The 144,179-nt window shown below is 42.9% G+C and overlaps 3 protein-coding genes and 1 long non-coding RNA gene across 55 annotated transcripts; 2 read left to right on the top strand and 2 right to left on the bottom strand.

The window, feature by feature from the left end:
- The first annotated feature begins 8,149 nt into the window (after positions 1–8,149).
- LOC309343499 lies at positions 8,150–23,676 on the top strand. Its single transcript, XR_014157315.1, has 3 exons — positions 8,150–8,269; positions 11,713–11,831; positions 23,608–23,676. It is a non-coding gene; the product is annotated as an uncharacterized lncRNA (long non-coding RNA).
- IGFN1 (immunoglobulin like and fibronectin type III domain containing 1) lies at positions 12,529–61,052 on the bottom strand. 50 transcript variants are annotated; one of them, XM_081864851.1, is made up of 29 exons: positions 60,714–61,052; positions 44,695–44,764; positions 43,710–43,832; positions 42,953–43,092; positions 41,840–41,939; positions 40,715–40,762; positions 40,526–40,571; positions 39,458–39,635; positions 38,753–38,869; positions 36,702–36,873; positions 34,493–34,765; positions 33,174–33,704; positions 31,992–33,122; positions 31,536–31,919; positions 31,242–31,283; positions 29,610–31,151; positions 29,006–29,130; positions 28,434–28,575; positions 26,990–27,286; positions 25,187–25,486; positions 24,806–24,979; positions 23,627–23,755; positions 22,493–22,795; positions 21,066–21,154; positions 19,847–20,042; positions 18,455–18,754; positions 17,344–17,670; positions 15,097–16,220; positions 12,529–14,835 (listed from the first exon to the last, which is right to left on the bottom strand). In XM_081864851.1, exons 2-28 carry the CDS (start codon positions 44,711–44,713, stop codon positions 16,207–16,209), a joined length of 7,242 nt encoding a protein of 2,413 aa, XP_081720977.1. In that variant the 5' UTR covers positions 44,714–44,764; positions 60,714–61,052; the 3' UTR covers positions 12,529–14,835; positions 15,097–16,206. The 50 variants fall into 50 exon arrangements, with proteins under 50 accessions (XP_081720977.1, XP_081720980.1, XP_081720982.1 ...); XM_081864854.1 differs by lacking the exon at positions 31,242–31,283 and having other exon boundaries at positions 29,610–31,043; positions 31,122–31,151; positions 31,476–31,919; XM_081864856.1 differs by having other exon boundaries at positions 29,610–30,413; positions 30,717–30,758; positions 30,918–31,919; positions 60,714–61,051.
- A 6,233-nt stretch (positions 61,053–67,285) lies between these two features.
- Positions 67,286–80,073, bottom strand: LOC309344244 (uncharacterized protein; the record flags this gene model as incomplete). Its single annotated transcript, XM_081866492.1, has 7 exons — positions 67,286–67,680; positions 68,350–68,434; positions 69,378–69,539; positions 71,682–71,741; positions 74,235–74,352; positions 79,124–79,169; positions 80,064–80,073. 7 exons carry the CDS (start codon positions 80,071–80,073, stop codon positions 67,424–67,426), a joined length of 738 nt encoding a protein of 245 aa, XP_081722618.1. The 3' UTR covers positions 67,286–67,423.
- A 20,144-nt stretch (positions 80,074–100,217) lies between these two features.
- On the top strand, positions 100,218–110,465 carry TMEM9 (transmembrane protein 9). 3 transcript variants are annotated; one of them, XM_081865038.1, is made up of 7 exons: positions 100,463–100,575; positions 101,559–101,712; positions 103,935–104,037; positions 104,948–105,039; positions 106,125–106,233; positions 107,229–107,360; positions 108,082–110,465. In XM_081865038.1, the coding sequence occupies exons 3-7, from the start codon at positions 103,972–103,974 to the stop codon at positions 108,229–108,231; spliced, it is 549 nt and encodes a 182-aa protein (XP_081721164.1). In that variant the 5' UTR covers positions 100,463–100,575; positions 101,559–101,712; positions 103,935–103,971; the 3' UTR covers positions 108,232–110,465. The 3 variants fall into 3 exon arrangements, with proteins under 3 accessions (XP_081721163.1, XP_081721164.1, XP_081721165.1); XM_081865039.1 differs by having other exon boundaries at positions 100,506–100,579; XM_081865037.1 differs by lacking the exon at positions 101,559–101,712 and having other exon boundaries at positions 100,218–100,575.
- Positions 110,466–144,179: the final 33,714 nt, after the last annotated feature.

The following is a 144,179-nucleotide window of genomic DNA, read 5'->3' on the forward strand; positions in this document are numbered from 1 at the left end:
GATGTTTATGCTATGTTCCTTAATGCGTGAATTTGGCAACTTTGGAGAACTGCAGTACAAAATTTAGAGAAGTGTTTGCCTATTGTGACTTTAACAACAAACTATGGTGTAGGTGTTCAATAAATAAGCAATCTTTCATTAGTCAATCTAGTCTTACTATTTTACATTCTATGGGTCTGTTCTGGATCTAAACTCAGCCCTGGTTGTAAAATGAGCATGTATCTTTCCCCCCTAATATCATTCCTGTTACCTTCTTTTCTAAATGCAAACATAAGCTTTGTGAGTGCCAGATCTACCCAGCTTTACTTTTGTGCTTATCCAGGTTATCTTGTTATTTGGACCTCTCAATAGTGTTTTTTTTTTTTTTTAAAAAAAAACTATTATTATTATTTATTGTAAGCTGCCCGGAGAACTTTCTGTAAAAGGGTGGCATACAAATGAAGAAAATAAATAAACTTTAGAAACCCAGGAAACCAAGTGGCTATTCAGATGCACCCACAAAACATGAAATAAACACACATTATTCCTACCAACCAAATAATAAATTGGAGATTGTGGCCAGAATACTGAAATTGTACCCTATAAGAAGGCAAAACACCAAAGTTAATTATTATTATGCACTGCTATTGTCTAGTTAAGATGCAAGGAAGGTTTGCAAAAGGGGTGGTGTAACTTCAACTCTCAATGAAATAAAGGGAGAGCCCCATACAACCTCTCCTCTCCTCATCCTTTCCCATCCTGCCCCCCAGAGCAGCAACAAAGGAGAGTCCAATTAACTTTGTGGCCGAACTGACCATGATGCTATCCCTAGAAGTATAAAAGTTCCAGCTAGCAAACACACCATGGTTGGACTGTTGGATTAGGACCTGGGAGACCAGAGTTTGAATCCCTGCTCAGTCCATTAAGGTCACTTTGGGCAACTCACTGTATCTCAGCTTTACCTTGATCACACAGTTGATGTGGTGATAAAATGGGAAGGGGTCATGTACCCCACCTTGAGCTCCTTGGAGAAAAGGAGGGATATAAATGTGATATATAAAATAAAAACCTTAGGTGGGAACTACAGTAATGCAAAGGGCACTTTGACACCCCAAAGGAGCAATCTGAACAGTTTTCCAGGGATCAACTGTTCAAACAAAGTGCAGTCAGAACTGCCTTTTGGAAACATCAGTTTTTCCAGGAACACTGCCTAGCTCTGCCTGTTTGTCTAGCAAAAGGCTGCTAGTCCCTGGGCTGGGCTGCCTGGCATATCAAATTTCTGTCTAGGGAGGGCTGGACCTTGTGGCTGCAGGTATTTATTGCTGCCCTCCTCTACCTTGTGCCTGGGATCTGGTGAAATGGGGGGCACCATGATCTAAGGCATATCTCAATGTGTAGGCAGGGTGGATTTCATTAGCTTCCTTCACCAACTATCACCATGTATTAACTATGCCACCTGTGCATGGCTAATACAGTGGTACCTCAGGTTATGAACTTAATTCATTCTGGAGGTCCGTTCTTAACCTGAAACCATTCTTAACCTGAGGCACGCTTTCGGTAATGGGGCCTCCCACTGCCGCTGCGCTGCCAGCGCACAATATCCATTCTCGTTTTTTTAAAAAAAATAATCTTTATTACTTTTCAAACTTACTGCAGACAAGAAAAAAGAACAAAAGAAACAACAATACAATAAACAATACAAAACACAACCTTAACATTAAATTAAACAAAACAAAACAACAACAATTTAAAAACATATAGCATACCATTTCATTAGTCTATCTTTCATTCCCTTATTTCATCAACTTCCTCTCACCTCCCTTTTTGTATTCCACTTCTGTTACTTGTTTCAGCAAATCCTTTCCATCTTTCTCTATTTTTATCATTATGAATGTCTTAACATATTTTTAACCTTATTTTCCATTAATACTAAAGTACTTATTTATACTTAACTCCTTATAGCATATCTGCTAAAGCCATAAAGTTTCATTCCAACAATTTTCAAACACTCATTAATTTTACAATATTTCTATGTACAAACTTTAAACTTTCCCAATCTTCTACCACCATCTCTTCTCCCTGGTCTCGGATTCTGCCAATCATTTCCGTCCATTCCATATAGTTCATCAACCTGGAGATCTTCTGTCCGAGGCTCTTAAATCTTTTCCAAGTCCCTTCTGCAATTCTTCTTCATATTCTTTGATGCTGAAAATGCTGAAGAGCAAGTCTCGGGGAGGCCCCAACCCAGCCATGCCTCCATTCCCTCTCGACAGGCCAGCCAACCCTCCACAGCTAGAACCAAGGTCCATACAATATCTCAAATCATGTTTCAAGACTCCTCCAGATCCAAAGACCCTCACAACTCCAATCACCTCCTGACCCATGTTCAGAACCCAAAGGTCAATAAATCCCTGCATGAAAGAGTCTATCCAACCTTCCTTCTCCAGTCCAGGCAGGGCTCCAATCTTCGAATTCTTTTTTTAAAAAAAATATATTTTATTTGGGTTTTAAACATAAATGCAAAAATAAAAACAGCATAACATATATCATAACATCTTTTCTTGACATCTATGGACTCCCTCACGCCTCCCGCTCTCATTTGCATCATTTTCAATTCTTGCCAGCAATTTATCATCTTGTTTACACTCTTGTGTCAAATTCATTTAAATATAATCTATAAATTCTCCGATAGGTTTATAATTTTTCCTCAAATTTACTTATCATCTTAATTCCTTCTATTTTAGTGGTGCACAATTATTTATGATCTAGCATCCTTTCTTAACATTCAACCAAATTACAGTATTTTTTAAAATAAATCTTGAATTTCTTCCAATCTTCTTCGACCCTCTCCTCTCCCAGGTCTCGGATTCTGCCAGTCATCTCAGCTAGTTCCATATAGTCCATCAGTTGCATCTGCCACTCTTCCAGTGTGGGTAGTTCTTGGGTTTTCCAATTCTTAGCGATGAGTATCCTTGCTGCCGTTGTTGCATACATAAAAAATGTTCTGTCCTTCTTTAACACCTTCTGGCCGACAATGCCCAGAAGGAAGGCCTCTGGTTTCTTGGTAAAGGTATACTTAAATACCTTTTTCAGCTCATTATATATCATTTCCCAGAAGGCCTTCACCTTAGGGCAGGTCCACCAGAGGTGAAAGAATGTTCCTTCATTTTCTTTACATTTCCAACATTTATTATCAGACAAATGGTATATCTTGGCAAGTTTAACTGGGGTCATGTACCATCTATATATCATCTTCATTACATTTTCCTTCAAAGCATTACATGCAGTGAAGTTCAGCCCAGTGGTCCACAACCTTTCCCAGTCCTCAAACATAATATTATACCCAATGTCCTGTGCCCACCTTATCATAGCTGATTTAACCATTTCATCTTGTGTATTCCATTTTAACAGCAAGTTATACATTCTTGAAAGTACCTTAGTTTTTGGTTCCAACAATTCTGTTTCCAGTTTCGATTTCTCCACCTGAAACCCTAGCTTTTTGTCATTTTTAAAGACTTCTTTAATCTGAGCATAATGTAACCAGTCTCGCACTTTGTCCTTCATTTTACCAATCTTCGAATTCTGACTTTTTCTATATTCATTCATAAGAGGCCTCCACTTACAGTCCTCAATTTGCCTCTGGAAGGCTGGGGCTTCCGCTTGTATTACTTTAGGTTCAACAACCACAACTTTCTCCTTCTTCTCCCCAGTTTGTCCTGTCAAAGTAGTTTCCTGTATCAGATCCTGAACAATTTCTGTATTGATGGTCACTTTTTGTCCCAAATTTATCACTTTTTGTTCCAAGTTCTCAAGTTTGGAATTCATAACATCCGTCTTTTTGTGAAGCTGTTCCAGCGAATAGCTTATCTTACATAAAACAGTCACTAAAGCTCCTTCTGTCAACATTCTTAAAGTCCAAGGTCAATCTCTGATTCTCACAGCTCTTATCTTGCAGCTGGAAAAAACCCAGCTCCACTCTTGTAACAGTTTCAAATTTCCATTCTCATCCTGGGGCAAAGTTTGTAACCTGAGGTACTACTTCCGGGTTAGTGGAGTAACCTGAGGTACCACAGTATAGTGTATATACAAGGAAAGGGATCTTATGAGCCATGTTGGTTAGTTCAAGTGTGCAGCAAAAAAAACAAAAAACCAGCTTCCATATTAAGGGATCATTAGGACAGGAATTGAAAACAAAATTGCCACCATCGTAGTGGTGTTATACAAATCTATGGTGTGGCTACAGTTGGAATATTGTGTGAATTTCCAGTTTCTACACTTCAAAAACAACTTTGTAGAGATGGAAAAGGTTCAGAATAGGGAAACAAAAATGATCATGGGGCTGGAGCAACTCCCCTATGAGAAAAGGTTTATTTGGGGTTTCTAAAAAGGTGATTAAGGGAGCAGGACATAGCAGAGGTGATTAAGATTATTCACAGTATTGAGAAAGTGGATAGAGAGACATTTTTCTCTCCCCCCCCACCTTACATAATATTAGGAGCCAGCCAGTGATGCTGAATGTTGGACAATCAGGGACAAAAAAGGGTACTTCTTTACATAGTATGTAGTTGAACCATTGAATTTTCTTCTGCAAGATGTAGTGATGGCCACCAACTTGGAGTGCTTTAAAAGTGGATTTGATCCATTCCTGGAGAATAAGGTGACAATAACAACTAACCACTAACCATTAGGGCTGTGTTCTCTAATTATTATCAGAAGTAGAATTCCTCTGAATACAAGTTGCTGGAGACACAAGGCAGGAGAGTGCTCCTGTGTTCCTATCCTGCTTGGGGCTTCCCATAGGCCTCTGGTTGACCACGGTGAGAACAGGATGCTGGACTAGATGAGCCACTGGTCTGACCCAGCAAAACTCTTCTTATGTTCTTATGTTCTTCAGCTCCAGCAATCTTAGTATATTCTCACTCTGATCCATTCCCTATTTATTTTATCCAGGCTAATCCATGAATGTCCAAGTCTTGTGTGTGGTCCGCCTGCTGCAGCCTGTGGAGCACATCACTGATCAGCCTTTGTTTTTGTTTTTCTTAGACCATTAACAGAAACTTTAAAAGCCATTTCAACTAGGACTTGCTTTCTGCCAACCAAAACAACATTGCAAAGTACATAAGAACCAAAAAAAAAAAAAAAAAAGTCCACTGTTTTTATTGCTAGCGTGCCCTGCCTCTCTGAGAAGAAACTGGCTCACTTCTTTCCATCCTAAGAACATGCATCCCTTTGTCATTCAAGCCCCTCCTTGAAAAGATTATAAACCACACCACAGTGTCATTCACTGTTCAGTTTATGTAGTCATGCACTTGTATATGCTTATGTATACTACTACTACTACTACTACTACTAATAATAATAATAATAATAAATATTGTTTATATGCCTCCCATCTGGCTGGGTTGCCCCAGCTACGCTGGGCAGCTTTCATGCACCTCAGAGTGCTTCACCAGGATCACTTCCATAACCTTTCTGGCTTCAGTGCATTATACATGGTAAGATTCCCCCATCCCCTTGCATAAAACATGCCCCAAATTATATAGCCCCAATCCTTAATCATCTTCATTCTTCCCATTGTCAGCCAGCATTTAAAGTGTCTTGAAAGATAAACAAGTATTTGTAAAGCTCTTTGTTTTTGCTCCACATCTGTCACAGCACGTTTTGCCCTCAAGGTGTCCATTCAGCACAAACATTTAGCACATGATGGAAATTGTAACTTCCTTTCTAATTATGGATCAGTAAGGGATAGAATGCACAAGAACTGAGTTTCCATGGCACTAGCAGCTTCAGCAAGTGTCTAAGGCTTAGATCAGGCTTCCTCAACCTCAGCCCTCCAGATGTTTTTGGCCTACAACTCCCATGATCCCAACTAGCAGGGCCAGTGGTCGGGGATGATGGGAATTGTAGTCTCAAAACATCTGGAGGGCCGAGGTTGAGGAAGCCTGGCTTAGATATTCTAAGCATCACGAGTCCAAGGAGTGGTTAACACCTCACTAAATGAGTGAGTTATGCCCATCACCTTGAAATAGGCAGTGGTACAAGCCCTCCCTGGACTCAAAGGTTTTAGAAAACTATCATCCAATTTCTATAAATCTCATCATGCATAATGTGATTGAGAGGGTGGTGGCCATGCTGCTGCAGGTGCATCCAGCCCCATTCCAGTTTGGTTTCTGGCTAGTTTTGGGCACTGAAACAGCTTTGGTCACCCTGACCAATAACCTTTATCAGGAGGGAGACAGGGGTAATGCAGCTCAGCTGGTTCTTCTTAATCTCTTAGTGGCTTTCACAATTGGCCACAGAATCCTGGGGTTATGAGCTGGAGGCACTGTATTGCAAGGTAGCACTTGCAAACTGCTCTTCAGTCCGATGACTTTTTGAGCTACGAGGTCCCTTAGGAGTCTATTCTGTCCATGCTATCCAACATCTATATGAAACTGTTGGGGGCTGTAATTTGAGGACATGGAGCATAATGTCATTACTATGCTGATGACAAACAGCTCTATCTCTCCATTGCATCTGAATGAGGGAATGCTATGAATGTGTTGGACCAGTGCCTGGAAGCAGTGATGGTGGCCAATAAATTTAAACTGAATCCTCATAAAAAGAAGGTGCTATGGGTGGCCAGTTCTCAGACAATCTTCTCTGGGAGGGGTTCCACTATCCCTGAATGAAAAGGTTGACATCTGGGAGTACTCCTAGATTCGAGTCAGAAATTACACTCAGAAATGGCCTCTGTGGCTTATGTTCAGCTTAGACTGCTTCACCAGCTACTACCATTCCTGGGTCAGTATTGCCTGGCTTCAGTAGTCTAGTGACCTCCCAGTGTGCTGCAGTGTGCTCTGTGTGAGGCTTCTCTTGAAAATGGTCCAGAAACTGCAGCTAGGGCAGAATGTGGTTGCCAGTTTGGTGAATGGGGTAGCCCAAAGTCCCTAAGCAAGAGATGGTGGGCATATGGTACTGTTATGTAGGGAGAGAATGTCCATTTAAGGAAGGCACATTAGAAGACAATAATTTTGACCTAAAGGACCAATTTGCAGGAAATATCTCCTATGCATGCCCCCTATTGCAGTTAATGGGATTTTGCACAAGTTTCAGTTCATTTTGATGAAATTTTGAATTCTCTGGAGAATTTATCCTGTGGATGATCCATCAGGTTCTTTCTGAGGAACAGAGGGAACTACACAGAATTACTTTTTCAGCTACCCAGATATGCTGAATCTGGGAATAATCTGGGAGGAAATGGATGAATAGATGAACAGACCGATAGATCTGCTATACAGAATAAAGGTAATGTAACATGAACAGAAAAGAAATAACAATAATCTATATTCACTTAATACAATTAATACTTAAAATATAAATGAGTAAAGGCACAACAACAACAACACAACAACAGCAACACAGAAAACAACATGGTTCATAGTATCAGGATATTATTCCAGAAGTTGATCAACAAAAAACATTTCCCTGTAAACTTACCTGAGACTTTCAATAACTCCTTGTATAATATTGTCAGTAAGCTATCACCCTTATTTTTAAAGTAATTAGAAATCTGAGTGATTTGTGAATTTTTCCAGTGATATAATAGATATTTATTTGACAAACAAATGTTTAAATCTCACTCTGTAGCAGGCCAAACAATACCTTACCAATATATTCTTGTTCTTCTTCTAGTGTTTGGTCAGCTTTATGCCAATCATAAAGAAAAGCCAATTTCACTAGTACATGATAATACCAGGTGATGTTTGGGAACTCAAAACCCTCCTCTTAAATGTTTATAATAAAATATTCTAGCTGAGAGGCTTATTTAACTAATGACATTCATAATAATCTATTGTCATTGATTCTGAAAGTGTTTGATCCACATCTAGGGGTGCCTGAAAGTTATAGTATTGACATTCTAAAGCCACATTTCCCCCTTGATAATAGCTAAGAACTGCAATATTATGAATTGTATTGAGCTAAGCTTTATTCAGAGGAGACCCATTGAAATGAATGGACCTAAGTTAATCATTTCAATGTGTCTACTCTAAGTAAAAGTTAGTAGACTACAACCCTATGTTACTGTTTTCTCGTTTGGTTATAACCCAGTTTCTCTGCTTGCTGCGAAGCAAGTACCTGCATGTCTGCTTGTGCCTTGCATAATCTTGCAACAATGTGAGAGGCAGTCCTTGCCATGAAAGATACCCTGCGCTGGAATTCTTGCAGTGAGACTACTTGATACATTCCCCAGGGAATCTAAGGCCTTGCTCAGTCACTTCCTTTATTCCACTGGAACCAAGGCGTTCAGGTCTGTTATTTGATTGTTTTATGTTACATTTATGGGGAATCTCCTCACTTCCTTGCCCACAGCATTCTGTTCTCAAATTAAAGGCAGCTTGTCCTCTGCTCGCTGCAATTGAGCAATACAGTCCTCCTGGGAAATCTCTGTGGCTTTCAGGTATTATTAGACAAGTCATGTGAAATCAGCTCCTCGGGAATTGCCACATCTGCGCTGGCATGTTATATTCTGCCCCGTCCATGTTCTGAGATCAGCTGCCTGTAAATTAGGCGTTGCTAATGGCTTTGTTCTCTTTGCCGTGCAGGCAGTCAATGACAGCGAAAGCCACTCAATGCCACACTAACCAACACGAGAGGAAAACTTTCGTCAGACTTAGGAGTGGCTGTGACATCCACCCAATTTGTCATGAGCTTGGTAGGAGCAGAGAGAGCAAGGAAATAGGATTTTGGTAGAAGGCCAATATGGGCCCCATCTGCAACCATACATTTAAAGCAGTATCACACCACTTTCAGTCTATAGTTTGTGAAGGGTACTAAGAGTTGTTAGGAGACCCCTATCCCCCTCACAGAGCTTCAGTTGTCAGAGTGGTTAACAACCAATCCCTCTTCCCAGGGAACTCTGAGAATTGTGGCTCTGTAAGGGGAATAGGAGGCTTCCTAACAACTCTCAACCCCATTAGTAAACTATGGTTTCCAGGATTTGTTTGGTGAAAATTATGGCTATTTAAAGTGGTATGATACTGCTTTAAATGCACAGTCTGGATGAGGCCATGCTGCTTTGGTTCAAGTTGGTTCCACACCAGCTCACACTTTTGTGGCACGCTGACTTCATACCACTGTGCAAGACAGATGATACCTTGGAGCTGACAACATTTGGGCCCTATCTTTATTGTCCAAAACATGCACAACTTTGAGGACTCAGTTGTAGGATGTATTTAATTCCTAAAAAATCTGTAAATTCAAAAATGTATACCCCTTTCTCCTAGCTTGTGGAAGACAACAAACCAATATTAATTATTACGCAGAGCAATATCAGTGTTCTGGTGGTTGTGATGGTTGTTTACATGACCTAGCCAAGTAGGGGACAGCACAATCATTTTGCCTAAATTGCATTACGCAATGCTTATTCCAAACTGGAACTGTGAAATGACTTGCAGTTGGGCAAGTTAGGCTCCCCCCCCCCAAATGTGTCATTTTAAAGTAGGAAACCAAGAGCCACACATATGGGGCTAAAGAAAGGACTAGGAGCTGGACTGGCTTTTGCTCTTGATTTAGGTAGCAATCCTTGTACTGACAATTACTGTTACTGACAGTGATGTTTCTTTTTAAGCTGGTGCTGCAAGATATTACACCATGTCTGGAATGTATCACCTTATTTGCAATTCAGAACCCTTTCTCAGGAACTAATGACCAATAGCACCAAGAGAAGAATGACTTTGGGGGAGCTTTGAGACAACCTGCGATTAAGCACGGCACACATTTCTCTATAACAAGGCCTAAGTCAAAGCCAGAGGTTTGGAAGAGTGTTTTCTGATGTCAGCAAATATTTTAAGCAGATGCCAGGAAGACATTTTACCAGCCTAGGCTCCTTGGTTTAGAGCAGCATCTGCAAATGTTCCCAGTAGGAAGCAACAAAACGAGGCAACTCCCATTGCAGCAAGGAATGCATGAGATGCCCCACCCCATGCTTTTATATAATCACCACTCGTATCTTGCAGGAAGACTATCAGACTTTAACATTATGCTAACTTGATAATATATCACACCATATATTGTTATGGCATATAATATCACTGAGTGTTGAAAATATTTGAACGATAAACAATCAGGCAGGGTGGACCCTTCATGTATAGCTTTGGTCCTTAGTATTCTAAAGCAGCATCTTGAGTCTCACATTGGTGGAAACAGGGGAGCTGGGTCCTCCAATCAGGCATGGCCACCTGGGGCTGGGCACACTTCTAGAGGAAGAGTTTTGACCCCAGCCCCATGGCAGGTCAGTACGTGAGCAGAAGGCTACCGGCTCCTTTCAACAATCCAAGAAGTTGTAAGCAAAAGGTCAGAACTGGGAGAGGTTTCCACCAATGTGAGACTCAAGATGCTGCTTGATAGATAGAAGGGAGATAGAAGGGAGAGTGTTCTGTCTGGGAGCATGAAGAATATTTGAATGTGGCAGGTAGGAAATGGAGAAGTTACATAGTATTTATTTTATTTTATTTTTTGAAGATTATGAAGAAGAAGGTGCCTTATTCCCTGGCTTTCCTCCACACTAGTCTCCCAAGTCAAGGTAGTGACAGGCTGAAAGGTGTGGGGAGGGGCAGAGAAACAAGGCTGGGTTTGCAATAATGAGAGCCAACGCCCAGCTTCTGAGCTGGAATGTTGGCATGAGTGCCAAGAGCAATATTTTCCCCTCTCCCATAGGAATAACATATTGGTCTCGCTTTCGGGATGTGCTCCTTTTCAAAAGGAACTGGGGAAATTCCCAGAATGTGTTCCTCTGCTTTCTGTATCTAGCCTCAGAGACCCAACCGTTTAGGGTGGAAGCTGAGCGCGAGAATTGTTCCGAGAACTGCTGCAACGATTGTTTTCCTCTCCGCCCAAACCAAAGTGTTTGTAGGGAAGAGTTCTGCTGCTTCTCTCCTTGTGGCTGGCTTCTTCTTGCCTGGCTGAGCATGTCCTGATTCAGGGTGAAACAGAACTCACGTGGCTGCCTTGTGACACAACCTCTTGCCGATTTTATAGGATTGGCATTAGAACTTTAACTAGCTGTTTGCAAAGTGCTTGGGAATGGCCAGATGAAAAGGCAGTGTTCTGTATCCATCAAGCAGAGCGTTTTGGCTGATGAGATCAAAGATGGGAAGGAAAGTGGTGTCAGAAGGGAGTTGCTCCTGAAGCAAGCTTTTGTCTTGAAGTGTTGCATGGATGGAAGAAACTAGAGGACTCATAGATGCATCTTGGGTGGAGAATTAATTAGGAAGAATGAGGAAATTAAGCAGTCCAAGGTGGCTGTGCTGGATAACCAGCTAGCAACTGCCTAGTTCTATCTCTAGATTTCTTGAAAATCCTCTCTTTTCTCAAATAAAAGCACTAACCCCAAGTCCAGCCTTTCACAACCTGGTGCCTTTTAGGTGTTTTGTACTATGGTTCCCACCCACATGGGGCAGCATGGCTTATGGTCAAGGGTGTTGGGTGTTGTAGTAGTCCACGCCATCTGGAGGGCACCAGGTTGGGGATAACTGCTGTAGTCCAAACACTGGGTTTAGCACATCTTTTCCTCGTGGTCCTCACTTGCCCGTCAACATCACAGAGATGAGAAATTAGTGCACTGGTTTCATGTTATACAAACGAGAGAGTAAAAATAGAACAGAAAGCAAGCTGACTGCATGACTTGCTTGCGGGAGTTCTAGTAGTATATCCTGAATTAAGACTTTTGGAAAGATTAACTTGAATATGCAGGCAACCCCAGACCAGAGCAGCTACTTCCTTTCATGGCTTTTAAGAAGCTGAAATGGTCATATGGTTGTGTGGAGGCTCTCCAGTATGAAGGGAAATGACCTGACATAGATCTGGAGCAGGTATGTTCTCTCTTTAAACCATAACTTTACAGATTTGCAAATGGGAATATTAAGATCATTTACTGACAATTTTGTACAACATAGCAAATGTTACATTTGATCCAGCTTATATAGACTGAAGCGGGTGTAAAGGACCATTTTGCATATTCCATGGTGGCAAACCTGTCTTTGCCTCCTAAAGGCTCAATTATTGGGAATCTGTGGTGAAACCCAACTGCATGCATAAGGGGGAATGCATAAAATACATGCATTTCTTAGTCAGGGTTCCTACTTCACTCCAGCAAGGCTATTTTTGCAAGACTATTTGCCTTTCTAACTAAATGTTAAAAGTTGCAGTTTAATTGGCTGGATATATTCAGTGTATTTTGCAAATTGAGCCTATGCAGTCAGAAGTAAGCACCACTGAGTTTAACGGAGCTTACTCTCTCGGGAAATTTTGCACAGGGTTATAGTTTTACTGACCCTTTTAAATTGGGTATTATGCTATATACTCCCCCTCCACTCTCTGTGTGGAATCCACAAAGGTGTCTGTATTTTGGACTCCTTTTTTGGCTATGGGAGCAGCTCCTGCACTTTAGAATTTACCACTACTGCACTGGCCAGTTTGGGTGAGTGATAAAAAGGGAGCTTTTCCCTTCCTCCTTGAAAGATGAGAAGGACCAAGTTCTGTCAGAGCAGGGTAAGTAATAAGCACAAACACATTTGGTTGATTTTTATTGCTGTGGCTCATTGCTGGTCAAGTTAAAATGGGTAAATTGTCATTTAATTAAATGAATTGACATGCAAACAACAGGCAACAAGTTAGCCAGTGTATAATCAATGGCTAAGGCATTTAAATTTTTCATCTCTGAGAAAGACAGTAGTCCTAGTACATAGCCTTCACACTTTTAGCAAAAAAATGACTGCTCCCTGTGGAACTGTGTGGATACTGCTGCCAGCAATGTGACCAATTTGCACGTACTTCTGCTACACCAAACCCACAGAGACAGACATGATATAATGCAAATTTGCTTGTTAAGGGGTATTAATTCCTGATAGCATGCTTACCAATACTATCACAACAAAAAGAACACCTGCAGCTTTTCCAGAAGCGTAATTGTGGTATTTTTATTAAACAAAATGGGTGGAAATGACTTCTACACGTGTGTGCCTGTGTTATGTTGCAGAAACACTAAACATGAAAAACCACAGGCTGTAATGTAGTAGATGTGCAGATGTAGCCTGAGTTCATCCCTTCCTGTTTTTGCTAACACCCGCACCAGTGTCCTTGCATTTTTGTCATTCACATCCACTGGTTAATAATTTAAAGACAAGAAAGCCTCCACGAGAAAAGACATTTGCTTATGATCTGAACCATATACTTTTTCTTCCCCACACCAAGTTTATTGAAGTCAGTTTCACACCAAGTTTATTGAAGTCAGTTTTGACATTCCATGTTGATTCCAGTCTTACAAAAACTTTATTATGACCATCTAATGTTGGTTACAGTGCACATCTGTTTTTTGTTTTTTTTAAATAATTGGTGCCTTAGCTGAAGTTTTTCATCTGTTTATGCATCCAGGAACAAGCTTTCCCTTCCCACTTAAAAAAAAAAAAAAAAAAACCTGAACAGGAGAAGCAAACCACTGTCATACCTTACTCATTTTTTCAGTGAGAGAAAACAACTAACATCAGAAACGCCAGTTTCTGGCTGCTGCATGTAGCCAGTATTACTGCACTGAATGAGTCCCCCTAGTGGGGAAATTTGGATTCTTTTCCTTCCTGGTTACATCTCTGCTAGGGATGCCGAAGGTTGGATGTTTTAACTTTTCAGATACATGACTGCCTTTTGGTCAGTTTGAATTTACTGCATGTATTTTGCATACTTTTGTTGTACTGATGTGACACCTTGAGACCCTTGGAATCAAAATAATAACACAGCCTGGGTTACGTTTTGAAGCAGGAAGATTTATAATCAGTCCTACCTTTTCTAAAAACACTTGGGAGTCTGCATGTTTTAGTTCTGTTAGTGAAACTGAAGTGCTCAGATACAACAACGATGAGCTGATAAACTAATGTACTAATACCCTGAATGGGCATAATGGGCAGAGAAGCAGCACTGAGACACTCAGGCTTTGTGCAATACCATATTGACCCACCTATGGTCCACACTGCTCCCCCCCCCAAAAAAAAAACCCTGGCTTGTATGAAATATGTGTGCAGCCTATATTTGCGTCAATGTGGTAACTATTATTCAAGAAGGACCATAGCTTAGTGGTTTATAGGGTCCCAAGTTCACTCCTTGAGATCTCCAGTTAAAGGGGTTTAGGTAGTTGTGTTGGGAAAGATCCCTCCCTCCATGAGGGCTGCTGCCAATCCAAGTACTCAGTACAGGGCTAGAAAAGATTATCCAGCAGTTTGATTCAGCTTCAAAGGTTTCTGACGATGCTGGTCGTTTATTTAGGTCGTGTTTATTCAGGTTCAGTATTAAGTTTTCACTTGCCTTTGGCCCATAAAGTGCAGTTCCTTGGTAGGGAAAATGCTGAAACAAATGAAAACCTTGCACACAGACTCTTGCACACAAGATGGCAATGGTCTAAGGCCACAATAGCCCCCCTGCCTTCTCCCTGCCCCCACCCAGGCGATCCAATATTATCACTTAGCAATACAATTACCATTAAGGATCCAGTGTGATACCTGTGTATATTCATCACCTCATATCTGCTTTTCGAACATCAATCATTCAGTGTGCTTTCACTAGACTTTGATGGATTCTGACATCTCATAGAAAATCCACTAAAAGAATGGAAATTCTGTCTTGGAGACTGGTAGAAATTCAGCAACAGATATGTCCTTGGTTAATTCTGAGTGCAGACAAAGATTTGGATATTATTCCCTAGAGATGTCTTGTGACATGTCAGTTAAATCTCTCACTACAATATTTTTGCTAAAGAGTCCATCTGCTGCTGAACTTGCATTTGACTTATATTTGCATTTGACATTTTCTGGACTTTCCTTATATTGCCTTACTTGTTTGGAGGTTCTAGCAGGGGAGCGCAGCTATCGTATACCCTTGACCGAAGAACGGTACACTCCTTCTATCTGGGATGGTCGTCCTCTTCCACCGAGCGCGCAGCTTCGGAAGGGACGCACATGGAGCGGTGAGGGAGGAAGGGGACACCCGCCTAGCCAGCCAGATCAGCCGAATCAACCCTGGCGATCAATGGGGTGACAGATGTCACAGCCAGATCGCCCTCACATCCTCCTTATATTGCCTTACTATTGCCTTACTAAACATCTTTTGCTGTTCTTGATTAGGAAACTGTTAACTGAATACTTTTTTAAAAATAATAATAGCAAGCTATTTTTCATAGCGTAAGTGAAAAACACAGAGGGCAGATATCTTTGGCAGAGGGCCTCATTTCATTGAGACATTTTGAAAAGTATGAGGCTGAAACTCAGGGTTGAGCAAACACAAAAGTATAGTCTTGCTTTGATTCTTGTTGATGAGGCAATTGCTGTAGGCCCAGGAAAAAAACTTATCTTAAAACAAACTTTTCTGTTTCAAGGTTAAACTAATCTTGTTCAAGCATCCATCTTCAATCCTTTGAATACTGAATAGGTGGCATTGTCACATTTCAATTCTCTGTTAAGTTTTCTAAAATTAGAGTTGGTTAAAACCCAAATGATGCTTGAAATTAGTAAGGCATCTCATACATAAAATTTGGTGTTCTTGACAGAAGGATCCCAACTAGTTATAAACTCTTCTACTCCCAATACATTCATAAAGCTCATGTTCTAATACAGCCACTGTGGGCATAGCCAAGCTAATTGAAATTCATTTGCCATGGAGCTGGTTCCAAGTATTTTCTCTCACAATATCTTTATCCTACAAATAAACCATCTCAGCTACAGCCCAGTGGATATGAATATAAAATCTATTATTATTTCAGGACTATCTTTCCTTGTCATGACTTTCAGAGGAGTAGCCATGTTAGCCAGATGTAGCAGAAACAAAACAGGAAGTCCTGTGGTACCTTAAAGACCAATAAATTCATTGTGAAGATGATGACTGTGGTGGCTCACAACAACTTTACTTCCATTAAAGTTATCATATTTCCATTTACTTCCATTAAAGTCTCAGATAAGTATACTGGGATTCTGCTCTTTGAAGGACCATTGAACAGAATTGCATACATGTTTTCAAAGGGCTTTCCTGTTATGAAAACTGTAAGGAAAAGAACAATTGCTGATTTGACCTCACTTGCCTCACCAGATAGAATCTTCAGGCTGCTTAACAGAACAGTAAATACGTATTTTTCAGTAACGGTGTCTGTCTTACAGGAAAACGTTGTCACGCCACAGACTGTGCAAAGCTGGTTCCATGCAGGCCATTCTAAAAAGCAGGTTCTTCCACAGGAAAAAAGAGGAGAGAGAAAGAGACATATCACTTGACATTTCTAGATTTTATATGATTAAAAGTGGAAAGTACACAGAAAAGAATTGCATAGATTAGTTAAAGTCCACTGATTTATTTATTTTTTAAATAGTATGTAGCCTATAAATTGCCTTAACATAAGACATGTACACTGATCATCCTAGGAATTAGGACACATACACAAGCAAATATGTTTGGTATGTATGGGGTTGGGGAGGGGCACAAGTATACGAAGACTATTCCATGCATTATTGACTTGCAGGTGCAGGATTTTTTTCTTGTATTTTGCAGCTGTAAGCAACCAAAAGAAGAGCCTGCATTATTGGGGGAAGTCAAAAGGAACTATGAAGGCACAGAATGAAAAAAGAAAACACTGCATTGATTCCAATGAAGTCACTTCCCTTTCCTGAATGCAACCTCACCTTAAATGCATTGGAGAGTTGGGGTAGCCCCTGAGCAGATTTAGGGGGTAATGGGGGCATATGGGGGAGGAGAGGGAAGGGAAGTGCTGTTGCCTAGGTAGAAGTTGTTCTGCTCGCACAATGGCTTCATTGGAATGGTGCCCATTGTGACCTTCATGTCTTGGTTTGAAAAATATTCCAATTTCCTACTTATGTTCTCGTCTCAGCTGTCATCCACTCCCCATCTTCTGCTATTATTGGGTGAAATTTAATTTCTGCAGGACTGTGGCACAATTCTCAGAAAGACTCATGATGAGGGAAGGTCACAGGCTCTCATCAAAGGACCTTTTGTCTCATGGGAAGTTTCACTGTGAGGCAATCAACCAAGCAGAGACAGAACAGCAATTGAACAAAACTAATTGCTGAAGCTGGATAGTTTCCTGTTGTTGGGTCAGGATTTGCCAGGGTGCTTTTAAACACCCTGTCCACACCTTAAAAAGTATTGCCACCATAGAATTAATAGCTGAAATCAGGGAAGGGCTCTAGTTTGGACCAATAATATACAGTACCAATATATAGGGTGGCAAAATGCCCTAAGGCCAGACATTAAATGCTTATTTGCTTCATGGAGGTATACCGAGTGACTGGGATATGGGCTAACCATGCCACACCCCACCCACTCTTTAGTCTTTACCTTTTATGGTGACTTCAGCTTTGCTGACTGCTTGGCCTAGTTCATTGATGGCCACCACCTTGTACTGGCCTCCATCTGATGCTGTGACTCCTAGGATCACAAGAGAGCAGACCCCAAAGTCATTTTTGCTGAAGAAGGTAGGATCCTGAGAGATATTCTTGCCATCTTTATACCACATTACTTGAGGGACTGGATATCCAGTCACAGCACAACTCATGTGACAGTCAAATCCTAGAGTTACCACATGAGGTTTCAATGGGACAAGGAATCTTGGAGGCTGACTTTGGTTGATCCCCTTGTATTTTGGGCTTCTGACTGCAAATTTACCTGTAAGATGCACAAAATATTGAGTTAAGGGAATGACTATCACACAGTAAACTTAACATTCATGTCTCATATGCAGTATTGGCTAAAAACGGTGAGGATGCAGTAGCTTCTTTGGCTAAGTTCTGAGGTTCTACCAATAAAAAGTCAACAAGTTTGTTGACACTTTCTGCATGGTATGAAGAACACAATGACCAGAAACTCTCCCAAATGACCTCAGACACATGGAGATGCCATTATTTGACCATGCCTACAGTTCAGGTCTGCACCTTTCCATTTAGCTTTAGTGTATACTGAGATAGGTCATTGTCCATCTAGTTCCATATTGTCTCCATTGCCATGCAGTAGCTCTCTAGGGCAGGAATAGCCAACTTGGTGCCCTCCAGTTATTGTGGTCTACAACTGCCATTATTCCTGGTCAGTGGACATGCTGGATGGGGTTGATGGGACTGAGAGTCTGAAACATCTGGAGTGAAAAATGCTGGCTAATGGGTTCTAGAGTTTCAGGCAAGAGTCTTTACCAGCCCTAATATGTCAGAGATTGAAGCTGAGAGCTTCTGCCTTCAAAGCAGGGCTTTTTTTTTTATCAGGAACTCACTCGAACCAATTTCTGGCACCTCTCAGGTGAGTGCCATTGCCATTATAAGAGAACAAGGTGAGTTCTGGCACCTCTTTTTCTAGAAAAAGCTTCAAATGCTTCAAAGCATCATTTTATTTATTTATATGATACAGTGAATACACAGAGAGTGAACCAACAATTTCTGGTTTACTTTCAAAGCCTGTTTACCCTTTTCCCTGTGAATGATCCAGGGTTGCACTGTTTCAGAGGGCTCGCTGATTCCCATGCAATTCTTTGCCTGAACTCTGAAGTAGTATTCCCGGCCTGGGACAAAATTTGAGACAGTGCACTTGTTGGTGTAAATCAGGTCAGACACCAGTTGCCAAGATCCTTTGTAGGAGTCACGTCTCATGACCATATAATTCAGGGTGCCCTCTCTCTTCTCTGTTGGTGAGGGCTCCCAAATCAGAGTCACCGTGTCAGGGACCTTCTCAATTAGCTGTATAGGACCAGGAGATTCTGGGACATCTGCAAAGTGAAAATAAATAAAATCAGAAGGCAGAGCCAGAATTTTAAGATGGTGCGGTATAATAAGGTACAAGAGTATTGAAAAGAGGAAATCATGCCCATAGAACTTAGTCACTCATGCTGATGGCTGTCCCTGATACAGTTAAGTGAAGAAAAATGTGTATTGTGAACCTCATTTGATATCTGCTGCAATTATACTGCTGAAATGGATAAAGTGGACTGAGGTGGGTAACCAAGAACTCGTTTTTGTATTGATGGACTGTAAAGTCCATTCAGTTCTGGTGCTCAAAACAAATTCCCGAGCTTAAAATTCTTTCCTTGAAGTATTGCATGTCCTTTACACCAGGCTCTAGTTTGGATTCTAGTAAAAAAAAAAAACAACAACTAAAGGAAATTCCGCAAGCCTGAAGTCTGTCCAAATCTATCCTAGTTTTTTCCAGGCCAGTTTGCCTATGTAGTCCAGCTGACAAACTACGGTACCTTCAGATGACCTAAACTATTGGCTACAACCAGCTACTGCCATCTTTTTGCTGCTGCTGCTGTTGTTGTTGATAGTTAATGGTCAGCTTTGTTAAAAGTGAGGCATATAATTACCTCAAGGTTTTCACAATACTATTGTTAGTCTTAATATGCTGCCCGCCCTGAGCTGCAGAGGTAAGGAGGGCTCAGCATTTCATTTAAAAGGAATAAAAGCCAGGCAACACTAGCTTGGAGCTTGCTTGTGGAAGGAAGCCAGCTTTCACCCTCTTTGTCTCCCAGACAGAAATGCCCGTTGACAGTTGGTACAGCCATTTTTGTAAACTGTAAATGGAGGGGCTGACAGACTGTGATGCTTGCAGCTGGTGTCTTATTCCATTGCTGACAGTTGCCTGTAAAGGACTCCTATGACATGTGATCCATGGTCCTTTTTTGGCATTGCTAAATATGCTGACTTGTGACCTTTTAATGCCCCCATGGGCTGTACCTCCCCTCATGGACAATAGACACCTGTCTAGCTGAAGGATTATAGAGAGTATGGTATTGATACAATTTTCCAAAAAGGGGAATTCGAATGCAGATTGCGCAGTTGGAAATGCCTTGCATGGCCTTTACCTAGAACTTGGACTAGGAAGCTGAAAGTCTCTTTATTTCCACGCTCAGTTTGGAGGGTGATGCTATAATGGCCACTGTCAGAAAAGTCAGCTCCTGGGATGATGAGTTGGCTCAGGCCTTCTCTAGTAGCTATTGTGGCTTTTGCGGGCAGAGTAAGACCATCCTTTAGCCAAACCACTTCAAGAGGTGGGGAAGCCTGGTGAACAGAAAAGAGATAGTAAAACTTTTGTAACTGGGCTGTGGTAGAATTCAGTTTTTGCAAATTCTGGTATAAACTATCCAGACACAAACCTCCTGGACTAATGTGCAGGTCAGAACATAGTTATTTTTCAGATTTTGTGCTAAACTGAATTTTGCAATGCACTTTTTGGCTCAAAAATGTATCAAAATCCATTTGAAATAGATATTTTGAAATAAAATACATCTAGAAATGTGCATTGTGTGAGAAAATGCATTCAAATATACAGATTTAAATATGTATTTAAGATGTGAATTTTCATGTCGATTAAAAAAAACAAATCAATGGGAGAATGGGAGGAAACAGATTTATGAACAAACACATGCAAACATGACATAGATGAGAAACAGCCTGAGCCATTATCCCTATTTTTCAGCTTCTGTTTTGACTTGAAATGTTCATTTTGGGCTTCTCAGAAGTACGTAAAGGGAAGAAGTGCTGGGGGGGGGGGAATGAAAGGTGCCGGAACTGCGCTCCAGCTGAAAAAAGTAAAAGCACCGAGTAACAAAATACTGTATACATGGGACAGCGATGGACAACTTCTGTATTTCCAGAGACTACTTTATCTGCCATACCAAGGGCTGCACAAACTCATCATTTCATAATGAAGCTACTGTCCATCCAGTAGTAAGAATCTCAAAGCAGTGGACAACACATAGACATAGAATATATTATACAGTGTTATATTACATATTTCTGGCACACAAAATAAAAAAGAAAGATGCAATAAACTGTATCTCTTGTTTCTTACAACTTGAATACTACCCCCCCTTGAATGAATGTGTAAGCTATATATTTATGAAAAGATGACTGTCAAGTCACACACACACACACACACACACACACACACACACACACACACTGGTCCATGTTTGTTTAGCAAAATCTAGAATGCATCTTGTGCTCTTAGGTTTTTGACAAAAAAAAGGTCATGGGAATGGATTTTGTGAATGCTGCACTTCTCAGAAAGGCTATACTTACTTCAAAGGGAATGCGCACACGAATGGCATCCCCTGCTTTTACAATCATGAAGCTTTTGGTGGTGTCCTTTACCAAGAGTTTGGGAGGAACTAAAATGGGGAAAAAATACGTAAGTTAAAGACTTCACCTTGGATTATGCAATATGTTTGGCACTTTGCAAAAATATTGAATGCCTAGTAACACCATCCACTGCAAGTACTTTCGAGAAGCCCTACTCGACATGAGAATTTTGTTTCTATGACAGCAGGATCAGCTTCTACAAGTGATTTAACAACTGATTCTTGAGTTACTTTAAAGGTATGATTTATTGTGGAAGAACTGCAACTTAATAGATGGCACTTTTGCGCCTGCCAAATATTGGAGGGTTGTGTCTTTTCGCCACAATTTGATTCAGCCACCTGCAATGGACTCCTTAGGCATGAAGCTTGATCCAAGCTTTCTCGGGTAGTCTCCTTCAGTTTCTCTTTTCATGAAATGCAGGAAGAGCTGCAGTTCAGGAGCAGAGCTTCTGCTTTGCATACAGAAGGTCCCAGGTTCAGTCCCCAGCACCTCCAGATAGCGATGGGAGAGAAACCCATCCAAAACTGCCAATCAGTGGAGACAAAACTGAGCTAGATAGATCCATGGTCTGAGACAGTATAAAGTAGCTTCCTATGTCCCTATGAACTGTCACTCCCCAGTCCTCACCACACCAGGTTGGATGCAATAACATCTTTTGGTGCTCAGCTTTCTTTTTTCCTTTGGGCTTCATGTTCATTCTGATAATCTCAGCAGTTCCTCAGCATGTCTCCACCCCTATTAGAGCTTTTGGTTTCTGTTTATAGTACAGTGGTACCTCGGTTTTTGAACATAATCCATTCCGGAAGACCATTCGACTTCCAAAACGTTTGAAAACTGAAGCATGCATTTCTGGAAGCATTTCCGTCTGGAAAACTCAATACGGAAGCCGTGTGGCACGTTTGGCTTCCGATGATGGTTCAAAAACCAAAGCAGTTACTTCTGGGTTTTTGGCATTCAAAAGCCGAAATGTTCGACTTCTGAGACATTCGAAAACCGAGGTACCACTGTATACCCTCTCAAGTTGCTGCTAGGGTCATTTCCTCAAATTCACACCCCCTGAGAGATTACAAACACAAGACAACCAGCAATCACAATAGTGAATAGCACAATTCAATTATGTTTTTCTCTCCCCTCACCCTTTCATTTTTGTTTGTTTCTGAAATCCATTCATCGTCTTTTATTGCTTCCCTGGCCATCCCTCTAGCATTTCACCATGCAGCTCTTCCTCGATCTGCCATCTATTCCCTATGGTTCATTCTCCACTGCTTTTCCCTGTTCCTAGTCTTCTACTTCTTGGGGAAGTCCTACAGATTTTAGTCTCTGTTTACCATCAATTACCAAAGCGAAAGCTGGACATTATGACTCACCTGTGGGAGGTACAGCTTGGACACAAGTGTCCAGTTCGACGGGCTCGCCAAAACCACCATCATTGACTGCTCTCACTCGTAGGAAGTACATCTCCCTGGCTTTTAGCCCTCTAACTGTGTATGTAGTCATTGGGATTGGGAGGGAATTACACTGGGTCCACTTCAGAGTGTCAGTGTGCCGCATCTCTATAATGTAGCCTTTGGCATGACTTTCTTCCTCTGCTTCTGGCTTCGTCCATGACAAAGAGATGCTGCAGTAGTCAGTACTGATCACTTTAAGATCTCTCACTGCACCTGGTGGTTCTGGAAAGGGGAGGATAGACTGGCATTTCAAAATTCCAATCAGTTTATTTTGTCCTTGTTGTTCAATTCTGCCTCCCTTGGTTTATCTTTGCTCCCTTACTTTTTGTAATGTGTTAGTGCAGAAGCATAATGTCATGACAAACCCCAGCCCTCTTTCTGGTAACTCTGGCAATCATTCCCTACCCTGTACCCAGTTCACTGGAAATTCTATATCATGCATTCTGTAACAGACAGTAGAATTTGTGTATCAAATATATATTTATATACCGGCATCAAGAGTGGCTTGTTCTCCCTGCAGCGGTACTGCTGCTTATCTTGAGAGTACAGAGAATGGGCAGGGTGGTGGCAAAATTGGGGCAGGGGCACCAGCAGAAATGCTAGGTCTTGGCTGCATTGTTGCTAACCTGGCCCCATCATAGGGAGCAACAGTGACATCACTGCCAGGCAACTACCTCACCCTGCTGGCCATGTCTGATTGGAACCCATACAGTTTTTATAACAATTAGAAATGTCATTATTTGGCCTGCTGTGTCCACTCTCCATGCATTTACTCATGGCCATTTCCTAGCGATTGTGGAGCTAGTGATTACTGCTGTCATTTGGGCTTTTCTCAAGCAAAGGGGCACATTTTCCATTACCGAGAGGGGTAACTGAGTACCGCTGCCTGAAACCCATATCCCAATTTAAATGTGAATGATGGCACTCGGCAAACAATTTGTTGAGTGGATGAACACATTGAAACATTTTGTGCAACTCCTCTCTCTCTCTCCCCACCTTCCCCACCTCTGGTTTTCCTGTGGCATACCCAGTAGGATAGACTGAATCACTTACTCATGGGATCCCGAGCAAAAGCAGCTTCCGACGGCGCACTAACGTCACCCGCCCCTGCAGCATTAATGGCAGCCACACGGAATTCATACAGCAGACCCTCCTTCAGGTCAGTCACTGTGTACTTCCTGTCTGCGGAATTTAATAACATAATGAGAAATAATTATCCTGCTTAGAAAGAGACTTCTGTTTAAAGGGCTGTCTGCTCTAAGTCCCACTTAAGATAAAGAAGAGAGGTCATAGAATTGGAAGGAACTATGAGGGTCATCTAGTCCAACCGCCTAGGATGCAGGGATCTTTTCCCCTATGTGGGGCTCGAACCCACAATCCTGAAATAAAGTCGCATTATGTACTGACTGAGCTGTCCTGCACTTAGGAGACAATGAAGCTGCCAACAACAGTCATCTGTGGGGTGTTTTTTTAACTGTGTGTTGAGAGGGTGGGATTGTTTCTATTTGTTACTGTGGTGTGCATTCTTGTGTTTTTATATTGCAAACTGCCCTATGATCCTTGGATGGAGACATAGAAATTAAAAATAATAATAATGATCCCAAATCCATTCAGGAAATCATATAGTGAGCATGGTGATGCCACAATATGGAGTCAGTCAACCTTGGCTTTGTGTTTGCATTACTGAGAGCAAGGATAATAAAGAGACCTTAACCTACAGTACATTCTTCTAACTAATTTACCTAATTATTTCCCCTACTATAGAAAAAGAAAATAGGTACAGAGATTGATGAGAACATTTGTGGTTAAGTTCAGAAGGGAATTCTAATCAACAAAACTATCCGGTGAGCAAGGTTACTTAATTTAGTAACGTATTTTAGGCAGGAGGTTAAAAGCCTTCACAAGGCAATGAACAAAACATTTAAAATGCAAAACAGTTCATAAAATTAGAATAAAACCAAGCAGCTATTTGAGACACCATAAATTGTCAGCAGAAAAGGGCTTATTATAACCCTGCAAATATATTTTAAAATAGTTTCTACAGCATCATCCTAAAAGCATGAAGACCAGTGCCTTATTTTCCATAACACATATACTCATTTTTTCTTATCCATCGCTTTTATAAGTCGCCATTATGCTTTACCAGACCTAAATTGGCAACCTAAGAATACATCTCAGTGTTCCAGTTCCTATTGTAATGCCCTTTAGCGACTTTGCTCTATGACTGCTTACCTGTAATTGGCACATCAGTGACAGGTGTCCAGCTGTTGCTGCCCTTCTTGCACTTCTCAACGCTGTAGCCCAAGATGCGGGAGTTGCCGGTCTTATGTGGTGCGGCCCATGAGAGTGTGACGGCACCCTTGCTGGTACTGACAATTTTGGGAGGAGCAGGAGGACCAGGAAATGCTGGGGGGACATGCAGTTGCTCATTATTTAAACATTTATACTGCCTGTTAAGACAAGAATAATTTCTAACCATAATTTCTAATTCAGCTAACAAGTACCACTAGCAGATGTCCATGCAATTTAGTTACACATCATTGGGGATCTGATGGGATGTTGAATGTTGGCATGGCAAGCTGACAAACAAACATGCAGAAGGGTCCCTGTTACCTTTGGTAGCAGCCATCACTTCATCAGACTCCAGTGCCTCACTGGTACCTTCGGCATTCACTGCTCTCACTTTGAAGTAATAACTTTTGTCATGTTCCACTTTGTTGGTGGTGAAGACAGTGCTGCTTCCATCGGTCTTCCCCAAGGTCACCCAGGTCTTTCTGCCAACCTGCTGCCTCTCGATAATATAATTCTGGATTGGTTTGCCACCATCATCTTTGGGGGGCTTCCACTGGATAGTTATACTATTTGTGGAGCAGTCCACAACTTCGATGGGTCCCATTGGTGGTTGAGGCTTATCTGCATGGAGGAGCAAAACAGAGCTTATGGGAAAAGGTATTTTGTGTCTGCTTGGTATTGGGATGGTTGCCATATCTTTTGAGTGAAGTGGACAAGATCAATGCAAGGATTCGCGTATTGTGGATAGAAGTTTAAGGTTGGAGACAGATGGAATATCAAAAGAGAGCTCACAATGACTTCTAGTTCTCGTGATGGCTATATCTTACTTCTGGGATGATAGGTAGCATGCCTCTGAATACCAGTTCCTGGGGAACAAAAGTAGGTAAGATCCTCCCTCTATTGTGTGGGCAGGTAGTCCCTCCCCTACATGGCCTTCTCCTTGGCAACGCTTCCCCCAGGCGGGATTGGACAACTGATTGAGGTAGGTGGAGACCTCCAGGTATCCCACCTGGGGGAAGGTGAAGCCAAGCCTGTGTTGATGGAGCCGTTCAAGATGCAGGGGCTGCGTGCGTCCATGCAAAGGTCGCCCCCCCTTTTATGTGGGGAGCGGTCATTGCCCTCATGTCCTGCTTGTGAGCTTCCCAGAGGTACCTGACGCTAGTTGGCCACTGTGGGAAGTGGGATAACAAATCTGATCCAGCAAGGCTCTTCTTATGCAGTGCTGGAAAAATGATCTGTCAGGACTTTTTCTTATACTATTTATCAGTAGCATACTAATGTTAATATATCGTTCTTGTCCCTGTCCACACACTACTGCTGCTACTGCTTCTGGTTTCACATGGGAAATGGAGTGCTCTGCAGCCAAGGTACTTGAATGGGAGGATGCTGGGCTGCTTCCATCTCAACGATCCTGCAGTAGGCACTGTGATTTCCAATAGGAGGAGGCAGCAGTAATGATCAAGCAAGAGAGCAAGCAGGGAGGGGCAAAAATGTTTTATTTTCTGATATGCTAGAGACAGGCATTATTATCAAAAAGCACTTTCTGTGCTATGAACAACCTCTCTCTCTCTGTGTGTGTGTCTTCAACCTTAATCAGAATTGGTGCATGTTCTGCGCTGCAACTACCTGCTTATAGACACAATGTAATAATAAATAGGGATGCGAGTGGCGCTGTGGTCTAAACCACAGAGCCTAGGGCTTGCCGATCAGAAGGTCAGCGGTTCGAATCCCCGCAACAGGGTGAGCTCCTGTTGCTCGGTTCCTGCTCCTGCCAACCTAGCAGTTTGAAAGCACGTCAAAGTGCAAGTAAATAAATAGGTACCACTCCGGTGGGAAGGTAAACAGTGTTTCCGTGCGCTGCTCTGGTTCGCCAGAAGCGGCTTAGTCATGCTGGCCACATGACCCAGAAGCTGTACACCGGCTACCTCAGCCAATAAAGCAAGATGAGCGCAGCAACCCCAGAGTCGTCTGCGACTGGACCTAACGGTCAGGGGTCCCTTTACCCTTACCAATAAATATGCTCTCTATGCTTCAGCTTCCAAATGTGTGACACCACATGCAGGCCTTAAAGGCCCCCATAAAGTTGTCTTATGCCTTATCGCTAACGTACTTGGGGTCTCCTACCTATAACTACCAGCTTGAGAGTAGCTTCAGTGCTTCCACTCTCATTCTTCAGTTTCACTTTATAATCACCACAGTCCTTCCGATTAGCACTGGATATGGAGAGCCGGGTGAAGTTGTCTGAATAGTCAGTGCTGATCCTGGCATCATCCAGAAGTTCCCCTTCATCCTTTAGCCAAGTTGATCTGACTGGCTTCCGGCCTTCAAATGGGATCTTCACTATCGCATTCTTTCCTGCCTTTACTACTATAGGTTCCTTCTTCAGTTTTTCCAGAAGAGCAGAGTCAACATTTGGAGGGTCTGCACATAGAAATAAGAGGAACATGAATTAGCCCCAATATATGCATGCTCTGTGCTTATTATTCTTTTAAATAACCCACGAGCCCACAGGAAATAGTGACGCCTAATATTTTGCCAATGAAGAAGAAGAAGAGTTTGGATTTGATATCCAGCTTTATCACTACCCAAAGGAGTCTCAAAGCGGCTAACAATCTCCTTTTCCCTTCCTCCCCCACAACAAACACTCTGTGAGGTGAGTGGGGCTGAGAGACTTCAGAGAAGTGTGACTAGCCCAAGGTCACCCAGCAGCTGCATGTAGAGGAGCGGGTACGCGAACCCGGTTCACCAGATTACAAGTCTACCACTCTTAACCACTACCTCAGAATTCACAGAATTCTTACTCTTTCAAAGTGCACCTCACTGAAAACTTACTGACAACAAAAGCCATTTGTCACAAATCCAAGTATTTGATGTTGTTTTACTGCTGATAGTGTGCTTAGTACAAGTGATGCTGTCTTCACACAGAGGGCATACAAACAAACTGTAATAGATCCCAGGGATGGGGAACAGGGTCAGAAGCTAAGTGACAGGTAGCAGGAAGCACTGCAACTGTAATGTAGGGAGTAAAGAAACAGGAATAGCAAGCAATGAGCCTAGTCTGATTATTTTTTTTAAGTGTTAAAAATGTGAATTCTCAGAAGGTATCTAAGTGAGTCAAGATTACAGAGTTGCTGCAAGCGCTGTACAACATTGTGGAAGAAGGTACAGAGGTCAAAGAGGGAAAGAGAAATAAAAAAGGAAGGGAAAGTAAACATTTGGACAGCAGGTGGCATGGGAAGAGGTGGCATAGAAATGATGGAAAAGTCATGGGAGAAAAAGGGCAAGAACTAGAAGTGATAGAGAGCCACTGTAGGGAAGTAAGGAGGAAGGGTAATTCGCAATCAAAGCAACTGGGGAGGATTAGATTAGCAGAGCCATTCTGAAATGACCAAGGTTCTCTCTCTCTGCTTTTGAGACAACGAGATCTGGTCTATGTGGATTGTTAATTCAGTGACTTCATCATGCTTTCCAGCACTATGTGTCCCACAAAATCATATAATACTAAGAGCATAATTCAACCAGTAGCAATTTTAGCACCATTTTCTCTACTAGGCTGGACTAGACTTGCCTTCAACAAAAATAGATGCCTCTGTTCGGACTCCTCCAGCTTCGAATTTGTATTTTCCAGCATGGCTATCTTGTACTTCATCTATTAATAGTTTGTGGACTGGGCCCTCCTTCTCAATTGAGACTCCATCCTGGCCTGTTATCTTGCGGGGAGGTAGACAGAAGGTAAAGAAATATTCTCTCTCAGAAATTACATGGAACATTACAGCAAACAGGTAGAGAGAGTCATAAAGTCAGCTATTTTCTCTAAACTGGTTTTAGACACGTCCCATCTTTGGTTGATAACAAGAGACAAAGTTAAGCATTGTGTTCCTCCTGCTTGTTGTCTACATTATGGAAGCTTTATTTCAAGATAAAAAATTAAAGTGAAAAAGATGAGTATAAGACTAAAAAGACATTCTTGAGAAGTTACAGATAGGTAGCCGTGTTGATCTGCCGTAGTCAAAACAAAAGAAAAGAAAAAAATTCCTTCCAGTAGCACCTTAAAGATCAACTAAGTTAGTTCTAGGTATGAGCTTTCGTGTGCATGCACACTTCTTCAGATACACTTCTTGAGAAGTGCTTTCAAGTTACCTTGAACCCATCTTTAAACCAAGTTCCCTCAAGCTGGTCATTGTTGAGGCTGCAAGTTAACACAGCTGGTTTTCCTTTTGGTGCATGGAGGTCAAATAAACCTTGGTTGAAACGGGGATGTGATTCTGTGCAAACAAAAGAGATAGAAGGGACTATTTTTAGAAAACATCTTTAAAAACATGAGAGATGTTATAAACACAAATAAATGAAACAGGGACACAATAAATTACAGTAAGCCCACAACTTACATGAAGGTTCGGAAAAAACATGTAAAACCAGGAATTCTCAGATGACCCTCCACTCACTCTCAGACCACCTTTGCTTGCTTTCTGTGCCCTATCTCATTATCTGGTTCTCTGACTCCAACTCTCTAAAGACACTCGAACACTCTCCCAGGGTGAGTACAAAGGCTGATGGGATTGCCAACTGTTGTTTCCTGCTCTCCTGCTTTTTTCTGACATATTTTAAAAAGCGTATTTGAATTTTCCCCACATTTTCCCAATTTACATATATATTTTTGATCACCTGCATAAGGTTGTGGTCATGTAAAAAAAAGAAGTGAGCATAAGTTGTGGGCTTACTGTGTGCATAAATATATAAATACCTCTCGCATCCTCTTCAAGAAGACTTCCTCCTCTCCCTTTCCTGTCCCTGGTTCTTGAAATATCAGATGAAGTAAGTTGACTGGCATCTAAGTCAGACAGCTGTCTTCGTCTGTCACCAGCATGGGTTCCAGCGTCAGAAAGGCCAGAAGACTGTCCATAGCCTAGGAACTCTTCACCAGGAATGCCTGACATGTTCTCATACAGTGATCCATCAACACCTCTAACTCCGGGACCAACACCAAATCCACCTAGCCTACCATCCCTACCATCCAACCATCCTTCACCACTAAGAACACCAGCACCAGTTCCACTAACCCTGCCATCCTTACCTATCCCTCCTTCACCATAACCCTCACCTGATACACCATACTTGGTGCCAGCTCCTCCAGTTCGATCCATCATGCCACCCATGCCTCCTAATCCAGTGCCAGCACCACCAGCCTCAGTTCCATGTAAAGTACCTGCCTGACCATAAAGGTCACCAGTGCTCCCTACACCTCTTAACCCAACACCACCAACCCCAGGAAGCACACCATCCTTACCATGATGACCTCCACCTCTTATACCTTCTGCACCAGAAAAACCAGTACTGTCAAGCAGACTGTCTGTGCCACCAGCACCACCAAGTCCACCAATGCCTGGTCTACTTGGCATTCCATCCTTACCATAGAGCCCACCAATGCCACCAGCAACACCAGGTCCGCCAGCACCAGCTCCACCTAACATACCATCCTTGCCATAAAGTCCACCTACTCCACCAGCACCACCTACTCCACCAGCACCACCAAGTCCGCCAGCACCAGCTGCACCTAGCATCCCATCCTTGCCATAAAGTCCCCCTACTCCACCAGCACCACCTACTCCACCAGCACCGCCAGGTCCACCAGCACCAGCTGCACCTAGCATCCCATCCTTGCCATAAAGTCCCCCTACTCCACCAGCACCACCTACTCCACCAGCACCGCCAGGTCCACCAGCACCAGCTCCAGCTAACATACCATCCTTACCATAAAGTCCACCTACTCCCCCAGCACTGCCAGCTCCACCAGCACCAGCTCCACCTAGCATCCCATCCTTGCCGTGGAGTCCACCTACTCCACCAGCACCACCAGCTCCACCTAACATACCATCCTGACCATAAAGTCCACCTACTCCCACAGCACCGCCAGTTCCCCCAGCACCAGCTCCACCTAGCATCCCATCCTTGCCATAGAGTCCACCTGTTCCACCAGCACCGCCAGCTCCACCAGCACCACCTCCGCCAGCACCAGTTCCAGCTAACATACCATCCTTACCATAAAGTCCACCTACTCCACCAGCACCACCAGGTCCACCAGCACCAGCTCCACCTAAAACACCATCCTTACCATAAAGTGCACCTACTCCACCAGTACCACCAGGTCCACCAGCACCAGCACCAGCACCAGCACCAGCTCCATCTAACACACCATCCTGACCATAAAGTCCCCCTACTCCCCCAGCACTGCCAGTTCCCCCAGCACCAGCTCCACCTAGCATCCCATCCTTGCCATAGAGTCCACCTGCTCCACCAGCACCGCCAGCTCCACCAGCACCGCCAGCTCCACCAGCACCAGTTCCAGCTAACATACCATCCTTGCCATAAAGTCCACCTACTCCACCAGCACCACCAGGTCCACCAGCACCAGCTCCACCTAAAACACCATCCTTACCATAAAGTCCACCTACTCCACCAGTACCACCAGGTCCACCAGCACCAGCTCCACCTAACACACCATCCTTGCCATAAAGTCCCCCTACTCCACCAGCACCACCAGGTCTGCCAATACCAACTCCACCTAGCATCCCATCCTTGCCATAAAGTCCTCCTACTCCACCAGCACTACCTACTCCACGAGCACCACCTGCTCCGCCAGCACCTCCAGGTCCGCCAGCACCAGCTCCACCTAGCATTCCATCCTTCCCATAAAGTCCCCCTACTCCACCAGCACCACCAGGTCCGCCAGCACCAGCTCCAGCTAGCATTCCATCCTTCCCATAAAGTCCCCCTACTCCACCAGCACCACCAGGTCCGCCAGCACCAGCTCCACCTAGCATTCCATCCTTCCCATAAAGTCCCCCTACTCCACAAGCACCACCAGGTCCACCAGCACCAGCACCAGCTAACATACCATCCTTGCCATAAAGTCCACCTACTCCACCAGCACCACCAGGTCCACCAGCACCAGCACCAGCTAACATACCATCCTTGCCATAAAGTCCACCAACTCCACCAGCACCACCAGGTCCACCAGCACCAGCTAACATACCATCCTTGCCATAAAGTCCACCTACTCCACCAGCACCACCAGGTCCACCAGCACCAGCACCAGCTAACATACCATCCATGCCATAAAGTCCACCTACTCCACCAGCACCACCAGGTCCACCAGCACCAGCACCAGCTAACATACCATCCTTGCCATAAAGTCCACCTACTCCACCAGCACCACCAGGTCCACCAGCACCAGCACCAGCTAACATACCATCCTTGCCATAAAGTCCACCTACTCCACCAGCACCACCAGGTCCACCTACTCCACCAACACCACCAGGTCCGCCAGCTCCAGCTCCACCTAGCATCCCATCCTTGCCGTAGAGTCCACCTACTCCACCAGCACCACCAAGTTGACTAGCGCCAATTGGCAGACCGTCTTTGCCACAAAGTCCACCTATTCCACCAGCACCATCAAGTCCACCAGCTCCACCTAGAAAACCATCTTTGCCATAAAGTCCACCCACTCCACCAGCACCCTCAATGCCAGCTCCACCTAACATACCATCCTTACCATAAATTCCCCCTACTCCACCAGCACCACCAGGTCCACCAGCACCAGCTCCACCTAACATACCATCTTTACCATAAAGTCCACCTACTCCACCAGCACTGCCAGGTCCACCAGCACCACCTAACATACCATCCTGGCCATAAAGTCCCCCTACTCCACCAGGACCACCAGCTCCACCAGCCTCAGCTCCACCTAGCATCCCATGCTTGCCATGAAGTCCACCAGTACCACCAGGTCCGCCAATACCAGCTCCACCTAGCATCCCATCCTTGCCATAAAGTCCCCCTACTCCACCAGTACCACCTACTCCACCAGCACCACCAGCTCCACCAGCACCAGCACCTCCTAACATACCATCCTTACCATAAAGTCCACCTACACCAGCACCACCAGCTCCCCCATCTCCAGCTCCACCTAGCATCCCATCCTTGCCATAGAGTCCACCTACTCCACCACCACCACCTGCTCCACCTAGCATCCCATCCTTGTCGTAGAGTCCACCTGCTCCACCAGCTCCACCAGCTCCACCTAAGATACCATCCTTCCCATAAAATCCACCTATTCCCCCAGCACCACCAGCTCCCCCAGCACCAGCTCCACCTAGCATCCCATCCTTACCGTAGAGTCCACCTACTCCACCAGCACCAGCTCCCCCTAGCATCCCATCCTTGCCATAAAGTCCCCCTACCCCACCAGCACCACCAGCTCCACCAAGCATGCTATCCTTCCCATAAGGATATCCTTCCCCACCAGCACTGCCCAGTCCACCAGCTCCACCTAGCATCCCATCCTTGCCGTAGAGTCCACCTACTCCACCAGCACCACCAAACCCACCTCCTTGCCCACCTGCTCCATTAAGTGTGGAACCACCTGCACCTCCAGATCCAGTTCCTGTGCCACCTAACATAGCATCTTTACCATGCAGTGAACCCATGCCACCCAAACCACCCATTCCTCCACTAACACCATTTCCAGTATGTCCCATATGTTCACTACTACCACCAGGAAATCCAGAGAACTCATGCCCTTCTCCCATGTCTGTCCCCACCCCAGAAAACTGTCCCATCTTCCCATCTCTGTTGGCTCCTCCTCTTCCCAAAAACCCATCTTTTCCTAAGGAACCATAAGATTCTCCTTCGCCAGCTTGGCCATTCTTATACTGGCCATCCTGCTCATCACAGCCTTGTCCTTGACGAAGTTTCTTTGCGCGGTCTTCATCTAGCTGTTTCTTCCGCCATCCAGTTATATCATCACTATCTCCTTCAGTCTGTTTTCTCTTTCCTTTAGCTGCATTGTAAACATATTGCTAGTCAGCTTAAACTAGTTCATAGCCATGTACAAGAAATAAATGGGAAAACAAGGGGGAAACTAATGTAGTACAAAATAATTCTGTTTTAATCAGAACCACATTAAGGAAATAGATGTAATGCCACCCATGGTGTGTGTGGCATTTTATTCTACATCATGATCAATATTATACATGAATTTTGTGTCAGTTTGTTTTAAGTGAAGAAAATCGCCTCTTATTTCCAAATAATTATGGGCATTAACAAAAACAACCAAAATGGCATTATAGGCCACAAATCAAAGTCATGCCCACTAGATTGACTCATATCTTTAACAATGGTATGGACAAGTGAATAAAGGTTAGGGACTATCAATGAATATTGGCTATGGCAACTAAAATGGGTCCTTTATATCACTTTCTGCTAGTGTTGGAGACAGTGTGCTGGTATAGATGAACTGTTGGCGTTTTTACAATTTAACAAAGTTTTCTACAGAACTCCTTTCCTTTAAAACAATGACATTTCTTATACATGTTAAACATGCTAGACAGGAAAGCATAAGCACAATTAAAGGATTGCTATTTAAAGTTACTGGTGTAAGAAATAATGACAATAGGCCATAAGGTTTCTTCCAATATCTATCCCATTTAGATCAGCCTGCACTCCATAGTTGGGCGCTTAACAATCAGTCCTTGGATGTAGAACCCTGAAGTGCTGCTGTGAGGGAATGGGGTACCCCACTTCACAATAGATTATAGTGTGAGAAATAAAGATTAGATCACCACTCACATTCAACCTCAAGCCAGGCACTTGAAGAGCGGTCTCCAATATCAATGGTGTAAGTCCCCTTGTCAGAGGCCTGGGTGTTTTTGATGATTAGGCGATGAGTGAGGCCATCTTCCGAGACCGAAATTTCATACTTGTCATTGGACTCTAGAATACGGTCTCTGTGCAGCCACGTAGCGTTGGAGCAGGGTTCGTAGAGAGTGCACTGAAAGACAGCATTTCCTTGCTCGTGGCATCTCACCTCACCAAGAGGATAGCGAAAACTTACTGGGATGGCTGCAATACCAAATTGATGTTAAACAGACATGCAACAGATTCTGACCGCAGGGCAGCTTTGGAAGAGCAGTGAGATGGATGGAACGTGGGGAAACCCAGTTCCATTCAGCAGCGAGTGAGGGCTTAGTATCTGCCTTCCAAAATTACCCAAACAAATGCTAAAACCTGAACAGAACTTCCAGCCCAGATTTGGCAACAAAGCACCCTGATAGCCTGATATGGACTGCATGTGAAAACCTCCAAGAAATTTATCTACTCTTATTTATGCAGCAATTTTTAACCCTCAGAGTTTACATTAAAGCTTGTGAGATGCTCTAATGGCAGCTGGGGCTCCATATCTAGACTGTAGCTAGGTGCTATCATGTTTTTGTTTTTTGGTAAAATGAGGTCATAAAACCTCATGTTTGGTAAAATATGCACAATTATGCAATTAGAAACCAACCCCTTCTGGCTTCTAATCAAGTTCTCAGCCGACACAGCATCTTTCTATTAATGCTGAGCTCAGTCACAAAAGTGACAGCTGCTTCACATCTTATGAGACATTTGATCCAACATGGGTATAAATCCCTGGCGTGTGTGTTTATGTACAATGTGCATCAAAAAGACACAACTGATACACGAGGTTACAGTTATAGCCTTAAAAAGAATAACACGTAAAGAAGCCCTGAGGCCTTAGTTTGAACATTTGTTTTCATTGTTAATTTTTGTTGTTAATTTTTGACACTAGTCAGGTGGCAATCCTATGCATCCTTCCACCCTGAGGGTGAACACAGGACTTGCTTCTGAGAGACCATGCATAGGGTTGAGCTGTAACTTTGAGATTTAATTACAGCTGAGACTAGGGGTGTGCAAGAATCCCCCCGGTAGTTATTTCGCTTTTGTTATTAAACCTTCACTCATATAGTGATTCATTAATTGATAATCACATTCATTTTCATTATTATTTAATTCATTGTCATTATTCTCATTTGTTCTTGGTTTCCCCCTGCCTTCTATGGGACATCCAGTGGCACTTCTTCTCCTTGTTACTCTGTGTTTTCCAGTTGGTATGAAAATATCAAGCATTTCATTCCCTTTCTAAGGAATCAGACCTTAGAATCAGACCTGCTAAATTTCAGACAGATAGGAAAAAGGGCCCCTGTTTCATGCTCAGTCTATGTATCAACTAATCTCTCTCTGTCAAACTACAATGGTACCTTGGTTCTTGAACTTAATCCATTCTGGGAGTCCGTTCAACTCACAAAACTGTTTGAAAACTAAGGCACGGCTTCCAATTGCCTGCAGGAGCTTCTTGCACTTAATCGGAAGCCACATCAGACATTCAGCTTCTGAAAAACATTTGCAAACCAGAACACTTACTTCTGGGTTTGCGGTGTTTGGGAGCTGATTGGTTCGACAACTAAGCCATTCAGGAACCAAGGTACCACTGTACAAATCATTAACTCATCTACACTCTTGCTTCTCCCATGCCCGGAAAGCATGGGTCTGGGTGGTTTTCTGCTTCTCCTGCACTTTCTAAGCATGGGTGTGAGCGGTTTTGCCCTTGTCCATTCTTTAGCGATAAATCGGAGAAACCATGATTGGCATTTGCTCCAATTTAGCAGTAAAGACATTGTGTTTTTCCAGGGGAAAGCAAGTCTGGATGAGCCCTTTGGAAATGTGGAAGTTAGGAAAACTACCGCAGGTCAACCAATAATCTTCATCTGAGCTATACCTGCTGTTAGTAGGAGATGAATGGTTCCAAACAAGTCATAAATGAGCAATGAACGAATATATGACATTTGGAATTCATCTAGAACTCTGGCATTTGTTTCTTCACTAGTAATATCAAATGAAATGAGTGGCCCCCATTCATTTCATTTTTTCCCATAGGTTATGAAACAAATGCACACCCCCTCTAGGTTCTCTGCACAACCCCATGGTCATGAAGCCTTACATTCCGCTTCCAGCTCAGTTGAGAAAACATCTACATCTTCTACTTTGATCTGGTACACGCCAGCATCTTCTGGCTGCAGATCGTTGATGATAAAATTGTACTTTTTGCCAACCTGTCGCAGGCAGTGCTTTGTGTTTTCACTGTCAAATCCAAAATTGATCATCTGGCCATCCTGAAGGGAGGAAGGAAAGAGAATAAATTCACAGGAAGGTCAGAATCATCTTGCAAACAATATAAACCAAAGTCCAAGCAAAATGATCCTTGTAAATTTCCATTTGCAACAAATTGACAGGTGACAAAGATTTGAAGCCACTATAATTGGGAATCATTGGTGGCCCCGCCAAAAAAACAAGCTAACCAGAGATTTAAAATGAACACGGATATGTAAATATTCGTAAATATTGAGTTTTGAGAATTTGGGCTGTCAGCATCAGGAATAGGTATTCATAAGAACATAAGAAGAGCCTGTTGGATCAGGCCCATGGCCCATCTAGTGCAGCATCTTGTCCTCAAAGTGGCCAACCAGTTGCCTGTATGAAAGCAGCAAGCAGGACGCACCCAAGCACTGTTAGTTTCTGTTTTGCCACTGAGCAGCTGCTTGGAGTCACAGGACTCTGTTTACATTCCAGAGACCTTCCAGTCTCACGGGAAACGAGATGGGATGTGACGTTAGTGGTTTCCTGTTTCCTTTGTTCCTTTGTTCCTTTGTTCCCTTGTTCCTTTGTCCAGTTGCTCTCTGCTTCCATAGAGAGAGGATGTCTTTTCTGTCTGCATAGCTTAGAAATAAACTCTTTATAATGTAGCCCAAACCTCTCGTCTCTTTCCTGTGCTGGAAACTCTGCTGAAGAATGTGCCTTGGAGCCTCATCAAAGGCTCAGGTCATTAAACACGTCGGGAGGTGATTCCGAAGACTCAGGGGAAGAAAATGAGCTTTATCAGCTTTGCTGAGTGGAGATCCCAACAAGCACAACAGCACTTTCTTCTGCTGTTTCCAGCAACTGCTATTATTGCCTCTGACCATGGAGGCAGAGCAAACCCATTGATAGATCCTCCATAAATTTATCTAATCCTCTTCTCTTTTTTTGTTAAATCGTTTTTATTAATTTTCCAATAAAAAACATCCAATTAACATATCAAGTAATAATCCAATAAAAATATAAAAACTAAAATAAAAAAGACCAAATTATCATCCAAATTATAATTATTACTTTTTCAGGGCTTCCCATAGTCTGGACCTTGAAGCGTATCTCCAATTCTCAATCCTGCCTCTCCTCGTTGTTTCCATATTTTCCACACCTCAATTTTAATGCTATAATAAGCAGGACCCACCCAAGCACAACAGCACTTTCTTCTGCTGTTTCCAGCAACTGCTATTATTGCCTCTGACCATGGTGGTAGAGCAAACGCATTGATAGATCCTCCATCAATTTATCTAATCCTCTTTTAAAACCACCCTAGTTGGGGGCCGTCACCACCTCCTGTGGGTGAGAGTCTCATTGTTTAACTATTTGTACCCCATCCTTCTAACTGGGTTGCCCCAGCCACTCTGGGTGGCTATGTGCTACATGAAAAAGTACTCTCTTTTATCTGTCCTAAATCTTCCAACATTCAAGTTCACTGGATGTCCAATGAGGACTTTTTGTTATCCAGTTTCAACATGCCATGCGTAACTTCTGTCTTGTCACCTCTTACCTTTGCTCTAAACTAAAAGGCCCAAACTCTACCTCTCACCATGGGAGAGTTGTTCCATCTGCTGTTCCTTTTGACTGCCCCTTTCTGAACCTTTTCCAACTCTACAGTATCCTTTTGGAAGATTATTGTGTCATTCTTACGCCTCCTAAAGAGGAAGATGTAGATGCCATGCTTTCACTTTAACACATTCCCTTCTGAAATTTGTTTATACTGTAGGACTATATATATACTGTATAGTATACCATGGAGTCAAGCAGTGCTGCTATACATTTCTTGGTTTCTCTCCGAGCTACTTAGCTCCAGTTCAGCCCAGATGTCTGATATGGTACAACTCTGTGACTTGACTTAACCTTCCTTACCTTGTATAGGTAAATTCTACTTTCCGGATTTTTCAGTTCCATCTCTAGGTCAAATGAAGCATTTCCTTGCACCTCATTGACTCTGACATGCCTCAGGTTTCTGAGGTTGAGTAGATACTGTAAAGAGCAAAGGGGAGATGAAAGCACAGGGATATAATAAGGGATTTCAAGGACTATTAACACTGCTTAAATGGGGTACCGCCTGTTCTGAGGACAACCAAGTCAATTATCTCAACAGCAGCAAGTAAGATTACCGTTTCAATGCTTTTTAGATAAATCTGGGTGCTCTCCTTTCTAAGGAGAATGTGCTGTGGAAAACAAGCCCAAGCCTTGTGGCAAGTTCACTATAATATTCAGAGCCTTGGCAATAAAGTTTTATATTTCATCTGTGACTGGGTTATTTAATCCATATGGGACCTTCAGAAAAACTTACTCAATTCTGAATTTGTGACACAGATAACATCATAATTCAGCGGTAAAGCATCTACTTTGCAGGCAGAATTTCCCAACAACAGTCCTCAGGCATTTCTAGATAGGACTGTGAGAGATCCCTGCCTTCAATCTGCTGGCAGCCAGTGTAGAAAATACTGAGCCTGGTGAACCAATGGCCTGACTCAGTATAAGACAGTTTCTTCTTCTTTCTATGAAATGCAACAAGATGAGGATTTGCCTCCCTAGATTCTGGTGTTAAAGAGATAGCCTTACCTGTGCCTGCTTGTCCTCTCTCTCCTTCTTCATCTCCTGAAGCTTCCTCAGCATCCCACGGAAGTCAACAATGCCATACTTCAGGCAGATCCTTTCATAATCTTTCTTATCTGCATTCAGCAATAACTGCCAGATCTGTTCCATATCAATTTCCTTCTTTGGAGCACTTGAAGGTGTTCTGAGAGAGTTAAGTACCAGGAAGAGAAACCCTGATTATATGTGAATAGCAGGAGACATTTTCTCAATATGTATATGTGGTGGGGTGTTTTTTGGGGTGGGGGGTTGCTTTTTATTCCAAACCCTCTTCAGAATCTGAGGTAAATCAACTAGGAACATACTAGTAGGACTCCATTTGTTTTCTTTGGAACATATTACCTGGGGAGATGTTGGGTCTCCCACCATTTGGAATCATGAAACAGTAATTTATCAAGAAGATGTTTTAAACCTATCTGTACACACAGTATTTATTATTCACTTATTACATTTATAGTTCCCTTTTCTTCCATGGAGGTCACCGTGGTAGACACAGTTTACCCCTTTTATCCTCACACAACCCTGTGAGGTAGTTTAAGATGAGAGACTGCCACTGGCCCAAGGTCACCCCATGAACTCCATGGCTGAGTGGAGATTCAAACTCTGGCCTCCTAGGTCCTAGTCCAGCACACTAACCAATGCACCGCACTGGCTCTCCTCCTAATATTTACAATCTTAAACAAATGGTAAAACCAGAATACCACATTGATGTCCCACCCTCCCACCCCCAAATTTACTTAAGCAAAAAGGTTATAACTTCAGGAGAAAGAGATACAAAAAAACTGCAAAGCAAGACCCAATTGTATAAGGAATCATAAACTACTGACATCTATTGGGGACTGATCCCTATTACTGTCAGAAGCAAGATATCTGCTTATTATATACTGATGTTCATGAACATTTTCTGGAGAATATCTGTTTATATACTGCCCTCTGCAAGTGGGACTTGGGACTGTCAGCCATATCATATTTTTTAGAAGACAGGGACCCCCTTCCCCCTACTTTATAAAACAACCTGTTCTTGGAAACACTCACCGTTTCTTTAATGTTTTTCTGAAGTCCTGCAGCTCCTTCTTCAGGTCTGTAAGATTTTTTAAAGAAGAATTGGCATGCAGTGAAAATGGAGCTTCCTTAACCCAGAGCTTAATAAGAGCGTTGATGTGGTCGATGTATTATCAAGTGGCAAAGTCTTGGCTTGGGAGCCTCCAGACCGATGCAGCTTACCTGTCTGTGGTGCAGAAGAAGTCTGCTTCGCTTTCTTCTTGAAGCCGACTGATCAGTTACGGCAAGAGAAGAAAGGTGAGGAGGGAGAGAAATCAAGAAGGAAGGAGAATTCCTTAATTAGCCATGTAGTTGCAGGAATGCCTCCTCTAAGCATTGACAGTTGTTACAATTTAGATGTTAAGCACACTCAAGCCTCACAGAATTCTTAGGGCTTAAGTGTACAGTTCATACTTATACTGACTTCAGTGACACAAGCATGGTTCTCTTTGTATTTGTCGAACTGGGAAATGCATCATCTATGTTTCTCATTTAAATATTCTATTAAAACATGACATTCAAATGCCTAATGGCAATTACAGTAATAGAGAAAGCCCTTTGTTGGCCTGTAGATTTTAATGGGTATCTTTTATGAATAAGAATACCTATAGTTGCATTATACATATCATACTGGATATTTTTTTTCTTTCTGAATGGCAGCAGTTCTCCAGGGTCTCAGGTCACTCACATCATTTGCTTCCTGATCCTTTAAACTAGAGATGCCAGAGGCTGAACTGGGAAACTTCTCCATGCAAAGTTATGTGCTCTACCACTAAGTTATTGTCCCTCCCATACTTATTATTTGCATTAATAACGCCATCCTATGCATACCACTGAGCCTAGGGCTTGCCGATCAGAAGGTCAGCAGTTCGAATCCCTGTGACGGGGTGAGCTCCTGTTGCTTGGTCCCTGCTCCTTCATCCTAGCAGTCTGAAAGTATGTCAAGTGCAAGTAGATAAGTAGGTACCTCTCCGGTGGGAAGGTAAATGGTGTTTCCGTGTGCTGCTCTGGTTTGCCAGAAGCGGCTTAGTCATGCTGGCCACATGACCCGGAAGCTGTACGCCAGCTCCCTCGGCCAGTAAAGTGAGATGAGTGCCACAACCCCAGAGTCGTCTCCGACTGGACCTAATGGTTAGGGGTCCCTTTCCCTTTTTATGCATACATACTCAGAAGTAAGTCTCATTGTACTCAGCGGTGCTTTCACCCCTGGTAAGCATGTTTAGGATTGCAACTTAAGTAATAGTTGGTCCTCAGTGCCAAAGCAGTATTGTTTAGGCTGACAGCAACATGCTACCTTGACTAACCTACCCTGTATGATCTTGAGACCAGCAGTGCAGGCGGCTTCCCCATACTCATTCACAGCGGTGCAACGGTACAAGTCAGCATCATCCGCAGTGATTTTGTTTACCTTTAAAGAGAAAAGAGAAATGGAAATCAGTGCAGAAAATTGATTATTGTTGTATTCGCTCAGGTCCTGCTTGCCGGTTTCCCACAGGTGTCTGGTTGGCCACTATGAGAACAGGATGCTGGATGAGGTGGGCTATTGGTCTGATCCAGCAGGCTCTTCTTCTTCTTCTAAGATGCTCCATTTTTTAGGGAGAAGATTCACCAGTCCTTGACATTTTACTGCATTAAAGATTAAACAGTACATTCACAGGAAGCTGTGTATATACCATACATTAAAGCACACAACTCGCCCCCCCCTCAAAGCATCCTGGGAACTTCAGTTTACCCATCGCAGAGCTAAAATTCCCAGCATGCTTAACAAACTGCAGTTCCCAGAATTCTTTGAGGGAAGCACATTTAGATCATAGAATCATAGAGTTGGAATGGGGCCAAAGGGTCATCTAGTCCAACCCCCTGCAATGCAGGAATCTCAACTAAAGCATCCATGAGAGATGGCCATCCAACCTCTGCTTAAAAACCTCCAAAGAAGGAGAGCCCACCACCTCTCATGGGAGTCCATTCCACTGTCAAGCAGCTCTTACTGTCAGAAAGTTCTTCCTGATATTTCTTGCAACTCGAAGCCATTGGTTTGAGTCCTACCCTCCAGAACAGGAGAAAACAAGCTTGCTCCCTCTTTCATGTGACAGCCCTTGAGTTATTTGAAGACGGCTATCATATCTCCTCTCAGTCTCCTCTTATCCAGCCTAAACCATACCCAACTTCCTCAGCTGTTCCTCATAAGGCTTGGTTTCCAGACTCTTGTGGTTCTTGGTCGCCCTTCTCTGCACACGTTCCAGCTTGTCAACATCCTTCTTAAATTGTGGTGCCCAGAATTGGACACAGTATTCCAGGTGAGGTCTCACCAAGGCAGAATAGAGTGGGACTATTACTTCCCTTGACCTGAACACTATACTTCTGTTGATGCAGCCTAAATGTATAGTGTGTACATAGCCATAGATAGCAGTTAATCCTCACCTGCAGGATAAACTCATTTGTGGCTGGACTGAATGATATCTGGTATTTCTGAGGATCATCCACTGCCTCATTATTGCGTTTCCAGAACACTTCTGGTTTTGGTTCACCCTTGACCACAGCTCTGAAAATGGCATTTTTACCTTGGAGGAAAACAGAAGGGAAATGTTTCATTAGGAAGCAGAAATCAACAATAAAAATGGATGATGTAAAGGAATTCCCCTTTGAAATATTTGCCATGTGTTTTCTAGTTCCCTCCTAAAGCGGTCCAGCAGATGCCTTAGAAACACCAAAAATAGTTGGTTATTAAGCTGAGGCTCCAATACTCCACCTCATGAAAAGAGAAGACTCCCTGGGAAAGACCCTGATGTTGGGAAAGATTGAGGGCACAAGGAGAAGGGGACAACAGAGGACGAGATGGTTGGATAGTGTTCTCAAAGCTACCAGCATGAGTTTGATCAAACTCCGGGAGGCAGTGGAGGACAGGAGTGCCTGGCGTGCTCTGGTCCATGGGGTCACAAAGAGTCGGACACGACTAAACGACTAAACAAAAATGTTTAGTTTGCTTGCATTGTACTTTCATTTGCATTTGTTCACTTAAAAATCCCAGGAATTTAAAGGAAGAGACTCTCTCCACACAGCCCGCCCCCCCCCCCCCCGGATATACAACGGGGCTAGTTCTCCTCTCTTCCTCCAAAAGAGGAGGAATTTGCTCAGCTATTCAAGAATTGTAATCATCAGTTCTTAGGCGATGCCTCACCTTCCTGTAATGTTAAGGTAATTGGCTTCCGCTCAAAGTCAGGTGTGCTGCACCCTTTCGGAATGTCCTCCACAAACTGTGTGATAGTCACTCCAGGGACGGCCGATCTCTTCAGAGTTTTAACTGCAAAGTAATAAATATTTACTGGAGGTGGAGCAAGAGGACATTTATTAACTGAAACTTTTCTAATAGCTCAAATCCCATTATGCTAATTACCACAAGGCAGCAAGCTCGAAAGATAATTAGACTGTAAATGTCCCCCCACCCAAAAATGCGGTGTTTTGTTCTGACTTCTTTTTGAGAAAACATTTACTGAGCACCTGAGAGAAATAAATCTAGCCAACTTTAGGTGTTTCCAGATGCCTGTTTATTATGAGACTGCTGCTCCTCTTCCATGCAAGATGTTGCTGTTGATTGTTGTTGCACTGTTTGCACAATATTGTGGGCTTCAACATGCCAACCCATCCTCTCCTCACCCTTTAATCCAGATTTATTCTTTTGAGGAGAAATCCATTAAGAAAAGAAAAAAAATGCTGCCTGTGACCCATTTGCAAATTACCGTATTTTTTGCACCATAACACTCACTTTTTTCCTCCCAAAAAGTAAGGGGAAATGTCTGTGCGTGTTATGGAGGGAATGCCTACGGGTGGCATGCCTATGGATTTTCCTCCTCTAAAAACTACGTGCGTGTTATGGTCGGGTGCGTGTTATAGAGCGAAAAATACGGTAAGTCCCATTCTGGAAACACACTTTGTATCTTCCATTCCAAGGCCAAAAAGAGATCCTTTGGAAGTAATTTTGGGTATCGTAAAATACAAACATTACTCCCATTCTAGAACATAGCTGTCAACTTCTCCCTTTTCTTGTGAGGAATCCTATTCGGAATAAGGGAATTTCCCTTTAAAAAAGGGAAACGTTGACAGCTATGTTCTAGAATGTCTGTGTAGTTGAGGCTCTGGTCTGCCATGTTGCTTGCCTCTCTCACCTCCCCTCCGGCCTGCCATTCCTCTTCTGGCAGCAACTGGAGCTCAGCAGGAAAACCTGATGAATTCCTCCTGCAGATAAATGGCAATCACCTATTAGTATACATGGCTGGGGGACACACTAGCAATAACAATAACAGCAATAATTTTATTATTTATATGATGTTGTTCTTGAAGTGTGTGCACCCAGGAAGGCTGCAGAATGCAGACCATTCGTATAATAAAAGGGTACTTGTGATAACATGGGTCTAGGGCCTCAAAACCTCTGCACCCCACGCATGAGAATTTCACACGCACACAAATTCTCCTCTGTGTTAGTTTTTAGATCCAATTTTGTTTCTCCTTAGATGGAGAATGATTGCTGGGGCTATAGGAGCCACAGCAGAAATCAGTACTGTGCTATTTGAGACTAGAAGGCTAGTCTCAGAGAAACTCATATAGCTCCCAAATGGACAAATGAGGATCATTTTACTCCTTTGGATGAAGTACAATAAAATAAACCAGGAACAAAGAAATAGGCTCTTTGAATGTTTGGCTTTGGCTGCCTTGGCCTGCCTGCTGTTGGCTGCCTGCTGTTCCAGGCAGAATTATAACTGAAGAAATGCCTATCGCTGCTTGGAAATAAAAGCACTAGGTGGTGCTAGAGAGATCGTTCAGAATCAGAAAATGACGGAAAGTTGTTTGTTGTGCCAACACCATCTCAAAATGAGGGTGCATGGCAGATGTTTGTGTACCCTTCCGATGATGTTCACATAGTCTGCCTTACAAATTAAGGATTACAGAAATAGATTTACAAATTTCTATCTGAGAAAAAAGAGAGGCAGATGCTGACATTTCAGAGGAAACCATGAAAATATTTATATTTCACCAATCTGCTGACATTCCAAAGTCATCATGCCACTTTTTCAAAATGTTTTTAGAAAGTAATGTGCTCAATCAGAAATCGAGGGACTTCTAATCTAAGCAATAACTTGCATACCCTATGAAAGAGAGCATCTTGCTGACTTTCTATGGAAAAGTGTCCCCCAAATGCCACTTACGGTGGGACCATTCAGGTAGTAGTAGTAGTAGTAGTAATAATAATAATAATTTATTATTTATACCCCTCCCATCTGACTGGGTTTCCCCAGCTACTCTGGGCGGCTTCCAAGAAAATATTAAAATACAATAGTCCGTAAAACATTAAAAGTTTCCCTAAACAGGGCTGCCTTCTAAAAGTCTGGTAATTGTTTTTCTCTTTGACATCTGGTGGGAGGGCGTTCCACAGGGCGGGTGCCACTACTGAGAAGGCCCTCTGCTTGGTTCCCTGTAACTTGGCTTCTCGCAGCGAGGGAACCACCAGAGGTCCCTCGGTGCTGGACCTCAGTGTCTGGGTGGAACAATGGGGGTGGAGATGCTCCTTCAGGTATACTGGGCCGAGGCCGTTTAGGGCTTTAAAGGTCAGCACCAACACTTTGAATTGTGCCCGGAAACATACTGGGAGCTAATGTAGGTTTTTCGAGACTGGTGTTATGTGGTTTTGGCGGCCGCTCCCAGTCACCAGTCTAGCTGCCGCATTCTGGATTAGTTGTAGTTTCTGGGTCACCTTCAAAGAGCGCATTGCAGTAGTCCAAGCGGGAGATAACTAGAGCATGCCCCACTCTGGCGAGACAGTCCGCGGGCAGATAGCGTCTCAGCCTGCATACCAGATGGAGCCCTAGACACAGAATTGACCTGCACCTCCATGGACAGCTGTGAGTCCAAAATGACTCCTAGGCTCCGATTTCCCCTTTGTTATTTATTTCGGTTCTGGAGGTGCTCTTGAACTTGATCAGAGGGGACCGGTTGGTGGAAGGGATTCAGGTCGGAGCGAAACAATATAAATTGAAAGCTTTTGCAGATGACCTAGTTTTGACCCTGCAGGAGCCAGAGTCTAGTACGAAAAGAGTATTACAATTGATACAGGATTTTGGTCGGGTGGCGGGATTTAAATTAAACAAACAGAAAACTAAAGTGTTGGGAAAAAATTTGACAGATATAGAGTCGGAACGGTTTCAGAGAGAAACAGAACTAACTATGGTTAAAAAAGTAAAATACCTAGGGGTAAACATAACAGCAAAAAACCTGAGTCTATTTAAGGATAATTATGAAAAATGTTGGTCTGAAATTAAGAGAGACTTGGATAGTTGGACAAAATTGAAGCTTTCTCTGTTAGGCCGAATTGCTGCCATCAAGATGAATGTATTGCCAAAAATGTTGTTTTTGTTTCAAACATTACAGATTGTGGACAAAACGGAGTGCTTCCGGAAGTGGCAGAAAGATATATCTAAATTTGTCTGGCAGGGCAAAAAGCCCAGAATTAAGTTTAAGATATTAACAGATGCGAAAGAAAGAGGTGGCTTTGCCCTGCCAGACTTAAAGTTGTACTATGAAGCCGCAGCTTTCTGCTGGCTAAAAGATTGGCTACTTCTCGAAGACACTGACGTGCTGGATTTGGAAGGTTTTAACAATGCTTTTGGTTGGCATGCATACTTATGGTATGATAAAGTTAAGATCAATAAGGCCTTTAAGAACCATATTGTCAGGAAAGCACTGTTCAATGTCTGGACGAAATATAAAGACTTATTGGAAAACAAAACTCCAAGGTGGCTCTCACCTCTGGAGGCTAAGGCCCGAAAAAGACCCAATATGGAGGCCAAATGGCCAAAATATTGGGAATTATTAGAAAAAGACGGAGACAATTGGAAATTGCAGAGTTTGGAGAAAATGAAGGATAAGGTGCGAGACTGGTTACATTATGCTCAGATTAAAGAAGTTTTTAAAAATGACAAAAAGTTAGGGTTCCAGGTGGAGAAATCGAAGTTAGAAACAGAATTGTTAGAACCCAAAACCAAGGTATTATCTAGAATGTATAACTTGCTGCTAAAATGGAATACACAAGACGAAATGGTTAAATCGGCTATGATAAAATGGGCACAGGACATTGGGCATAACATTATGTTTGAGGACTGGGAAAGGTTGTGGACCACTGGGTTGAACTTCACTGCATGTAATGCTCTGAAGGAAAATGTTATGAAAATGATATATAGATGGTACATGACCCCAGTTAAACTTGCCAAAATATACCATTCGTCTGACAATAAATGTTGGAAATGTAAAGAAAACGAAGGAACATTCTTTCACCTCTGGTGGACATGCCCTAAGGTGAAGGCATTCTGGGAAATGATATATAATGAGCTGAAAAAGGTATTTAAGTATACCTTCACTAAGAAACCAGAGGCCTTCCTTCTGGGTATTGTCGGCCAGAAGGTGTTAAAGAAGGATCGAACATTTTTCATGTATGCAACAACGGCAGCAAGGATTCTCATCGCAAAAAACTGGAAAACTCAAGATTTGCCCACACTGGAAGAGTGGCAGATGCAGCTGATGGACTATATGCAACTGGCCGAGATGACTGGCAGAATCCGAGATCTGGGAGAAGAAAAGATGGAGGAAGACTGGGAGAAATTCAAGATGTATCTACAAAAACATTGTAATTTGTTTGAATGTTAAGAAGGATGCTAGATTATAAAAAATTGGCCACCACTAAACTAGATTTAAATTTGATGATAAGTGAGACTAAAGAAAATATAAAAATTTTATTGGAAAAAGTGTTAAATCATATTGGAATGTGTGGACATGAGATTGTAAATAAGTTGATAATTTGTTTGGAAAATCTTTTTTTTAATGATGTAAATGGGAGAGGGGGACGTGAGGGAGTCCAAAGAAGTGAAGAATTTGTTGTTATAAAAGTAAGATTGTTTTATGTGTGCATTTATATTTAAAAAAAAACCTTAATAAATATTTATATATATAAAAAAAAACAAAATGACTCCTAGGCTGCGCACCTGGTCCTTCAGGGGCACAGTTACCCCATTCAGTCACCAGTAGGACTGCTTCTTAATTGCTAAAATCACTAGCAGCAAGCAGCAAGTATAGCCTCTCTCTTAACAGTGTATCTGACTGAATTCCTCTTCATCCCAGGTGGCCCAGTCCTTATTGGACATTGAAGCCATAGGGTGTACACTCAGACTCTCTAAGCCAAAATCCACTATACCTCCACAGGGTTCTTTACATGCCATCTGTCATTGGATGGGCATCTTGCTAGTTTGAAATAACTGCTTTGGTCACACCATATACCTCTCTGTGAATGGGTTTCAGAGAACAGATCTTGCAAAAAAACAACAACCTTGACTCTCTAATGTCATTTCAATTGTAAATGTGGGACTCAGCTACATTGTCAAAAAAAAAAAAAAAAGCTGTTTATATGCATTGTTTATGCATTATAACACTGTGATACCAGATGGCACTGTGGAGTTCCGTTTTTTGCCAACCAGATTTCTCATACAAAGTTTACAACACATTTAACTGAAATGTTTCTTTGATACGTCTAGATCGAGCCCAGATTTAATTCCCACTGAATTCAATGATAATGGAGTTAAGGGGGAAGAAATCAAATGCAAGTAACTTGTTAGAAAGACACATTGCTGGAAATGCTTTATGTACCCCAACTGACCGGCAACATAAAATCAGCAATTTGAGGAAACGGGGAAAAGCCAGAATAAAATCAGCAATAATGACGGGACCAAAAGAATTTGGGGGATTTGTAGTTCCAGATTTAAGAAGATACTTTGAAGCTGCATGCTGGAGCTGGTTGAAAGAGTGGATGCTATTAGAAAATACCGAAATCTTGGAACTAAAGGGATAAAATTTATGGTTGGCATGGCTATTTAATCTACGGGAAAGCACAAATGCATAAAGGATTCATGAAACATTTAGTGAGAAAGGCCCTATTTGAAGTATGGGAGAGAATGAAAGAGAGAATTATAGAAAGAACCCCATGGTGGATCTCTCCAATAGAGGCAACCTCAATATTAAAAAATAATACAAAAAATGCTTGGCCAACTTATAAAGATCTGGTAGAAGGAATGAATGAAAATACCAAATTAAAAGAATATGAAGAACTTAAAAAAGGAATAAATTGGCTGGAATATTTTCAATTTAATGCTACATATGAGAAAGATATAAAGACCAGAGGATTTGGGAATAAAATATCAAAATTAGAAAAACAGGTTTTACAGAATAACCAAAAAATACTCGCCAAAATATATAGATTATTAGACAACATTCATCTAGATCAAGAAAACAAAGGAAAGAATATGCAAAAGTGGGAACGAGATTTAGGCTATACAATTGAATATAAAGATGGGGGGGATTGGACAAAAAATATAAATTTCATGGCCTGCTACTCATTAAGAGAGACCTATATGAAGATGCATCACAGGTGGTACTGGGCACCAGACGGATTGGCTAAAATGAATAAATCAAGTAGCAATAAGTGCTGGAGATGTAATAGAATGATTGGTACCCTATATCATATGTGGTGGACATGCCCAGAGATTTAAAAATTCTGGGACATTCTTCTTCTTCTTCTTCTTCTTCTTCTTCTTCTTCTTCTTCTTCTTCTTCTTCTTCTTCTTTCCCCCTTTTATATTCCTCTCTCTTCCCTTTTTCTCTCTTATCTTTCTTCTTTCTTCTTTTTTTCTTTCTTTTCTGGCTTTTATTGTGGAAAATATGTATATGTTTGTCTGCAGTGTTATGTATTCTTTTATTTTATTTTCTTATTTCTTTGTAACAAATAAATAAATAAAATGATTTTTTTAAAATAATAATAATCAGCAACTTGAAATGAAGCCCAGTTTTGTTTTTAGTCAGAAGAACCAATGCCCCATTTGTGCTACAAACACTCATGGCTTCCCCAAAGAATCTTGGAAAGTAAAGCTTATTATAAGGGTATTTTGAGAGTTGTTAGGAGACCATATTCCCCCTGCAGAGCTAGGGTTCCCCGAGTTCACTGGGAAGAGGGAGTGACTGCGAAACCACTCTGGAAATTATTGCTCTGTAAGGGGAATAGAGCTCTCCTAACAACTCTGAGGATGCTTAACAAATTAGAGTTCCCAGGATTCTTTGGGGAAGCTATGATACTGCTTTAAATGTATGGTGTGAATGGGCCCTAAGTCAGGGATGGGGAACCTATGTCTCCTGCAGACGTGCTGGTCTGCAACGCCCAACATCCCTGACCATAGGAGCCCAATGAAGAAGAAGAAGAAGAAGAGTTTGGATTTGATATCCCGCCTTTCACACCCTTTAAGGAGTCTCAAAGCGGCTAACATTCTCCTTTCCCTTCCTTCCCGACAACAAACACTCTGTGAGGTGAGTGGGGCTGAGAGACTTCAAAGAAGTGTGACTGGCCCAAGGTCACCCAGCAGCTGCATGTGGAGGAGCAGAAACGCGAACCCGGATCCCCAGATTACGAGACTACCACTCTTAACCACTACACCACACTGGAGTGCCACTATCTCCCCATTCCTGAAGTACTTTCTATGATTTCCATTTTGTCTAACACCCAGGAATATGTTCACAGGGTTACACATGCATTTTAGACCCATATGACTATGCCTATTGAATAATATGATAAACAAAGATAGCTGCCTGTATACTTCTATAGTCCCATCTAAACTGGTCAGTGCCAACACCTGCCAAGATAACACGAACCAATTGGCCAAACAGAGCAGATGATATTCCTGCTATGTCCTATTCCTTGTCCTTATCTGTCCTTATCTCTCTATTAGCTGGTAGAATGACTTACTGAAAGATAGAATCCTGGACTTGATGATGACTATTTCAACAAGTCTGTCACAAGGTATTGTCCAGAGAGTTAAATGGACCCTCCAATCTCAGAGGTTGTAGGAGCTAACAGTAGAGGAGTGGGGTGCCTTTCACAACCTTCATGGTCTTGGTAACAACATGGAAAATTCACCAAATACATAAACGCTCAAGGTTGTTGCAAAAAAAAAAAATGTGAATAAAATTGCAATGCTAAATCATTTGGTGTGTGTGTGCCAACAGGAAATAGCAACCAGTAATTTTTTAAGGAATTGGGAATTACTCATTAGAGAGTGGAAATAATTTGTGAATTAGTAACAAATAGTAGGTAAAAACTCCCCCTCCCCCTGCATTACGAAACTCACCATCATTTTGCTTTTCAGGGGTGTGTGTAGTTGTGAACAGTTTATTATTATTATTATTAGTAGTAGTAGTAGTAGTAGTAGTAGTAGTAGTATTAAATTTTATCTAGAATCTACTGCTTTTAAGTGAGCCATTTGAGTTAAATTCTATTTGTGGAAGGACTTTTCATACAGTGGACACCTCTGCTAATGGATGAGGAGCAGAGATTATTTTTGTATAGGTGAAATTTAGATTCCACCCCCCTCCCCACTATGCATCACTTTGCACTTGTTTACACTTGTTTACACTAAATTGCATTTGGCATTTTACCACCCATTCATTCAGTTTGGATAGGTCCTTTTAGAGCTCTTCGCAATCTCTTTTCGTTAGTATAATCAGCAAAATTGGTCACCTCACTGCTCACTCTTAACTCTAGAGCATTACTTTTCAAGTTTGAACTTTTCAAGTTAAAAAAGCACAGTTCCCAATACCAATCTTTGGGGGGTTCTGCTTTCTACATCCCTCCATTTGGAGAACCGTCAATTTCTTCCTATTCTTTGTTTCCTGCTACTCAAACAAATCCTGGCTCACAAGAGGACTTTGTTGTACCCTCACCTGCCCAAGCCCACCACTTAGGAGCAAGAAGATACTTTAATTCAAATCACAAATCCCCTTTTGCTTGTTAAAGGTTCTCTTTTTCCCTCACACCCAGTTCCCATTTGCCATATAGGAAATACAGCTCTGAGATTCCAATACCTCCTAAACACTGATATTTTGCTGTCACCATATGAAGACGAATATCTACAGCTTTCTCACAGCCTGGATAGCTTGGCCAAATATGAGGCGTGGTTTGAAAGAGCAAATCTTTAATACTATAGTAAAAGCTGACTATTACTAGCTCGTGCATTATTTGTTCTTAATAACAGTGTTTGGATACTTTGTATTTTATAACATGTGTTATAAAATAGTCACATACAAAATGTTACATTAATGCAAAGTTACTAATATATATAAATCAATATCAATTCATTTTCCTTCTGACAAACCCTCCCTCTCAGCCTCTGGGTTCTAACTCTCATCCACAAAAGTCTCACGAGAAGAGAAACAGCAGTCATCACCCTAGTCTCTCACTCTAGACTTGTTCTTAATCCTTCGCCCAGAGAGGATTTACTATTTGGCAACCCTGAAAACAGGGGTCTGCAAACTTTTTCAGCAGGGGGCAGTCCACTGTCCTTCAGACCTTGTGGGGGGGCACAAATGCCCCACAAATAACCCAGAGATGCATTTTAAATAAAAGCACACATTTTACGAATGTAAAAACACCAGGCAGGCCCCACAGATAACCCAGAGATGCATTTTAAATAAAAGGACACATTCTACTCATGTAAAAACATGCTGATTCCCGGTCTGTCCATGAGCCAGATTTAGAAGGCGATTGGGCCGCATCCGGCCCCTGGGCCTTAGTTTGCCTACCTATGCCTTAAAACTTGTCATTTCCATGATCTGCTTGCATGAATGTGAGCTCTGCATGCAGATTTGAGCTGATCCTCACACAGATTCATAGCCATAATAGTATTAGAAAATATTGTGCCTCACAACTGTCACTAAGAACTATGAAGTGATGAGCATTAGTAACCTAGGCTCACATGCAACACAGATCTGAGTTTTCATTGTTATCAGAAGAATCCTGGGTCTAGCTTTTCTGCTTCCTTTGGTTTAATGATTATCTGTGGTGACCTGAATCCACGAATCGATGCTGAATGGTCTAGCGAAGGACCAAATAACTACATTCGGTTTGGTTTGCTTTTGTCCGAAGTGTGAGCCGACCTAACTCGCACTTACCGAAACAATAAGCAAACCAAAATGAGGCTATCCTTTGAAATTTGCACTTCTCCAAATTTTGTGATACAGTTCTTCAACCAAATAATGGGGGCGGGTGTATATTAGGGGAAAGTGTGAATAAAAATAGTAGAAATCAGTTTTTAAAAAGCATGCAAAAATGCTTTCTATTATGGGAATTGACTTTGCAAAAATGCTGTACAGTATCAGGCAAAATTGTATGCAAAAATAGGTATATTAGGAGAAATGTGCAGCGGCAAGACTCGGTCTAAAATCACATAAAAACAAAGAGAGCAGAGTAATCAAAATAGGTAATCTTTGGTTCCTGACTCAAGGAAAAGCCTAATAGACACAAGACCTGATATCAGGAAGGCTAATTACTGTCTATCATCACATCATAGCATCTCAGCCTCATACTTTTCGTTCTTACATTTGCTTGATTTGTATACATATTTGAGAATGCAGAGATGGAATAATTGTCTGGGACTATTAGCTCACCATTCCTTCCAATTTCCACTATCAAATAGCTTTAATATGTTAAACAACAAAATGTGTGTTTGGGGTGTGCATGCGTGGTGATAAAATCCAGATATCATGTTCTTTTTCTATGCATCAGCCAGTCAGCCTTCCTCTATGTCCAAAAACAATGAAGATTCTTATGGTGCCTTAAATACTAACAAATTTATTATGGCATAAACATTTGTAGAAGACCAGAGTCTGGTTACATCCCCTTGTTTATAAAAAGAGGTAGGGGGTACGGAGAACAGGAATTAACAAGAAGCCTATTGGAATAGTTGTCAAAGGGGAAATCTCTCAGTTTTCTGATCTTTCAGGACCAGACTGTTTAAATCAATAGTCAGTCCACCTGAATTAATGGAGCTCAGCTGGTCCATGTGAAAAGCTAGACTAGACATCCTTACTAATGCTCTACCATAAATTCTTGAATATTGTGTTCCAGATGCTAATCCTATGGCCATTTTGTATATACTGTATTCAACAAATACATATAAATTTAATAAATCAGATAAGCCTTTGGGGGGGGGCAACAATGAAATATACTCTTCTGGCAATTTCCTTGGCCGTAGGAACATAAGCAGCCTAATGCCAATGTTGTTTGGATCTTTCAGAATATTATACTGCCTCTCAGTGACATACAAATATCCTATTGAAGCCATGACTGGTTTACACAAGCAGCAGAACTTGTGTACTCCTAAGCAAGAGCCAAGTTATGTCTGATGCAGGAAATCTGACCACACTTCTCCCAGTGATTTCATTTTTACTTTAAGCAGCTATGGAGGAGAGGGCAGAGGGCTCCGATTTTTATCACAGTAGTGGTGCTAGAGGAGGATGGGTTAATTCTGTCACGGTTTCCCTGATTTAAGTCACACATGTGACACTAAACACTGTTAAACAGTCGTGAAACCCTTGACAGAAGTTCCTGGAAAACAATTATTATTATCCCCAGCAAGCAGCATTGCTGCACTTAGTTTATGATGCCATAACATGTCACGCATGATGTGACAAGTCCCTTATCATGTCTTTTTGAATTTCCCATTCCCATAGTGTCACTGCAGGGTTTTTTATTATTATTATTGCTTACTTTTCCTGTATTTTTGTGTCTGCAGAAGCCACACAGACTCAGCCACTGACAACGATGGGGTACATCACTCCTATAATTATTCGATTGTGGTTTTTTTAAAAAGGCATTTATGTGCCATTTGATCCTTAGCGTTTCTGAGTGGTGTACATAAAATTGAGCCATACAGAAAATACAATAATGAAAAGTTGCAATAAAACCAATTTTTCAAAAAAAAAAACAACAACAAAAAAAAACAAAACAAAGCCCTTCCCACTCTAACAATACTATCATTGGGCAGCAAGGCTTAGCCCTTCCCATTTTCACGAAGTTGGGAGGGGGATGTTGTTGCCCATGGCATTGGTAGCGTTACTGTCATGAAAGTTGAAACCAGTCGGGAACGCTTAAATTTTTCTTTTCTTTTTACAGTGATTCACATTAGGCACCAGAAAACAGGTCCATCCCATTTCAGCCCTGAGACACAAAATGGAACCAGCATCTCCTCCAAATGGTCTGATAAATTAAAACCATCTGTGAGGAAGCCAAACTCTCTGAGAGACTGACCTTCTTCCATTTCACTGCTTGTCTGTCTTGCTCCGCCCAACCAAGTGCCATTAACTCGTGCGCCACTGAAACCCGAAAAGCAATGGAATATCTGGATGGTGTTGTACACATTTAGCAGCGGTCATGGATTTCAGCGCGTTTCTTTCATGTGACCAAATGTACTCTGCCAGAGTCAGTGTAAAAGGATCGGGGGAAACAACTGCCGCAAAGAGCGGTCCTATCATCCTCCATCATCTCAGGATTAAATTTAACTCCGCTCTTGGTGAGGAGGTAAGCTTCTCTGCATCCTCCATTTTCTCTGACAGACTTTGAGAGTAATAAACACAGGCCTTCATTGTGTGCTCAAAACATCTGTGGCAAGAAATGGGTAGGAATCTTCCCAGGTTGTTCAAGTACCGCTGGGCTGAAGCAACACATTCACTCAGGCTACTGTTATTTCTTATACACCTACTAAATTGCTGTGGTTTGTAGAAGAGTTTCTCCTACATGTTCCAAAGGCCTCAGAAGCCCTCTCCACTGTAACACAGAGCAGGGCTTTTAGTGTGGCTTCCCCTGTTCTGTGGAATAGCATTCCTGCCAAGATGCAACAGGCAACAACCATCTGCAACTTATGGAAACATCTGGAGTAATTTTTGTTCCAATAGGCTTTCCTAGCTGGATAAATATGTATTTACATTAAGTGTCTACTGCATTAGGGTTTTAGTCTTTTTTTAAAAAGGTACTTGCTGTTTTTGTATTTTTAATGTTTTTTTTTTAATTATCTTACATGTAAATTGTCTTGAGATGGTTGTTTAGAAACTGATATATTATATTATTATATTATATTATATTATATTATATTATATTATATTATATTATATTATATTATATTATATTATATTACATTACATTACATTACATTACATTACATTACATTACATTATATTAATGATGCATCTCAAAGGGTCTTTGTCCCTCTTAGTCTGAAGAATATTCAGGGGTCAAAGTCTAAACTTTTTTCAGTCAACTGGCTCATAGGCATGTGCTTTGGCAAAAGTGTCAGATATGACCAAACTCCATGCCCAATAGAGCTCTAGTGGGAAATGACAGCTTGGAACATTTCAGCATAAACTATTCAGAATGGGAAAAGGATAGTTAAAAACATTCACGAGGCCATCAATGGGACTTAAAAGGGTTTTGAAACCATAACCAGCTTTACAAAGTCTTCCGGCGAATTCTATACATTACATTTTTACTGCAGCAATACACACATCATTTGAATGAGCACAGGATTTATATTAGACATTTTTAGGGGCAGATGGGCATTTTCCTGAGAGTATATTGCCACTTAAAATTGATTCCCAAAGACTACCCTCTTTGGGGGGGTGGGAGTGGCAGCTCACTATGACTTGCAATCATTAGTGCTGTGAACAGATGCAGTTATGTCTGGGGGCCAGCAAGACCCTCAGAGTTCTATATATATTGACTTGGTGGATGAACTCAAAATTCTGCATGTATGTAACTATCTTTGTTGCAACAGTTTCTGCACTGTGAGTTTTTCTGAGAATCAACCCTAAGGGATCGAGAAATATAAATGCTTCAATTTTAGTGAAGGTCTTTGGCTGTATGGTTTGATGACTATTACTCAAGTTACTTTTAAAACACAGAAGTGTTGCCTCATGCATTGTTCCTTAAGATTCCTGGTATACTGTGCATGGCACTGTGTGGATTTCAGATAGACCAAGGGTGCAGAACTTGTGGACCTCCAAAAGTTGCTGGATTCCAGCTCCTATCAATTCCTGTGAGGATGATCAGTGGTCAGAGTTGCAACAAAACAATAACTGAAGGCCTATAGATTACTGGTAATCATTATTCCCCACCTCTGCGACAGAAAACACCTAAAATAGATCTGTAGGTTGCATATCTCCCTATGAAACAGATTTATATGATAGCCTACCAGCATCATACAAGTTCATGTACTTTAAGAGATGTCACTGAAAAATGCACATTTGTCTTTTACAAGTAGCATGAATAGTGATTATCCAAGAAGGATTGTTACATCCTGCCCTTTGAGTCACACTATGGCCATTGTATGATTACAGACATCCTGTAACACATTCTGATGCACACTTACTTGAAAGCGAGCCCCATTTTCTTCAGCATGCCCTATTCCCAAGCATGCATGCATAGGGCTATAAAGGTAAAGGGACCCCTGACCATTAGGTCCAGTCATGGCCGACTCTGGGGTTGCGGTGCTCATCTCGCTTTATTGGCCGAGGGATCCGGTGTACAGCTTCCAGGTCATGTGGCCAGCATGACTAAGCCACTTCTGGCGAACCAGAGCAGCGCACGGAAACACCGTTTACCTTCCCGCCGGAGCAGTACCTATTTATCTACTTGCACTTTGACATGCTTTATAGCATAGGGCTATAGCCATGGTCAATTAATTATACTAGTTTTTAATTAAGCGATTACATCTGATTCCTTACACCTACATAGGAATACATATAACGGATCAAAAGTTTTTAGTTTGTTAATATAAGCAATGAATTAACACAATGCTACAGCACTTGTTCATACTTTTAGTTCTGGAGTCAGTGAGAAGGACCATAGCTCAGTGATAGAGCTTCTGCTTTTCATGAAGAAGGTCCCACTCAGTGTAAACAGCACTGAGCCAAATAGACCAATGGTCTGACTCAGTGTTAGGCAGCTTCCTATGTTCCCATGCTCCCTTTAATTTTTATACGGGAAGCTGTTTATATGAGGACAGCTAGCTTTTCTTCTGACATGGCATGTGTTCAGTTTTCTTATGGGAATCATTCTGTTAAGACAACCGTATGGTGCGGCCCTGTTGCACAGGTTTTACCACTGCCGAAATGTACATGTTAATCGACTCCTGGCAGCAACAGAAAGCCCTGACCTAATTTGTGGCCACATTTTGACTGAAGTGAGAATACTTGGTAGGCTTCCCCACCCCAACCACTTCCAGTTTGGTGGTAAAGGAAGCTACCAATTAACGTATAACTCTCTAAAGCATAAGCTTTTGAGATGAAATGTCCCCATAGGTCTGACCCCAAACCCATTGACCAAAATGAGCTGTGAATAACAAACTGGCATTCATACTGTACATTGTTTGCACAAAGAGAACAAGTTCACAGGTGGACGTCTGTCAAATGTAATAACTTTAAATTAGGCCTTCATATTTAGAGGGTCCACGTTGGGTCTTCTAAATAACAGTTTGAATGCATTTGACACTGACTGTTTGCAGGCTTTCAGAAGCGCTTCTAAAAAAACAGGTGGCCAACTTGCAGCTTCTATGTCAGACATGGGCTGCATATCTGAAGAGTTCTAAAACTGTAGCATGCCTCTTGCACGGCGAGACCTTTCCTCCAGCAAGCAATGGCTGTCATTCTGATGTCTTTGCACACTTAAGTGGTATATGAGTGTGCCTGTGTGCCGGTCAGCGGGAGGTAAGGATTAAAATCTAACCTCACAAATGTAGAATGCGTCAACATGCAGCCTCCAAGCTATAAATTAGACCCTTCCTTCCCCCTGACGTACAGAATCTTTGCTATTCCCTCACTTAAAACTGATTTAAATGACTGTCCAGTGCTGTTTGTCAACTTGACGTCTGATTTAGATGAGGCATTGCTTGCTTTTAAATCTGACACTCACACTTCTTCCCTGACCGTCCTACTCTTACAGCTTCCAGTCTCCCAGCACTCCTGTTCCGGAGAAAACAACAGAGGTAGAAGTGCTGTTTGGCCCTGCTACCTAGGCAGGAAGTCAGAAGGCCTGCTAGACACATCATCCTATCTTCCTTTGCTAGAATGTGTCAAAATGCTTTTCTGTGCCTGAATATTAACAGGCGCAGAAACTATGCTCTGCGCTACCGCTCCATATAGCCTTATATGGCTGGGGCGTCTCATCAGATGGTTTCTCGCTCCAGCTAAAATTAACAGTGGGTGTTCCAAAAGTTTCGTGTATGGTGCCGTCTGGCACATAAGGGGTTAATCAAATAATCACATTGTTTTAAAAAAGGTAAATATAGCAGAAAATATTCAGGTTTGAAGATTAATATTTTTCATATTCCCTGGAATCTGAGGATAGTGGTGGTCTTATCAATACTACTGAGAAAGTTGTAAGTGTACTCCGTTTTTATGTGCTTCAGTTCAATGGAATTTAAAGGCACATAATTGTATGCAAGATTATTGCCATGTTCGCAGTATGGTTCATTTATTTTATTTTTTTGGAGGAGAGAAATCTCCAATTTACAGCTTCTTGTCCTTAACTTGTTAGCCTTCTACACTTGAAATAATGGGTAGAAGTCAACTAAACGTTACTCAGAGTATGCCCGTTGGAATTAATAGACCTAAGTTACTCATGTTCACTAATTTCAATGGGTCTACTCTGAGTAGGCCGAGTGTTGAATTCCATCCATATTCTAGAATTCCATATAAATAGAGAATAGCTCCTATAATTTATCTTGCATTTTGGGTTAGTGTTGGGTATGCTACGATGTCTGACCAAATGTTATTTTCAATTTAATTCAAGTAGCTGCATCGACCAGTTTTATAGCCTCAGCTATGAAGAGCCAATATTTGATAAGGACAATTGCATATTAGAAGAATGCAGCCGATTAGAATCCACGTCTTGGTTTGTACTTTCTCAGAGAAACCCCTCTTTAATCAGCAGTCCTGAGGGGCAAAGGAGGGAACCCTAGGTGAACCCATAGAGCTGCCCTAAATGCTTCTAATACATTAAAAATTATACCAAGAAACCAGCCAGAAGGGAGCTCCCTCATCCCTCTCTGCACACCTCTGTTACCCCATAACACTTCATAACCATATGGTGGTTTCGGTAGCTTTAAAGAGGCTATTTTGGAACTCATGCATTTCCCCTTTCTAGTCCTTCGAGAAGTATCACACTGGCTGCTTACCCAGCTGTCAAATGAAGAGTATCAGCTAAAGGATGCCTCTGTCATGCAAGTACAATCTAACACGAGATGCTCCTGAGCTTCAGGAATTTGTGACTCACCTGTCCGTGAGGATACTCCCTGTCTTCTCTGCCTTTGTCACAGCTTCCTCTTTGCTGCTTCCCACAAGGGTCTACGTTGTAGTCAATACTCCTGCAACTGAACAGCTAACTTAGAATTAGGTCATCGAGAGCCCTCTGCTCCTCTCCCTCGGTCCGTCTCGCTTTCCCCCTCTCGCTCTCTTAATCTCTCTCTTGCCCTCTCCCTTTCATAAGGTGAAAGCTTGTCAGAGAGCTGTTAGCCTGTAATAAATCCAAATGATTTTTTTTATTGGAAACTTATGGCATCTGCCTTGTAGCCACTATACTATTCCAGTACATGCCAGAGACGGCGCTGCACAAATTTGAGATTAACTCTAATTCTTTGGCATTTCATAAATCAATTCTGAAGTGTTAATTTTCTGCGGATCTGATTTCCTCTTCAAACTGAAACCTTCAAAGCTCCCCCCTTCTGGTAAAACCTTTAAATATTTCCATGAGGGGCACAACAATGTTTGTATACAGCGGCGAAACTTCTACATTTTCAGAAGTGGTGAGCACTCACAATTTTATCTGAACCAATAGCTAAGCACTTTCCGATTTTTTTTTCTTTTTTAAAACCTTAATTGTGGTTATTAACCTTAGAAGATTAATTAGAACAATTAATGTTCTTATTACATACATTAGAGGGGGCACTTTTAAAAGCCTATGGTTGAAATCCAGTGTTAGTCATTCTTAGAGTAGACCCACTGAAATCAAGAGAAAAGCAGCTTCTTGTGATTTGTATAATTTTATGCTTTGCCTCGATCCTTCTATGCCAGGGTGGTATAGTGGTTAGAGTGTCAGAAGAGGACCTGGGAGACCAGGGTTCATATCCCCATTCAGACATGAAGTTCACTGGGTGACCTTGGGCCAGTCACTGCCTCTCAGCCTAACCCACCTCACAGGGTTGTTGTGAGGGTTGAATGAGGATGGGGAGAGCCATACTTGCCATCTTAAGTTCCTGGAAGGATAAGGTGGAATATAAATACAAAAAACAATAACATAGAACTCTCTTATGGCTTTCCTGGTCACTTGAATAAAGCGACTGGATTTGCATATGCAAAAGGCAACACTTGTCCCTCCACTGAAATGAATGGAGCAGCCTGTATTTGCAGTAGATCTCTCTGTATGTGTATTTCAACACTGAAGTGCCAAAGTTTATTTTTAGTCTTTCAGATATCATCTGCCCTGGATCTTTAGGATAAGGATGTGATATAAACTGAAAATAAAATGTGTTTGCTCCAACATCTGTATAAATGTTATAGTGAGTGTACACAAAACAACAACAAAAAACCCTGCTGATTGCCAACATTAACACACCAATGTTGACAATCCCAAAAAAGTTTTGTGAACACCTTAAAACAGATTATCTGTCTCCCTGCTTTCCAAAACATAAACAAGTAAATGCAGGTAATCACATGCAGGTGACTGTTGGCATTATTCACCACATCTCTGAGTTTTCAGACATTCATAAAACTTTGCTGAGATTGTTATATGTGAAACGCTGTTACAAAATTTTAAATATCCCTTGTAACAAATCACTAGGGAAATACACAGTGAAGCAGGCATACATGTACTCCTTACTGGTTCATAACAGCCAGGTTGTTATAGAATACACATACAACTTTTATGAACATTTAGCTAACTACCTTAGAATTTCCGTTATCGAAACATCTGCCTCAAAGGTATAGCAATTACTCCCATTACCCCATATAAACACTACTTATTGCTTTTCTTTCTTTAAGCACTAGCAACGGTGTAAATGAAGGCAAATCAAATTGCCTACTCCACTACCCCAACTCCAGGCTATTTTAGGGTTGCCATATTTCAAAAAGTGAAAATCTAGACACAAAAGTTGTTGAGCTCTTTTTAAGGAAATTCACCAAAAAAGCAACACTTCCAACTTGGGTTTTCCCAGATATTTTTTATTGATATTTGGAAATTCCACTCAGATGCCATTTCTGATGGACAAATCCCAGATATGTCCAGGGGATCCCAGACGTTGGCAGCCCTTGGCCAGTTCCATAGCCTTTCTTCGGGGCCACAATCAGCACCTGGCAACCCGACAGCAGCTGCGGCCCAAGTGCCTTGGCAGGAGCCATCAATGCTGAGGCATACTCTGCCCACTACTCCCACATTAGCACTGCCAAACAAAACTTCACCAATCTCCCCCCTCTCCTCTAGGGGCTTACCTAGTGGTGGGTTTTCCGTGAGACTAAAACACCCCCTGAGCTGCACTTGGCTGTTTCCCAAATAGCAATGCCACAAATTACTCAGTGCATCTGCTGCTTGGCTCTCACCACTGGGCAAGGAATGGGGAAGGCCCACTCATCCTTGGTTTGGGTCCTGTCTTTCTTCTCTTTGAAGTGCATCGCTAGCAGTAATGGTTGAAGAGGACACCCAAACCCTTAATTGTGTGAAGTTGAAAGTCTGCTATTTAGATGGGTAATTTGGTCCTTTGGCTTAGAACACCAAATTTCTCCATGTGGCACAATTGACATCAGTGTGCCCATAGTCTCTACCATGTTAGAAGCATACCAAGCAACTGGAACCTGATGGCATCCTATCATGTTTCTATTTCATAAATCTACAAACCTCTCCAAAAATCAGAATGTTCAAAGCACACAAGTGTGAATGACCTAACTGTTGACTAAAAATGGTACAGTGGTTCATTTTGGGCTCCATTGGAGGGGCTACACCAGTGTGGTGTAGTGGTTAAGAGCAGTAGACTCGTAATCTGGTGAACCGGGTTTGCTTCCCCGCTCCTCCACATGCAGCTGCTGGGTGATCTTGGGCTAGTCACACTTCTCTGAAGTCTCTCAGCCTCACTCACCTCACAGAGTGTTTGTTGTGGGGGAGGAAGGGAAAGGAGAATGTTAGCTACTTTGAGACTCCTTCAGGTAGTGATGAAGCGGGATATCAAATCCAAACTCTTCTTCTTCTTCTACACTGCTTCTGCACAGCAGTTTAACACCACATCTTCAATCTAACCAATACAAGCCTTATTGCCCAACTAACTTGAAATTGCCCCTCTCTGGGTTGTGCATCTTAATGGGCTGATGACTCCACAGTAACTGTCCTATAGTGCACGTGGTGCTTGACATCACACGTGTTTTTTCTGTTTGTTCTGGATTTGGGGAAACAGTGGCACTACCGGTTCCAAAAGGAAACATGACAACATCTGGAAGTAGTAACATGCTTCATAAAAGCAATTTGAAACCATATCCTTTACTTTTCCTGTACCGTTTTGCCTTATTGGTATGGTAAAAAGCAAATTTGTCTCAATCCAGAGCTGGCATCTCTCAGAATGGCAACAGAGCATTTCTTTGCACAGAAATTAATTTTGCCAGAAATGCATTCAAAGAGAATGTTATTGACCGGAAAGTAGGATTTCACCATCGAATACCATTTCCCACAAGAAAGAACTTGTGTGATCTTTAAATGCAAAACCTGCTAGCACTTAAGTTTAATTTTGTCACCTTCTGTGATCAGCTATAAATAGTAGAGCCAGAGCTGTCTGAGATAACTCTTGCTTGCACCAGCATCCTCTTGGCTGCTGACCTGGCCAAGACACTCGCAATTCTCACACAACCAAATCCAGATCTTGTGCAAGCTCTCTTCGGGTGTGTCTAGGCCAACAGCATTTCACACAATCTGGTGTGTGAAATTGTATGACGGGGGCAATGCAGGTCTCACCACATGGTCAGATCTGCCCCCATTTAGAGATACAAACCTATTCTATAGAGTTGTTTTCTACTGTCCCTCCCCTTAGCCTTGCCTTGTTCTTCTTTCTTTCTTAGAATCTTTTTCTATGTTTATATTTCAAAAGTGAATTCAGTATTTATTCAGGCGTGGGGGAAATTATGTGCTAGCCTGCAATATCTAGGAAAAGGAACCACACAGAGATTTGATTCTGGGTTAGGGCGGGTCAACACTGAAATGAAATGTCAACAGGGTGCTGCAATAAGAGTACACGGAAAAGCGACTTGGCAGGTCAGTCACTCAATCCCTCCTTCCTCATCCACTTCTCAGAGATTCTGTTCTGAGGCCTGTAGTTCCTTCAGCTGATCTGCCTTGACTGTCTCAGCTTCTCTGCATTCTACTGCCAGTGGGACTGTGGCAGAAGCAGCACTACGTAGAAATGGCATTTTGCCTGAGGTACAGAGCAGTATAAATCCCTGCTAAACTGTAGCACTTCCTCAAACTGTGTGTGTTTGTGTGTGTGTGTGTGTGTGTGTGTGTGTGTGTGTGTGTGGATACAGCTACAGCTACAGCTACAGCTACAGCTACAGCTACAGCTACAGCTACAGATATAGATATAAATGATTTACATACTGCCCTTCATTAAATATCTCAGGGCTGTTCAAAAGCCCACACTTTCTGGTTGCAAACCAAGTCCCACCTTTCAGACTGAAAATATGCCTAACTTCACTTCCAACTTATTATTCTATTTGTCTGTTAAAATATTGATGTCCCATATTTTTGAACCAAAAGGTTTGCAGTATTTTTTATTTTATTTTTAAAGCAGAACCCTATATGCATATACAGTACTGTATTAGCAGCCTTGACCGCATTGCTCAGGAATTCTAAGAAACAAATGGACCAGTGCAATTTTGAAACCAGTGGTTAATCAATGCAGTCCTGAAAGTTACAATCCACCATCTTGATTCAAAAGATTGTCCAGGTTTATCCAAACGTACATGAAAATCTGCTGCTTGATCTCAGGCACCGTTGTGAATTGGGGTGTGTGTGTTAAAAATCAGTATAATTTTCATGCAGTCTGCTGTCTTGAATCATTTTTATTCAAACATAGATGAAAAACTGCTTCTTGATCTCAGGAACTGGGGAGAATGAGGCAGGTGAGGACTCTGAGCCCAGGGTGGAACCTAGTGGGCTGTTATTTCATCAACCCATACCAGTCCAACCCCTAGCCGCAACACTGCCTCCTGTGTACCCGGAATCTTGTTCCATTCAGCTCCCACAGGTAAGCCTCCTCCTCTAAAGGAAACATCAGCTACCAAGGCCAATTCCAAGCTGGTCCTCTCTCCTCCTCTGCCATCTAGGACATGGGAGACACCACTGCTGGCATGAACAGACAACACAGACACACAAGAAGGAGTTCCTGTTTGCTTCCTCAGACCAAATATGCACCCTGCTGGCTGCGCTAAAGCTATACCTGCTCCATTCCATTATAATAATAATAATTTATAATAATAATTTATTGTTTATACCCGGCCCATCTGGCTGGGTTTCCCCAACCACTCTGGGCGGCTTCCAACCAAATATTAAAAACAATACAGCATCAGACATTAAAAACTTCCCTAATAATAATAATTTATATAACAGGGTTCTTGCCCCTGTTGTGCCTTTGACCCTTGCTTTGCTTATGTACTGTGCTGATTAGAGCATTAATGTTTTTGGTAGAAACCGTAATCTGAGTTCAGGCTCTTCACGCAGTGTAAAACAGGGCAACAACTGAGCTAAGGTCCTTCCAGTACTAAATGGAGAGGCAGTATGGCGTAGTGGAAACAATAGCGTTGGACACGGACCAGAGAAACTTGTGCTTGAATCCTTGCATGGCCAGGAACCTCACTGGGTAATCCTGGCCAAGACAAATACATTCTTCCTTTCCTTCTCAGCCTAAACTACTTCACATGATTCTCATGAGGTAAAAACAGGATAATTGCCGTGAATGCTATCTTGCATCCTTGAAGGAAGGGTGGAATATAAATGTGACTACTAATTATTATTGTTGTGACTAAACACCATCATTATCTTAATCTGATTTCAATGTTAATATGCTTTTTATTCCTATTTTGGCTATCTGGAACTGTTATTATGCTGCCAATTTTTATCTTTATTATAGTACATTATATATATAAATTGGCTTATTATTTTGATGAACTCCCTGGCATCAACCTGGAATGGAGAGTAGAAAGGAGAGTTTATTTGGATATGGGATAACAAATCAACAAGGGATCTCCATCTCTAAGGCTGCATTCACAGGCCAGTTCATTCTGTTTTCCTGATGTTCCTCTGTTACTTTCCACATTATACCTGAGCTTTCACATGATGTAAAAGCCACTTCCAGAAAACCAGGAAAATCTAGAGCAAGTTCAGCACTTGTTTCTGTGATATTTGCTATTTTAAAAAATTCGCTTGCTGTCCTGGAAATCCAGTTTTGTGTAGGGCTGTGCATTGGATCCTTTCAGAAAGTCGCTTGTGGAGCATCAACCCCCCCAGGATTGCCCCTCCCCTCAACAGCTGTTGAGGGGAGGCAGCAACCCCAATTTCTAACATCCCTTTCACACTGTAGTACCTTCTGCTGTGAATAAGAGTGAGTGCAACCCGGCAGTATATAGGTACTGAAGTGTGAAAGGAATGTCAGAAATGGCTAAAACTAACACAGTGAATACAATTTCTGAGTGTAACCAAAGTCCACCGAGGCTTGTGTAGTCACATAGTTGTAAACTATTTTGAACACTGAGGTCACTGAGGCGGAAAACAATATTTCGCCATAGTAGAAGATGGTGCCATCATTCAATGCTAATACATTATCAGTGGACCACAGATTTAATTCAAGGTATCTGTCATCGATGATGACAAGTACAACAAATAGATCCTGAAGTCCAATGGTAGCACCTCAGTTAAATTCTTCCTCCACCTCATTTAAGGCTCATGCAGAGACGTTTTCATGATTCTGCGAAGGAAAATGTTGTGCCTTCGCCTTCCTTCAGCTCCCCAGTCAAACAAGCCCTTTCAGCTGCTTCGCTGTCCAGTTTGCAGATCAGAACTGGAATGGTTCCGTGACTCTGGGAAACGATATTTACAGCAGTTTGCAGCTTCAAGGACACACCTCCAGTAGTATCATGTGGCAGCACAGAACTGAGCACAGGTGGCTCCATATTTCCATCAGGGCTGACGACAATGGAATCCACAAGCCTAGCGCCTGTTCCAAAATAAACACATGGTTCAGAATTGCTACCAGAAGGATATATGTCTCAAAACACAACATGAAAAAGTCAACCCCAAAGCATAAAGACACTGCAACATGGAAACAGTTAGTTTAATCCATGTGTCATTTCCCTGTGCCAAAGGAGGAAGCCTGGATGACATGATGGCATAATGACATAATGGTTAGGAAGATTACACAGAAATCTGGAGGTCCAAATTTCCCCAGCTTTCTTTAATGACTCTGCACATCACTTAAGGTACCATATTGTTACTCTATAAGGGCATGATTGTACTCTCTCAAGTCACACATCTGTCTAAAGACATGTGTAAATATGGTGCCTATTATATATGTTTCCTGGATTCTGTTTCAATATTCCCACTGCCCTTTCAAAACACCACAGAAAATACCCTCTTTCTCACAACCCTTCTATATGCCTATGCTCGGAAAGAGCATGTCAAATCTGCTGAAAGATATATGTAGAACAGAAATACGTCAAGACAAGACTGCATGAATAATTATGGTTATGCTTATTACAAATTGCATAGTTCAATCGCTAGTTCTTCATGCTGATCTGGATACTGGCTAGATTTGCCAATAGTTCATGCCAATACTTCACACCTGTGCAAAATAAATTGTCCTATTTTATACATGTGTATTCTGTACCTGGGGTATCAGGTGGACAGCTGTAAATTCCACTGACATCTGTGAGAAACACAACTCGCCTAGGAGAGAATTTCTTAGCGAGAACCTGCAAGAGGAAAAATTGAACAGAACCATGTAAATCTGCTTTATGTTGAGTCAGGTCTATCTAGCTCAGTTGGATCCTGCTCTCACTGGCAGAATCTCTCTGTAACTCAAAAAGTGGCCTTTCTCAGTCCTCAGATGACAGAGAGGAATCCAGGGACCTTCTGTATTCAAAGCATGTGATCTACCATGGAACTATGGTTCTGTTCTAATTGTGCAACTTAAAATCTGAGAGCCACCTCTTATATTAACCTTGTATCTGAAAATGCAGAAAATGTATTATGAGAATTTGTTTACTTCAGAGGAAGAGAGAGAATAATAACAGCAAAACCTCCCTGCAGCTTAGGCAATAATTTTTTAAAAACTATTTGCTGATGTTCATACAAAATATTTATGCACAGTTACAAAAGTGACATGGAAGATTATACACAATTTGTAGAATGTAAATGATCAGAAAACAAGAAAGAGACTTATAGCACATTAAAGACTAACCAATGTATTGTGGCATAGTTTTTGGAGGACCACAGTTTGCTGCATTTAGTGCAGTGGACCATAGTCCACAGATGCTTATGCCATAATAAATTTATATGTAATTTTGCATACTATGCACATTTTTATTCCCCCAAGGCAATGCATTTGTATGTTATTTTCATAAATATGGGCTTTTTGGCATATGTTATCTTAGCAATGCATTTTTGTACACATTCCTTGGCTGGAGAACTGCATTGCAAAATTCAGAGAAGTACAAATTTCAGAGGATGGCTGTGTTTCGGTTTGCATATGGTTTTGGAAAGTGATAGGTTCACCATTAGAAGCACATTGAATCAAATGTCTTCCCCATCCCTAGCTGCCAGCTGAACTACCTGACAAAGATGGGAATGGCCTACTAAGGATAAACACAGTGCTATTTACATATTGGTATGCATGAAATTGAACTCATCTCTCACCTCAATGATTTTATCTCCAGATAAGATGCAGCAGTGCTGCTCCGAGTCCAGAGCACAATCACCATGTAAAACTGGGACATAGCCTGAGTCTAAAACATCCTTCACTGTATCGAAACCAGCCTGGATGACATTCTTGCATGATGTTTTCCAGGTTCCAAAAGGCTGTGGGAGAAAGACAACAAAGGCAAACAATGCTGCTTGTCTCTGTCATTCAAGACAGTCATTTCCACAAAAGCTGTTTCCTATGATCCAGCACTTCAGGTGCCAATCAATATATAATACAATGATTAAATTAACTGCATCTAACAATAAGACTTCCATCAAACTGTTACAAATGTAATGGAAAAGTCATCTTGCAATGCCAGTACTGCTGACTACTTATGAATCAAGGAATATGAAAACTTGCTAATTAAGGCTACATGTTAATGCACTTTGGGGTGGTACACAATGACTTGTGTAACAGACATTGGCTTATGCCACAGAAATTCTGGTTTCTCTTTTCTCCCCCTGCACCCAAGTCCTCAAAATTTTCTCCATAGGTTCTTCAACTTTCCAGAGAATTTGGAAAGGAGCGTAGGGGGGCAGCTGGCTGCAGGCATTAACTGACACCAGCTTATGGTACGTTATATCTTACCCTTTGCTTTTGGGGCTGCTTTGATTCCTGTGTGTTTCCATAACAGGGCATGAAAAGGGATTTTTTAAATAAATTCCCTTACTTTCTAACACTGAATGGTGCTGTAATGCTCTCTGGCAGGCAAGCACTCTGATAAGCAGTAACAACTGTCAGTTTTATGCAAGTTTATTTACAAGAAAAAACACATCCAGAGCACAGCCTCCCGTGTGCTCTCATTAACAGTAGTTGCTCAGTCTGACTCATTGTCCCTCCCACAACAGGAAGAATGCCAAAATCCCGCCTTTCCTCTCCTTTCCTTACGCTGTTCTCTGAGCTTCTCCAGCCTCCTAGTATGGGGACTGGCCCGCCTCCTCCCCACTCCCAGAAGACACAGCCTCAGACTCTGGCTTATCTGCTAGTTGCCTGGCAATGCTCGGGCCAACTTACAACTCTTCCTCTCCTTGGGAGCTAACAGCTTCTTACCTGGGAATGAGGGGGGATGGGCTGTCCTCTCTAAACTTTGACAGAGTCGGGGGCCCCTTGCTCGCTTAGCTCAATTTCTGAGGCTGACCAGAGCTGTGCTCTGGAGGGCCATGTTCCTGACTGGTAGCACTTGTTTATTAAATTGTAAATTGTCTTAACACATGAATATCTCAAAAGACAAGTATATAGAGATATCAGTAAGATACAAATATATTTAAATGTAATTAATTTATTTATTTGTTAAAAATGATTACATTCAATTAAGTTCTTTAATAGGTTCAACATGCATTGTGAAAAGTCAACAGCTGATGTACAGCAGACTTGTACATGACCATAAACACTCCTCGGTCTAGGACAACTTCCCAATTCCTCCCATCCACTCAAATGTCCTTGCCATTCTTTTCTTCTGCTCAACCTCAACCTCATTTTATGAGGTCCCTGGAACTGGAGGCTACCATCTCATTGGAGTTCAATCCCATTTTGTTCATCCCCCCCCCTTGGCATTTAGAAATACTTTTTTCTTGACTGTATGGCTCGGGGAAGCTGGGCTATAGCCAATGAACTTGTTCTGTCAGCACAAGGGTTTCCACTTGCACAACACAACTTTCCCCTCTCCCCTCTCCCCTTGTGCACCCCCACCAAATCTGCTCCAGAGGTTTGGGGAACCATCTAGAAGAGAGTTAGGGAGTACCAGGGAAGGGGGTGAGGCAGGAAGTTCCATTGCACAAGTGGAAATACTTACACTGACAGAACGAGTTAGTTGGATAGCACCCAATATGTTCTTTGCCCTGTTGTTCAAGAACAAATTGGTAGACTTCTGTCTTTTGTGTGCGCGTGTGGCACATGAAAGTCAGAAAGGAATCGCTTCCGCTTGTTTTTCAGAATAGTAGCTGTATTTGTCTATTGTACTAAATATATCTGCATACTTACTCAAGAGAAACCTCACCAAACCCAGAAGTGTAGGCATGCACAGGGTTGGGAATTCTAATAGGACGTAGCTATCGTTAAAACTGAAGCAGGGCAGTATTTATTCCAGATTAATTAATTAATTTCAAACCCTTTTATCTCTGTCTCCAAAAGGGGATGCACCTCTCAAGAGGTTAGACTGAGAGAATTCATCTCTGGACCATTTTATTATTATTTTTTGCCCACTCTTGCCCTAGAAAAACAGAATAACCTAAAAAAGGAGAAACAACAGGTGCCCTTACCGAAATGCCCACAGCTGGAATACCATGGCTTACCAGTTCTTCCGTCACCAGATGGTTTAACTGTGAGAAGCAAAAGAGTGACTTTGAAACCCCAAAAGCTTTCGTATCTCAGTTTCCTGTACTCAGTTTACAACATGAGTTCTGTAACAGTATTCTTGGATAACAAAGGCTGGGCCGGCTAAGGAGGTGGTGGCAGCGGTGGGAAGCAGGAAAGCAAAAAGTATGTTTCTTAGGTCTTGCTTCAGATCTTTCACACAGAACACCATATCACCTTACCTGGTATGCATTGCTGTTCTTAAACTGTTCTCACACCTGGACATGCAGGAGATTGTTCTAATAGCCAATAGCAGGTATATCCAATAACTGCGGATATCCTGGTTTTAATTTAGCATTTTCTTTGAGCACAAAGGACTCTTTTTTTTTGCACCAATGACATCACATACTTATTCTAAGTGTGTCAAAAGGCAAAAACACTACAGTAATTAGGCACACATTCACAATGCATTGGGGAGAGGGGGTTGCCTCTAGATTTCTGAGCTAGAGGGGCCCACCACAGCATTGCTCTGATTCTGTGCCAGGTCTATGGGACTCCCTGCCCCTGTCCAGAGGTGGCACCAGCAACCACAGTTAGTGCCAGAAGAACCCATACTCTCATTTCCAACACAATTAGAATTGCCTTTTGTTACATTACATATCAAAGAAACCACAGAATGCCTACAGGCAAGTTTCAAGGAAGCAGAGAGCTTGTTCTCTAGCCTTTGTCTGAAAGTAAATAGACTTCAAGATGGCTTAGCGATCTCTGATATCCTGCACACATGATAAGCCAATTTGGGGTTTGGATGGATGAGGTTTCAGCCCTGCTCTTTAATGCCAGCTCGAATGTAATGTAACCATTTATGGCACGGGAGGAGCCATGCCAGGTACAGGCATTAGATTCCCCTGGAATGTTTGTCTGAGGCTGGACAGTGAGCAATTGCTCCAGGCTGCAGACACCTTGGACTCCAGTCAAAGTAGCATCACTGCTATGATATGATGCAATGGTTCCGAATGGAGTTATCATTCAGCACCACCCTTGACATCTTTTCCTGCTTGTTGGAGCTGGAAATGAGTTTGTTTTTGCAGTCCATAAAAGCACAATGCTGAAACTCTGCACAGAACCAGGATTTCTGGAATCTGCTAAATTTCAGTGTTCCTTCTCTATTATTTGACGGTAAGGGACAAAGTACTTTGCAAGCAGGGAAGGGGAATTCTATCCATTTTAGTTTCTTTCCATTTCTCAGTTTTCCGGTCTTAAGTTCAGTTCCGCACATTTTCACTTCAATTTGTGATTATTTTTTTTTTAAGTCTTCATGAAAATTCATTAGCATTGTGGTATAAATTTCTCACAATATACACATTTTTGTATGCAGTTTTGCCCCAAACACATATTTTTGCAGAGAAATTTCCGCTAATATAATGCATTTTTGTATGCCATTTTCACTAATGCATGCATTTTAATGCACATTTTACCCTAACAGATGCAATTTTGTAAGCATTTTTTCACTGCAGAATCGTACTGCAAAATCTGGAGAAGTGCAAATTTTGAAGGATGGCTGTGTTTTTATTTGCATATTGATTTGGAAAGTGTGAACTGGTTAGGTTCACCGTTAAATGTAAACTGAATCCCCATCATCATTTTTATGTATTATTAAAGTGATCTTTGTTAGTCCTGGACAGTGAGTTGTACAACACTACTATTTGTTTATTGAACGCTAATCTCCTTTAACTGCACAAACCTAAAGTGCCAAGATGTGCGTGAATCCCACCTGCAAAATACAGGAGGCACCCTCAGAGAAGTGGCTTGGTATCGCTATTACTCTCAATGCATTTCAAAGGCAGAAACATACTGGAAGGGATGGACTTGCACCAGAAAGGCGTAATAGGGTAGGAATTACTTCTGAATAAGAGGCTGGCTTGAATTTGCAATCCACAGGTCATAGAGCCGAGCTCAAATTAGCCCAAGAAGGGAACAACAGATCAACTTTGCAGTAAAGTCATAGACTCTCCATTAGCACAGAGCTTCAGATTCTGATTTCTCTCTCTTAGTTTAAGTACACTTTGATCCAGAGAGCACTGGGCTATTAACGGAACAGTGGGAGAACAGGTAGATTTCACCCTCTGTTGTTCATTGTAAGAGATTAGTAGAAAAGTTTGGAAGAAGAGAGCAAGAGCTGTTTATCTCTATAAACCACCATGAATGAGAAGATCTGTTCTGCATTAAAGAAGCTAGCTATCAGCCATGTGCAGGATACTCTGGTTTCTCTTCAGATCGCACTCAGCTATGTGCACCGAATGTTGAAACATACTCCTAGCAGCACATCTGACAGTAACTGATTTCATTTGCTTTGTGAAATCTTATCTCATTTTACAACTTGACTACCACACGATCTCTCGTCTTGTCCATTTGCCTCAGGGCCCCAGCAGGAGCTGCAGCATAGCACAGGGGTGGACAGGCGATCTGAGAACATTTACAAGGCTGCTGAATGAAGCTGTTGGATACCAGTTGCAGATTACCTTGGTGACAGAAAGCCTGGTCAGACACAGCCCACATCTCAAATTGTCATCATCAGCTGATCTTGCTGATGTCCCCGAGGCAATGCCGTGTTCCTTTGCTTGGAAATGGCCAAAGGAGCTGGAATGAAAAAAGGAAAAGTTGGAGAACGATGTTGTCTCTTTTCATCTACGAGGCTACTGGAAGGCTAAATGTATAGTCTGCTCCTCTAAGGCACTCAGAGAATAAGGAAAGGTCTTGCCCCATGAGGGAAGAAACTGAATTAATGAAAGGCATGCTCACACTCGTTGTTTATGACAAGTCTCTGCTGATCTGAGACAACTGCAATCCCTTTCTCATCCGCTTTTGTCAGAAACTATGAAATGTAGCTGAAGTGTGTGACCCATCTATGTGTAGGATTAAATGTCTTGAAAGGTAGGTAAAGGTAAAGGACCCCTGGATAGTTAAGTCCAGTCAAATGTGACTATGGGGTTGTGGCGCTCATCTTGCTTTCAGGCTGAGGGAGCCGGTGTTTGTCTGCAGACAGGTTTCTGAGTCATGTGGCCAGCATGACTAAACTGCTTCTGGCTCAATTAGAACACAGTGATAGAAACCAGAGCACACGGAAACACCGTTTACCTATTTATCTACTTGCACTGGCATGCTTTCGAACTGCTAGGTTGGCAGAAGCTGGGACAGAGCAACGGGAGCTCACCCCGTGACGGGGATTCGAACCGCCAACCTTATGATCAGCAAGCCCAAGGGGCTCAGTGGTTTAGACCACAGTGCCACCCGCATCCCTCCACAGCACCACCCGCGTCCTAGGGAAGCCGAAATCATGGGCATACCTAAAATACACCACAGCAAACCCTCAAAAGATATCTAAAACGGTGATGTGAAAGCTTAATCATGTATACCAGGCAGCATTTAAGTCACAGGCAAAACCAATATTTTGTAATCTCATGTCGAATGGCTGTATGAATTGGCTCTTAATCTTTTGCACTTGGCATAGTTTACTACTATTTGTCCCAACAGGCATTGTCATAACTATGTAAGCAGTCATCACAGCACATTACAAATTCCAGAGAGAGAGAAAGGTGGCCATGACTAGGGATGGAATAGAAATACGATTGAGTTCACATTTAAAGGGCACAGGAGCTCTCACTGCTGCAATGCTACCCTGCTCAACAGCTATTGGGCGGGAAGCTGAATGTACTGCAGCGGGCTCCCCACTTACACATGTTTTACTTATGTGCGTGGGGGCCTGGAACACAAGTGGGGAGTCCCCTGAATAGCTAAACAGGTACTCTGAACTTACCACTGGAAGACAACCAGTGGTCTAAGAATCCTGAGCTGACATATCATTTCAGACTGCTGGTGAATTCAACCTTTTAAATATAAAAGCCTCCCCACAACAAATAAACTAGCAGAGCAAGAAGTAAAATGGGCTAGCATCTCCCTGTTGTGATAGTATTTTATTTGTAAGGATTTTAAAACAACAGCAACATGGGAAAACATTATAAAAATTGTGACTCCTCTTGCAACCTAGAATAGTTCAGTCCAGTCTGCCACCTTTTAATTACTGGACCACTTTCATTCTTCTCCATATGTAGATCAGGTATGAGCTGAAGTACTTAGAAAACCACGTTTAGGCAACACAGTATTACATTTTATTTCATATTTATTCTCTGCTCCCCCCCCCAAGTAATAAATAAACAAATGATTTCTTAACTGCTCCGGTTGTCAAAAATAAAAATGCAATATTCCTTACACAACATGTTCTGTATGGCTTTTTATAGATGGGAGGGAGAAAGAAAGAATACAACGTAACAGGAAATGATTGTCTACTGGGATTCTTCCAGGAAGTATTTTATTCTAATCTAGCCCAAACCTGACTGCAGAATCCGCTCCCATGTGTGAATGTAAAGAAACACTTTCCCTACTACTGTGGTCTAAGAAATCTTAGACTGATAGGAAGAGAAGCTGCTTCACCTTTTGGAGCTTGCCAGGAGACAGCGATTAAGAGTAAAGGCTATCTGGTATGTACATGTAGCTTGGCCTTTTGCCAGTGGAAGCAGATGACTCAGGCCCGTCCAATTTAATAATAATAAAATAAAGAAAACCAATCTTAAACACAACCTGGATGAACTAATTGGCAACGTACTCTGTTGGTCTGAACAACATCCTGACCGCAAGATTAATCCCTAGGGACACAGAAAAAGACAGAAAATTAAGTAGTGTGCAGGGATCTGACAGCAATATAGATATGAAGCAGAGTAGAAATTAGGATGGAACAGGTACTAGAAAAGTAATTATTTGTTTGGCAGGCTACAAAGTACAGGTGGCTTCAGTAAATGTGTGGAGGCTGTGGTGGATGCTTAAGATGTTGAAGTTGATTAATAGGCCAGGAGGTATAAATCAACCCATGAGAAAGACAAAAGAGGAGAATAATGTTGGTCTCTTTTTTGTTGTCCATTTTTGACTGGTGCAAATCCACGACTTTGAAGTGAAGATAATGGGCAGCAAACAGTTTTCCGCCTTGGGCATTAATGAAGTCCAGCAGGCTCCTGTCAATCTCTTTTATTGGCAGATCAGGTGTCCCCAGATGGTCCAAAGGACCGTCTGTGACATGTTTATCTTCATGACAGTGAATGGATAATCTCCCATTCCTTAGGCCAAGTCATGTGCTTTTTAGATTCATTCAGCATAATTTTTCCCAGGCATATCTCATTTTACACTCTGCATCCTTGAACTTCCATCTTTCCATCTAGCAACTGTTTTCTACTTTGAGGGGAACATGCCCAATTTGCAGCCCAGTCGCCTATTCCTGTTGGGACCAGGAAAGGAAAAGGTGCAAGAATTGCAGAAGGAGGCCCGGCTGATGACACATTTATGTTCAAGCGAGGCCTATCCTGTATCCAGAGAGTCCATGAAAATCTTGGACAGCGCCCTTCAGTCCCTGAGGGGTCTCAAAAAAAGGTTCAGCTCACTCTTCATGAAATGAATCCCCTGCCACATTAAAAAGGTGCTTCATTTGGATGATGTCATTAGTCACAGGAAGAGATAAAAGAGGCAGCAATTCTCATTCCCCCACTCCCAATTTTAAACTCAGTCCTCCACATTTCCATATCAGTGTGCAAAAAAAAAGTGCTCATGAGAACTCAGCAGCATTTTAGTGTGAATTTCTTCTAACAGACACTTTTTGGTATGTAGTTTCGCTTTATGCACACAATTTTGCAAAGCAGTTTTCCTAAATATAAAGCATTTTGTATGTTGCTCTCATTAATATATGTATTTATATGCACAGTTTGGTGAATGCATTTTTGTACACTTCACTTGGCTAGAGTACTGCATTGCAAAATTCAGAGAAGTTCAAATTTCAAAAACATGGGTGTATTTCAATTAGCACATTGTTTCAGAAAGTGGGAATTAGATAAGTTCACCTTTAAGTGCAATCAAATTTTGTCTCCATCCCTACTTAGCTCCTCACCCTCAACAGGATTTTGTGCTTATGCTTCATGGTTTTGAAACTGAGGTAACACTAGGTAAAGGTAAAGGGACCCCTGACCATTAGGTCCAGTCATGGCCAATTCTGGGGTTGCAGCACTCATGTCGCTTTATTGGCCGAGGGAGCCGGCGTACAGCTTCTGGGTCATGTGGCCAGCATGACTAAGCCGCTTCTGGGGAACCAGAGCAGTGCACGGAAACACCGTTTACCTTTCCGCCAGAGCAGTACCTATTTATCTACTTGCACTTTTGCCGTGCTTTCGAACTGCTAGGTTGGCAGGAGCAGGGACCAAGCAACGGGAGCTTACCCCGTTACAGGGATTCGAACCGCCGACCTTCTGACCGGCAAGCCCTAGGCTCTGTGGTTTAACCTACAGCTCCACCCGCATCCCTCCACAGCACCACCCGCGTCCTAGGGAAGCCTAAATCATGGGCATACCTAAAATAGCCATAGGATCCCCAGGGCTTTTTTTCCTCAGCTGTTTATGGTTTTCTTTTAAAACCATAAGATGTTCTCAAGGTAGAAGATAGCAAGAAGAGACTGCAATTGTAATAGATCAGGCTTTCCTACACAGCTTTCAGGTCACTCCTAGGGATGCTGTGATGGCCACTGAGGGTATAGGGTGGTATACAAATTTAATAAATAATGTTAATAATAGTAAGTAGGCTGTCCTAGCCCTTTCTCTTCTGTCACACAACTTCTACATACCGCTAGCAAGGCAGACTCCAGCTCTGCAGAGCTGCCAACAAGGCCATAGTTTTTTAATGCAAGATTAGACAATTGTAGATTCCAAACCACACTACGGCAGAAAGGGGACAAAATAAGGTCCTGCCTGTTTTTGCTTTTTGTGTGTGTGTGTTTTTTAAAAAAACCCTCTGTAAAACAGATTCTCAGATTTGGTTTAGACTTGATGATAACATGGAGCCACATCAACTTAAGAGACAGAAGTCCCATACTGTAAAGGCTGCAAAGGGAAAAGTGAGCTCAGAATAGGGGAGGCGCTGAAGCAATTCGTCAGCAGAATGCTCAATTCCTAACCCCTGCTGGTATAGATAATCCACACAGCACTTGGCATTCCTGAGGGAGCAATCCCACAGAAGCTGCCCTTTCACACTGCCAGCAGTAGTATTTGTTTACCGTCAACATCCATACCCTTTCCATGGTGCCAGCTCTAGTAAAAATTCTTTCACTTCAGGCTTTGGGTATATGAACAATTTTTATTGGGAAACATATCGTGACCTGTGAGATCAGGCCCATGACCCACCGTACATAAACAGAAGTGGAGAAGCCAAGGGTGCGTGTGTTTGACATTGCCAACATCGGAGGTGCTAGTTTCTGTGCAATGGCACTTTTGAAGGGTGAATTGGGTGAACAGTGTAAATTACCCCAATGAATGTTTCTCACCTCTTTACATAGTTATTTATAAAAGAGTCTTCAGGCCCTGTAGCTTCTGGTTAATAACTGCTTGGTGCATAGTCTTGGGAGGCTTCCTTTCCTAGAAAGGAAACGTCAGGAATAATAATATATCTGGAATTTGTCATTCAGACTCAGACATGTTCTCTCATTCTTCAGAGAGAAGGTAACAAAATGGGTTACAGGATGTCACTGACAGACCTCCAAACAACACTGAGGAAAAATGATAAGGGTACATCTCCAAACTGAACTCCTGCTTCTATTATTTCTATAGCAGTACATTGTCAAGCATCACTGAGCTACTTCTCAAAATGTCTTGTTGTCTGATATATGGGATAAAAATGAAGAATTTTACCAGCACCTTTTGTATTTTCCTCTCCCCTTCACAGTATTACCATGGAAATCTGCAAACCTAAATTACATGAGTGATTAGAGACAGCATATTTTTTCCCCAGGCAGTTGAACTGATATAATAGCATCATTATTGGGTACACTAGTCCTCTTCAGGCATTCACTATCTGGGTTGAGTAAATACATGAAGCACATGCTATCTCCACCCCCACTGCCATTCCAGTTACTTTCCATGAGTGTGAAGGCAACTATCTGAAGCACGTCTCAGAGCCCTGATTTTCCAGAGTTCAAAACGTACAAGGAGCCTCCACAGGTACAGGACTCCCCTCATTGCAATCTGCCAGACTCCAACTTGTGTAGGTCAACCAGAATAGTGACAAGGCATGGAGCTAGTAGCATGTTTGTCCCCACAGTCCTCTGTTTTACAATCATGCATCAGAACAGCATAAAAGGTCTGAATTCTGATGCTCAGGTGATGTGAGTGCATATACTGAAAATATTATAACATAGATAAATATCTAGATGAACCATATCTGGAGTCAAACCACTTATGTAAAACACAATTTACATAATCTCTAACCACTGGCCATGTTGGCAACATCTGGAGGGCCACAAGTTTATTGCATTTATTAATTAAATGTACACCCCCTCCCTTCCTCTCAAAGAAGCCCAGGATATAAAATAACAAGTGATAAAATGATAAAAGCGTATTAAAAACCATTCCAGTGCAGATACAGACTGAGAAAGATCTCATCTTAAAAGGCTTATTGAAACAGGAAGGACTTCAGTAGCCACCGTAAAGACAACAGAGACAACACATCTGCTCCCTGCTGCACAGGATCATTGATCCTTAAGCACTAATATTGAAGTTGCGTTCCTATGTTTGCCTGAACATGCAAATGCAGTGCTCGTGGTTGGGAACAGGAGTGTGCACACAAATTCCACCCCCACCATGCCTATGCACATCACCCTGTGAGCTTAGTCCCCAATCTTCTCTACATTGAGTTGGAAAGGTCTGCAGGGGATTTCTACTCATGTTTGCGTGAACACAAGTAGAACCTACTGCATGATGAGGGATCCGGATAAGCTCAAGCCACGTGAGTAGAAGCCCCCTTGCAAATCTTCCCTGTACAGTGTGGGGAAGGGAAGGTACTGCGGGTGAGTGTGTAATCTGCACCGAGACACGGAGGGGAGCTCTGGATACAGAGTTCATGTGTTGAACCAAACACTTGAATTCACGTGAAGTTGGAAAAGATGCAGAATTTGGTGGCTTCAGCAAGGAGAAAAATAGTGCCACCACTCCAGAGCTCCACATCCCCTTCACCGCATGCAAAAATTCATGTGCACACTGCCCTACACATAGAGTTTATTCAATTATGAACGCAAGACTCCCATTCCACAGAAAACATAGAGTTCTATGCAAGTAGGGAAGTTATATCTGGAATGCCTGCAGTTTCACTGGATTGCTGGTAAGGAAATTTTTGACCAATCTAAGATAAGGACTAGAGCAGGGTTCAACAACCTTTTTCAGCTGTGGGCTGGTCCACCGTCCCTCAGACCATGTGGTGGGCTGGACTATATTTTGAAAATAATAATAATGATGATGATGATGATGATGATGATGATGAACAAATTCCTATGCCCCACAAGTAACCCAAAGATGCATTTTAAATAAAAGCATACATTCTCATGTAAAAACACCAGGCAGGCTCCACAGATAACCCAGAGATGCATTTTAAATAAAAGGACACATTCTACTCATGTAAAAACATGCTGATTCCCGGACTGTCTGCGGGCCAGATTGAGAAGGCGATTGGGCCGCATCCGACCCATGGGCGTTAGGTTGCCTACCCCTGGACTAGAGAGTCTCAACTCTTATAGCCGATGTCCTACTGTTTTTGTTTACTTGACTTGGGGGGGGGAGACCCTGTGCAGATTCTATTGACTGTAACAAACCAACATTCAGCTTAATAGTTTCTTTCCGAATAAACAGTCACAGAAGAGCTGATTGCTTCATCCTCCAAGGACATCTCCAATTCAGCTGCTAATCTCCAGACCCCTCTATCCAACCAACTGCAGCCAATCCAACAGTACATCTGTGCCAACTCTCTCCCTTGAGAAGGCTTCCACAAAGAGGCCTTCAGATAGCTCCAGACAACTGATTCTCACGTTGCCAGGGATTTTCTTTTCAGGATTAAAAAACAGCAATGCAATCAATTACTAAGACAACGTAGCTATTCAAATGCAGATAATCTTTTCCCTTCCTGGGACCACACAGACTGTGCCATCTCAAGGTTCAGCTGTGGCAGTGATTTATGCTGCAGGACAGTGAATGTCCCTCATAAAAAAGTCCCACACTGACAGTGTCGGGGAAAACTTCAAGTGTTCCTGCACTGACCACTCGGTCATTAAGGGAGGATTCCATTTCCACTGCGGCCTTAAAGTTTTCCCAAATCACAGGAAGGGAAGGAGAGAGAAAAACAGATGGCAAAAACCAGAGATGATGAGCCTTCAGGTGGTTAATTTTCATTATGTCTGGCAATACTGATGCCGCATCATTATGAAGTTATGGGGAGAGATCACATCTCAATGGCTGAGCTCATGCTTCAGGAAGTCCCAGGCTGGTTCCACCCCTGGCATCTACATTTAAAAGGATCTCAGGTAGCAGGTGATGGGAACCATCTGTTCCCAAGACCCCAGAGAGCTTATGAGAACCAGAACAGAGTCAGTACTGGGCTAGATGGAGAAATAATCTGACCAGGTATAAGACAGAGTCCTATGCTCCTAATGGTGGTTGTACATAATATTGTGCTTAGTACACACATTAGCATTACTGTACATATTCACCTTTAGCTTTTGTTGCCTCCTGATTTCCTCACATCAGCAACACAATTATCTGTGAACCAATCCCAAGCTAGTCGCTTTTTAGTTTCTTGTGTGCAATCCCATGAAGTTCTGAAAGTCCCAATTCAGAAACCTTCTTTGCAGTATACTCTGGTGCATAGGCCTTTAGGGAGCCTTTGTCCTTTCTGTATTTTCATTTCATAGAAATACAAGGAAAGCCATAACAGCTTGAGTAGCTACTAGAACCACTCAAAGTGACCAAGAGGCTTTTCCTGTGGGCCACTCAGCATTGGGAAGCTGTAATTATCCTGTTTCTTCCATATATTCCTCCCCACATGCTCCACTAATCATCTGAGACCTTGCTTCAGATTCCTTGGCTATCTGAGGCATCAATGTGAAGGACATTTCCAGTAGAGATGCCCATCCTGTGGAATGTCCTCCTGACTGAGATTCACCAAGCCACAATATGTTATGGTTTTAGGTGTTGTTTAGGAAGGCCTTCAGCCAAGACCCTTTTGCCTTCTCACTGTCAATGCTGTTTACATTTCTGTTTCTCTACTTTGGTTTTATGAACTGCTGTTTCTGTTGATTCTGAGGTGTATGTGTGTTGTGTGTGTTTTAATGAGTGGGCTTTTTCGATGGTTATTGTTTTTTGTGGATTTGAACTTTGGTTGTTTCGGTCTTTGACAATGCCTGTTTTATTGCTGCAAGCAATGTTGAGTTTCTTGGGGGGGGGGGGGAGAAGGAAGGATATAACTTTTTTTAAAAAATGACAGTAGGAGCTGTTTGACAGTGGAACAAACTCCCTTGGGTGGCTGTGGACTCTCATTCATTGGAGCTTTTTAAGCAGAGGTTGGCTGGTCATCTGTCTTTAGCTGGGATTCCTGCATTGCAGGGGGTAGGAATAGATGATTCTTGGGGTCCCTCCCCACTCTACAATTCTAAGATTCTATGCTATAAAGCCTATGCTGGATGGAATGGATGCTCCTGTTTGCCTTCTGCCTTTGCCCACCATTTCTGCGTTTGAATGCCTTTTCCACATTCTTCCCTGCTAATCTCAGCAATGATTTGTGAGAGCTTCAGCAAGCAGGAGTCATGCAAACCAACCTGGCATGTGGTAAGGAGAGGAGGTTCACGGCAGACGTTGGTTCTTGGAGGAGGGGCTACAAGCATGCACCTGTTGCGAGTGAGCGGCCAAGGCTTATGTCAGAGTGCCACAAATATTCTCCCTTCACGAGGGGCCTGACCTTTTCAAGCATGTTTTATGACAGCGTGCAACCATTAAGTGCTACTTGATCCTCTGCTAATGCAGCAATTACAAAAGGACCATGGGGGCTTGCTTGACTGCTTGTCAATGGGATAAACACCTTTGCTAGGGGAGGAGGTTGCTGAAAAGGTGCATGTTCCCCATTCTCCCCAACCACACCCCTGCCCTGATTGGTCTTCCACACAATCAGACAATCTGAATTTTAACCGTAGCACTAGCCACAATGACCCTGTGCCAGAAGTGGGATTCCCCATTCCACCCCCCCCCTTGGTGGGGGTGCAGGGGGCAAGGACAGCCATACTGTTATTTCCAACTTCTTTTTTCTCCTAAGGATTTCCACCCCATCAAGTAAATGTTCCTTACAGTAAAAAAAAATCAGGTAAGTAAAAATTCAATTTAAAGTTCTTAGGATGACTGAGCAGTAATTGAGAGCAGGAGACTGTCTTGATGATTTGGGAGCACTGATAATTATTACTTGCAGCAGCAGTAATACCTAGCACATAGTTCAGTTGGTTAGAATGGGGTGCTGATAATGCCAAGGTTGCAGGTTCGATTCCTGTAAGGGACAGCTGCATATTCCTGCATTGCAGGGGGTTGGACTAGATGATCCTGAGAGTTTCTTCCATCTCTACAGTTCTTCAGTTCTATATGGAGTGCTTTGGAATGTTCAAAGGACTTCACAGAATTATCTTGCAATCCTTCCAACAACCCTGTAAGATCCAGGGGATCTGAGAGAGCAGAGTGGAGGAGCCACTAGCCTTTGAGCCCAACACTTTGCCTGCCCTCCTCAGAACCTCATCCTGAGGCCAGCTCAAACCAGATCATACCAGGTTAATAATAATAATAATAATAATAATAATAATAATAATAATAATAATAATATCTTTATTGTCATTGCCCCCTCTCGGGGACAACGAAATTGATGAGAACGTGGTCCTGATCTACCACTCTTTAGTGACAAAGAAACAATGCATGTAGCAAACTCATCATTCCATATTGAATAGCATCTGGGATGAAGGCCATCCTGAAAGGGAAAGACGCATGTTGGGCAGGGCCTTGTCAGACAGCAGTGAAGTTAGTGGAGTCCTTTATGGGTCCAGCACCATTGTAGGAGCACTTTCACCTGCTGCATGACTGTTTGTCATGTAGAAGCTTGCCTGGAACAAGTAGGTTGTCAACAGCCTGGAGGAATAACTGAGAGCATCCTGGTCATGGGGGAGGTTTCCCACTTGGTCTACACAGAATGTGTGAGGGTCCCTAGTCTGTGGAACAGCAGCCTGTGGAGAGCAAAGCAGCCTGAAAGCATGGTAGAGAGCAAGAAAGAAGGGTGAGTGGTGCCACTTGAGTGACAGCTAGTGCTTGTGCCTCAGCCTCCCCACCCCTGGGGGCAGGGAAGGGAATGACTGAAGTGACTGTGACTATAGTTATAGCTAACATTTCCCCATGGAGGGCTACTATGTGTGTGGAAACAACGTGTGTTGTTGTGTAAATTGCCAGTGTTTGTGTTTGGAATGGTTTGGAATGGAAATCAATCTAGTCAATATGAAAAGTATCCATCCAGCGAATATGACTGGAATTTGGTCCCAACTTTCTGATTTAATTAAACAACTGATACGTGATTATGACCTGTTTTGCCGTTTCCTTGACGTTGAAACGAATAGTGTGGAAATTATATTAAATCCGTAAATTACATAAATATTTTTGTAATTTGCATTAAACAGAAGAAAAGATGAATACGGTATCATTTAGAGGAAACTGAACTGCAGAGGAACAGAATCAGTGCTGATTCTGAGGAAGACTGGTCAGAACAGAAACTGCTGCAAACTTACCTGCATGTGGGGATGAGAGTCTTGCCTGTGTATGGAACATTTCTTCCCACTATTGAGGGGGAAGAGTGTTCCAGCAATACAGTTCTGGGAAGACACAGCATTCACATACAGTGGTATCTCGGGTTAAGAACTTAATTCGTTCCGGAGGTCCGTTCTTAACCTGAAACTGTTCTCAACCTGAAGCACCACTTTAGCTAATGGGGCCTCCCGCTGCCGCCACGCCGCCGGAGCACGATTTCTGTTCTTATCCTGAAGCAAAGTTTTTAACCTGAAGCACTATTTCTGGGTTAGTGGAGTCTGTAACCTGAAGCGTCTGTAACCTGAAGCGTCTATAACCTGAGGTACCACTGTATAGAAAAAGTAGTGATGGTGGTGAATACTTTGCAGCATGGTAATCCTCTTCCCTTGCTGAGTTGCGGTGGGCTTCTCTGTTCTGACATACCCAGCTGTTGGAGCGGGGTGAATGGCGATGGCAGAGTCCCAGGGTGAGGTACCTATTACAGTTCTAGGAAGAGAATATGCTGAAGTTGTTAGGAGTGTGTTGGGGACAGGCTGTTTGTGCTACGTGCTTCCTTTTTTGCAAGCTGTCTTTCTTCATCATTCACATCACCAAAGTTCCCCCTGTGAGCCTCAACATCAGGCCAGAGAAATATATTCCTATTCCATGTACCATATAATCTGGGTTGTGGCCTTCCTCTGTGGGATTATATAGACTAGTTGTGGTGTGTTGTGATTGGCTGCTGGGTTACACCACATTCTATGCTTTGTTGTGGTGACGTCAGCAGATTGCTCATCAGTATTAAGGTGCTATTTAAATTCCCCATCCCCTAGGATAGGAACTCTTTGCACCAGGGTCCAGGGCCGGTGGAAAGTTGACCCCTCAACAGGAGCATGGTCTTGAGTAAAGACATGAAGGCCGGGGGTGGAGGGGAAACCTGGAAAATTTTCACCCGTTTTTTTCTCTTTTTGCCCTGTTTTCCAGAAACAATTTTTTTTAAAGCTGGGAAAATTGGGAAAAACAACACAGCAGCTCTGTTTTTCCATTTCACCCATGGATACAGCACTGGATATAGGGCATTGTGGGTGGTTCCCCATCACAGGGTGCTGAGCCAAGGGGGCACAATATTGAGAAGATCGATAATTATGAAGATCTATTTGGGGACATCAGATTTTGTCCTCATGCAGGGCACCATATTATGAAAGATTACCAAAGCCCACCCCTGCTTCATATCTGCAGTGGAGTGTGCTCTGTCCCCTCTTCATTCCTGGTTCAATCCTGTTTTTTGAGTTCTGTCAACATAGTAAGGCTTCTGCCAAACTCTACAGCTACTCAGCCAGTATAATTTGAATACAGTGGTACAGTGGTGCCTCGCAAGACGAAATTAATTCGTTCCGCAAGTTTTTTCTTCTTGCGAGTTTTTCGTCTTGCAAAGCACGGTTTCCCATAGGAATGCATTGAAAATCAATTAATGCGTTCCTAGAGAGACCGCCTTCAGACCTGCAGGGCTGCCTAGGCTGCGGATAGCAGCCTGCTGCCCGGCGCGAGGGGGGCTCTGAAGCAGAGCGCCCTTCGCGCGGGGCAGACATCTGCAGCTTGGGGAGCCCTGCAGGACTTCCCCGCAGGGCTCTCCAAGCTGCGGATAGCAGCCTGCTGCCCCACACGGGGGGCGCTCTGTTTCAGAGCGCCCCTCGCGCGGGGCAGACATTCGCAGCTTGGGGAGCCCTGCAGGACTTCCCCGCAGGGCTCTCCAAGCTGCGGATAGGGGCAGCAGGCTGCTATCCGCAGCTTGGAGAGCCCTGCGGGGAACTCTTCTGAAGGCTGGCAGGGGAGAAGGGCTTTTCTTCCCACCGCCAGCCTTCAGAACAGCCTTCTGAATGTTGGCGGTGGGGAGGAAAACCTTCCTCCCACCGCAAGCCTTCAGGACAGGTCCGGGAACAGAGGAGAAGGCGCGCTGCACTTCCCCGCTGTCCCCAGAGATTTCCCTATGGGCTTTCGTCTTGTGAAGCAAGCCCATAGGGAAATTCGTCTTGCGAAGTCGCTAAAAAATCGGAAAACCCTTTCGTCTTGCGGGTTTTTCGTTTAGCGAGGCATTCGTCTTGCGGGGCACCACTGTACCTTGGTTTAAGTACTTAATTCGTTCCGGAGGTCCGTACTTAACCTGAAACTGTTCTTAACCTGAAGCACCACTTTGGCTAATTGGGCCTCCTGCTGCTACCGTGCCGCCGGAGCACGATTTCTGTTCTCATCCTGAAGCAAAGTTCTTAACCTGAAGCACTATTTCTGGGTTAACGGAGTCTGTAACCTGAAGTGTATGTAACCTGAAGCGTATGTAACCTGAGGTACCACTGTACAAGATTGTTCTGTTAGTTAGTTAAAATGAATACTGTATGGGTATGGGGATTCAGTATTTTCCATTCCAGAACTGCCAACAAGGTCAGGATACTTAAAAGACACACCTGCCTCCACATCAGCATCAGTTATCCAAGACCCTCCTCCAAGGGCCCTCCATCTTCATCAGGAGACTTGCAACATGCCTGGGTTGTGAGCTTGCAATCCCAAACAGATGCCTACAACTCTTATGGAACTCCATCACAATCACAAAAGCAAGGGATAATCTTCAGGGTGAAAGACATTTTCCCAAGGTACAAAGCCTCACTGTTAGAGATTTGATTTAAAGATGCACACAGCCCTCCGATGATCCTAATGAAGGAAGATTGTAATGAGCAACTTATAAGAGCCTAGCATTTTCATGGGAGAGACTAGGTTGACAACTGGTCTGAAAGTTGTTTGCTGAACGAAGGAACAAGTGTGTGTCCAAGGCACATTCCCAGCCAGGAAAAGTTGGCCTTTAACATAAAGCAGGACAGGTAATTAAACATTTTCAAAGTGGGACAAAAATGACCAGCAGAGGCCTTTAGAAAATGAGACCGAACGCAAGGTAGATGCCAAAAAGGGAGAGAGAAAGGAATGTATAAGCAACGGTGGAAAAGTCTGGGTGGCGGCAAGGGAGATGAAGCAGCGATTTCACATCCATGGCTTGGGGATCATTTTGAAAAGGGTGGAGATGTTTGTTTGAAAACTATTTTTAATGTAGCATAGAGATGGGATGAGATCGCCACAATCCCCCAAAAGACTGGCAGGGCGGCTGTTGCGTTCTCTCCTGAAAGGTTAGCATAGGAAAGGCACAAAGAGCTGAAACCAAGAGGGGGGGATATTTGTAGCCGGCTCCATAGGCTTGTGCAACCATATACAGGCATGTCCAGTGACAACATTGCAACCCTGACACCAAGTCGGCAATAAGCAGCATCCTATATATCATCCCTCGGAGTGCATTCCGTCTAGCTATTCCTAAGCACAACATTCCACTACTAGGTCATTCTGTCCAGTTTGCAATATAGGGGGGTGGAGGAGGCAGGAAGGCTGACTTCCATGATGCTACTCAGCAGATCAGCACCAGAATTTATTTGGGATTAAGTTCATATCCAGGAGCCAGGTTTGGGTCAACTGACTAGTCTAACTGGTAGATCAATTGAACAAATGTTATTTGCTATTGTCAACTATTCCATGAAGTCAGCAACCTTAGTCAAGTGGTTAGTCTATTTTTATTGCACCGTGGAGTAAGTGACTGCACGATGGCTATCAATGACAGGGCTGAGGGTCCCTTGCTCCTGAGCCCTGCAGGAGTGAGAACTTCATATATCATACTAGTTTAGGAGCCCCATAATGCTCTCCAGGGAGCATCTGTCGTCAAGTCACATGCCCTAGCATCTCCTTCTGGAGATGCTACACCACACTGGAGAGCCAGTGTGGTGTAGTGGTTAAGAGCAGTAGTCTTGTAATCTGGGGAACCAGGTTCGTGTCTCTGCTCCTCCACATGCAGCTGCTGGGTGACCTTGGGCCAGTCACACTTCTTTGAAGTCTCTCAGCCCCACTCACCTCACAGAGTGTTTGTTGTGGGGGAGGAAGGGAAAGGAGAATGTTAGCTGCTTTGAGACTCCTGAAGGGGAGTGAAAGGTGGGATATCAAATCCAAACTCTTCTTCTTCTTCTGATCAGAGGATCAAGCCAACATTATGTTTGGTTTAGGGGTGGCTCCCAATTGGGATTTCTCTCTCTCTCTCTTATTGTTTTCTTGCAAACATCAGTCTCTCTCCTCAAGCTTCTCCATATCACTATTTACTACTAACATCACCGGGTGGCAAAACACTTTGGCAGGGTGGGGAGAATCAAAGCACAGGGCATAATCCAGATGGCATCCCCACCAGCAACAAGATACATTAGCAACCAGAGCAGAGAGGACACACGTGAGACAAGGACAGAGACCAAAGTGTTTCCAGACTCGCAAACCCTCTCTGGCATTGCCCGCTGGCATGTAAGTGAAGAAGACACTTGCCACAGAAAGATGCTTCTCAGCTGGGGCACCATACTGAGAAGCTTTTCAGAAAGGCGACTCTATTAGAGTGGAACCCAGTGGAGAGACTCTGAAAGATTTACTAAATAACAGGCTCATATTTCTTATGGAGCAGGAAAATGAATGGCAATCGGTATCTGCCTCAGTGTGAAAAGGGCCTCCAAACGAAAACATGGCACCCCAGATGTTCCAACTGGCCGAGGAAAGGTTATGGCACACAATGAGATTGTGCCAGTGGCTTCAATTTCTGACAACTCATCGCTTATTTAAAATACTGTCTCAGCTAGTGTACAAATGTTGTTTGCCTCACATTTGTAGATAATAAAGTCTTTCTTTGCTGAAGTCATGACCATGGTTTGGAGCCTCAGAAACAATCCATGGGCTTCAGCCCTGCTCACATAGAGTGGCCACCTTCTGAAGGTTCCATGCCAGAGGTGGACAGAACGGATGTAAATGTTACCTTTGTACAGTAAGTCCACACACAATCTTCTCTATCCTCCACCCAGGCAAGCAAATCAGAATCCAAGGATTTCAGCCCGGCAAATGCACTCAAGGGGGGTATGGAGCAGCCTGGGAAGGGTCTCAAAGGCAAGACGGTAAGGCTCGGAGGGATGCATTTGGTCCCCAGGCTTGCGGTTGCTGCTCCTGATCTACATGGTTATGCGGCACACATGAAGAGGGTTCTCCCCTTTCCAAAATGAGGATGGTGGGAGCCCGAAGGTGCTTTTGTTGATACAGGAAAGAAACCGAAACCATATCTCTAGGAATAAATCTAGCTTTGCAATACCTCAAACCAGTTTGCTATGATGAGACTGTGCTGAAAATCTGTCTTCAGAACAATATGCACCTGATGTATCTCCTGAATGCTGCAACTGGTAGAGCCACTCATCCTCCTAAGCAAGGTGCATTATATGGTGCTATAGGAAAGCCTGAGAGCTGTGGTTCCTCCAATCCTCTGGGCCAGCAGCCTTTACTTGACTTTCCTAACTGTTTGGGGTTAGCTGACTCACACTGGAGAACACTTGCTTTCATTCTGAATACTATATCCCATGGATACTGCAAAGATGGTAGCACCTTGATATTACATCTTAATATATTATATCTTAATATATTACCTCTTAATTTTATCTCACATATGCTAACGCTGTGAACCTTGCTAAATAACTATCAGGAGGGAAAAAGAATTAGCACCCTCCAAGTATTCCTAGACTGCTCTCATATCTCCCTGTCTCATCACTTAAGCAAGCTACAAATATTTAGCTCTTTTAACCTTTCATCATGGATAAAGCCTGGTTGTCTGGGTAAAGCAACAATCAACTAAAGAAATTTCTGACAGATACTTGACTCCCTGTCTAAGATGAAAAAACCCTCAACCATCAGGTTGTCAGAAGCTCATTTTTTTGTTATTAAGTTCTGACTGAAGCTTGAAAATTTACAACGTGGCAGCTTTTATAGATGCACTTTGTACAAAAAATATTTTAAAGGATCGTGGATTTTGGATTGCCAAGTCAATGCAAATTTGCCATGGTAGTTTATATTAATGCAGATTAATGTTAACCTTTACTAATACTCATCAATTTTAACCTTTAATTTTTACCTTAAAATGGTCTTTAAATAAAATTTCTTAGTTGATATTATTTGAATGGCGAGTTTTAACAATTTGATCCAATTTGAAATTTGATCTATTTTACCAGATATCTGAGATTTTTTTAATACAACTATTTTGCTTTTTTATGTTGTTATGGCCTATGGTCACATAATAAAATTCCATTCCTCCCCCTCAACCTAGCAAAAAAGTAAGAGCGTCAGTTTACACATTTGTTAAGTGCAAATCATGCCTCTGATTTCCTGAAATAAGTTATCATTTGAAGCGGAACATATGTATCTCACTGGCAGGAAGGTCACAGGTCTTAGTATGCGTGAGATTTATGAGACCTACTTCAAATGTTACGTTAATTGCAAGGAATCAGAAGCATGAGGTACACTGGCCTCTTTGAGCTGCACAAATAAAAGACTGTACAGTGGTACCTTGGGTTAAGTACTTAATTTGTTCCGGAGGTCCGTTCTTAACCTGAAACTGTTCTTAACCTGAAGCACCACTTTAGCTATTGGGGCCTCCTGCTGCCGTCGCGCTGCTGGAGCCCGATTTCTGTTCTTATCCTGAAGCAAGGTTCTTAACCTGAAGCACTATTTCTGGGTTAGCGGAGTCTGAAGCGTATGTAACCTGAAGCGTATGTAATCCGAGGTACCACTGTAATATGTGTTTACTCAGAAAGAAGATCTACTGCGTTAAGTGGTGCTTTCTCCCAGGTAAACCCATGTAGGATTACAACCTTGGAATTATCACTTTAAAATTTTCACTCGTCTCTAGAAGCTGCTATGCTCTCCTCCCACATTTCTGGTCACATAATTTTGACAAATGTAGAAACACTTGACAAGAACCTGAATGCGTGTCAGTTTATAGCATATATAGTATACATGAAACATCATATCCATGTTTTGCAAGTTTAGCCATCAACCTAATCTACAAATTGGTTAAGAATTGGTGCACAAAGGACAGCTTCAGATGTCATGACTTTTCCTTGTGCACATGAACATGCGTTGAGTGTCGAACATGAGCGGCCAACGCACAGGTGTCTATTTCCCTCTGTGCACATGCGCAGGAGAGCCATTGGTGGCATCTTCCCCACAAATTAATTGCACATTATGATCTGCATTTGGTTCTCTCGCTTTCCCAGAGAGTGAGTTTCACGCTGGCAACTCCTAATGTTCAATATGACCTTCTCGTTTTGCCATAAAGTCAGAAACATTCAAACTAGTTGAGACCGTAAATCAGGTGGGGGGGGACCTGTTTGTACTTTGCAACAGGAAGCATCCTTGCCTATCTGATTCATAATACGATTCAGGAAAGCAACCTTAAGGCAGTTTTCCATTGCTACCAGTCCCCACACCCCCAAAACTAACATGAAACATAACACAGACATCTATTTTTTAAATGTTTGTAAGTCGCTTTCAGTTCGCCTTTCTGGAAAAAAGCCATAAATATAATAATAGACTGGGATGCAGGTGGCGCTGTGGGTTAAACTACAGAGCCTTGGGCTTGCCGATCAGAAGGTCAGCGGTTCGAATCCCCACAACGAGGTGAGCTCCCGTTGCTCAGTCCCTGCTCCTGCCAACCTAGGAGTTCAAAAGCACACCAAAGTGCAAGTAGATAAATACTCCGGCGGGAAGGTAAACAGCATTTCCGTGTGCTGCTCTGGTTCGCCAGAAGCAGCTTAGTCATGCTGGCCACATGACCCGGAAGCTGTACGCCGGCTCCTTCGGCCAATAAAGCGAGATGAGCGCCGCAACCCCAGAGTCGGTCACGACTGGACCTAATGGTCAGGGGTCCCTTTACTTTATAATAATAGAACCTGTGGCCTTCCAGATTTTTTTTGGATTGCAAGTCCCATCAGCCCCAGCTATTACAACCAATGGCCAGGGATGATGGGGTTGTAGTCCAGCAACATCTGACAGTGGCCACAGGTTCCCTATCACAGGTTTGCACAATGTGTCTTATGATGGGAGGGGTATTTCCAGCTGCCCCCACGGCTGCAGGAGAGCGACTATGAGCAACATAATGGGACGGGTGTTTTTAGGACTAAGGTGAAATGCGAGCATTCTAGCGTTCTTTTTTTCTCTCCACAGGAGTAACTTACAGTATTCCAAACAATTTGGCAACTGGCAGCCTCTCCCTTGGGAAACTGTCTGCTTAAGTAGGAAAATAAATGAAATTATTCACATTCTCACACCATCTCTAATCTTGGGAGTTTACAGTGGCTCAAGGGATTTTAATTTTTTTTAATTTTTACAAAAACTGCTGAAGCCTCCTGTTAAAAGCTGCCAATATTTACTTCCCATAATGCATGGCGGGAGCTTGCATAATTTGCTTCCCTTCTCAACTGAAAAGGGACAGCTGTTTTGCAGTGTGTGACATCTCTGCTCTAAATGGGTCCCATAACCCACCGAAGAACAAGTGGGGATTTCAGAGGTGCCAAATGCAACTGGCTGAGTTGGAATTCAGCCAGATCGCATGAGCTAGCTAATTCCCCCTTCTCCTGCAAAATGCCTTCTGATAACCACAAGAACTCGAAGATGGGGAGCATGTCTAGAAGGCGGTGCTGACAGCAAAGAAGTGTTCCAGGAATACCATGCCTAAGGGCCACTCGAGACAATCAACGCATGAAACAACCACATTTTGCTCACAGCTCAATTTCTTCTTCATAAGCTTTAGCTTGGTCAGAGGTAATGGAACTCCTGTCCAATCCCTTTTTATACAACACTGTCAGCCAGAAAGAGGGTGTGTGTGGGGGAGAGAAACAGAGACAAAGAGAGTGGAGAACTTTCTTTCAGCCAGAAGGTCACATTCTGCTGCGCAGAGCAGAAGCAAAAATGGATAGAGAGTAATTAATGCAATTTTAGCTTTGTGCAATAGGCTAGTTTCTACACCAAAAGCATGTAATGCGGGCCAGCAGCCCAAGTTTTTTTAAAAAATCAAATCCAGGAAAGTGAAAAAATAGAGGCTGTTGCTCACATGACCATCTTGGCTTTCAGTCTCCCACCAACTTACTTTCTAGGCAAACTTTCACACTGCTCTCTATTCTCCAGCGACATGACATCCTACTCAGCTGTTCCTTTCCCCCTACAAGTGGCAGCCATTAACTGGATTGCTCTTATTGGATGGAACCAGGGAGGTGTGGGTTGGCAGTAGTCACGTGTCCCTGTAACGGCTAGTTAGGCCCAGAGGTGGCGAAGTGGACGCGAGAGAAGAATCAATCCCTAGAAGGAGTCGCAGGCGGACAAGAAGGTCTTCTCCTTGCCTGTGATCTTTCTCCCCAGCCCTGAGAACATTACTCATCTGTGCCATCTTTGCACCTCCCCTCTGCTCCAAAAGGCTTTAAAGAACTGGCAAGCGCTGCAGCTGCAATTCTTGAGAGTCAATGCTGAGTTCCAGTGCTTAAGATTTATTTGGTCATGGCAATTAAGTTAATGGCTGTTCGCAGCCTAGTGCTGCTCCTGTGGGAGCTGTCTCCCGACACAGGGCTCTTCACATCGCCTGTCTGTCTGCATGTAACTAAAGGCCAGTCACGGATACCATAGCTGCCCTCTATGCTGCATACTGGGAAAGCCACTTTCCCCCTCCCACTTCATGAGCAAACCACCTGCTCCTGACCTTGATTAATGGCAATTAAGCGTTAAGAGTTTCCAGGCAGCCTCTGACGGAATAATGGGCTTTGAATATCTCCAGGGCCTTGTGCCACTGGAACACAAAATGCCTTAACAAGCAGCTATTAAGTAAGTAAGTCTCTTGGTAGCCTTAAAAACAATGTTCAGCTGGAGGCAATTCTATGGAAAAATTCCAGTGAGTTGACCACGGCTCTACAATGGGTGTGAGATTTTTTTGGGACGCGGGTGGCGCTGTGGTGGAAACCACTGAGCCTTGGGCTTGCCGGTCAGAAGCTCGGCGGTTCGAATCCCCACAGCTCCCGTTGTTCAGTCCCAGCTCCTGCCAACCTAGCAGTTTGAAAGCACGTCAAAGTGCAAGTAGATAAATAGGTACCGCTCTGGCGGGAAGGTAAACAGCGTTTCTGTGTGCTGCTCTGGCTTCGCCAGAAGAGGCTTAGTCATGTTGGCCACATGACCTGGAAAAACTGTCAGTGGACAAACGTCAGCTCCCTCGGCCAGAAAAGCAAGATGAGCGCCGCAATCCCAGAGTTTCACTTGGCTGTAAAGATAGTTGGTCTCAAATTTTAGAGCAAACAGACTTTCATCTTTGCTCAGGACTTTGCTCAGGAGTGGGGAACCTTTGGCCCTCTAGATGTTGCTAAACTATAGCTCCCATCTGTCCCAGCAAGCATGGCCAAAGGCCAGGCAAGATGGGAATTGTAGTTCAGTAACTCCTTCCCACACCTGACTTAGATGTTGATCCGATACACCCATTCCAGAAGGTATCTTGGTCCCATGTTGTTTTTAGCACCCAGAGTTGGGCTGGTGATGCACCCAACAAGATTACCTATGGACCACTGATGGGCCCTGGCACACTACTTGAAAAGTACTGTATTCTTTTAATGACTAAGCGAGAGAGGGGAAAGATCCTTCAGTAACTTGCGTGATGCAAAAAAATGAATTCAGCTGCTCCTACACATAATCTCTGTTCAATCCTGAAGACGACATTGAAGGGAAATGTTAAAATCAAGGCACAGTGCTTCCCTAGCAGTAAGTGGAGGAAATAACCTAGAGCAGAATCCCAACTGTTGGAGTACGGCACAATCCCCCCTTCTTCACAAAAATTGGGGAGGGGGCTATTCCTGGCAATTGCTAGATCCTATATTTCCAGTCCCACAATCATCATGTTTTCAAAGGCATTTTAACATTGCATACCAATGCAAAGCCATTCACTGACAGAAGGCTGTATCCTTGAAATAAGACCAGTCAGCCATTGTTCTCCTTCACTATCCTTACTGAGCATTGCCAGTAACTCCACTTAAATCCAGCCGTTACCGTGGTGTAAGCCTATTACTGGAAGATGGCAGGAAGAAGAGAGCATCCTTCCTAGTGCTGTAATGAATAAGGTAAGCTTGCTGTCTATCCCAGCCTTCAACAACCTGGTGCTCCCAAAATATTTTGTACTAAAGCTCCTGTTGCTGTGCTGTTTGGGGCTGATGGGAGTTGGAGTCCGAGGTGTCTGGAGTCAAAAACCTCTCTACCAGGTTGGTGAATGCTGATCTAGCCTGAGCGGTTTCTTGCCAACAGATCACACCATACCGCTGGCAGAGATACGCTGGATAGTCAAAATAGGCAAAGCCTCACTTGTGGCAGATGCACACTATGCCCGCTTGAGTCGCAGTTAGAGAGCCCTCTTTGGCTCTCAAAACCTTTGAAAGGTTTTACAGGGCGGGTGGTAATTGAAAGATCTTCACACCTGTTCATGAGACATGTTCAAAGATTTGGGCTAAGCCCTTGAGCATCAAAGCACATTTCTCTCAAGCACTGCATGTTACAGATCCTCTAGCTGGCTCCAATAATGCCACAGATGCTTCTATTCCTATGCAGATCCACCCTCTGCATACTAACCCTCAGAGTAATCCAATCGCACCAGACAATGCCCCACTGGTCCCCATACCAACAGCATGCCAGTCATTGCAGGCCTTGGAGTCTGGCTAGGCTCTTTCCAGAGCTAATCCACACTTATCAGCAGCAAATGAGAAATGGCAAGCTGAGGACGAAAAGCTGGAGAGAGGGTGTAAAAATAAGATTGGCATGGGAGACTCGCTGGGAAAGAGAGTTTAGTCAGCTTCAGCACGTCCTGTGTTACCAAACATTTGAGACGGCGCCAAGGAAATAATAGCCAAATGCCACTGTTCTGGGATGTAAACATGAAAATCAGCTAATTGACAACTTGATGCCCTTTAATGCCAGGACAAGGCATCTATGGCTTTCCATCATCTCTGATCACTGACCATTCTGGCTGGGACTGATGGGAGGAGGAGACCAACAAAATCCAGAGAGCTACAAGTTCCTGCTTTAATGATATCACACGCAGCCTCAGCTGCTACCCCAACCTGTAAAACTAAGGTGGCTAAGCTATGGCCCTCTAGATGTTATTGGACTCCAACTCCCATCATCCACAGTCATCCTGGGTCAGTCAAACAGCACCTGGGGAGCCACAGATTAGCCACTCCTGCTTTATTAGTGCCAATCCTACTAGCAATCTGTGTGCATGTTTACTAAATGAGAATCACGTGAGGTGAATAAAGCAGGCAATTCTGAGCTCATCCACCATTGCTGCCTACCTGCTCCTGACGCTGCGGACACTATGAATTGATATAAGCACAGCGATAGAGTCGCAGGCAGGTGGGGAGTGTGGGCACTGCATATGGCTTGGGTGCTTCTCCGTCCCCAATCACACCTATCATCTAATGCAACATTTTAAAGATAAAACTAGGTCCAATATTGTACAAGCAATTACAAAACATTATTTATTTTGCACATTTATATATATCTCTTCTGTTACAGCAACCATTAATTATGAAGAGCACATTGATGGCTTGTTGCTCCCACTCCCACTAAGTTTACTGCAATGTACAAACTGCTTAATTTTAGGGAAGGAGCGAAGTGGGACCCTGCTGCACATTCACAGTAGACCATTAACCATGGTTTACTGTGATATGGAAACACTGCCCTTGGATCTTGGCTGTCTGCAGAAAATACCTGATATATTAGGATTTTGAATGAAAATTTTATTAATGCTACTGCATTAATATCCGGAAAGAGAGCAAACTCAGCCTATTGAAGCCTATCCTACACAACAACACTTTCATCAAGTTTAATTTCCCTCCCTGAGCTCAGATACTGCCATTCCAACTTAACAGATCCACCTTGGTCTTGACCTTTCAACATTTCATGTATATGCCACAGATTCTTACCCCGCAACTGAAGTTGTAATATTCAGATCTCTTTCTCTCTTGTTTGGAATCAATGGAATGAACTGAACAAATAAGATCAATATATTTTTCAAATGAGAACTACTGCCACCTGCTGGAAATTTAAAATGCACACTTATAGATACTTTTTTCAAGTAAAGCTGAGTAGGTAGAGAGCAAGATCACCACAGAGAACGCTTTAAAACAGAAATTTCCACACACAGACTTCGTAATCTTCCTCTAGTCAAGAAAAGGCTACAGATCCCCTGAACACAAGACAAAATACAAAGGCTGAGTCAGCTGGCAAATCTTTCCTGCATCCCTGGCTAGACATAACAGGCAGATTAAAAGAAAAAGAGATGGAGCAAGTCAGGAGCATTTATGTTTTCAGTTCCATGAGTTGCAGCAGCGTAGCGTGGGTTGTCAGCACCCGGGGCAAGGCTAGTAATTTGCGCCCCTAACCCCTAACCTGCCGCCGCTGCCAGCTTCTTCTTGCTGCTGCCTGGGCTGGGGTATTTACGGTAAGGTAGCCACGGCGGCGGCGGCGGGTCCATGTCAGGTGATCTGAGGCAAGTTGCTGCTGGCGCTGCCGCCCAAACGACACCGCTTGCCCGGAGGAGGAGGAGGGCAGAGAGGTGAGGAAAATGCAACATGGCCCAGCAGCTGTAGCAGCAGCGGCGGCGGTGGCGGGGCTGTGAGGAGGGGCTGCCTGGCGCGCCCTCCACGGCCCTGACGTGCGGGGACCACGGCGAGCGCTGAGAGCCACTGCCTGCCAGATGCCTTCAGCCCAGACGCGCGCACAGCTCGTCGGTTCCGCGAGACATGGGGCTCTGCTACAGCCTGCGCCCGAGGCTCTTCGGCGACTCCGGAGGCAGCGAGCGCGCCCCCCCCCCCGATGTTGCGCCCGGTGCGGCCAGCCCCCCCTGCTCCCCCCACGCAACTGATGAGTTGACAACTCCAAGGAGCAAAACATTTCTAAGAGAGGAATGGAGAATGTACAGGACTTGTTCCATGGGCTCCTGCTCAGAACTCGCTGTTCACACTTATAGGGCCACAAATTTAGAGAATTCTTTAGCCCTATAAGAATACCATTGTGATAATCCCAGTGGGCTCAAAGCCTAGAAATTACGGGTTGTGCTGCCGCCACCAGAGTTATTATTTTCATGTTCCATGCAAGACAGAGTGCAGTAAGTGACTGTTTATATTTTAAAAATCTCATAGAACTGTTTTTCTTTTATTGTAGGATCTCTAGGGTCATCTATTCTATACAGCAATGTACAGCATAACAGATCTGTCAGGTTCTCCGAACTTCACCCTACATTATGCAATACACACTAGAAGAAATTTCCAATGGTATGAAACACAAGAAGCAACCAACATATGACATGCTTCAATGTAACTCGAAATGACTGGAGCACCCATGGGCAACCCATGGTTTAATCCTAGCATCAATAAATACAATAGCAAGCAGGACTGGTCTTGTCAGTAGGCAAAGTGAGATGACGGGTGTTCTCTCCTGTTTCCACTGCTTGAAAATCTGCCATTCATCAACTGTAAATAAAATAGTGGGCAATGGAGAGAGAGGCGGGGCAATTGTTGACAGCGGAAGGGGGAAATGCGGAAATAGTTATTTATCTTATTGAAATCAAGTTCCTTTGCAGTTTGTGATCAGTTTCGTCGTCTCTAGGAATGAAGACCGTATTAGATGTGAAGCTTCCTAGGAAATCCCATTGATAATCGTGCACAGATTGCCCGTTTAGGCGGCGCTTGCTTTCGGGTCAGCACGTGGGGGCACTGCAGCGGTGCGTTTCCCTGGTGGCGGCGCGCGCCTTTGGAAGGGAGGGTCTCCTCGCCACGCAACCGTGGGAGAAACCCCACCCAGTCCCCCCCCCCGCCAGATCTGCGCTGCTATGTTCCTACCCTGCGCCGTGCACGATTATGCACCGCCTCTGTCCCGCCTCGCGGAGCTTGTGCACAAGAGCAGCCGCCCCGCGCAAGGACTCCGCTCTCAGGGTCTCCAGCTGGCTTTTGTGCGTCAGTGCGCTGCCTCCTAGCTTCAGGACACAGTCCACCGCAGCCATTGCGCCGGCACAACCTCATGCCCACCAGCAGGGCACACTTCCCACCCCTGGAGCCCGCCTTCCTCGGCTACGCCACTTCCTATCTATTTCATTAACACTTTGCTCCTCGAGCAAGCTGAGCTCCCTGGCCAGCTGCAGAACTCGCGGAGTCAAGTGCAGCTGCTTACTCAGGAGGAAGACCTACCAGTCCACGGAAGGGTGCGTAAATTTGCGCCCCCTGGTGTGGTGCGTTGCCTTCAATGCGGCACTTTGACATGTGCCGCTCCCATCATCCCGGACCACTGGCTATGCTGGCCGGTGCTGATGGGAGCGTTGGTATCCAACAACATCTGGAGGACCACAGGTTTCCTATCGCGTTCGACTAGACTAGAACCATAATCTAGTCGATCTCCATGTAATGCAGAAATCTTTTGCCCAGCGTGAGGCTCGAACCTACAACGCTGAAATGAAAGAGTCTCGTGCGCTCTTACCAAACTGGGCTAACCACAGATCTAAGAGGCTGCTTCAAAAGGAGGAGGAACAGGGCTTGATAAAAGAAGAGCAAAGTTTCGATTCCCGTGGGGCGAAAGGAACCCAGCACTTTTAAAAATTACCATCGCATTAGACTTTTCTGCCGTGGGTTGTAAATAGCCCGTTTTTCTACTCTCCATATATCCTCGGCTAGACGGCGATTCCTTCATATCGTTAAAAGCAGAGGGGGTGGTGATTCCCGTTACACAAGTGCAGTGAGCTCTGTACATGTTCAAAGGCACTGTTTCCTTAGCCTGCGGAAAATTACGGAACTGTGTTTATGTAGGCTACTTAATCTCTTTGTGCTGTGACTCTCTTTCCTTCTTCTGCCTTGCTATTTTCCCCTTCAGTCGAAACCTAGACTATAAATTGCCAGGACCTGGGGCTTTTAGGGGGTGGGTGCTAAAACTACTCTGTCAATTGCCATGCGTATTGATGCTGTGTCGTTGTTGTTAACAGCAACGGAGGCGGAGTAGACTGACATGGTTTTCCAAAACTGCAGGGTCAATCTGCAATCTGCAAATTTGAAACAGGAGCCAGCCTGTTCCTGCCTTTCGAATTCGTAGGCAAATGCATACAAACGTGCAGTCGCCTTGCATGTATGTTAGCTGTCGAATCTTTTAATCCACAAGAGCGCCTTTTTTTTATTTTATTTTTCTTGTGAATCCAAGGGTAGGAAATTATGAACGATCCCTCAACCCGTCCTCTGGGACAACGCTTTTGGTTGGTTGCGAGCAGTGTCTGTTTTGATGATGTCAGCAGGGGGAAAAATACCAGTGGAGATTAGCGTGGATTCTTCTGCTTCTAGGAGCTGCTGCAGCTTCGGTGGGTATCATATTGCATAGCGAATAATTCCTCGCCCCATTTATGGGGGGCAAGCGGGATGGGGGGAGAGCTTCGTGGCTTCGTTTGCATCCTCCAGTCGCTAAATTTGGGGGCCGCCAAATTTCTGCAAACTGGTCGGTTTTCTCTATGCTGAGAGTGAATGTGCGGACATGCTCAATGAAAGGGGTTTTAATTGCCGGAGAGAATATTATCTGCACGCAGGATGCTGCCGATTGATCGCTTTTCATTGCATTCCTTCGGAAGGGCATATGGAAATGTATCCCTGCTTAGTCATACGTTTCCTTTTGTTTGACCTCCGCACCAGAGGTATACGATGTCTGAAGGTGCAGGTTCTATTCAGCTGTCATCTGCAACAGCCCTTGACAGCACAATCCTCTGTGAAGCTTTTTCTCTCTTTTTTAAGCCACCTGAGTCAGTGGTAGCGATCATCACATACTGTACTGATGAATTTTCCATGGGAATTACAAGCAGGGTCCAATTCAGGAGCATAAGACTCTCAATCTGAGGGTCATGGGTTCGAACCCCATTTGGCAAAAGATTCCCTGCATTGCAGAGGTTGGACTAAATTATCCTCATGGTCCCTTCCGACGCTACAATTCTGTGATTTTATGTTTCAGTGTGATATGAGTGAACCTTGGCCTTACACAGACCTTTCCCTAAACCAGTTTAAATAGTGGGAAATCTGGTTTGTAACAAACCCATTTGCCACGGAATATACTAAACCAGCAACCTGTCATTTACATTTGCCCTGCAAATTGGGTTCCTAGAAGCCCAGGACTCATCTCAACCATGGTTTGGCATTACAGGTAAAGAACTGCCCCAGATGACTCATTTGTATACTATTATGAGTGGCATAGGGACGCGGGTGGCGCTGTGGGTAAAACCTCAGCGCCTAGGACTTGCCGATCGCATGGTTGGCGGTTCGAATCCCCACGGCGGGATGCGCTCCCGTTGTTCGGTCCCAGCGCCTGCCAACCTAGCAGTTCGAAAGCACCTCCGGGAGCAAGTAGATAAATAGGGACCGCTTACCAGCAGGAAGGTAAACGGCGTTCCGTGTTCTGCTCTGGCTCGCCAGATGCAGCTTGTCACGCTGGCCACGTGACCCGGAAGTGTCTGCGGACAGCGCTGGCTCCCGGCCTATAGAGTGAGATGAGCGCACAAACCTAGAGTCTGGCAAGACTGGCCTGAACGGGCAGGGGTACCTTTACCTTTACCTATGAGTGGCATAAGAATTCCTCACTTTCTACTTTCATAGTTTCATATACAGTAAGCCTGAAGCTTATGCAATTTTCTTTTTTTTTTTTACAAAATCATGCACATTCAGCTTTACATGCACGGCAAAACCAAACCAAAACATAATTTAAAAGGGGTGCAAAGGTTCTGGAAAAAAGGCTTTGGCAATCCCACCCACCATTGAATACAATATGTTTTGACAATATGCGATTTTGGTTTTAGGCCTGATCTCCAGAACGTAACCCCCACATACCGGTAAGTTGTGGGCTTGCTGTACTTCAAAAAAATTACTTAAGATTGTTTTTTGCTAAACAATTGTGCTCCGTATACTTTAATCCACGCTTTACCAACCTTGTGACCTCCAAATGTTTTGAACTACGACTCCCATTGTAGAATAAATAAAAGGAAAACAATATAAATCAGCAAAACAATATGAATGAGCAAAGTCACAAAATGGATGTGTGTTTGTGAATTGCATTCGTGCTTTCACTGGAGATGCTCCCAGGCTGTCCACCTGTCATTTTGATGTCAAGTTAACTGACATTTCCCTCCCCTGCCTGTAGCTGCCCCAGTCTCTCACCTGGGAGCAAACCCAAGTTGACTTTCCTATTGCTGCGTTTTATGCTACTTTGTGTTTATAGGCCTGGTCCCCACATCTGCACCTAGTCTGAGGTTGGAGCCAAAATATAAGGAGGAGGCATCTCTATGGTCCATGGTACACTGACAATTAAGCAGAAAAGCAGGGACAAAGGAAGAGGCCTTGTACTGAATCAAACCACTGGTCCATCTTGCCCAGTACTGTCTACGCTGACAGGCAGTGTCTCTCTAGGGTTTGAGGAAGAGGACTCTCCCATCTCTGACATTCTACCTTCTGGCACTCTGTGTCAGTGAGACGCAGCCTCATCTAGGAGTTATATGTGGAACTTCAGAAAGAGTTTGCTGACTTAACTTCTTCTTTTTTGTTTCAGGTTCCTGCAATGCTTGTGTGGCATTTCTGAGGAAATCATGAAATTCGTATTACTTGCAGCTGTGGTTTGGTGTATTGTAATACCACCATCAGAAACCAGCAAGGTGAAGGGGGTGGCGGTGGTGAAAGCACTCAATGCAAGTGAGAAATCAAAGAGACATTGCATAGGGAAGTAATTGCACAGCATTCCAGGCCAAGTTGAGTGTCCCGTTGGCTTTGGGAGTAGAGATTTTGCATGTGCATCTCTTACACTGAGTTCATCCTCCCAAAAATGTTGTCTTACCCATTTTGTATTTTCAAGGTTAGGTTAACTTGATTGCTGATAATATTATATGTGAGGCTGAGGTTCAGGACATTTTTAAATAAAGCTCAACAGTACTTTTGAGCTCAACAGTACTTTTGAACAAACATCCATATAACAATGCAGTAATATTTGGATTTTTGTTGGCTACTGTCTAGTTGTATTTTGGTTAACTAAGTTAACAAAGAACCGCTTTGTATCAGAATTTTTGACACATGGATTGCAAACCACTTCCATCCGGCTATTAGGATTTTTTTACAAAAAGATAATTTGCATTAATTATGATTCTTGTTGGATTTGAATACTGCTTATATTCCATAATGGCTTCTAAGTGGTTTATAAGCATAAAATCAATTATAAAATTCATACATAATTAAAATGCACAATAAAACTATTCCATCAAACTATTAAAAACACTCATATTAAAAATATACACTAAAACTAGCCCATTAAATAGTATGAGTGTTAAACACTGAACTATAAAAAACAGTTAAAACAATTGGATTAAGAAGTTCAAATTCAGGGGAATGAAACAGGCATGTATTCAAGATCCGCGGGATATCAATGCGAATGGATATTGCAGTTACTAGATAGGAGAGAAAGCTCACTAGTGAAATCAAGTGTTGACCCTGCTGAAAATCTCATTCTCTGGTGTGGTGGGATGTTTTACCAAAAACTCTTTATTCCATTCCTATCTTACTTTGCTCCTTTAGAGCTTTGAGGACATCCGCTGCAAGTGTGTCTGCCCCCCATATAGGAATATCAGTGGACAGATTTACAAGAAGAATGTGTCGCAGAAGGACTGGTGAGTCAATCTTCAACTGAAGTTTTACATCCTCTAACGGCATAGCAAATGACCTTTGCAAAAACTGTACAACATAGTTCCTCAGGAGACTGTTCCAGAAGTCTCTCTGGCTCAAAACCAGCTACTTCAAATAGGATTTGTAAATAGCTGCTTCTTACTGAGAATTAGGGCCTCCCAAAGTGCTACAATTCCCCGTTCATATTTTGAAGTCATAAGGTAGGGAAGCAATGATGAAATGGCTGTTATCTTACACCTGCAACCATTTTCCAGTCACTTCCTGATGTTGATAGGAAGGTTTGTTGGAAGCAGTGAGCTCAAGTTCAGACTGTCCTGTGCCACCTCAGAAAACACTCCCTTGGTTCCCCACTGCCATGAACAGGGATCCCCAATGGCCACCTGCAGCACTGACCAACTCCAGCTGAACTCCCATCGCCTTACCCCATAGGCACCCACTTTGAACTGCAGCACTAGTATCACATGACGTTTGCTGTGCATTTGTGAGAAATCAGTCTTTTACTGTGGCAATCAGTCTATGCTCTGGAACTCCCTGCCTATTCATTCTAGGACAGTGCCTTCATAGTATCCCCCCCCCCCCAACGCCTGCAAAAACTTTCGTTGTTGTTGTTTTGGCAAACCTACAGACATGCAATTTTATTATGTATATTTGTTTTTAAAACTGATCATTTTACGACATTTTGCTCATTGTATTAGGTTGCATACAACCAAGTTGTATTATGAGTGGATCCACTGGAATTACCTAAATTACTCCGGTCCATCCATTTCAGTGGATCTGTTTTGTGCATGATTAGCACCCATTAATGTTTACTTCCTTTTAAAGTCTGTCGATTTTATCAGTATTTTCTAAGGAATATGTTATGTTACTTTATGCTTTAGAGCTGGTTGGCCATTCATTCGGCGACATATATAACACTTGCTAAATAAAATAAATAATAAACTAACCCTGATAATCGGCTGGGGCTGATGGGAACAGAAGAGTCACAGGTGACAGCCATTCCTGCTGCGTTCTGTGACAGAGGAGAGCTTTGATTCCCACTGTTGATGCTCATCTCTTGCCATCATTGCAGCAACTGCCTGCATGTGGTGGAGCCGATGCCTGTGCCGGGGAACGATGTCGAGGCATATTGCCTGCTGTGTGAGTGCAAGTATGAAGAGCGAAGCACCACCACCATCAAGGTACAAGACAAGACGAGCCTTTGCACTGCCTCTCCTTCTCACTGTATAGAACAGAATTGTGGCCATTGGCAATTCTGGAGGCAGGGATGAGTAGGGCTGAGGGTCTACCCATGAAGGACATAGCGCTAATGGGTGTCTCAACCATTTCTGAAGGTCTAGTCCACTGGTTCTCATGTGGCTTTTCCAAACATAAGAGGAGCCCGGCTGGATGAGGCGAAGGGCCCCTTTTTCTCCAGCACTTGGATCAGGCAACAGCCCACCAGATGCCCATGGGTAGCCTGCAAGCAGGACCTGAGTGCACTCCCCACCTGTGATTCCCAGCAATTGGTATTTCGAGTTACACAGCCTCTGACAGTGGAAGCAGAACATAACCATCATGGCTGCATTGCTAGCCTTATCCTCCACAAATATATCTTATCCTCTTTTGAAGCCGTCCAAGTTGGTGGCCATCACTGGCTCTGGTGGCAGCAAATTCCATAGTTGACCTGTAAGGTCAATACTTTGCCCCGAATCTTCCAGCATCACTGGATGTCCCTGAGTTCTTGTATTATGAGAAAGAGAGAGAGAGAGAGAGAGAGAGAGAGAGAGAGAGAGAGAGAACTCTATCCACTTTCTCCACAACTTGAATAATTTATAGCTGGAGGTACATGCATGGGTTTATAGCAGGAGTAGTGTGTCCTGCACAAGTCCATGGAGCAAGCTTGTGCCACAGTGGCCACATCAAAAGTCCCTGGTTCTCTGGAAATTGTAGCTTAGATGAACCCTGTTGACATTAAGGGGGTTGCAGCGAAATGAGGTGGGTTTTTTTTCCCACTAGTTGGGAGTTGGCTTCTGGATAGTTTAATTTCTGCTAACTTGAAGGTTAACTTGGAACTGTCACATCGTGCTTCCTAAATCATTCTGAAGAGATGTATGTTGCAATATAGGCTGTGTGACTTGCAGAACCTGATGGCTTAAGAATTGCTTCATCCCGTTTCCTTGCTGACCTTTGGCAGGTCATCATCATCATTTACCTCTCAGTGATTGGAGCCCTTCTGCTCTACATGGTCTTTCTGATGGTGGTCGACCCCCTCATCCGCAAGCCTGATGCCTACACCCAGCCCCTGCACAATGAAGAGGAAAGCGAGGTGAGCATGATGCCTTCCTCTTGATAATGAGCAGACTGGGGCAAAAGTAGACTGCATGAGGCGTGACTCCTAACCTCAGCATCTGCTAACTTAATCAGCATTCTAAAGGGGCAACAGAATAGAGGGGAATATTCCATCACATTTATGACTCATTCGCCAAAGGACAGACAATATTCTATCCAGTCCTTTGAAAACCCCAAAGATAAAAGTGCTTTGCTCCCTGACACTCAGAGGCCTTCTCCACCTTACTGTGGCTTGCAATCCTTTCCCAGACATTGGCCAGACCTTTTTAACTTCCATGATGTGCCAGATAACTGCTTCGCATGATGAATGCTGAAACTGCAGGCACACGGTCCATGCAATCCCAACTGTGCAAAACTGGGAAAGTTTCATTGAAATTTTATCTTTCTGGCCGCGGAGATCCTCCAGGTGGTTTTTCTCCATGAAGGCTTGCCAAAAGGTGTCAACACTTAAAAGGAATCCAATCAGACTTCCCCCAATTTTGGGCCTCCAGATGTTATTGGACTACAAGCCGTATTGGCCCCAGCTAGCACAGTCAGGGATGATGGGAGCTGTAGTCCAACAACATCTGGGGACTGGAAGTTGGGGGAGCCTGTTCCAGGTTTCCTTTGATGTGTCACTGTTGAGCATTGTTGCTGTGCTTCTGAAATGCATTGCCCCTTTGGAGATCCTTGAGGCGTTTATTCTTTTGGTGTTGCAGGACGCCCATTCACTGGCAGCAATACGCCCTTCGGCCGCCACCCGGGCAAACACAGTGTTGGAGAGAGTAGAGGGAGCCCAGCAACGGTGGAAGCGTCAGGTGCAGGAGCAGCGGAAGACAGTGTTTGATCGACACAAGATGCTCAGCTAGATCTCATGGAAGGTTTGCAGTCTGGGAGAGAGCAGCAGCTGCTGGTTAGCTGGGCAGGTAATTTCTGTTAGCCAGTGCAAACCCCGAGACCTGTAGCTTAAAACTTGTTGCACTTGCCCTTTCTAGTTTGTTTTGCTTGTTTCCCCCCCTTAGAAAGCAAGCTCAGTTGAAAGAAGCCACTGGCTGTGCATCCCAATCTTATTCTAGCCCATAAGGTGGTCTTCCCCATCATCTGAAACAGGTGTGAACTTGTGACCCCCAAGATGCTGCTTGGCTATGTCTCCCATTATCCTTGGGCATTGGCCATGTTAGTTGGAGCTGATGGGAGTTGGAGTCCAGTGATACCTGGACAGCCACAGACAGGTTCTCCACCCTCAGTCTCAAACTATATTTCACTCACCAAGCAGTGAGCATTGCCCCTTAATTTAAATGTGAGCTGTGGGAAGTCCAGAAAACAACAACCTTTAGCTTCTTTGTATCTTTCCAGAAGATAAAAATAGCAGCAAATTGTGCTGTGTCTTGTAATCTGCCAGGCAAACGTCTAGTTTAACTGTGAAGAACGGGGCATTATTTTGTTGTTGAACTTTCACTATTGCAAAAGAGGAAGAAGCAGCTGACAGAGAAGTATTCTAATCTTTCAAAGAGAAGGCTCTGGCTCTGATCATTAAAAGATACCATAAATGAAATGCATTTAGCTATTACATCATGAACTCTCAGAAGCACTTCCTTTGGAGACTTTAAGACTGTTTAACTTTGCACCAAGCAAGTAATAAAAGTTTTGTTATGTCAACAGTAACAAACTTTGTTTAAAGTAGGGTTTGTTACAATAAACCATTGTTAAAGATAACCCAAGTTCCTGGTCTGGAAGTCAAAAGAAACTGTGGTTAATCTAAGCCAGGAAGGAGATGCTTGTAATCTCTTCATTTGATCCAGAGGTACAAGATGCAGGTAACTTGCAACTTACGTGCATTTAACTTGTGCACATTCAGCTTTATGCGCTTGGCAAATTTTGAATTAAAAAAAATGAAAAGGGGGCACACATTTGGGGGGCAGGGGGGGGCGGGGAGACTTTGGCAATGCCACCTGCCATTGCAGCCAATGTGTTTTGACTATACACAATTTTGGCTTTATGTGCTATTCCCAAAATTCCTGTATAAGTTGAGAGTTGTCTGTATTGCTTGTTGGAGTAGGTCTAAGATTTTAAACTGGGTTCCATGGAAGCATGAGTGGGGAGAATAAATACTTGCTCACACATTTCTAGTTTCAAACACACAGTTTTCCACACGTTAACGAGCTTGATTTGATGTATACCCTCCAAGAATTGTGCATCTGCATACAAAATGGACCCAGCTTTTATTTATCTGTTTATTTATTTTATACTGTGATGAAAAAGACCCCTTGAGGTAGTTCAAAAATATAAAAATCTTCACAATAAAACAATACCTTTGCATTTGCTTTCATGTGTGTCTTGTGCAAGGAAAATTGTCATTCGGCTTGTGGGAGTCTGTTTCAGTACGTAGAAACTGGACTCTCAATCCCAGTGCGAAATGTTGCTTATAAAAATATTGGGTGTAGTCAGTCAAGTTTTACTCTGAGTACACCCACTGAAATTAATAGGCCTGCCTTAGTCATGTCCATTAATTTCATTGGGTCTACTCTAAGTAAGATTTAGTTGAATACTACCCTTTGGATTTCCATTTGGCTTTACAAGGTGCCAATTCAAATATGGGCAGTTGTTCATAGTGACGTTCCAGTCCTCAGTAATCAGTTTTGTTTTACTTGGTCCACAGTTGACAGCCTAGCTATGTGCAATATGGCTGCTACATATGTAATATCACATATACCAGCCTTCCCCAAATTGGTGGTCTCCCATTGTTTTGGACTTCAGTTCACGTGAGCTGGTAGTACAAGCATCTGGAGGCTGGAGGAGATTGAGATACGCTTCCGTTTTCATGGTACCCACAGCAGGTTGTCCTGTCAGCATGGTACCACTGGTGAAGGGGGCGTAGTTTAAACCTAGTGCATTCCTGTAATGTCATGTAGTAATAATGGTTTCTCCAATGAAAAAGTCAACAGCAAAAGGTGTTTAAGGATGACCTTTTTCCTGCTGCATGAAAGAGATGTTTATGTATTAAGTGACCTGTTCTGTTCATTCCCCTTAAGGAATCTCTGGCAGATTGGGAAATCCTTGTTACTATGCAGCATCTTTTCATTAAACAAAGAAACTTGTGTGTGACCCGTGTCTTTTGTGTTCCATGTACCCATTGCACTTCTGCTAAGCAATAGGATCTGCCTATAGTCTATCCTCTTGTATTTTCTCAATGATGGCCTCTGTATAGTACCTTTCTGCAACTATACTGCACTGATCTGACGCAAGTGCTCCCTCGTGTGGATTCTGTTCAGATCTCTTGAAATCTTGAAGGCCTTTTGTCATTTTAGGCCAGCCCATTTTCTCAGACAAATATGTAACAAATCAAAGTGATATTTAGAGAGCACCCCTTTATTTTTTGTCCCTGAAAATGCAACACTTTTCCAATAGAAAATGTGGCAGTGCAAGGCAAAGTTATTTTAGCTGCTGATTCTATGAGTCCTCTGAGTAATTAAACTGAGAAACAATGCATTCAAAGAATATATGAGCTTGGCTACATCAAAGAATATATGAGCATGGTTACCTCAAAGAAGATCCCTCAGACTTCCATTGCACTTACTGTCACATAAGATTTCAGAGCATTGTGGCTGCCAAATCTGATCCATTTTAACAGACATTCTAAGACTGTACTCTCCAAGCCTCCAAGGTGTACGTACGCAAGGCTTCAGGAAGGGGCCAATTCATTTTGAGCCACTCCTGAGACACCTTGCTTCACCTTGGACATAGCCCAAATCACTTCAGTTCTGGATCTGGACTTAATCCAAAGCAAAATCACACACCTAGTTTCATTCATCAGATTCATTTAGCTTCTATTAGAACCATGGCTTTCAGCATAGCGGCACCAGTATTTTGGAACGCTGTTCCTATTGAAACCAGACAGGTACCTTCAATTCTGATGTTTCATCTGCTGAAAACATTTTTTGTTTTGCCAAGCCTTTCTATAGCATTCATTGCTGTTAATTTGGGCTTGCGTTTTAGGTTTCTATTGCCTTTTTGCTGTGCACTGCCACAATATTTTTCTTGTGAGTTGGTGGTTTGTAAATACCCAGATAGGTAAACCTCCTCCCTCTGTTTCACAATAAGCCTTTATTGTCCTAATGGGTGGTAAAGATGTTAATCAGACATCTTGAGATGCAGAAGGGATAAAGGGGAATGGAAATTGCAAGAGAGTAGGGAGATCCTAACAGGCTCACCTCTCCTTTGGAAAAGTTTCCAGATGTTGCTCTTCAAGCGTGTCTTGGCATGTGCTCCTAAAGTTTCTCTTTGAGGCATAGCTGGATTCTGTCCTAATGTTTCACACAACCCTAGTAATTCAGTCCTTAAGCTCCTAAAAAAAGTTATGTAGAAAGACCTTTTTGCACACACCCGAAAATTACCACAGATGTTTATAAGACAAGCTTGGCATTGTTTTGCTTAAAATGATTTTTTAAAAGCTTGAGAAATAAAATTCCCATGTGGATGCCAGATATCTATTGCATTTCGATTAGATAATGGCCACATCAATTTTAAGATGCTTTCATTGTGAGGTCCCAGGCACACACATAAACACACAGAGAGAGATGGAATGGTTCTCTGCAGTGGTAAACTTCAACCATCTGCCACCACACTGGAAGAGAGAGTGACAATCTTGTGAGAAGGATGCATGTACTGTAACTCAATGTTATAGGGCAACAGGCAGTAGTGAATGTCATGTGGCACTTACTTGGTCCCCCAGCAGCTGAGTCACCGCTGCTTTCCAAGGATGGAGAGGGCCAAAGCGGCAGGGAGCTTAGCGTGGTGCAAACACACCACCAGGAATACCATATTGGCTCACTGTGTTTGCACTGTGCTGGCCTCCCCACCACCTTGCCCCTCTCCTTCCCAGTAAGCAGCAGTGACTCAGCTTTCAGGAGGTCAGGTGAACACTGCTGCCCCACCGCAGCATCTGCCAGGCACCTGTGTGTAACTGTGAACAAAGGTGTCCTGAGGCTCCCTCTGGAGAGAGAGGCCATGCTGAAATTCTTATCATTCTTCAAGAAGTGGGGAGAGATTTTGCCAGCAGAAGATCCCAGCTTTGATCCCCAGCATCTCCAGGCAGGACTGAGAGAGAGAGACTCCTGCCTGAAACCTTGGACAGCCACTGCCAGTCTTCGTTGGCAGCACTGAGCTGCATGGACCAATGGCCTGAATTGATATAAGGCAGCTTCCTATGGTTGGGGAAATGGAGGGGGGTAGCCGTTTTTGAAAACATTTTTAATTTGTTTGGTCTATATTTGGCATTGTTTTGTTTTATCTTAATAATACTTTCATATTCCAACCTTCAGGGGTAAAACCACCACTCAGGGCAGCTTACTACATTCAAAAATCGAATAAAAAACAAACACACCAGTAATATATACAACAACCAACCATGGAGATGGGAATAGCAGTTAATTCCAAGCATGAAAGCGTTTATCCGCCACATATAACAGAAACCTGTCAGAATAAGTCTGTTACCTCTTCAACCTCTGATACCTCCTCCTCCCAGTCTTCTCCCTCTGACTGCTTATTGTAATCCTACCACCAGTCCCCTGGCTCTGAGGCGTCTTCCTCTGGGAGTTCCCCAGCTGGTTCTTCCCACCGTTCCTCTGCGTCCCACCATTCCATGGCAGAAGGGCTTTATAGGTCATAGCCATCCCTTTGAATTGTGCCTAGAAACAGACTGGTAGCTACTGGAGCTGTCCCTTACTATGTGGCTTGATTTGTGTGAGTTTGTGTCATGCATACATCCTGTCTTATGGCCATTGCTACTGATGGGATCCTGAAGCTGAGGCTCCAATGCTTTGGCCACCTCATGAGAAGAGAAGACTCCCTGGAAAAGACCCTGATGTTGGGAAAGACTGAGGGCACAAGGAGAAGGGGACAACAGAGGACGAGATGGCTGGACAGTGTTCTCGAAGCTACCAGCATGAGTTTGACCAAACTGCGGGAGGCAGTGGAAGACAGGAGTGCCTGGCGTGCTCAGGTCCATGGGGTCATGAAGAGTCAGACATGACTAAACGACTAAACAACAACTGATGGGGAAGGAGACAAGGAGTTCAACAGAAGGTGGAGCCAGAGTCAATGGCTGGCAGAGTCAACTAATTCTAGTTTTGTTTCCAACCTCCTCCTCCCTGCTGAGTCCTACAAGGCACAACACTGAGACTAAGAAGAGGAAGCTGACAGGCAATGCCACTCTCTGAACTGGTTGTAAGAAGACAGGCCTGTGGTAGCACACTGAGGGCAGACTAAGGATGGTTGGGCAGTGCCCCATTCGCCAAAATGGCCCAGCCTCCACCCCTTATTCCTTGGCCATACAGGAAGCATATAACTAAATATGTAGGAGGTTTGGAAAGGCCACCATCTAGGATCCTACTTCCCACATTCCTCTTACTTCCTGATGTTTCTGGCTCATTTCCTAGTGTTTGGGGGAACTTTCTAGAATTCGCCAGGGAGGAAAGAGAAAGAATGCCCAGTTTGACACCTTCACGTTTTGCTAGCAACTATTGAAAGGTGTGGGCAGATGCTAACTGTCCAAAACTGCTTCAGGGCATAAGATATTTTGAATCCATCCAATTTCATTTTATGCAAAGGAAACCATCCATTTATTATTGCAGCTGTCAAAGGATTCTGCCAAGATCCAATGGAGGCGGGGGGGGGGGGGCGGTGTCTCAGAGTTCAAGATTATTTCCTACAATGTTGCTTATGATTTATTATGTTTTTTTCTCTCTACATCTAAAATAAACCCATTAAATACTTCAATGCACATAAACGAAAATAAATTTTAAGTGATAAACTGGGAACAGAGTTCAGTGTTGAAACGGTGATATATATAGATGAGGGGAAGAAATCATCTAGGTTACAATCATATGCAGACTCTGTCTGAGGGTAAACGCAGCCAAACACAGTGGGACTTCTGCGTGCATGGTACTGCACTGCGAGTTCTGCTTTCTCTTGTATATTCCCCCCTGTTAAATGTCAAGATATCCAACTTGGGAAGTCAATCTCAGGGCTTCAGCAGGGGCATAGTCTTATTGCACAGAATGAGACAATGTTAAGAGGTCTGTAAGCATCCATCTACCATTTTAACTATTGGTTTGCTCATTGCGCTGTTTTGTCTCCTTGGGATCGACTCCATACCAGGATGCACATTATAAATTATGAGACAAGATTACCATCGGGATCTGCTGGGGGACAAGGTTCTTCCACCAGGAAAGAGATCTCTCCTAGAGGTGGTATCATTTGGTTCCCATCTTTCTCCTAAATGCTTTCAAACATCATCAACGTCGTCATTATTATTATTATTGCATATTAGCAGATTCCCATAAGATATATAGGCCAGATGCTTTTTTAAGGGTAGCTTCTTGAAAAATATTGTTTCTGCAGTTGGTTCCGATCCCAACCGCTCAAGAAAATATATTATGGCCACCATTATATTTTAAAAGTACTATGGTAGCCAGAACATATTTTCTAAAAATACTGGCTCAAGAATGCCCTAGAGTAGCATGTTCCTGAATCTTTTAAAAATGGAAAATTTCATATAAGCCAGTAGCAATTAAATAGGAACAATAGAGATGTTGTCCCTTACAAGTAAACATGTTTATGTGCACAAAGTGGAAGTCAGTGGCTGAAGTCCAGACCACAGTTATGCATGAGGCCCAAATGAAATCTGTGTGAATCCAAGGTGGTGCAATTATGGGATGGACTACAGGCACTGACCTTTACATTTAAAGCATTAGCTCTATTTAGGTCTTTTCCCCCAGCTGGAACTCACTGGAACTCAGTTCTGACACCTCACAGGTGGGAGCCATTGTCATTATAAGAGAGGCTTCCTCAACCTCGGCCCTCCAGATGTTTTTGGCCTACAACTCCCATGATCCCTAGCTAGCAGGACCAGTGGTCAGGGATGATTGGAATTGCAGTCTCAAAACATCTGGAGGGCTGAGGTTGAGGAAGCCTGTTATAAGAGAACAAGGGAGGCATTCATGATGAGTTTCGGCACCTCTTTTTCTAGAAAAATAGCACTGGCCCTATTTTGTATAACTTTATTGATTACTTATATGTTAAGGCTGGTTTTCTGTCTTACGAAACAGCATGGGTGTGTTACTATTTAAAGAAGACCAGCACACAATTATGACACCTGTAGCTTTGAGCTTTACAAAAGAAGCAAGTTTCTTCTTGGGGGTCGTCTTTTTAGGCAACTGGAAATCTAGAGGGAAAACACTCCTTATAACAACAATATCAATAACAACAAAATCCCAACAAGCCATTCACAAAGCAATCCGCAAAATTTTGTAGAGTGTCTTAACAAACATGGAAAGCTCATCTTTTATTCCCCCAAAGACTTTACCCATCCTAATAATAAACTATTTAAATAAGGGTGGATTCCTGTGTCAGTTACTGAAGCCCCCCCCCCGAAAGAATAATGGGAACTGTAATTTGTTACATGTACTGAGAAATGTATGGAAGTGAGAGCTGGACCATAAAGAAGGCTGATCACTGAAGAATTGATGCTTTTGAATTATGGTGCTGGAGGAGACTCTTGAGAGTCCCATGGACTGCAAGAAGATCAAACCTCTCCATTCTGAAGGAAATCAGCCCTGAGTGCTCACTGGAAGGACAGATCCTGAAGCTGAGACTCCAGTACTTTGGCCACCTCATGAGAAGAGAAGACTCCCTGGAAAAGACCCTGATGTTGGGAAAGATGGAGGGCACAAGGAGAAGGGGACGTCAGAGGACGAGATGGTTGGACAGTGTTCTCGAAGCTACAAACATGAGTCTGACCAAACTGCAGGAGGAAGTGGAAGACAGGAGTGCCTGGCGTGCTCTGGTCCATGGGGTCACGAAGAGTCGGACACGACTAAACGACTAAACAACAACAACTGGGAAATGTAGCTCTGGTGGGGAAACTACAATTCCCAGGGTATTGTTGAGCTCCAGCTCTCATTAGCCCTAGCCATCATGGTCTATGGTCAATGACGATGAGACTGCTAGCCTAACAACAACTGGTTCCCCATCTCTGCCTCAAAACCTGCTTTTTATCGCTGTCTCATCAAGCTTCATTCTCATGTCATCTGCTACTAAAAAAGTTGCAACAGATGCAGTGCCATTTGCTTTGATTTAGGTACCACTAATTGTATATAACATGGCAATCAGGCTGACATTGAAGCCAAAATCCAGCATTGCCTGAGCTCTGCGCATGCAGCTTTCTCCCATTTGAAGTGTAGAGTGTATGAGGACCGGGACATTCTCAGGGAAACAAAAATGCTTATTTACAAAGCTATTATACTACCAACCTTTCTGTATGCTTGTGAAACATGAGCCACTTATAAATGCCATCTTCAACTCCTCAAAAGATTCCATCAATGGTGTCACCAGAAAATTTTACACATCACTTGGGAAGACAGGCAAACTAATGCCAGTGTACTGGAAGAAGCAAAGGTCCCCAGTGTCAAAGCAATGATTCTTCAACATTGACTTCGTTGGACTGGTCATGTTGCTCAGATGCCTGATTATCACCTTCCTAAGCAAATACTCTATTCCGAACTTAAAAATGGAAAGCATAATGCTGGTGGTCAACTAAAGAGGTTTAAAGACCCTCTCAGGGCAAATCTAAAAAAAAAATGTAGTATAAACACCAACAACTGGGAAACACGGGCCTGCAAGCACTCCAATTGGAGAACAGCCTTTACCAAAGGTGTCATGGACTTTGAAGACGCTCAAACTCAGGATGAAAGGGAGAAATGTGCTAAGAGGATGGCACGCTTGGCAAACCCTCACCTTGATCAGCTTCTGCCCAGAAACCATATCCCCACTGTGGAAGGACGTGTGGATTCAGAATTGGCCTCCATAGTCACTTATGGACTCATGGAAGACAATCTTACTCAGCTACAAGTGATTGTCAAAAAAACCCCATGTCATTGTCAAGAGCAGAACATCAGTAACTCAACAGATTGGCATTGATCAGACTAGTAGATCTTGTACAGACTAGTCTATTCATCAGACCAGTAGATCTTGATCAGACTATCTCATATGCAATAGCTCAGATGGTAGAGCATGAGACTCTTAATCTCAGAGTTGTGGGTTTGAGCCCCACCTTGGGCCAACAATTCCTGCATTGCAGAGGGTTGGGCTAGATTACCCATGTGGTCCCTTCCAATTCTACAATTCTATTATCTTTGTACTCCTCTTATTTTCCACTAGCCAATGTGATTAAGACACATGGAAATGCAATTGCTCTTCAAATAGTAAACACAGGCAAAATGTAAACATAGTGAACGGACAAACAGCTTTTCAAAATATATTGTCGATTTTGACCTAAAATTTCATTAATGGATTCAGCTAATATATAACAACTTTTGGCCATTGTTCACCCCAGTGAGGAAGCTGGCAAGACTTTACATTCAATTAAATATGTAGTAATCCACCCACTTCCCACAGGCTCTCACTGAATGCACTCAATCACATCCTCAAATGCCTTAGATTCCATTTAGGTCAAGTAAATTTATTTGGCATATCCAGGATAATGCAGTCCAAAGAACATAGAGGAGGTCCATAATCAGGTCTCTATAGGGCAAGAGCAAATTGCCAGCACATTATTAAATTTGCTCTCCTAAATGGAAATACTTACTTTACAGCTACTGTTCATTATTACTTTGAGTTTCTTTGTGGAAGGTCCTAAAAAGTGCCAGCTTTTTCCAAAAACAAAAAGGTCACATTTCACCTAAAAATTTAAAGGCAAATGCATATTTCTGCGAGTCAATAAGCACGTCTGGAAATGTGAAAAAATGCCATTTGTAAATGATGATGATGTGTACAACAAGCCATCTCAGTGAGAACATGTTCAGGAGAAAAAACTTTGCAGATAAGTATTATCTGGAGACGACTCTTTCTATACATCAAGAAATGCTGGAGATGTTTATTTGGCTGCATCATCTTGCTGACTATCTTGGATCACAGTTACTCCCAGATCACTGTGCATCTCAGTGGAATTTTGAATTTCATCCTCCTTGGTGAACTTAGCTATTGCCAATCTGATCATTAGGGTGGAATCAGATGACAATTTATTGCAACATGGCTGCTTAAAACTAAAACTCAGATTAAATAACTTGCTTTGTTTGTATTCCATCTGTTAAAAAAAAAGGGTCACCTGCTCATGATGTCATTGTGATGTCCTGTGATTGACAGCTGCACAGCCTCGTCCCCCTGCCAAATTTGGCCTCCAAGGCCAGTCCTGATAAGGATCTGACTGGTGGAACGGAAAAGCCTTCCCCATCCCTGATTTACTGCTTCTGCCAGTTTCCTTCCCATTTATTCAATCCTTCCCATTTCTCTACGCTGTTTCCAAACCATCTTCAAAGGCGGTACTCTAACCTAGATATAGCCAGAGCATAGGCTATAGGAATCAAGCTATTCCTTTCCATGCAGAGGCGAATCTCCATGTCACCAAGGCAATTTGTGTATCAAGCAAAAGTAACGATGCCAAAGGTACCCCAAAGCCACCCACCAGCTCCAGAATGCTCTCAGCATGTTCCTGACTCACAGCATCTATGTGCTATCTCCCAACATCCATGTGCACCCATAAGTATGTCATAGTGTAACTAGCAGAAGAATACTCACTGTGTGCTGAGTCAGAGCCTTTGTCCTGATGTCAGGGTAAATGCAGCTTACTTGGATGGGGACGGGGCAGGGGTAGGTGTGAGCGAGATGGGGTTTCATGAGTGCATTGGCAAGAGCACTGGATTTTGCAGCCCCACCCTTACCACCCCAGCCCCACTGAAGTGAGCTCCAGCAACTCTGCATCTCTATCCTACTCCACAGGCTGCACCACAAAGAATACAAATGACTGCTAAATGGCTCCCTCCACTTTCCAGTGGCAATTTGTTTAGCTGCATTGAATATGCTTCTTTTGAAGTATATCAATATCCAGCACAGTCATGCTTAAAATGTTTGCATCTGGTTGATCTCAAAGCATGGGAAAGCCCCCATCTGTGGGCTTGGCACGAACCTACCTGACTTTACTACATTTCTGCAACTTCATCTCTAGATCTTAAAAGGATCCTTCCATGTCTGGCAATGCTTTCCTTTCCTCACATCCAGGTCTTACAGACATGTCGATCTCCACATGATGACTGATTGAGTGATGGCCTGATTCACTGTTATTCTAAAACCAAAAAGTCTAATACGAGTCAAGAACCCTGGCTTTTACTGGCAGGTGAGACATGGCTCTTTGTCAGTTTCTGTCAAGCTCACTTTGAACAAGCAAAACAAGAGCAACAACCACCCAGAGGCTAAGGTCAGCCACAGAATTATTATCCTTGATCAATGTAACTGGCCATGTGAACATGTTCCTCATCCTCCCAGGGAAAGGAAGATCTCCAAGGGTGGAAGGCTAGGGAAAGAATAGGAAGCTCCCAGGTGAGAGCTGGGATGGTCCACCCCCTTTTGTGTCAGACAAGGGTTAAGATTTACCTTTGAGAGAGGGCTTTGTATTTTTCTCCTCTCCTCTCCTGTTTTCCTTTTCCTTTTTTCCCCTTTTACTTAGATAAGTTTTTTTATTATTATTATCTCGAATGAGGAAAACTTTCAACTAAAAAATGCTAAAATAAAATAAACTAGTTCCCTTGGGATCCCTTCCAAGTCCACAAATGAGGAATTCTAAGTTCCTCATTCTCTCCACAAGGAACGCATGCAAAGGTCAAGGTAGAGGTAAAGGACCCCTTGACAGTTAAGTCCAGTCAAAGCTGACTATGGGGTTGTGGCGTTCATCTCACTTTCAGGCTGAGGGAGCTAATGTTTGTCCATTGACAGCTTTCCGGGTCATGTGGCCAGCATGACTAAACCGCTTCTGGCACAACGGATCACCGTGACAGAAACCAGAGTGCACGGAAACACCGTTTACCTTCCTGCCGGAGCGGTACCTATTTATCTACTTGCACTGGCATGCTTTCAAACTGCTAGGTTGGCAGGAGCTGGGACAGAGCAATGGGAGCCCACCCTGTCGCGGGGATCAGCAAGCCCCAGAGGCTCAGTGCTGGGTATCCTTCAGTGGCCTTACCTCTGAAGAGATGGAATGCAAAAGCACTAAGGGACATGATGATTCCTTAAAAAATTAAAGAGGGAATGCATATCATAGGATTAACCCACTTACAACATCCTTAATTTGTTATTAATTTGAAACATTGGGGTGTGTGCTAAGAATGTGCATGGGAAGATCTACTTCTACAAGTCGTAACACACAAATTTATGCACTGGTGATTAAAACTGTACATGAACCCCAGCAAAGCCCTGGCTTGCTAAGGTAACTTGAACAACAACAAAAATATAGGGAAATTTCTGCTGTCTATTTTTTTAATCTTCCACTTTGCTAACACAAAAAGGACATTGTGATAGACGTGAAAGTAAAAGCCAAATTATGACTGGCTAATGTGTCTAATGAAAGACAAAGAATAAAGACAGAACCAGTAATTTTCTAAAGGACCCCCTCCCCTCACCGCAAATACAATTACTTCATTTTTATCAAGCCCTGACATCAATCCCTAATAGCAAGACTTGACAAGTATTTTTTTGAAATATTTTTCTTTTTTTGCCTGTTGGGGCTTTTAGGGGGCTATTTCATGGATGTTGATAAAGCTCGCAGTGTTAGGAGATTAATGCTCACTGTTCGATCCGTGCACTGCAATTTAATTTGAAGAAATTAGTTCCAACAATTAGAAGACAATGAGTAGAATGATATCATTCAGTAGTTGCTATCTGGATGGCAAGCCAGAGCAGAATAAAATCAGTCTGGAAAGGCTTCTGTTGCAGCCTTGATGATAGCTGTTTGTTGCATAGCACGGACAGTTTCACACATTGCACAGTAAGAAAGCTAAGCTTGCCACCAACTGTACCCTCAAAAAAGAAGTGTGGCCAATCTTGGCTCTCTGATTAGTATCTGTATATGATGTAGATATTTTCAACGCCTGTTTGTAAGGTAGTTAAGAAACGCTTAAAAACTTAATGCAATCACCTAAGCAATGTAATGTATGAAGATTCCTTCAAGAATTCTCATGGCCCAGAAGGGCCAGTCAGAAGGTTTCAGGTCCCTAGGAGTGCAGGCTGGCATCTGGATTTTCCAAAATCAAGAAGTCCAGGGCTTCTTTCTGATTGCAAACTGAATTCCATAGAGAAAATAATTTCTGAATAGGGCTAAAATGAGAGAGAAAAACCCAGGGCCAAGTTATCTTAAGGATCACCTCTGCCTTTATGAAGCTGCCAGAATAATGAAAACAGCACCTATAGTTTAATACCGATTCCACTCTAGCTATGAGATTCATGTGCTTAAAAAGGCATCCTTTTCATATTCCATGCACTGCCATCCTCGAATTCATAGGATAGCAGCTGCAACACAAAATGTCCACTGTCCAGCACAGAGAAGTTGCAGCAGTGGCGTAGCGTGGGTTGTCAGCACCCGGGGCAAGGCAAGTAATTTGCGCCCCCTAACCCGTGGATTTGCGCCCCCTAACCCGTGGATTTGCCCTAACCCCAGATGTTGCGCCCGGTGCGGCCGGCCCCCCCTGCACCCCCCACGCTACGCCACTGAGTTGCAGAACTGGATTCAGGACCAATTTTTAATGCCACCTGCTGGTTTATAACTAACAATGCAGAATCTATTCAATGTGTTGTAATTTGATGGAGGAATGTGCTACATAGGCAAGTATTTCATTAGGGTCTGAAAGTGCTTCCCCCACCCACCACACCACCCTTTTGCACCCACTACTAAAATATTCAGCAGTGCTTTCAGAGACACAGCAACACTACCGTGGCAGAAGTGAGGAACCTCCAGGCTGCGAGCCTAAGCAGGTCTTTCAGCCTAAGCAGGCCTTACCATTTTGGCCAAGCCACGAGCACCTGATGTCATGTGCTGAGCAGGTAAGGACACAGCTGAGTCCAAAGGAGGTGTGCAGGAACCATCAATCAGCATCTGCAAAGCCCAGCATAAGCTCCAGAAATCAGCTGATCTAGCTGGGTTTTGAGAAGCCCCATGCATAGCATTCCAGGAGATCCAGAGTGCTTGCAGAGTGCTATACAAAGTTGGATTTCAAACAATGCAGGCAAAATCAGGTCACCTGACATAATGATGACATCAGGTTAAATGTGCCCCCATGGAAACTGGGGGAGATAATGACTTGGCCCAGTCTCTTAACTCCGTAAAGCATAACTACCTGCAGATTAACCATGATTGTAAAATATATGCAGTATAGTACATGCAATCAACCGTTAGTATTAATTTCGCTATACTAACTTGGAGTCTACCATTTAATTGAATATTCTTGTCCCGTCCCCCGCCGCCGCCCTGCAGTTTTTTTTTTTTTGCATATTTCTTGCTTAGATTATATAATACTTTGGACAACAGGTTTTTTCTGGAGAGGGAAAGAGATGGCAGGAAATAGCAGAAGTTGTTCTGCTTGCACGAAGACATTGTTGAGTACAACCCTCTGTAACTCTTAGGTGCTATAGAAACAGATGCACCTCTCATTCAACAGTCTTTTATAGAGTTTTTCAACAACTTTGAAAAAGAACACTTTTAAAGATGTTCAGTCTATTCCTTCCATCCCTTCCTTTAATAAAAATTCTTTTTTAAACCAGTCCAGGTTTCTGCCAAATGACACAATTGGAAGATGTGTCAAGACATGAACTATTCAAAATAGCTACACACACACTCACATTCTTTCTTGGCTTTTGTTTTGCATTAAGAGATGGGAGGAATACAGGAACCCCTGAAAAAGTAAAATTAGGATTTAAAACTTGGCCATGGCATATTTATCTGTAATAGTAAAAAGACAAACAAAAAAACGCACCATTCTATAAAAAGAGAAATTAAATAAATTAAAGCAGCTGGAGAAGAAAGGGGAAGAGGGTGGAGAAAGAACTGAGAATGGAGGGATGCCTTTCCCTTGGGACTCCCTGGGAAACTCACCAAACCTGCTGTACCTGGAAGTGCATGCAGAGAATGCAGCTGACTGCTTAATGGGACACAGCTGGAGGCAGCCTGAGGAAGCTCCATCCACCTTAGTGCCTGCCCATAAAAAGCAAGCCTAAAGTGGGAGACCAGAATGATGTCAGCATCAACCCTTCTCTTTGTGAGGCTTTTGCAGGTGTGCTGGGAGTTTGTTTCAACCCTTGGTGAGAGCCAGGAGGCTGAGAGGGAGGGTGTGTCCAAAGTTGAGATCATTTAGGCTGGTTCATTAGTAATTTTGTGTTAATGTACTATTTTCATATGTCAACTGTATATTTTTAAATTTGTCTGTTGTTGCTTTAGTTTTCTATAGATGTGTACACACACACACACACACACACACACACACACACACACACACACAATATGTATAGTAAAGCTGACCCCTGCCCATTAAGTCCAGTCATGTCTGACTCTGGGGTTGTGGCGCTCATCTCGCTTTATTGGCCAAGGGAGCCGGCATACAGCTTCCGGGTCATGTGGCCAGCATGACTAAGCCGCTTCTAGTGAACCAGAGCAGCGCACGGAAACGCCGTTTACCTTCCCGCCAGAGCAGTACCTACTTATCTACTTGCACTTGATGTGCTTTCGAACTGCTAGATTGGCAGGAGCAGGGACCAAGCAACGGGAGCTCACCCCGTTGTGGGGATTCGAACTGCTGACCTTCTGATCGGCAAGTCCTAGGCTCTGTGGTTTAACCCACAGCACCACCCACATCCCCTAATATAATAATAATAATAATAATAATAATAATAATAATAATAATAATAATATCTTTATTGTCATTGCCCCCTCTCAGGGACAACAGAATTACTTGGCTGCTCCATCCACCCAGGTAGGGCACTCCACTCAAAATCAGAACAACTTTAAAAACACTAATTAAAACAATACAGTATAATACAGCAAGGAAGATTAGATGATTTTCAAAGTCCAGGTTTCCCATTCAGGGCGGAGATCGCTCTGGAGAAGAAGCTGTTCTTGAGACGGCTCGTTCTTGTCTTCATTGTCCTGTATCTCCGTCCCGACGGCAGGAGCTCGAAGAGACAGTGACCAGGATGCGATGGATCTTTTACTATGTCCAGTGCCTTCCTATGGCACCTTGTGGCATAAATCTGCTCTAAGGTGGAGAGTGGGCAGCCAACAATGCTCTCTGCTGCCTTAACAACTCTGCACAACCCCATCCTGTCCTGGGTAGTACAGCTTCCGTACCACACACATAAGCCATAAGTGAGCACGCTCTCAATGGCACAGGGATAGAAGGCAAGCAGCAGTTTCTGCGGAAGATTGTTTTTCCTTAGGATTCTCAAAAAGTACAGTCTCTGCTGCGCCTTCTTCACAAGCCCCCTTGTGTTGACACTCCAGGACAGATCCTCTTGTAATTCAATACCCAAAAATCTGAACGTTGTTACCCTCTCCACACAGACCCCATCAATCAAAAGTGGCTGGACATTGCTCTTCTGTCTCCTGAAGTCCACCACAAGCTCCTTTGTCTTCCTTGTATTTATGAGCAAGTTGTTAGCTCTGCACCACTCTGTCAGCCGCTCCACCTCATCTCTATAGTCCGTTTCACCCTCCCTTTCAGAGATGAGCCCATTCACGGTTGTGTCATCTGCAAATTTGACAACCCTATTACTAGGGTGAGCAGCGACACAATCGTATGTGTAGAGAATATAAAGGAGCGGACTAAGTACGCATCCCTGTGGTGTTCCTGTGTTAGTCTTAAGTATATTAGAGGTATAAGGGCCCAACCGAACCCTCTGGGGGCGGTCTGACAGAAATGTATAGAAATAGTGTAAATAAATAAGTCAAACAGTTCAAAACCATCCCACACAAACTGAGTCCAATTGTGGTGATCAACGGAATCTGCATGTCACTTGCTGGAGGATTTCAATATCCATGTGCGGACCACCTTAAGTGGACCTTCTTGGACCTCATGGCTGCCATGAAAGCCATAGAATTGTTTCCAGAAGATTTGTAGTCACTGAAACAGGCCGGCCTGAGTGATGAAGAGCTTGTTGTGGGGTCTGGCTTGGGGAGAAGTGGAATGGAACCCTTGGCCACCTGCTATGGTGAATTCACAAAGCATTTTGAAGGGGAATTTGCAGGTATCGGCTCTGAGCCTGATGCCACAATTGAGGCACCTAGAGCACCACCTAGTTAGATTTTGTGGGATTATTTTCAGCTGTCACTGTCTAAGGAAGTGGACAAGAAGATGCTTGAATCAATCTATCTAACCACATGTTGCCTTTACTCTTGATTAGGCCTATCCAGGGGGTGCTGAATACTCTGTTTGTTGGAAGAGAACCTTCCCAGATCTGGAAGAATATTAGAGCCACCACACAGTTACTAATGTCTTCTTGGGCAAGCTTTGTGCATTCTTAGAGGAAACAGATTATCTAGAGTGATTCTGAACTCTGGGTTTAGGCCAGGGTTTGGGACTGAAGCAGTTTTGGGTACCTTATTGGTTGGTTGACCTGTTCCAGGAGACAGATTAGGATGGTAGTGAAAATGTGTGAACCTGCCAGTTCCGCTGGATCTCTCAGTGGGTGTTTTTTTAAAAAAATACCATTGACCATGGTAGTTTACTGGACCAGCTCTGCAGAATGGAAGTTGGGGGCATGGTTTGCAGTGGTTCTGCTGTTGTAGATTCTCTGGGTATAGGTGAACAATCATTCTCTGAACTGCATGAATTTCAGGAGATGCATTTCTGTATGCACATTCCAACATGAAAGTGTAATGGCCTAGTTGCCTTGGCCTTTTTGGCTTTGGCCCCAGCCTGGTGGAACGCTCTATCACAGGAGACCAGGGCCCTGCGGGACCTGACATCCTTCCGCAGGGCCTGCAAGACGGAGCTGTTCTGCCTGGCCTTCAGTCCAGGCTCAGTTTGACCCCCCTCTATGGGACCCTGTAAGTTACCTCTTTGGCCCTTTTATCAGCTCATGTGGGACCAACATGGATAGCTGGCCCTGATGAATACTTGAGGTTCCTGACCCGTATGGTTGTAATTTGTGGTTAGTCATTTAATTTTATCCTGATTCTAATTTTTAAGCTGTATTTTAATTAATTGTTTCATTGTGTTTTAATGTATTTGATATTTGATGTTAGCTGCCCTGAGCCCGGTCTTGGGCAGGGTATAAAAAAAATTTACTTACATTGTCACATCCTCCCAACACCTGCCCCACCATGAGCAGATTTATACCTTTTTCAAAGTAGTGCAGCCAGGACTGAAAAAGAGGGAGCTAATTAAGCAGGAGACGAAAGCATTCATCAAGCAGTGCCCTCCATTTCAATTTAGTGCTAATTTTTCCAAAGGGGTTTTCCTTTCAGCCTTGCAGTGCCTCCCTTCTTTTCCCCAGATGCAAGGTGTTGGTGTGTTGCTTATTTTATCAAGGCATGGGTGACTTCAAGTCTAGCCCTGCCTTAGCAGATCCACGAACAAGGATGCTAATGCACTTCTGGCTCAAAGTAAATGAGACATTATCTAAGTGCTAAGGAAATAAAATGTGAAATTAAAAAATGGGGATTATTTGTTTTATCTGTGTCTGTCAAAGGGGCCAAATCTACAAAGGCAGTGAAATAATTCCATCCTTGCCTTTACTCCCCCTCTGGTTTAATATGACATCAGCAACATAGGAAAATGTCCCCATCTGTTATAGTAAAAGCAGATATATCAGTTCTGTTTTGTCTCTCAGAAGCTGTCAAGACTATGCACACCATCGTCTTAAAAATATGGTTCACTCTAAAAACTTGTATTTTTTTTCTATTTCCTCCATCGGTGAATAAAAGTCTGAAAATGCACTGTCAGAGCATTTCTGGTAACTTTTAAAATGGATGTTTAGAATAGCATGCATCAAATATATTTCTCTGCATCGTACGCATGCCCCAAATAGGAAGTGAAAGCTTATGTCTACCATCCTGTTCTGCGCTCTCTTAGTGAGCCACTAAGGTTGTTCACTGAACAAGGCTGAGCTGAATGAAAATATACTTTGAAAAGCATGATCAAAATCCCATAAATTGAAGTAAGAACATTTATCCCCACAGGGAATATTCTACACGATGCATGACCTACGAGTAGAAAAAAACTAGGCCATGCAGTTCTGTAGTTATCATTCTTTTATCTGTGACCTAATATGGTAAAATGGAGCTGTATATGTACCAGCTTGGCAAAGCGTTGCAGCCAAATTTCTTCAGATTTTATTGGAAGCAACATACTATTAACAGTTGGTTAGTCCGCAAAGTTTCGTATAAGAGGCATAGAATAAGTAAGAATTAAAGGGAATACTTGGCAATCACATTAACATATCTATAGCTAAGACACTAAACACTGTAAATCCTTTCTGAAATGAAAAAGAAAGCAAAAAGGCTGAGCCTTGCAGAATTGATTAAACACTCAACTGGTTAACAACAGAGGAGATTACGAAAAAATCTCAATATGCAGCCAGTCCAAAAAGCCTTTTATTGTTAATTTCAGGCCTCTTAGCTGTCGTCTTTCAGCACAAGGAGCAGGAAACGGTTACATTTGTAACAGATAGCAGGCATGTACAATCAGACTAACTCCCATTTTTGGAGAAGATACTTCTCAGTTACACAGGCCAAGCAAAGCACATTTTATACTGTACCTCAAATGTGGTTAGCCAGTGAGAGGACACAGTGCAAATGTGTATCCAAAACTCATCGCCACTCACATCTCCCTGCCAAAAGGGCAGACACAGATGGTATATGTGCGCCTATAGCTGTTAACATGGCAATATGTTATATATTTCTAGATCCCCATAGCACTAGAAGTTTTACTAAAGGGTTGTAGTGGGTATATGGGAAAACACATATGCCAGAGACATTTATGTGCCAATGCTTAAAGCCACTGAGCTGAGATGGGAGAGCTAGAGTGCTTGATTTTAAATGTGAAAATATGACAGAAACCTCTGTAGGAAGGACATAGGGAAGAGTGTTCTAGGGGCAGCATTGTGGGTATATCAAAATGGGGGAGACTCCTCCACACAATCACTGGCCATAATCACACCTTACATTTTAAGCATTATGATACTACTTTTAACAGTCATGGTTTCCTCAAAAAATTCTGGGAGCTGTAGTTTGTTAAGTGTGCAGTTTGGGAGTGGCTGCCAAGACCACATAACACCAGTCCTGAAAGACCTGCATTGGCTCCCAGTACATTTCCAAGCATAATTCAAAGTATTGGTGCTGACCTTTAAAGCCCTAAACCCAGTATACCTGAAGGAGCGTCTCCACCCTCATCGTTCAGCCTGGACACTGAGATCCAGCTCCGAGGGCCTTCTGGCGGTTCCCTCACTGCGAGAAGTGAAGTTACAGGGAACCAGGCAGAGGGCCTTCTCAGTAGTGGTGCCCGCCCTGTGGAACACCCTCCCATCAGATGTCAAGGAAATAAACAACTGACTTTTAGAAGGCATCTGAAGACAGCCTTGTTTAGGGAAGTTTTTAATATTTGATGTTTGTTGGAAGCTGCTCTGAGTGGCTGGGGAAACCCAGTTAGATGGGTGGGGTATAAATAATAATAATAAGATGATGATGATGATGATGTTAAGGGTTAGGAGTCCTGCTTTTTCCTCAGAGTTACAATTCTCAGAGTGGTTTAATAGTCAATCCATCTTCCCAGATGCCAGAGATCTTCTGGATGCAAAGACAGATGTGCTACTAACTGATGTTTGGCCACTCAACTCATCACATTGAAATTCTTGGGTAAGAACAGGAGATGTCCCCTGTTTATTATGTCCAAAGTGTCTTCTATACAGCTACTTTCACACACTAGAGATGACAATAACAAGTAACTTTGATGTGAACATTTATGCCTTTCATAAGAGAGATCACTGAATGAAATGGGATTGTTGCTCTGGTTTTCTTTAAAAAGATAGAATAACTGGGTGTTTGCAAAACTCTTGTTTAGTTGGTCCTCTTAAAAAACACTGTCTAACATAGCCACTATTATGCGGTTCTGCACTTTGTATGACGATATGGTGCATAAATGAATCCCAGATGGTAGAAGCTTTCATCACCTATTTATCATCCTATCGGGTCCCTTCTTTCTGAATCATTGACTCTGCAATCCTGTCAGCAGTAGGAGAATTACTGTTTGTCCATCCCATTACTCTGTCTATAATTCTAGAAGATTGGATGTGGCAAATGCGAATGCCACGGTGACCTCACTTTAAAGTTGCGAGAACATCTAAAATTTAAGACTGGAAAATATGTGAGATTAGATTAAAGGGGGACATGTGGAGGCATTAGATAAGGATAGCATCTCATCAACGGGTACTGGGGCAAAGGAGGGAAGGATTAAGGAGGTGGAGGAGAGGTGTGGAAATAGGGTGGATATGTAAGAAAAAAAGATAGAAAGTAAGGTAGAAGGGCTGATCTTGGAGACAAATTACACCTTTTTGTTAGATCAACAGTTTCACATTTGCCTTCTTTGATAACTCTTAATGTTGTCGATGCCATCTAGATGTGCAATTTGTCTCTTTTTAATTTGTCAATTTCTAGAAAAGTTTGAAAACAAGACTTTTTAAAGGTTAAGTGTAAGAATTTAGATGCTCCTCTATACAAAAATGGCAAATACAAGCACATTCAGTCACAGGGTACAGTTGCTTTCTCAGTAGATAAGACGAAATAGCAGGAAAGACTTTGGGTTTAAATTTCAAGCTTCAGTAGATCCGGGTTGCATGCCACTTTACATCTGGAAAAGAGCAAAAAGGAACTGTTTGAAAATTCTAGGATTATACCAGGCAGATAGACGTATTCAAGACAAATGTCTTGGGCAAACAATATCCCACTTCCACTAAAAAGTTGTTTGGGCTGAGCTATCACAGTCCAAACAATGCGTACATTGAAGTGAAAGTGAGAGAGAGGTTTCCATTCATGAAGGAAGGAGGCAGGAAGCTTTCATGACCTTTAACAAGCATGCAGCTCCCATTTAATAGCTGGTGGAAGAATTTGTTTGAGATCAGCCCCCAAACAGAAATGCCTTCACAGCGTTTCCCCACAAATCAGCTGGTTCTCTTTGCACAGCTATAGGTGTCAGTCCTGCTGGAGTCCACAACTCTGTGAGACTTGTTTTGAAACAAACAGCCACTCATCACTGATAATCAGACCAAGATGCTTCAAATAATATCCATTTAGGAGTTATTAATTGTTAACACGTACATCAAAATATTCAGCATTGCATAAATTCATCCTGTTCTCCAAATTTCCAGGGATATTCCACCACCAAAAGATGACAAAACCAACTTTTGTTAGAGGATATTTCTGATACACCCCAAATTCAGAATACAATATAGCTTGCTATTTATATTTTAAAAAAAACAGCCATAAGAATGCTAGGTAACATGAAGTACAAATTCTAGTTAGAATTGCACATTTGTTTTTCACATTAAACTTGGCTGTGAATAATTAAAGACTGTAGAGTTGGGATAAGGGGGCTGGGAACAGAAATCTCCATGCCATAGTTTTTTAACATAAACAAAGATCATAATTAAATGCACAGGAGCACTGGTAAGCAGCTGTACATTTATCTAGATAATCTTGAACATCTTCACGGCTGGTAACCTGGTCAGGAAATTTCACTGCAACTGAACAATAATACTATTTCAATGTAAATAAAAAATTTTCCACAAGCAAGGTGAACAGAAAAAATTTGGACCATTCAAGAGTAGCAGGGGAGGGGGGGAATCATTGGCAAGAGAAGGCACACAAGACAGAATTCAGTTCTATTTAGCTGTGGCAGCTTAGAGCTGGGATAATACACTTAAAAAAAAAGAATGGTACAAAATAGCTACAGTACAAGGGGAAGGGGACAACAGAGGGTGAGATGGTTAGACAGTGTTCTCGAAGCTACTAACATGAGTTTGACCAAACTGCAGGAGGCAGTGGAAGACAGGAGTGCCTGGCGTGCTCTGGTCCATGGGGTCATGAACAACAACAATAGCTACAGTACTGCCAGTTCCATGGGAGAGGCTCAGACAAGATGCTCTCAATGTGTCCGCCCCCTTTCCTGAGTGTGTCTATCTTATCCTCCTTGCTTGTGTTATCAGTGCCCATTTGATTCTTTCTCTTTCTAAGCCAGCTCCACACCGCTTCCCAGAAGGATTGGACAAGGTGTGTGGAGACAACTGCACATCTTCATTCTTTTCACTGCTCACTCACTCACAGAAGCAGGTGAAAAGCAGGCAGCAACAGCAGGAAGGAGAAAGTTCAAGGCCAGCAGATTTGAATGCTCTCTGGATGTTGTTGGGCACCACTGACTCCCATCAGGATGGCCAATGGTCAAGGATGATGAGATCTGTAGTTCAAAAAATATGGAAGGCCCAGTGTTGACTACCTCTGTCCTAAGTACTGCTGCTCCCTACTGGGCTATGTGTCACAGCAAATGCCCCCCAATGTTGATGCCTGGTGTCTGCTCTGGATCATAATTTTTTCTAAAAGACACTGACAAGGGACAATCAGGATACTTAGGAAGTTTAAGGACATATTCTTCTTCATTTTTTATTTTAAAAAAACAAAACCATGCTATATTTTTTATCTCCGTGGGTGCATAAACAAATACCAAAATGCGTGACTCCAAGTAGAGAGTTGGAACGATTTGCTTCCTGTCTTTATTAAGTTAAGAGACAAAGTATTTGAAGAATGATGAGCTACATAAGATGAATTGATAAGAATGTTGTCATGAGAGTTACTACCAGCGGCATGTGTGTACTTTCCAAATGGAATTCCAAACAGGGGAATAAGAGCTCAAATGAAAAAGAGCATTTAAACCCATTTCTGGGAAACGGCTACAGAATGGAATGTTGGTGTAAACTGTAAACCTTTGGGCTTGAAAGGAATTATTTTTCTACCAAAGCCTCATTTAGTGGGCATCTCTTGCGGGAAACGGCCATATCATTCCCCATCTGCTCCTTGTGCCAAATTGTCCCAAGCCATGTACCAGTTAAGCTCCTGGATCCCTCTCATAGAAATTGACCCACCACTGGAGAGCATCTGGTCCCCATTTGTAGAGGTATTGCTTCAGATTCAAGCAGCAACTTAAGTTTCAAGATGAAAAACATTTCACTTTTAATTTAAATAGCTGAGGAGTAGTTTACTCTGGATTTTTCAAACTCAAGGTTGGAATCAGTTTGATTTAGAAATGAGTTCAGATTCAAACTTTCATCTACAAATATGTCTTGATTCTCACTTTAGGATTGAACAGTGACACGCTTTGCAACTTCAGCGTGAAACAATTGGATTTAAGATAGTTAAGCTGATCTGAGGTCAACTGTATGTTTTAAGCTTAGTCCTGAGTACAGGGATTTAACTGGCTTTAAATCCCCAAGAATGTACTAAGCACTTTGCTGCCTCAGATGGATTGGTGGTGGGCGGGGCGATATGCCTAAGGTCTGTGATCAACAGAGAGCCAGCATCAAAAGAAACCAATTGGTTATTTACATGAATTTTGTGTTAAAAACAATTTAGGTGTATGGTGTCTGCCTCTGAGCATGGGGTTCCAGTAGATGCAATCATGGCTAATAGAGAATGTTAGCTCAATCCTTCATTATTTGTCTGTCACTGCAATCCAAACCTCTGTTTCACCTTACTAGGGTCTCCCCTCCAACCATCCCAAATAGATCAGCTGGAGGCTGCCTTTGAGCAACATCAGCATCTCTCATCTGGCATGGAACCACAGCTGGATTCTTGGCAGCAGTAGCCCGCAAAAAGCTGCAAAATGGGGCATTCCAGGGATGGAGAGGGTATGAGCTAGCTCGGGACCCACTGGATCACTTGATGGCATTGGCTGTCATCCAGACTAGTGCAACACAAAGAAGGGTTTGGCCTCCACCGTGTCTTCACCTCAGATGGTGTAAGCAACAGGGTGTTGGATGTGGAAATGCCTAAACCACTCTATCATTATGAATCAAGCTAAATAGTGGCCATCATCATACACTTGATTCCTAGCCTTGTGTTAAAATGTTGCTGTTTTTGTAGATCTGTTTTGCTGCAAATAGTGCTAAACTACACAGAATTAGCCATATTACGATGAAGGAATTGGAATTAAATGTTTTGTCAGAAGGTTTAGATCCACCATCAATGGCATATTTTAAATCAAGAGGAGGAGACACATGAGAACCAGGGATTTTTTAGTAGGAAGATACATTCCTGATGTTTCAGGAACATTTTGAGAAGCTTAGGAAAGGCAAATCTTAAACAAACGGTAATAAAATGATTTTTATTTTATTTTTTTGCATTGTGAGGGTTACATCAAGTACCACAAGCTTTGATGGCTGAGTTGCAGAAAACAAAACAGGAAATTGCTCTAATGGAGAAAGAAAAGAGGCTTGATTAGAGCAAGAAAAACACCTGCTCCGTACAATGGAAAAAGGCTACAATACAGAATCAACAATTTGCCTGCCAAACTACACTTCTTACTCAGAGAGACCTTGAAAAAGGAAAGAGAAGGTCTTTACTCCAATATAGTTCTGCTATTTTTATATACCACCTTTGATTTTCTCTTTTTCTAAAAAGTTCTAGGACAAAGTGCCTGTGGCATGAAAATGGTCAGAGAATGAGTGAAAAGAATAAATGGGTGAACTGAGTGTGACTGTGTATGTTTATAAGAGGCTGTATACTGAGGTGGAAAGTGCCACGCTATTGAAGAATTTTGGGGGGGAATGGGGGGAACATAGTCATGAGCCAATATGTAGAAATTCAGTGAAAAGTAATTGAAAAGCTATGCATAGGGATCCTGTATATCATAAAAAGAGTTTATCTAGCAATGACTTCTTATTGGATTATCAGGGTAGGCATAAAAGAAATTAAGTGTCAGCATCGCCCTTGAGCCAGTGCCACTAACTGGACTCATCCACTTCAACCCCGACTGGGCTAGGCGAGCTGGGTAGCACTTCCAGAGACCACCATCTGCACAGGAACAGGTCAAAGTGCTGTGGACTCACAGCTTAGTGTTGTGAGCATCGGATTCACTCCCACAAGAAGACAGTCGCCGCACAGCAGAGTATAGCAGAGTATAGCAGAGCATAAACGACTCGGAGAGCAGCTCTGTAGAATATCTTTTTTATCCTATCCACAACTATAATATACAACTATATACAGAGCTAAATGAGGTCTAAACTAAAAAAACTGAAATGCACTGAGTGTCTGCAGCTGCTCTTAGCAGCAACCTTATCTATACACACAATCTCTAACACGCAGTCTCTCTCTCTCTGACACACTGACTGACTCTTTGATGTTAGGCTGGAGCGGAATAAGTAGAGAGCAGAACACCGGCCCTCCTCTCTGGAAAATCACCAGACTCATCAGCAGATTCTTGGATATGGGAGGGGTGAAATCTCCTCATTAAGGCAAGTGATTTTATTTGGTGTTCAATAAACAGAGCAGGCTAGGCAATGTAAAAATAGACACAGAAGGGAAAAGGATGATGGGAAAATCAATCCCACCCCCCCAGCCCTCCCCAAAACCAAAAGACCTGGAAACAAAAGGATGAGAGACAACAGCCACATAGAAAGTTTGCAAGAAGCAAAATTAAATTTAAATCATTGACCCAAGCAGAAGATATTTACCGAATAAAAATGCTTGGTTAAGGTGGTCTGTCATACAGAGACTGTTGAGAGTTTTGCTGCAAGAGGAGGCACTCTATCAGTGTTGAAACACTTCTGCCAAATGCTGGCTGCACAATATAGGCAGAATCTCATGAAAACACAGGAGGCTGCCATATACTGGGTCAGACTAATAGTCCATCTGCTTCAGTGTTGTTTACACTGACTGGCAGTGATTCTTCAAGGTTTCAGGCTGGCCTCTTTCTCAGCCTTACCTGAAGATCCTGGGGGTTGAACTTGAAACCTTTTGCTTATGCTCTATAATTCAGCTGTGGTTGCTCCCCCCCAACTCCCCCCCCCCAATATCCTGTTTTACATTTCAAGCTAGAGGAGAACTTTGGAGAGGAGATACAGCTTGACACATAATGTAGCTGAACATTATGGACCTTAAAAAATAATAACCTGCCTTCCGAACAATTACAAATGTGGTTATTTCAAATCCCAAATTCTTGACACCTGCCAAGTTTGGAAAAGAGGGTGGATATATTTGAGAGATATTGAAGGAGCAAGTTTCATTTAATGTGACCCATTGTCCTTTGGCACCATGGAAATTCTCAAAAAGTTCTGTGTGTACAACTAATTTGAGGCATGATGGATTCAGTCCAACGAAGAACATATTTATAATAAGGCACACTTAAAATATTGCAAAAGCAGACACTCATATCTTGGCTTGGATAGACTTTGGGAGTATGCATGAAACTTATGTCCAAAATATTTGGCCTTGTTAATTTCAGGGTGGGGAAAACCTGGCTGACTCCAAGGTTAATCTGACATTTTAGATTTTAGTAAATCACTTCATTCAAAATTTTAGCAATCAGCAGATTTTTATAAGACTGAAATAATGTCCCATAGATGCATGCATTCTGAGTTTGAATATTAGACAAGGCTCATTTTTGCTATGAAACGGAACTTTCTAACTTTCAGAGACTTACTCTTAATGAGGATCATATTTAATTAATGGCAACTATATTGTGTGGTATAGGTATTTTTATTTATTAGTTATTAAATTTGTATATTCGGTACTTGTTCAGCTATTTAGATTAAGCCAGCTTGCTGTTCAGAGCAAATTGTTTCAGATAGGCCAGGTGAAACTACTTTTTGTCTAGCTGGTTGCTTGCCAATAGTCAAGTTGGATATCTTCTTCCAAATGAGAAGCAGTAGCATCTGTAACAGTGGGATCTGATACCAGAGATCTTCAGGGCAGTGGAAAATAAAAGAGTTGGCAGTTTCTGAATTTGGAAACAGACAATACTGTACTTTGGGCAACTTATTCAGGATTTTGCAGCCTGTTTTGAGGAGTCTGCTTGCTTCCAACAGACTCTCCTATCCAATTTGTAAATACAGTAAGGAGATTCTCCCTACCCCCTCTCTCCCTCTCCCTCTATCCCTCCTCTCCCTCAAAAATGCTAAACTTTATAGCAGCTTCCCTGAAATTCTCTCAAATCTGGGGCGTGGGATGGTAATCAACAGACCTGATGCAGTAGCCAATGAAGTGGTAGTTAGATGAGACCCCAGGGGACTCAAAAAGGTTCACCTTTGAGTTCACCTTTTTTGGGGGAAAGCAATTAATAATTATAATAATTTTGAGTAATAGTTTGTAGATTAAAATTTGGCTCCTGATTAATAGGTTGACAATGAGAAACGCTGTGGAAGGAATTCAGTGTAGCAATGAGGATATTGCTCCATCTGAGCAAACATTTTTGCTTGCCTGGGAGAACAATCTTCCCTCTCTTCCCCCTGTATAATTCTCTGAGAGTTATCCTACCCACTCTCAGGGCCAATTGGGGTGGGAGTGAGGGGGCATGGGGGAGGAGAGGGGAACTCACCCCACCCCACTGCACTAACAGAAGCCATCGTGTGGGCTTCCACTAGTGGAGTCTGTTAGTAGAATCTTCTCCAGCGATTCTGATAACGTGAATGTATTTCAAGTTAACAAACTGACTAATCCATCAGGCAGCAGCCACAGTCAATTAACAGCGCAATACATGCCTACTCAGAAGTAAGTCCCATTGTGTCTCAGTAGGATTACTTCTGAGTAATTGGTATACCTTTGCACTAACCACTTATTTTCTCCATTGAAATGCCTCTTGCTGCACTGAAGAGTTAGGCCCAAACATGCTTGAGCAAAGCCGATGTAATTTATGTGGAGGTTAATGCTCTTATAAAGGCATTTTGTGTGCCCCCAAGGCAATTAAATACTGTGAAAGTCAAAGAAATAAAAACTTTTGGTGCTATTTCCCAATAGCTGCCATAGGAAATTTATGAGGTGAGAATTTCATGTTTAGGCACAATGCCATGTTTATTGTTAGCTCCCTGGAAATTAGTAGAAAGTGATGGGGGGGGAACCCACTTTCTTTTCTTATTTTAATGAACTCTTTATATATTTGTTTGGGGACATTTTGGGTTTCTTTGAAAGAGTTTGATACTGTTTTGCTTTTGCTTTTAGTAGTTATTACCAGACATCAGCAACACAGCTCAGCTTGATAAATGACAATTATGAACAAAAGTGCCATTATTACCTTTGGGATAGTCGGGTTTATTTTACTTTTGGGATTTAAATACTGTTTCTGTAGACAAAAACAACACAACCACAGTGACCTGTAACATAATAACATTAAATGTATAAAACCTCTGTGTTAGTGCAACATGTCCAGAAAAGGTCAGAAATAAGCACAGCATGCATTGTTCTTAGTTTAAACAAACGGACTTACCATTTAATAGGTCACTCCACAATAATGTAATATGATATAAATAATAGAAAGCATTTCCTTCTCCTATCTAGGTAATAAAGCATACAGTTTTCATTTGGTTCCTGATCGCAGAGCCAAGGGTGATTCAAACAATTGATTTAAAACTCGCAAGACTCACTCCCTATAAAAACCAAAATTAGTTACCGTGCCCTGCAACTGAAAACTAATTTTAAAGCACTATGTAACCTAAAGCAGTCTAAACATGACCAAATAACATTTTACCACTGAAATTTGACTCTTTTGAGTTTCGATAGGGGACAGATCCTTCAATAGAAACTGTAATAGGGAACAGTAACTTGGTATTGTTGCTGTGCAATGGACTCTAATCCAAAAAAGCTGATGCCATCCTAAATGTTAGCCATTAAGTTGCAACAAAACTCTTTGGGTTCTTTTCCCAGTACAGTGGTTTCTCGGGTTACATACGCTTCAAGTTACAAACACTTCAGGTTACAGACTCCGCTAACCCAGAAATAGTGCCTCTGGTTAAGAACTTTGCTTCAGGATGAGAACAGAGATCGTGCTCCGGCAGCGGGAGGCCCCATTAACTAAAGTGGTGCTTCAGGTTAAGAACAGTTTCAGGTTATGAACAGACCTCCGGAATGAATTAAATTCTTAACCCAAGGTACCACTGTAATATGCTGCATTGGCCACATTCACACGTAACCCTAAAACCATGTCTTAGAACTATTTGAGTAACCTTGAATGAAACTGCGCAAAGTGTTGGGCTTCTGTGGCCCCCTACTTCTTTCCTGCTAGGTGTGTTCTCCTCCTCCCATCCATCCAGGAGCAGGACTTCAGGAGAGTTTTATTGCAGCCCAGTTTAGTGTTACATTTGAACAAGGGATCTTGGTTTAAAAAAACATTCTGGTAAGTTTCATATCAAGCCAGCTTTAAACTATGGCTATAAACAGAGCTGTCTTTCCCATTGGTCTTAGTGGTTCGTTGCGCCAGGGTGCCAGCCTCTCGGGCACTCTAGCGAGTGGGGAAGCTGCACGGTTTTGTCAGCAGCCTCCCCTTTCCCTGCATGCCCGCCAGCTGCACCCTGCCAACTATATGGCTGGCGGGCATGCAGCTTCCTTCCCAAGTCTCTGCAGGAGGAGAGTGATCCCCAGAGATTTGCATCTGCTAAAGACGGCCCTGCTCCCGGTTGTTGTTCTCCTCCTGCTTCCTAGCAAAAAACCGGCACACAGCCTTCCCGGGTGCCCCGACTCCAGAGAGCATGTCCACCAGCATGTTTTCCTGCCTGATCGCCGCCACCGTGTTGGGGATCAGGGTGGGGAGGGAGGCAGAGGACATTTTCCACTGCCCCCTCCCTTGTTTTGGAGTTGCTGGAGGGATCTTTGCACCACAGTGCCGGATATGCTTAAGACGGCCCTGGCTATAAAGGTAGCTTGTTAAACTAACCAGAGTTTGATCTGGGGTTCAAACATAACTGCTAGGCCAATGTTTAATATGAGTGAAATTAAATACTTCTGAACTCCTCACTGTTTCACTCAGACTCATTCAAGTCCCTGCAGTGCTAAACTATGACTTAGTGTTATGTATCTATCTATCTATCAACAGGCAACCAGCTAGGTAACTGCTATGGTGCTAACTTGTTCTTAGGAATGTATGTTCTGTTCTACATCCACATTGGTCGTGTCTTTTTTCTTTCTTTCAGGACCAATTTGATAGAAATGGACTGTAAGATGGATGTCCCTCAAGATATTCTTTTCAGGACCTTACGCTTCAAAATCCTTGACCCAGTGTTATGTGAACACCTTGGACCTAGAGCTGCTTGCTTTGCTGATACAATGCCAAAACAACAGCATACCTTTGGCCAAGTTGTAGAAAGGTAATTTATTGGGGCTCATGCCTCTAAAAGAAAATATCATTTAGGCAATGGGGCACATACAGACAAACACATATGCACATAACCTATATATCTCTGAAGATTCAACAATTAAGTCAAAACATCATGAAAACATTGAAAATTCAGTTTCTAATTTTATTTAATAATGTTGGTTTTAAAAGAAATAGATAAAAAATAACGAGTGGGTTCCAACTTGGAATCTAATATTAAAAATAATAAAATTAGCAATATGCAAAACATGCACATTGATGAAGCTACCAAAGTGTAATAGAAAAAGTAGTAATAAATTACTCTTAGCACCTAAATAGCACATTTTGAGAGTTCAAAGTGCATCATGTACATTATCTTAGTAAGTCTTACAATTGGCCTGTAAGGCACTTAGGTCAATGAAATCACCTCTGTAGAAAAAAATAATAGTGGTTTGCTTAACCTAACCTAATACGATGATGGTTACAGTAAAATGTTGTCCTTGGAATTTCCAGCTCTAACTTATCCTATGCAAAAAAAAGTATTTATTTAAATCATTTATTGTTATTGTTTACTAAATTTCTATGCCACCCTTCAACCAAGGATCACAGGGTGGTTTATAATAGAAAAACACAAACTCATATAACATGTATCAATTAAATCACATTTTTTTTAGAGAGCCTCCATTTCCTGTTCTCAGGAACCTTTTAATCAAAGAGCAGCCTTGAATAGCTCCAGCTTCCACTCACTCCATACATTTGTATTTCAGAAGAATGCTAGTGATGTAGACTAACAAAAATTTCAATGTCTAGATAGAACCATAAGAACCATGTCATCAAAAATGATGAATGCAAACCAGAACTTTCTCTGTGGCAATGATTTCACAGGATTCTCTCAGGCCATTTTAAATTAAAACAAAGAGCTTTTAAAATGCATTTTTGCACTTTGTAAATCTATTAATAGATGGTTCCTATTGCTGCCAGATGGCAGGGTGTTACTATTGCAGTATGTCATGATCAGGCAGGATAGCTGTTGATGGGAGACAACAACCAGGGCTTTAGCAGAGACATCTCAAAGTGTACGTTTCACAGTGATAATATATAACAAGGTCCTTCTCTTCCTGACGTTGCAGGAAGAGGGGGCGGGTACCAAAGGCCAGCAGGAGGTGTCACAGGATTTGAAGCTGGCTTTCACATCCAAGTTTAGCACTCAAGTCATCATTGGCTCCTCATACCTTAGGCAAGAGATCAGTAGTGCCTGTGAAAAGAGAAAAGGGAAATTATATTTTCCACCCAAGCCTCCAGGCAGACATAGCAGAAAGTCTGCCATTCACAACGCCCACTCCACATGAGTCCACCCCTTCTTTGATGCCAAGGCTGGCGCTATTTGTTAAGGGAGCCCTGGCAAAGTGTTATTGATTAGCTCTACCTCCCTGACAAACCCCCTTCCAGCCTTGGGCCCTCCTCTAGTGGAATTACCATTGTGTTGCCATCTTGGGTGGGCATCTACGAACCACCTGCCATTTTTATGTCCCCACAATTTATTGACAGTGACATTCAGGGGCACTGTGGGATAATCAAAATGGTGGCCTCCTGCTCTCCCACTGCTGCTGCTTTATAATCTGAGCCAAGGAATGTTGGAGAAAAGCAAATACATGTCCTTCACCCGAACTTCTAGTTAAATGACACAAGGACACTGTTTGTCTAGCAATCTAGCCAGCCCTTGCTTGTAGTCTTTGCTTTGTCCAAGTTAACTCCACCACTAAAACATGAGCCATTTTGTTTGTTGTTCTCTCCAGGCAGTATGTCTGTTATTCTCTCTCTCTCTCTCTCATCTCCACACACACTGTAAATAAAACAAATTCCTTCCAGTAGCACCTTAAAGACCAACTAAGTCAGTTCTTGGTATGAGCTTTCGTGTGCATGCACACTTCTTCAGATACACAGATTCTGTGTTATATCTGTGTATCTGAAGAAGTGTGCATGCACACGAAAGCTCATACCAAGAACTGACTTAGTTGGTCTTTAAGGTGCTACTGGAAGGAATTTGTTTTGTTTTGACTATGGCAGACCAACACGGCTACCTATCTGTAACTGACACTGTAAATAGTTCCTGAATGAATAAAGCCTTTAAACTTCAGTAGCTATAAGTGATTATTCCAAACTAATTCACCCAAGCTGCAAGGTCTCCTAATGGGCAGATGGTCCAATCTAAGCCCTGGTGGGTCTTTGGCAACTGCCTAGGCATGTCAGGTGTTCCAGCTGGCCCTGCTTGACCAATGGGTAGCCAGGTCTGGGCTCTGGACTTCAGACATCAGTGGGCCTGATCCCCCAAATTGGAGCCTGCCAATGTCTTAAGCATTTCTGCATAGATTATAATACCCTGCAGCATTTACAACTCCTGTGATACTGCTCAGGAAGCAAGTATAACTTTGGGTGGGTAGGGAAGGGGCCTAATTAAATGGACTTCCATTGTCAAGTGAAAAACACAGATGCAAGAAACCGATTCCTTGAGTTTGCTGCTTTTTGCTTCTTCTTCTTCTTTTTAGAAAAAAGGATTGGTCTAGTGCAGTAAAAAGACCTTGGTATTTGTGTGCTTCAGGTTTGGAGTTGGCTTCAATGCAACCTCATAAAAAAAGAGTATCACATTGCCATGCAGATGTGTTAACTTTTTAACAATAGTCAGGGCAAACTGATATCTGGGCAGAAGATGTACAACTCTGACATTCCTTGCAAAATCAAGCTTTCTTTGAAATCCATGAAGTTTAACACACAGCCATTGAAATAACAAGCCCCAAACGATATCTAGACATTCCATTCCAAAAATTCCTATATGACAGGTAATATTGCCCCCCTCAAGCAACTGCTTCTGTCTTGTAACTGACAGCACAGGTTGGAACATTTGTGTCAAACTTCTAGGGTTGAAATCCTGGGCGAAATTGCAAAATATACCATTGAACTCAGTGGAACTTACTTCTAAGAAATTGTGCACAGGAATGGGCGGTACGTCAAGAAACTTGCTGTGGACAGAAGATAAGAGCTAAACTAGACATGATGTTAAGTGTTTGTGTGTATATATAACAGCCAAGGAGATACCTCAGCAATCTCAGGGGAGATTGGGGAGGTGGGTGAGAAGACAATTAAAACTGTCTCAGCCACAGTCCCAAAAAGCCGCTTTTGGTCTCCATGGATACCAGCCAAATATTATTTATTTGAAATATGTGTCTCACATTTTGATCATAGCTAACATAATCATATTTAAATCATGCTTCACAATCTGGCTTTCTCAGTGCATGTAGGCCCAAGACACTGGTAAAATCTAGGCTGGAAGAGGTATCTGTTAGGTGGATTTGTAGCTGGTTGGCTGACTGAACCCAAATAATGGGTAATGGATCCTCATCATCTGGGGGGGGGGTGACAAGTGCGGTGCTGCAGGGTTCTGTCCTGGGCGCGTTGTTGTTCAATGTTTTTATAAACAATTTGGATGAAGGAATGCTCATCAAGTTTGCAGCAAATGACACCAAACCAATGCCACAGAAGACAGAAACAGTATTCAAGAGAACTTTAACGGACTGGAGAACTGGGCCAGAACTAAACAAAATGAATTTGAATAGGGACAAATGTAATGTTTTACACTTAGGCAGGAAGAACCAGCTGCACATATATAAGATGAGACACCTGTATTGCCAGCAGTACATGGGAAAAGAATCTAGGGCTCTTGGTGGACCAAAAGCTTAACATGAATCAACAGTGTGATGTAGCACCAAAAAAGCTAATGCTATTCTAGGCTGCATCAAAAGAAGTATAGTGTCCCAATCAAGGAAAGTAATAGTGCCACTCTATTCTGCCTTGGTCAGACCACACCAGGAGTACTGTGTCAAGTTCTGGGCACCACAATTTAAGAAAGATGTTGACAAGCTGGAACATGTGCAGAGGAAGGCAACCAAGACAAACAAGGGTCTGGAAACCAAGCCTAAGGAGGAACAGTGGAGGGAATTGAGTATGTTTAGCCTGGAAAAGAGGAGATTGAAAGGAGATTTGATAGCCATGATCAAGTATCTCAAGGGCTGTCACATGGAAGATGGAGCAAATTTGTTTTTTCTTTCTCCAGAGGGTAGGACCTGAACCAATCAAGTTACAAGAAAGGAGATTCCAACTAAACATCAGGAAGAACTTTCTGATGGTAGGAGCTGTTCGACATTGGAGTGGGCTCCCTCAGGAGGTTGTGGACTCTCCTTCTTTGGAAGTTTTTAAGCAGAGGTTGGATGGCTATCTGTCATGGATGCTTTAGCTGAGATTTAGCTGCATTAGACTAGATGGCCTTTGGGGTCTTTTCCAACTCCACAATTCTGTGATTCAAAACTGGCAGTGGGATAGCACCATGCAGTGGAAGCTTGCTTTGGAGGCATAGTGCAGGCCCACGCAATAAGCACATAGGTCTGTTTTCCAACACTTCACTTTTATTATTTGCCAGTTAACACTGGGCAGCTGCCTCACTCTGCCTATCGATTTATCATGCAGGCATGATAAATCCATCTTCACAGGAAAATAGGACCGGAGCTGCCTGTCAAAGACATATTCAAACTTGTCAAGGGCAAATACGTTTTGTACAATTCTGAGAGCAT

The sequence above is a fragment of the Podarcis erhardii genome (assembly GCF_964252035.2).
Source record: "Podarcis erhardii genome assembly, chromosome: 6".
Taxonomy (NCBI): domain Eukaryota; kingdom Metazoa; phylum Chordata; class Lepidosauria; order Squamata; family Lacertidae; genus Podarcis; species Podarcis erhardii.

Excerpts from the sequence above, each read along its gene's own strand:
- IGFN1 (XM_081864824.1), bottom strand. Across the intron at positions 25,487-26,989 it reads TCTCAAGCTGGTAGTTATAG|ATAAGCCTCAACCACCAATG; the intron begins GTAGGAGACCCC and ends TCCTCCATGCAG. Across the intron at positions 22,796-23,626 it reads TTTTGCTCGGGATCCCATGA|AACCACCAGGTGCAGTGAGA; the intron begins GTAAGTGATTCA and ends TCCCCTTTCCAG.
- TMEM9 (XM_081865037.1), top strand. The coding sequence starts at position 100,235 with ATGCACCGCCTCTGTCCCGCCTCGCGGAGCTTGTGCACAAGAGCAGCC. Across the intron at positions 105,040-106,124 it reads AATGTGTCGCAGAAGGACTG|CAACTGCCTGCATGTGGTGG; the intron begins GTGAGTCAATCT and ends CCATCATTGCAG. Across the intron at positions 106,234-107,228 it reads GAAGCACCACCACCATCAAG|GTCATCATCATCATTTACCT; the intron begins GTACAAGACAAG and ends GACCTTTGGCAG.